At 38.4% G+C, this 144,179-nt stretch overlaps 9 protein-coding genes and 2 pseudogenes across 24 annotated transcripts; 3 read left to right on the top strand and 8 right to left on the bottom strand.

Annotated features, from left to right (window-relative positions):
- Positions 1-4,213: 4,213 nt before the first annotated feature.
- Positions 4,214-9,880, bottom strand: LOC149753220 (uncharacterized). Of its 2 annotated transcripts, none has more exons than XR_016396006.1 (2): positions 5,104-8,150; positions 4,214-5,044 (listed from the first exon to the last, which is right to left on the bottom strand). XR_016396006.1 is itself a non-coding variant. In XM_089924406.1 (2 exons), exon 2 carries the CDS (start codon positions 6,856-6,858, stop codon positions 5,260-5,262), a length of 1,599 nt encoding a protein of 532 aa, XP_089780532.1. In that variant the 5' UTR covers positions 6,859-9,126; positions 9,718-9,880; the 3' UTR covers positions 4,834-5,259. The 2 variants fall into 2 exon arrangements, 1 of the variants encoding a protein (XP_089780532.1); XM_089924406.1 differs by adding an exon at positions 9,718-9,880 and having other exon boundaries at positions 4,834-9,126.
- A 16,785-nt stretch (positions 9,881-26,665) lies between these two features.
- On the bottom strand, positions 26,666-35,668 carry LOC103721190 (uncharacterized). 8 transcript variants are annotated; one of them, XR_016396005.1, is made up of 7 exons: positions 35,233-35,665; positions 35,017-35,067; positions 34,770-34,903; positions 34,357-34,448; positions 34,070-34,266; positions 26,977-27,154; positions 26,666-26,884 (listed from the first exon to the last, which is right to left on the bottom strand). XR_016396005.1 is itself a non-coding variant. In XM_008811281.6 (6 exons), the coding sequence occupies exons 1-5, from the start codon at positions 35,581-35,583 to the stop codon at positions 34,079-34,081; spliced, it is 816 nt and encodes a 271-aa protein (XP_008809503.4). In that variant the 5' UTR covers positions 35,584-35,665; the 3' UTR covers positions 26,666-26,884; positions 34,070-34,078. The 8 variants fall into 8 exon arrangements, 4 of the variants coding, with proteins under 4 accessions (XP_008809503.4, XP_008809505.4, XP_008809502.4 ...); XR_606277.6 differs by having other exon boundaries at positions 26,977-27,096; XR_003388321.4 differs by having other exon boundaries at positions 26,977-27,096; positions 33,992-34,266; positions 35,233-35,664.
- A 3,129-nt stretch (positions 35,669-38,797) lies between these two features.
- On the bottom strand, positions 38,798-41,445 carry LOC103721201 (uncharacterized). The gene has a single exon (XM_088724379.2). The coding sequence runs from the start codon at positions 41,029-41,031 to the stop codon at positions 40,600-40,602; it is 432 nt and encodes a 143-aa protein (XP_088580505.1). The 5' UTR covers positions 41,032-41,445; the 3' UTR covers positions 38,798-40,599.
- Positions 41,446-47,705: 6,260 nt separating this feature from the next.
- Positions 47,706-58,980, top strand: LOC103721191 (protein HEAT INTOLERANT 4-like). The gene is made up of 14 exons (XM_008811284.6): positions 47,706-48,090; positions 48,526-48,564; positions 48,715-48,768; positions 48,851-48,914; positions 49,375-49,433; positions 50,585-50,709; positions 50,821-50,880; positions 52,591-52,649; positions 56,619-56,692; positions 57,504-57,542; positions 57,730-57,792; positions 58,030-58,077; positions 58,190-58,318; positions 58,495-58,980. Exons 1-14 carry the CDS (start codon positions 47,884-47,886, stop codon positions 58,540-58,542), a joined length of 1,068 nt encoding a protein of 355 aa, XP_008809506.4. The 5' UTR covers positions 47,706-47,883; the 3' UTR covers positions 58,543-58,980.
- Positions 58,981-71,989: 13,009 nt separating this feature from the next.
- Positions 71,990-73,267, bottom strand: LOC149753219 (uncharacterized). Its single transcript, XM_089924093.1, has 5 exons — positions 73,142-73,267; positions 72,947-73,039; positions 72,759-72,860; positions 72,353-72,670; positions 71,990-72,243 (listed from the first exon to the last, which is right to left on the bottom strand). The coding sequence occupies exons 1-5, from the start codon at positions 73,235-73,237 to the stop codon at positions 72,187-72,189; spliced, it is 666 nt and encodes a 221-aa protein (XP_089780219.1). The 5' UTR covers positions 73,238-73,267; the 3' UTR covers positions 71,990-72,186.
- Positions 73,256-74,887, bottom strand: LOC149753218 (uncharacterized; annotated as a pseudogene).
- A 6,296-nt stretch (positions 74,888-81,183) lies between these two features.
- On the bottom strand, positions 81,184-82,949 carry LOC103721203 (nuclear transcription factor Y subunit B-1 pseudogene; annotated as a pseudogene).
- A 2,614-nt stretch (positions 82,950-85,563) lies between these two features.
- On the top strand, positions 85,564-110,652 carry LOC103721204 (putative MYST-like histone acetyltransferase 1). Its single transcript, XM_088701527.2, has 10 exons — positions 85,564-86,056; positions 87,022-87,098; positions 87,466-87,519; positions 87,889-87,942; positions 98,071-98,280; positions 100,782-100,850; positions 101,245-101,406; positions 103,661-103,754; positions 104,659-104,807; positions 106,445-110,652. Exons 1-10 carry the CDS (start codon positions 85,699-85,701, stop codon positions 106,652-106,654), a joined length of 1,437 nt encoding a protein of 478 aa, XP_088557653.2. The 5' UTR covers positions 85,564-85,698; the 3' UTR covers positions 106,655-110,652.
- LOC149753217 (uncharacterized) lies at positions 88,530-92,674 on the bottom strand. Its single transcript, XM_089924096.1, has 5 exons — positions 90,934-92,674; positions 90,716-90,849; positions 90,552-90,627; positions 89,731-90,459; positions 88,530-88,645 (listed from the first exon to the last, which is right to left on the bottom strand). The coding sequence occupies exons 1-5, from the start codon at positions 92,672-92,674 to the stop codon at positions 88,530-88,532; spliced, it is 2,796 nt and encodes a 931-aa protein (XP_089780222.1).
- A 304-nt stretch (positions 110,653-110,956) lies between the features above and the next one.
- LOC103721192 (LRR receptor kinase BAK1-like) lies at positions 110,957-124,238 on the top strand. Its single transcript, XM_008811286.6, has 11 exons — positions 110,957-111,526; positions 113,103-113,235; positions 113,339-113,410; positions 117,726-117,869; positions 120,244-120,315; positions 120,436-120,507; positions 120,600-120,709; positions 121,313-121,447; positions 121,523-121,864; positions 122,642-123,036; positions 123,762-124,238. The coding sequence occupies exons 1-11, from the start codon at positions 111,448-111,450 to the stop codon at positions 124,074-124,076; spliced, it is 1,869 nt and encodes a 622-aa protein (XP_008809508.3). The 5' UTR covers positions 110,957-111,447; the 3' UTR covers positions 124,077-124,238.
- An 875-nt stretch (positions 124,239-125,113) lies between these two features.
- Positions 125,114-143,327, bottom strand: ATH13 (ABC2 homolog 13). 8 transcript variants are annotated; one of them, XM_088701522.2, is made up of 21 exons: positions 142,545-143,327; positions 141,425-141,560; positions 139,722-139,888; positions 139,250-139,370; positions 138,995-139,095; positions 135,061-135,159; positions 134,479-134,589; positions 134,281-134,360; positions 134,065-134,134; positions 133,413-133,486; positions 133,226-133,295; positions 130,046-130,134; positions 129,843-129,967; positions 129,573-129,653; positions 129,428-129,488; positions 129,249-129,303; positions 129,056-129,154; positions 128,867-128,956; positions 126,486-126,545; positions 126,232-126,379; positions 125,114-125,826 (listed from the first exon to the last, which is right to left on the bottom strand). In XM_088701522.2, exons 1-20 carry the CDS (start codon positions 143,022-143,024, stop codon positions 126,263-126,265), a joined length of 2,286 nt encoding a protein of 761 aa, XP_088557648.1. In that variant the 5' UTR covers positions 143,025-143,327; the 3' UTR covers positions 125,114-125,826; positions 126,232-126,262. The 8 variants fall into 8 exon arrangements, with proteins under 8 accessions (XP_088557648.1, XP_008809510.3, XP_008809511.3 ...); XM_008811288.6 differs by having other exon boundaries at positions 125,114-125,745; XM_008811289.6 differs by having other exon boundaries at positions 125,114-125,742.
- Between the last annotated feature and the right edge of the window lie 852 nt (positions 143,328-144,179).

Here is a 144,179-nt window from a genome sequence, read left to right as displayed (position 1 = left end):
ATCCGCGCCCAGAGGGGGCCTCTCCTCGAGCGCGCAGGCCAAGGCACTTTAGTCATGCGATATGGGACTTTATTCCTATCATCGTCCCAAAAATTTCACCACTTTTGATGCCATTTCGAGAAAGAACAAACGCTAGCGTATATTATTATAAATATAGTCTTCAGAAAGCTTTTAAAGCTAACAACACGGCTGTAGCTGGTTTAACTTGGTACCTCATCTTGATTGATCGGCTTTGTCCAAATCGAGGCACCTCGAAACAACCTTCATGGACAAGACGAATTGGCTAATAAAAGCTCATTAGGTTGGCCATTCAAAACTTACCGCATAGCCAGTATACGAATAAGAAGATGTGTGAAAAAAATTTTATATTTCAAATTTTTTTTTATAGATGACAATAACTCGACCGTGATCATTATCATCTTCCTAACAAACATGATATTTGAGCAAATTTTACGATCAAAAAATATTGACGAGATTCATAGAGGAGATATATTATTTGTTACGTTAACAACTAGCATGTAGCCTCAAACTACTCGGCCACGGGCTCTAGTTCTCACCTATATTTTGTGTTCTTTGAGGCCTCTCTTGTTTCTAAGTCGCATCCAACCTACTCAATACAGAGTCCTCTGCTAGATATGTTCCGAGGGGTGGACTCCAAGAGTGCTGTCTGAAGCCGTTCCTTTACCGTCCAACACCGACTCATGGTTGCTCAACATCGGGATTCTATCCTTTACCGTCCAACTATGGCCGATCTGTCACCCATACAACCTGGGCTTGGCCCCGTCCTGGTGGATTCACTCTTATTCTGACTTCTTTCTTGGATTCTGAGGAGGGCCCTTCTTCTCAATAGAATCAACTGCCAGTCGACCCATAGGATCAAGGTTAGAGGTAGCTGACAAAAGCACATTCACATCCTGGCCGAGGGACCTGGAGGGGAAAGGAGAGCACAAACCAGCAAGGAGGGTGGGGATTCCAAATAGTATGATTATCAAAATCTCTTTCATCTGCTAAGGAATTATAAAAAAGATAGGCAGAAAGATATGCTGAAAGAGGCTGCCCTGAAGCTGGAGAAAATTGGGCCGTAGATCATGACCATAGCTTTCCTCGCAGCACCGAACTCTAAGCGAGTGGTTCTTCACGAAAAATTGTTGGCATGCCTCCAGCAAAAGTTCACCTGGTATGTCCTGGATGCCCAAAGAAAAAACTAGCCGGTCCGGAAGGGAAAGAGAAAGAAAAGAGGAATCTTGGAGAGGACGAGGACAAGGATAAGGAAGTAGTGACATCTGCAAAAAATATGCGAAATGTCTTCGATCTTCGTCTTACACAGGGGGCAGTATAGCTATTGTATTCGATCAACTATGGCCAACTATGGTCGATCTGTCACCCATCCATTTTGGGCTTGGCCCCGTCCCGGTGGATTCGTGCAATATATCGGAGTTGGTGTGATTTACTATATGTCGATCAAATCATGGCATGTCACACCGATAACGCGCATATCCGCGTGAAGGAAAAATGAGCGGTACAGTGTTCCATGAAAAGCACGCACACAGAGAGAGTTTATTCAGCTGCGACCCCGCCAGGGATGGGCCGGTTCCGGCAGCAACAGGATAGAGTCATGATGAGATCTCTAATTAAGTATTTATTGTGACACGAGAAACTGTATGCCATGTCAAGGTGCTTATATTTTTTCCTTATTTTCTTATTGATTTCGAAAATTAGAGAATTAATATCTTTTTATCATTTGAAAAAAAGATGCAAGGCCATCTTTCTATTGATATTGAGCCTGGCACCGCTCCCTGGCCTATGCATCGAGGAGTGGGACGCCAGGAACTTCAGATCTTGTTGACTTGCTTGCAAATTTGGCTTCCGCGCTAAATTTTACCAACACTTATAATAAGCATTGGCAATTTGAAAGAACCAACGATGCTTAAAAGTGTCATTGTAGTCCTCAAGCGAAAGTGTTGCTGGAAAGCATGGGAACTGGACCTAGGACGATGCTTTTAAGCGTCATTGTTGTTTCCGACCTAAAACGACGCTTATAAGCGTTATTGTGGTTCAAATTTGGCCCGAGGGTGACTGTCACGACCCCCGCCCCGTTCCCGGCGGGCCGCCGCGACGGTCCTAGGGTGCGGGTAGGCATAAGGCCACCAGCCACCGCGTAGAACCCTACTACCTATCAATCATCAATAAATCTTGAAAAATTTGGCATGATGCATGCACAAAATGATCACTTTTCCTATAGTGACCTGTCAGGATTATCTCAATACATACAACACACTACCTGTCAGAGCAGCAATCACATAATCTGTCACATATAAACCTGGACAATATATAGCAATACATTATCACAGGCACACAACTGATCTGCACACATATATATACCTGCTTCCCAATCCATCCATGGTCAAACCCATATCCACAACAGGATCTATGACTGTAACTATGCACTATATATAATAGAAGGTTTATAATACACCAAAAGGGGATAAACCTCTATCTACATTATACTATACTATGGAGCGGCACAGCTAGCAGGCAACCACTAATCCTGCTCCTCTCTATACAATACCTGCCTTGCAATCAAAAATATCAAACTGGGGAGTGAGTATATAAATACTCAGTGAGTGGAGTAGAGAGTACTATGCACATGAGACAGAATATAATCATGGCTCGAGATGAAATCTCAAGATCAATAACAACATGAACATGAACTCAACATAGAGAATATAGAGTAAATCATCAATATCACCACAATCAATATCAACTCATCTGAAGCATATATGGAATAATCAAGTAAACATATATGCTACTCATGAATATGCTCAACAGATCATAATGCTGGAACATACAAATCAGGTGTCAATATGCTGAAATCATCACTAGACAGCTGTCGGGAGGTGGGTTTTACGCCCCAGGCGAACCAGCAACAACTCCCTACTGTCACATGCATATGCAGGATAAGACACCATATCGATAATGTAAATGCTAGACAGCTGTCGGAAGGTGGGTTTTACGCCCCAGGCGAACCAGCAACAACTCCCTACTGTCACATGCATATGCAGAATAAGACACCATACCGATAACATAAATGCTAGACAGCTATCGGGAGGTGGGTTTTACGCCCTAGGCGAACCAGCAACAACTCCCTACTGTCACATGCATATGCAGGATAAGACACCATACTGATAACATAAATGCTAGACAGCTATCGGGAGGTGGGTTTTACGCCCCAGGCGAACCAGCAACAACTCCCTACTGTCACATGCATATGCAGGATAAGACACCACACTAATCATATAAATGCTGGCCAGTATCCAGAACAGAAATCCATCTCACATCTACATACTAAACGGCACCTCGCGGGAATTCTACATCCGCGGAAAGCCATACTGCACCTCGCGGGGTCTTACTATGCCCGGCGGCAAGCAGAATATAAGTCGTAGGACCGGCCGATCCTACGCCTAGGGCCGTGTCCCCCCTAGGAAGGGACTGGGCTCCGCCCACCCAGAAGGCTACTATGTGCACAAAGGCCGATGTTCAACCCCATCGACTATAGGTGTCCTGCAGATACTGCCAAGCCATGCATAAATACCATAATGCACCCTCCCAATACTCTACTAAAAAGGAGTATGATCAAGACTACCACTCACTCGACTCCGACCCAATCATAAACTAACATCAGGGTTGGGAGTGAGGGGTCAAGGGTGTGCAATGCAACTCAATATACCATGAGAAGGGCTCTACAAGTCTTTGAAATGGAGGAAATGAAATCAATTTACAAAAGAAGTCATTTCACAATTTGGAACCCATTTAATTACTCATCTACCCCTCGTAATTCCTCTCAATGTTCCCTCAAATGCATGTACAGAATAATCAAGCATGGAGAACAAAACATAGAGGAATCTACCACAATATCAATCAATATGCTCAAGTGGAATCAATTCACACTTGGCGACATTCATGAAAATGAATTAAGGATGCTCATGGTGCAAAGTACATGACTCCCACTCACCTGTCAATCTGGCACAGCCCTGATACGCCTCCAAAAATCTACAGCAGGCAGTGGAAAACTTCTTCCTCTTGTTCCCTAGCTTCTTGCCCAACTGTGACATGCATTTACAATACATTTAGTCTTGTATCAAGGGCTATAATCTACGTGCCAATTATAACATAGGAAACTTTAATTGATTCAACTCCCCTGTTCCCTAAATCCTTTCTTTTCTTTCTTCTTTTCCTTTTTAATTAATTAACTCACCATTTATGTGTATTAGGGACTCCTTTGCATGAGTACAAGGTCCCTTTTAGCTTGATCTAGGCTTAATACTCTATTATAGCATGAAATCCCCTATTTTCCACCCGGATGAACAGTAACCCGAACTGACAGTGGGTTACTTCATCCCGGTTTTGATCCACTTTTAGGACTCCAAATTTGATGAAATTTTTACCTAACATTCTACACTCACAGAGGATTCCAAAGAGATAACATGCATCATCATCGGAGGCCGTTTGGCCCCCTAAATAATTTGCCGAAGTTGGGACTTCGACACAGTTTTTCCGTAGTGTCGGAAAAATTTGTCAAAATCCGATTCTTCTTCTTTTAACCACCTCTACAACCCTTATCCGACCCCTCTAGACTATATCCACCTTTTGTATAGCCTAATGTCATCAAAAGACTAGATAGGGATGGATATTTACCTTTTTCTTTTTGGAAATCGAGGTCCTTGCGTAGAGGGGAAGGAGATCTACGTTTTTCCCTTCAGCTGGAAGTGCAACCGGGATCCCTTTCCTCCTTGAATCCCCTTCCTCTTCTTCTTTCTTCTTCTTCTTCTTCTCTTTTTCTTTCTTTCTTTCGTCTGTTTCACGCCTGAGAACCCCCTCCCTCTTTCTCTCGGTTTCATTCCAAAAGCCAGCTCAAACCCTCCAATTAAATCACATCAAGACACTATTCACCTTTTGTTTAATATTATTAAATTTCCATTTTGCCCCTAACACTTCAACATATCTACCGTTATGCCATTAACTTTTGATTCCTTCCAATTTTACCCTTACCACTTCAATGCATCTACAACTATGCCATTATCTTTTGATTCTTTCCTATTTTACCCCTTATATCAATTTTAAAGGACTATTCTATCCCTTTTTATATATAAAAAAAAAAATTTTGGGGTTATTACATCCTCCCCTCCTTATATAAAATTCGTCCTCGAATTTAAAAAAGTAAATTACCTGTTTACTCAAAGGGGTGAGTGTATTTGCTTTTCATATTCTGCTCGGTGTGGTATTGGAAATCAAATAAATTGGGAGTGTTTTACCTTCTATCTCTACCACATAGGTAGGATACACATACTTCGCTTCTATACTATCCCCTACAAATGTACTAATAGCTAAGGGAATATGCATTAATATCTTATCCTTAGCTAACTTTTTAGCAAAATAAAGGGACACAAATGAATGGGTTGCTCCAGAATTAAATAATACTCTAACTTTAATCTTATCAATGAGGAGCATACCTGTCACAGCTACATTTAATGCCTGTGCCTCTTGTGGATTTACCGTGAACACCCTTCCTTGCCCTCTACCTACTGGAGCTGATGGCTGAGATGGTCCAACACTCTGCTGTGATGCTGGTGTCTGACCTCTGCCTCTGCCTACAGGCCCCCTACTACTAGGCCTGTGCATCTGCACAGAAGGGTAGGATGCCAAAGGCACAAACTGCTGGGTGGCACCCTGCAGGCATTCTCTGGCAAAATGACCCGGCTGTCCACATCTGTAGCACACTCCCTGGCCCATTCTGCATCTGCCAGGGTGCTGCTTCCCACATATGCCACACACTGGCCATGATTGGAACCCAGATTCAGTTCTGGCTATAGTGACTGGAGGACGAGGTACTGATGGTAGAAAAGTTTCTTGTGATTGACCTCTTTCCCTCCATTTCCTCTTACGTTGGGCAGGTGGAGTTGAGCGTACAGACTGCTCCGTCGGGCCCTCTGAGAGATCTACTCCCTCAGATCTACCTCTACTGCTTTGCTCCTTCCCCACACTCATTTTTTTCTGTTCTCTTTCAGCTCTTTCCTCTTTGTTTCTGGTCTCCCACTGTTTTGCTTTATCTATCAGCCTAGACAAGGTGGGGACCTCTACTGCCAGTACTGCATTATAAAGCGGGGAAATCAGACCTCGTCTGAACCTTTCTATCCTGGCAGCTTCAGTGGGGATGATGTAAGGAGCATACTTCCCCAATCTAGTGAACTCACGAGCGTACTCAGATACGCTCATTCCGGGCATCTGCTTCAGCCTCTCAAACTGAAGAGCCCGATTCTGCCTCTCAGCCGGAGACAAGAACTCATCCATCACTGCTTGCCTGAACTCTTCCCAGGTTGGAGGATTCCTACTGTACAATCTGTCCTCCATATGCCTCTGGTACCAGTCCCAGGCATCTTCCTTCATTGTAAGCCCTACAAGTTCTATAGCTCTTGCATCAGAACAGGGCAGTCTCCGTATCATCTTTTCAGTCTCCTCCAGAAATCTCTGAGGATCTTCACCTTCTTCCCCCTTAAACTCCGGGATTCTGAGCCTAAGAAATTCCTGTACAGTAATCCCCTCATCATCTAGAGCCCGCCTGGCCAAACTTCTTGGCACAGGTACAGGAGGTGGGATGGATACTACTGACGGGGCAGGAGATTTCCCCCGAGCAATCTGCTCCCTCAGAGCCTGATTCTCCGCCAGTAACTGTTCCATCAATGCATCTCTACTTCCTACATCTCCTTGATCATCAACCCTCCGTCTATCAGCAGGAGGAGGATTTTCTCTTTGGGGCTCGACATGTGCGGAACCCGCATCCAATGCTATATCTGGCTCCATCCTCTTTCCAGGACGAGCAGGTCCTCTCCTTGGAGGTATTCTTTATATCTCTCTAAAAAAGTCAAAAAGAGAGGATGGTCGTTACACACTGAGTCATGATATATTTTACTAAGTTGTAAATGACTCATAAAATAACATACAGAAAAATCCTATGCTCCATAGTATAATCCTATACTTAATCCTGACTCATCCTATTGCTCTGACAGGACTCTTGTTTAACCTTTGCTCTGATACCAAGCTTTGTCACGACCCCCGCCCCGTTCCCGGCGGGCCGCCGCGACGGTCCTAGGGTGCGGGTAGGCATAAGGCCACCAGCCACCGCGTAGAACCCTACTACCTATCAATCATCAATAAATCTTGAAAAATTTGGCATGATGCATGCACAAAATGATCACTTTTCCTATAGTGACCTGTCAGGATTATCTCAATACATACAACACACTACCTGTCAGAGCAGCAATCACATAATCTGTCACATATAAACCTGGACAATATATAGCAATACATTATCACAGGCACACAACTGATCTGCACACATATATATACCTGCTTCCCAATCCATCCATGGTCAAACCCATATCCACAACAGGATCTATGACTGTAACTATGCACTATATATAATAGAAGGTTTATAATACACCAAAAGGGGATAAACCTCTATCTACATTATACTATACTATGGAGCGGCACAGCTAGCAGACAACCACTAATCCTGCTCCTCTCTATACAATACCTGCCTTGCAATCAAAAATATCAAACTGGGGAGTGAGTATATAAATACTCAGTGAGTGGAGTAGAGAGTACTATGCACATGAGACAGAATATAATCATGGCTCGAGATGAAATCTCAAGATCAATAACAACATGAACATGAACTCAACATAGAGAATATAGAGTAAATCATCAATATCACCACAATCAATATCAACTCATCTGAAGCATATATGGAATAATCAAGTAAACATATATGCTACTCATGAATATGCTCAACAGATCATAATGCTGGAACATACAAATCAGGTGTCAATATGCTGAAATCATCACTAGACAGCTGTCGGGAGGTGGGTTTTACGCCCCAGGCGAACCAGCAACAACTCCCTACTGTCACATGCATATGCAGGATAAGACACCATATCGATAATGTAAATGCTAGACAGCTGTCGGAAGGTGGGTTTTACGCCCCAGGCGAACCAGCAACAACTCCCTACTGTCACATGCATATGCAGAATAAGACACCATACCGATAACATAAATGCTAGACAGCTATCGGGAGGTGGGTTTTACGCCCCAGGCGAACCAGCAACAACTCCCTACTGTCACATGCATATGCAGGATAAGACACCATACTGATAACATAAATGCTAGACAGCTATCGGGAGGTGGGTTTTACGCCCCAGGCGAACCAGCAACAACTCCCTACTGTCACATGCATATGCAGGATAAGACACCACACTGATCATATAAATGCTGGCCAGTATCCAGAACAGAAATCCATCTCACATCTACATACTAAACGGCACCTCGCGGGAATTCTACATCCGCGGAAAGCCATACTGCACCTCGCGGGGTCTTACTATGCCCGGCGGCAAGCAGAATATAAGTCGTAGGACCGGCCGATCCTACGCCTAGGGCCGTGTCCCCCCCTAGGAAGGGACTGGGCTCCGCCCACCCAGAAGGCTACTATGTGCACAAAGGCCGATGTTCAACCCCATCGACTATAGGTGTCCTGCAGATACTGCCAAGCCATGCATAAATACCATAATGCACCCTCCCAATACTCTACTAAAAAGGAGTATGATCAAGATTACCACTCACTCGACTCCGACCCAATCATAAACTAACATCAGGGTTGGGAGTGAGGGGTCAAGGGTGTGCAATGCAACTCAATATACCATGAGAAGGGCTCTACAAGTCTTTGAAATGGAGGAAATGAAATCAATTTACAAAAGAAGTCATTTCACAATTTGGAACCCATTTAATTACTCATCTACCCCTCGTAATTCCTCTCAATGTTCCCTCAAATGCATGTACAGAATAATCAAGCATGGAGAACAAAACATAGAGGAATCTACCACAATATCAATCAATATGCTCAAGTGGAATCAATTCACACTTGGCGACATTCATGAAAATGAATTAAGGATGCTCATGGTGCAAAGTACATGACTCCCACTCACCTGTCAATCTGGCACAGCCCTGATACGCCTCCAAAAATCTACAGCAGGCAGTGGGAAACTTCTTCCTCTTGTTCCCTAGCTTCTTGCCCAACTGTGACATGCATTTACAATACATTTAGTCTTGTATCAAGGGCTATAAGCTACGTGCCAATTATAACATAGGAAACTTTAATTGATTCAACTCCCCTGTTCCCTAAATCCTTTCTTTTCTTTCTTCTTTTCCTTTTTAATTAATTAACTCACCATTTATGTGTATTAGGGACTCCTTTGCATGAGTACAAGGTCCCTTTTAGCTTGATCTAGGCTTAATACTCTATTATAGCATGAAATCCCCTATTTTCCACCCGGATGAACAGTAACCCGAACTGACAGTGGGTTACTTCATCCCGGTTTTGATCCACTTTTAGGACTCCAAATTTGATGAAATTTTTACCTAACATTCTACACTCACAGAGGATTCCAAAGAGTAACATGCATCATCATCGGAGGCCGTTTGACCCCCTAAATAATTTGCCGAAGTTGGGACTTCGACACAGTTTTTCCGTAGTGCCGGAAAAATTTGTCAAAATCCGATTCTTCTTCTTTTAACCACCTCTACAACCCTTATCCGACCCCTCTAGACTATATCCACCTTTTGTATAGCCTAATGTCATCAAAAGACTAGATAGGGATGGATATTTACCTTTTTCTTTTTGGAAATCGAGGTCCTTGCGTAGAGGGGAAGGAGATCTACGTTTTTCCCTTCAGCTGGAAGTGCAACCGGGATCCCTTTCCTCCTTGAATCCCCTTCCTCTTCTTCTTTCTTCTTCTTCTTCTTCTCTTTTTCTTTCTTTCTTTCGTCTGTTTCACGCCTGAGAACCCCCTCCCTCTTTCTCTCGGTTTCATTCCAAAAGCCAGCTCAAACCCTCCAATTAAATCACATCAAGACACTATTCACCCTTTGTTTAATATTATTAAATTTCCATTTTGCCCCTAACACTTCAACATATCTACCGTTATGCCATTAACTTTTGATTCCTTCCAATTTTACCCTTACCACTTCAATGCATCTACAACTATGCCATTATCTTTTGATTCTTTCCTATTTTACCCCTTATATCAATTTTAAAGGACTATTCTATCCCTTTTTATATATAAAAAAAAAAATTTTGGGGTTATTACAGTGACCACGCCGCTGGAGCCAAAGGAGCCGCCGGTGCTAGAAAGGGAAAGACGGGAGCCACCTTCTGCGCGACGGCCGCGGATCTGCATAAAGCCTTACCGATGTTTCTGGTGAGGGCCCTCCGACGATCAAGTTAGAGTGGGGTAAATTTGGTCTAGCCAAAGGTCCCTTAGAAATTACCTGATCGAGCTATTTATAGCCTCAGTGGAGTGGCCCAGGTGGCGGAGGTACTGTCAGCCCTCATTATGAGGGAGCGTGGCTTTGAGCTGAATGGCGCGTAGCTCAGGCTGGCTGGTAACGTGCGGTACAGCCCGTTCTTGAGAATAGTAGGATGTTGACAGTCACGGCAGGGTATGGCCGGAGTAGTCAAAGTGTCGTCTGACTGTTGTTGGCTGGTTATGGAGATATGACACGGTAGTGTGGTGAAGTACAGCCACGTAGATGGGCGTAAGCCCGCACATGGGTGTGGTCGTTGGCGAGGCCGAGCTTGTTAAGTAGTCCCGTCATACGTTTGACGAGGTCGGTTTGGTGGGTGCTGGGAGTAGCTCAGCTTTCCGGATTTCGAGATGTGCTCGGTGGAGCGCCCCGAGTTTGAGGGTCGAAGCGTATCGCTGGGGTTGGCGCCCCGAGCTCAGTCGGGGAGGGTCGGCGATTGTCTGGAGGTACCCCGAACTTGGTCGGGGAAGTTGGCGAATGTCTGGAGTTGGTGGATCTTTCGGCGGAGTTCCGAGGACGAGTTGTCCCTTAGCCGAAGTGAAGATTCAGTCGATTGTCGTTGATGTTTACTGGGCTGAAACTGGGCGGCCTTTTAGTTGTGGGCTGGAAGATCCATTTTTTCCTCTATCAAGCGTCGAGTTAACGCGGCACGTATAAGCGTCAATCTAAGATGATGCTTATAAGCGTCGTTGAAGGCGAGGACCCCTCCAAACTTAGCACCCGATCCCGATCGAGCCCTTATTCTATTCTAGCTACTCTCATATTTCTTCTCTCCGGCGCTGCCCTAGCTTCGCCTCTGCCCGAGGATCTCCTTCTCCTCCATCCTCTCCGGTGCCATCCGAGCAGCCATCAAGCCTCGATCGAGCGACATTCCTCCTGTCCGGAGACTGGCATCGATCGACCAGCCTGAAGCAACGAGGTAATGCACTATGCTCTTATACTGTTCTTTTTATCTGATTTTTCAGCAATCATATTTTTAATTTTACTCAGTACTTTGACTGTAATCCTGTATGACATGGATCAGCACACTTAATAGTTCTTTTTTTTTTTTTTTTGCTACCTGTTCTCATTGTTTCTTTTTTTTGCTAAAGAAAAATATTCTTCAGGTGTTTAATTGTGCATTTCTTCTAATTTTTATCAATCTGTTTCTCTGTATACAATTGTTAAAGTCATATCTTTTACGGTTTTAAAGTTCAAGCAATTGTTTTATGAGCTTCTTTTATTATGCAATTTACATTGATGGTAAACTTGTATTTCTGGTTAGAAAATTATTAGAATTTGGTATGTATGTTTTTAATATTTTTGAAGTACAATAATTATAATATGAATATTTCGAATAAAAAGTTTTTATTTACGACGTGTATTTTGTTATCTATGTGATTTAGTGATTTGTTTTGTTGAAATCTAATGTATACAGTATTAACAATTGCTTTTAGAATTTTTTTTTTTAAAAAAAATTCTATTGAGCGTCGGCACAAGAAAAATTGGGATGCATTTGCTAACGTTTTAAAGCGTCGGCAGTAACAAATGGCACAGAAAACTGGCACGTCTTTACCGACGTCTTATAGCATCGGGCAAGAATGAACATACGTATAAGGCATTTCGTTCTTATGGACGTCGCCTTTTCAGAAACTGGCACACTTTTTGGAAGCGTCGGCGCAAAGTATGCCTATCCCCACGTGCCCGATGCTTTACCCACGCTTTTGAAAGTGTCGACAGGGTTTTCTGCCGATGCTTAAAAGTGTCGGTATGAACTTAAAAAAGCGCCGAAAAATATCCTTTCTGTTATAGTGCTACCTTTCTCATTGTGACCTCATTTAACTCAAAACAGTCCAAATCCCACCTCAGCTTGAGGAACAAACCAAAGTTTGAATATGGCATCTCTTTCCCTTTACAAATATTCAAAACTAAGTACTCTAAAGAACTACGTGGATTGAGATGGTAGAGCTAGTTAAAATTCGAAGGTTTAATTTAATATCAAGGGCCTGCAGGGGCTTATCTGAAGAGTCCAATAATTCATATTCTATCGTACATGTACGGGACCGTGAATGACATCTGAGTAGGTGCATTATTTAGTGCAGCAGGCGTGGGTACAGCTTAGGGGCGGTGTACCATGGCAAACTTTGCACGACTCTCAAAGCCTGTTGTGCTTCGTGTCTGGCTTTGCCAAGTGCGACTGAACCGCGCCGACCGTCGTCACAGTGGCGTTCTTTGCGTTTGTCGGAAATAGACCGCATGAGCACGCGTCCAGAGAGTTGGTGACCTCGCTGTCATGGCAATTTACTGCGAGGAGTTGAAATTACTCCTTCACCCCTAAGCCATCACGAAATTTTTTATATATTTTTTCTTCACTAAAACAGATCGTTCAGAATATATGCTGAGATACAATATCACAAAGGATTCATGTTGTAATTATTATTATTATTATTTTAATAATGTCTGACGTCAGGTGATACCGCACATAAATATCAAAATAGAAATTTCAAAGCAACTACTATATGATCCAATGATGGATTCATACAAACGGATATAAATTTTTCTTTCATGCAAAAACATACAATCTGGACCCGATCAAAAATAGGAAGACCATGCAAAAAGAAAAATAACAACAATGATGGATTTACTACTCTTGTATAAATATTAATGTTATAACCTTATATATATATTTACAACATTTCCCAGGATGGTATCAGTTTTTATCATCAAATCTTGGGATTTAATTGACATATCAGGAGCTGCTGGACGTAGGATGGGCCTGTGTTAGAAGCTGCAATACTAGAAATATAGCCCAAACTATGGGGTTGATATGGTCATTGCAAAGGGACCTATGACCTGTTGCAATAATTAATGGCTTAGTGATGACCTCCAACAAATCCTGCGGACAGTAGTAGAGTTTGATTCTTTCGAGGACAGATAAGAACAGTGGGATTAAGAGATAGAGAAGAGACCAGGAGAAAGGGGAAGGAAGAGATACAAAATGGCCAGAGAAATGGAGGAATCCTGTCTAAGGTTGGTGTACTTTGTGTATTCCTGTTCTCTTCTGCAATGGATAGTCAAAGCTTGTGCTGGTTGCTTGGGCTTCTCGGGTTCTTGTCATGATCTCGAGGGTCCTCCTCAAGAAGAAGGTGATGGTTCATGTGATGATGCCAAGGATCCTCCTGAAGAAGATGATGATGGAACGGATGCCAGAGTAACCTCTCTCTCTCTCTCTCTCTCCCCTCTTTCCTGTCTCCTCTCTCCTATCTCTCTCTCTTTCTCTCTCTCTCTGTGTGTGTGTGTGTGTGTGTGTGTGTGTGGGTGTGTGTGTGTGATATTAAGCTAGGTTGGATCCCAGCAGATCAATCTTGCTGGACTACTATCTATCATGTCTTCTTTCATGTAGGTAGATGGATCCACTACCAGGACCAGGCGTTCAAGAAGGCCTTCAAAGCCACCACCAAGCGAAGGGAGAGGAGGCCAGACCAACTAATAAGTTCCCATCCAAGAAAGAGAACAGAAGAAATCAACCTTAAATCTAAGCTATTGTAGGTGTGCGTGTTCTAGTATCCATCAGAGCGAGATAACAGAAAGAATAAACCTTAAATCTAAACTATTTTAGGTGTGCATGGACTAGTATGTAAGTTTATGGGTACTTGAGTCAAAGTCTCTAAATATATGTGTTAACCAACGCTGTTCAAAGAAAATATTGGAGATGAAATAGCTTTCTTTCTATTCTTTGGGTATAATAGTTATTTTTCCTCTCGAGAAACTAGTATAAGAGTTCCTAAGCTACTTACGCACTTGAACGGCATTTACATGGCCATGCTTGACATAAACCATGCTAAATCAGAGAATCAGCTCTCAAGACTTCCAGGAAGTTCAGACATTGCGGTTGGAAACTGCATATACTTTAAAATTATTCTAATGACCTTATACACACACACAGAGATAAATACATACATATACACATGGGTCTCTTTCTTTTGCTTTTTTTCAATAATAAGCTCGTCCATGTATCTTGTCAAGGAGCTCGGAAAGTGGTGACTTTGATGAAATACTGTCGGAACAAAGAGCGAAACAGAGAACAAATAATTTTACGTGGTTCGGCTTGAAAGCCTACGTCCACAGAAGAAGAGAGATAGAATCTTTTTATTCACTATGTTAACCAAAAATACACCAGCATAGACTCATATAAAGGCCAAAAGCATCAATAGAAGGCAGGTCCAAACAGGCAAACAATCATAGGAGAAAAATTCTCCATAACAACTATATCTAATTCAAACACATCTCCTAATTAGGAGCCTTACCAAATCTCTGTTAGTGAATCCAGCATAAATCACTCCCAAATCCCTCTCTTCTCGCCAACAAATACAAATAGAGGCAACTTGTTAGAAGTATCAGTTATTTGTATGCTTTGCAGCCCTCACGGTTTGCTTGTCAGTTGATCTTGACCGTTGGTTTTCTCATCATGGTTGGAAAATGCCGATTTGAACCGATCAATCGAAGCAACTTTGAAGCAATTCGATCTAAATGAAAACCAGTGCATGACACAATTCAACTTGTTAACCCATAAGAGCGCTCTAAATCGCCCATTTTTTGTTATATTTTTTCTGGTTGAATCGATGTTACGTCGATCGCTAGCTTCTCTCTATATTGCGAAGGAAAAGATGGCATGCAAGACCAACACTGCACCCTGTAGAGAACATAATAGACAACAGTACTTGATCAGTCTCTAACAAGATTCGCTGGTCTTGGCACCAGTTTTTACACCGATGGCATATTAGCACAGTATCAGTACGGTATGGTATAGAAATTTTTTGACATATCGATTGTCGGTATACCACCTATATCAGATACCGAACTAGTATAGTATGGTATGTTTCGTATCGTCCGGTTCGAACCGGTACGGCGTATCATAGTCTTAATCTAAATTTTTAAGGCTTAAAATAAAATAAAAGTAATAATAAAAAAAAACTAGCAAAGACATCAAAACAATTTATTTGTGCATCAACTTGTATGCAAGTGCTTCTAAAACAGATATCGTAGTCATAGATTTCATGGAAAAGTCGAATTGAAGTATACAAATTATAACATGATTGATGGCTAAGATGCACAATTGTGCACCTTTGAGAATTACATATACGACCTCGATCCGGAAGAGAACCTCATCTTCCTCAGTTTTTGTTATCACATTCCATTTTTTGGAGATCAGTGGAAGTCTTGAAGTGGAAGATCAATAAAAGTCCTGAAGTAGAAACCTTATCTTTAACAAACTTCTTTTGTCGCTTTATCAGGCCAGATGAATCCTGATCACCTGAGGTTTAGAATTTCACGACCATGTCAGGCTAAATGGAAATATAGTCTCGGCCTTTGTGTTTCTGTATTTATATATAATGAATGAGCAATATCCATTATCCAGTTTGAATTTGAGGTTCTTCAAAGTGCTCACCCTTAGGCTAGCTATCAAGAGTAATGGAGGATTAGGCCAAGGTTAAAAAAAAAAAAGGGATATCAAACTCCATGTTTGTTAAGGGGAGATGAGTTTTTCACATAGTTTCGCTGCTAAAAATAGAATTTTAATCATTTTTTCTGTGAATGAAGATGCTCTACAACTCAATTTAAATGAAATTTCTACAATCAGACCATCTCGTTCGTCTTCAAGAGGTTGCCATCTTCTTTTTTTTTTTGGTGGAAATGTCACTGTTCTGAAGGTTTTCTGCGGTTGGTTGATGTGATGGAGCTCTCTCTCAAAGCACATCTTCCACTCCTATCGCTTCCTTTCTAGCCACATGGCCAACTTGTAACTTCTTCTATACTTAATAAATTTAAGTGGCTAAGCCTCCCCTATTCATAAAAATATAACCAATGCATGAAACATCAACTAGACTCATTATATCCTGAAAATATATAACTACTCCAATATTCCATTGGCAGTTCACTGGATCATATAATGATCTATAAATTGTTTATCCTAAAATGCATATCTATGATCATGTGGCTGCAGGTAGTGGCCTAAGCTTTATTATAGAATCGAGATTTAGTGGTTTGGGCAAACTCGAATTAACCTAATCTTGTTATTCATTACTTAATTTTTTGATCGACCGAAACCTAGCATAAACTAATGGAGTGATCGAAGAATGATATGCGAATAATGGAGCTGTTCGGGTAACCCATTGTAGTTTAGTAAGCAATGTGGCGAGATCTGTTTCCAGCAATCAACGAGTTTAAGAGGGACATCTCCAATCCGTCAACCACTAAAATTTTCTGCAGGAGGTTTTTATAGAGCGCAGCTTCCATGAATCTCTTGTTTCTTCAGCATAACGTCAATTTCTCCCTAAAGAATCAATCACTTGTTTTACTCAATTATCCTCGTACGTCCAATCAATATTATTAATTTGTTTCACTTTATGCATGAGTACTTTTTTTTTTGTATGTTTTATATTTTAACAAAAATTATATATGAAACCTCCAAAAATTTAAGACCTAATCCGGCTCGGGTCCTCCAAGACGGGTCAGGTTGGGCTAGGATAATGGGTCAACTCGGCTCATTTATAGCCTTAATCTATACTTCCTTTTTTACTTTTTTTTAATATATATTTTAACAAAAATTATGAAGTCCTCTTACTTTGGGCAAGTCGATCCAAATCCTGTCTCCTGATAGACTGAAACCATTGATCAATCTGCTCAGTCTAGCATGCTCACAATCCAATTGACCATCATTTTAGTCTCGTAACGAACATAAATATTCAGAGTTTTCATACATTCATCCAACTGGATGGATTAATTGGGGCTTAGCACCGTTGTTTAGCACAGTTGTTACCTTATTCTACTTAAAAATGTTTCAAAATGTAAACAAGTAATCAATAAAATAAACTTTACGGGCGATACAAGAATGCAATAACGGCAGTGGATCACCGAATTTGGGAACGACGTCTGTCATATAATGACAGGTTCCTCCTATTGGATGGCTTCCCAAATAGACTCGTCGAGTTTGATGTTTGAGGACTATATCATGACTTCTCTCTGGAGCAACGGATTGAATTAATTCAGCCAAGCTTTCTATGCCCGAAGAGAGAGGGCAATGTTGAATGCCGTGCTGCATCCTCATATCGATTAGTAAACTGGTGGACGTTCCGCCAAACCTCAGCAGCCATCCATTAAATTCGTACCTTCCAGTATAAATTAAAGAGATGTTTAAGCTTAATAAGATGATGCGACATGGAGTTAGAAAAATAGTGCATATGCCTTGGAATTTGACCTTCCATGCAAAGCTTATGTCGCACAAAATATTAACACAAAGAATTCAACAAACATGTCCTTCAAATAATCAACAAGCCAAGTCGATCGGCTCGAGTCGCATTTTTGAGTATCAAATAATTAATCAACGAACCAAGCCTAAACAGTTGGTGGCTCATGTGAAAAATTAAAGCCTCGTAGTGTGATGGATGAACAAGTTTGTGTTGATTGTGGTATGCATTAAAGTTAAGAATATTAGAAACCCCCTTGAATACAACTAAATCTAGCCTAAGTACGTAGCCCAATTAGAGCTCAGCTCAGCTAGTATGCAGTCATAATTCTAATAAAACTGACACCCCTGGCTAGGCGTCTTCATAATCGTCTTAAGTAAAAGAACGTAAAAAGGCATCCCTGGAGGAGTCAAAATTAATCAAGAAAATAGATACGAAGAGAAAGCAGATGTAACTCAAAGAATTGGATGAAGGAGGTCGGTTCCTAACCCAGTGAAAGAGAGAGCTACATGATCGTAGCGAATTAGAGAGATATATAGACCAGAAAATGGCACGAACAATGAAATGGAAATAATAAGAGGACCTAAAAGTGCATGCAGTAGTAGTTAAAAAAAAGAGGAGTGGAAAGAAGTCAACTGGAAGTAAGTTGTAGGAACTTGCAGCATGGATAGAGAGAGATGGCTGTGTTATAACACTTAGTCCGTCATCAGATTCTCCAAACATCATCTTCTATTTGAGCAAATTCAAGGCATAATGCATCAGATCAGGATTATATACTCTAATGTACGTCCTACTAGAAGGTAGGTAACAACTAACAAGTAAAGGTATACGTCCTTGCATCATATATATGAGCTTCCATTGTCCTTTGACACCTTCCAACCGAACTCGAATTACTCCTTCCAACTAGGAATTATCCTGCCATTAACCACCACTACAAAGACACCTTAAAACATTCAAAGACTCATCCATTTCTCAGAATTTCTGCTCCTGCTGCTTCACTGCTAGCTGTTGAGGGAGTATTTTAATGCACTAGGTATGGTCCCATAGGCGTTCTTTAGAGCCCTTCTGTACTTAGGGTTGTTTTAGGTTTGTAGGTGGAGACGGTCGATCACCTAGACTTTTTGTTACAAGCCTTCTTCCTGGCCCATGCAAACTTCTTCAAATCAATCAACTTGGCTACTGGATGTTTTTTTTTTTGAGGTAGATTTGTTCGATATATTTCTTGATCAATATGCCTTACCATCTCTTCATATTTAGAGGTCTATTGACTTGTTGGTATAAATTTTTTAGCTATCAAAGCCTTTTTGTAGTATGCATTATCATTTTCTCGCAAAACCAACAAAATGGTATTCTTAGATCCATGAGCTTTCAAGTGGAAAGTAGCGACCGCTCGAGCGAGAATTAAGCAAAGTGCATTCACTTGCATGCAGCTGGCTCATCTTGAGAGCTTAAAACCTACTGCCGCTCATAATTCTAAGTAAGTTAGATAAGCAACCAATTACACAATTCCCAACCATATAGTTGTTGGTAATTTAAATTATGTAAGACCTAATTGCAGCACCTAACAAACTCAAACATAATTAGACCTTATTCACTAAACAACCGTTTGGTGAGGCCCACAACGATCACACTACTTTGCCATTCTCAATGAGGAATATTTATACATGCCATTGTTAAATTTTTCCACTAGCATTGCGCTTTCATGGATTGTTAAATTTTTCCACTAGCATGCCATCGCTCCAAACATGGCAGTAATCACTTTCTCTTGAGTGCCGATGCACTATAAAGCACTAATAAGGCTGCAAATGGGTTAGGTTAACCTGTAATTCGAACCGACCCGTTTAGACCCTATTCAATCTATTTTTAAAAATCTGTGGAGCCGAGTTAGGGTCTCAAGTTAGATTTGTTTTATTTTTCAGTTCAAATATGGATTTACTGAATCTCGACCTGATCCAACCCAATTCATTATTTTTTAGATCAATTTTGAATTGTTATTCGAGCTTATCCGAATCTGACTTATCCATTTTGGCTGTAAAGGATTATCTATTTTGAACAACAACTACAATATACCATCACTGATACATAAAAGTATTTATTTACAAATAATATATATTATTTAAAATAATGGAAAGGCCAATGGAGAGTCCTTCAAGGGACGTCGTATGATTGAACAGTCTCCAAACATCACGAGATGCTCGTAGCATGATAGCAGCCAACGACTGCGTCAGGACCGCATCCGCATCTTTCCAAAGGAAAAGAAAAAGCTCATAATTAATAAAAAGAAAGTGGGTTGCGAGATTATATTTCCAAAACAATATAGCCCTACTCTACCTTCACCCCACGGAATGCACATGGCATTGCACCAACCATTCAGGAAGAGATAAATGGATGTCCAGCTGGGGCCCGCAACAGAGGAGAACGGGAAGTTTCCACCGCACGTTTCGAGGTGTCACCGTAGGAATCGCAGTGTCTTTAGTTTCACTTATGTAAGATGGGGTGGGTTACTTTAGAGAGATCTAAACCCCTTTTGAGGCCCGAGGCTTTTCCTGTTGCTACCGCGGGGCCCAGCTGTCCAGTGGTGTCACTTATCAGCGTCACTATGTTACCGTCGGCACATCGGTCGCGGCTAACTTATAGTGTTGCTCATGTGTTTTGGATGGGAACAGGGCATGATCCATCCGAACGTGAATTTGAACCTTGGATCGAATTTGGATTATACGTAGACCGAATCTGATTTTAATAATTCGATGGGTCAAAAATTATAGCCATGGATCCGATCTGATCTGACTCTATCTTCCATTACATAGGATCTGGTTCTAAAATTAGGATCCGAATAGTGAACCGAGTTATGCCAGAATTACTCGTGATCCGGTCTGATCGGACCCATTTGTATTCCTAAGCAGTAGGAACAAAATAACTTGGAGATGAGAAGATAACGCTTATGAAATGCCATTATATTTATTTTTAAGACAAAACCTACAAGTTATTCTTTATTTCTTGAAAACACTCGAGTTAATTGATTCTTGATGATATCTAATGATAGCTTTCGGTTGGATCGTTTGATCACTGGGACCTGATGGGTGCAATTTAGCGTTCTGGTACTAGCTTCCAGTGGTGGCAGCAGCAGATGCCATCTTCAGAATGATCTAGGCTTCACACTCCTTTGCTCGGTAACCAGGGATCATTCCAAGGTTCTCAGTTTGGACAGTGCATCATTCAAATATTTAGACTACATAATTATAATTTGAATGTCTCCCTCTTCTCTGTTATTAAAAGTAAAGAAAAGTGGAAGCAAGCTATGCCACATGTAGCTTGCACTGTACCTCGATAACTTAATCATTGACTTGAGAACTCAGTTGAACTAAATCATTAATTGCAAGCATTGATAAGTTACCTTACACATGAGCTTATAGCTTGTATCACGTACAGCCATGACACCTTGCAATTGGTGTAACAACTTTAGCCCCATGGACGACCTTATTCTGGAGCATATGCGTGACCAAACAAGAACCATCGGCAGCATTTGGTAGATGGGATAATTTTTTTGAGGATTATCCTCTCTATTGCAGACGGAATAGTCTGTTCCATGGAATAAGTTACCTTTTTGTATTTGATCGAAGAGACAAGTGAAGGACTAAGCGGGTGCATCTGCTTTCATGATTATTTAGATTTTATTATAAGAACAAAATTATTTTTCTACTTTTTGGTGTATCAAAAAAATAGATAGGAGTAGAATTGTAATTAGGAAGGATATATAAGTTCTCTCTTTCTGTACAATAATTTTCAGAGACATCAACTCTAGACTGCATGGGATTGCTGTGTCTCTGAAATGGTCGGATCTTCCGTTTTGAAGCAAACTCTCACACTATAGTTCTCAGACAGAGCGTCTTCTTGCCGGAGAACTGCATCTCAACTTACGCTGGCAAACACAAACCAGCGATTTCAGGCTTAGTAAATAAGGTGAAAGCAGGTCTTTTTGGATCTGCCAACAGCACAGGAGAATAGGCGAATATTGCATGAGAAACCGGCAGGAGATCTTCGTGAATTTTCAGACTGCAAATAGATGTAGATCTTAACTTGGGTGGTGTAACTGCTGAGGCTTTCCCTCCAAGCAAACTCACAGTTACATAGGCCTTCGTAAACACGTGCGGAAAAGATATTGCCTAAAACCTTTGTAATTATTATTTATTTTTTTTGACTTGTTTGGTTTGCAGAAGAAAAAAAAAGTGAGATACTATAGTCAATGAAAAAATAAAAATATATTTTTTATTTGGTTGGAGTTTTTAAATAAGAGAGACAAAATAATAGTATTTTCATAGGAATAAAATTTATATGTTTCATGGAAAAAAAACTTCATGGAGGATATGGAAAAGCTGCTTTCCCACCGATTAAGAATTGAGGTTCTTTTTCTGCAAAAATACTCTTAAGCCATTAAAACTTATAGGTAAGGTCTTTTTCTTTATTAAGAATATAATAGGTATATATTTCATACAACTTTCTTAAGAAAGTAGATGCTCAACCAAACATAAGCTACTCTGTAATGTGCCTCTATTTTATGATCAACCAAACATGCTAAAACCATTTTTTTAGGCATCATATTTTCGGGAATCATCTTTTTAGAAAAAATATTTGAGTGAAAAAAATTCTTTCTACTAACCAAATGAGTCCAATAAACTAGGTGGTTGCTGTTAAAATATTTGCAGAAGAAGTGAAAAAGAAAAAGAGAGAGAGAGAGGAAAAAAATGATTTTATTTCTTTATCTCATCACATTTGGTACATTTTACGCGTTATATATACTTATGTACAGACTTCATATAAGAAAAATAATATAGGCTGATATAGAATCATGCTAATAAAGAAAAATATTATGGGTGATACAAGTTGTTACGTGATCTTTCAAATCATTCTAATAAGATCATGCTAACAAAGAAAAATAATATAGGTTGAAACATGATCGATCACGCTAATAAAAAAATATTATGGGTGATGCAAATTATTACGTAATCTCTAAAATTTTGTTAACATTCTCCCTCAAACTCAAGATGGTACTGTAGTGCCAATTTGAGTTTGGAAATTAGATTACGAATATACCTAGAACTGATATACTAGATTAAGAGTTGAAATAGTTGCTCAAAAGCTAACGTGATAGATAGGAGCTAATATGGCAACTCAAAGACCGACATGGTGGTAAATCGAGAGCTGATGTAGCAGTATAGAATCTGATGTTGCAGAACACGAGTTGTTATAGCAGCTCAGAAGCTGATGTAGCAGATTAAAAGTTGACATAATAACTCAGAAGCCAATATGGCAAACTGATGTGTCAAATTAACGTGACAATATAGAATTTGATATGGCGGAACAGAAGTTGAATTTGACATGGCAGCTTAGAAACTGATGCGACAGATCAGAAGACTAATGCAATAAACATATTTAGTAATGCTGATGTAGCTAACTAACATAGTAGAATAATACGTCCACTAATATGACTCACTAACATAGCAAACTGGTGTATCTGTCGATGTGTCTAACTGACGTGTTTGCTAATATGACTGATTGACTTGTCTGATGATGTGGCAGCAAAAAAACACATAAAAGATGATAGTTGTATTGAGAACGGAGCTCAGAGAGAAAACAACTGAAGGTCAACGATTCTCGTGGATGAAGACACCATGAAAGAGGAGCAAGAAACCTCGAACTAGATGGTGAAAGAGCCGGAGGCAGCAAATAAAATCGGAGATGAAGAAAAAAGGGCTGAGCGACAGTAAGAAGGGACGAGCAAAAATCTAATGCTAAGGAGAAAAGTGGTGGAGAGAAGCTATAGATCTATTAGAAAATAAAGAATATTTGGATGTTAATCTACCGAAAATAGTGGATATGTAGATCTACCAAAGAATATAAGATCTTCATATGTTGATTCACTAGAAAATAGAGAATCTACAAATCTACCGAAAAATAGAGGATCTTCAGGTATTGATTCATCCGAAAACAGAGATTGATAGATCGGCAATAGGGATCTTCAAAGCTTTTAGACATGGCAACGATGACCACAACAAAGGCAGAAAAGATGGCGGCAACAGATTAGGTGATTGATGGCTCTGATACCATGTTAAAATATTTACAAAACAAGACGAAAGCAAGAGAAAAAGAGAGAGAAAAGTGATTAAATTTTTTTTGTATCATTATATTTAGTACATCTCAAGGGTTATATATATTTGTGTACATACTCCAAATAAAAAAAATAATATAGGCTGATAGGATCACGCTAATAAAGAAAAATACTATGCGTGATACGGGTTGTCATATGATCCCTAAAATTACTCTAACAAAATTATATTAATAAAAAAAAATTACAAATAATGCAAATTATATATTATATAGTCTCTAAAATTATGCTAATAGTTGCACCTCTCACTTCATCAAAAAAGCTCTCCGAAGGACGTCAACCAAACTCTTGAGGTCTCTGCCAGAAAATCCCAACAAGTTGAGGCCAATAAAGTCATTGCAAAGTGGCCGGGGTGTTGCAATAAATAATGCCTCAAAGTGATGAACGGCCTCCAGAGCAGAGAGAAGGAAGTGAAGAAGTGAAGCCAAATGGCCAGAGAAATGGAAGAAACCTCTTCAACCATACCGTCCTTTCCCCGTTGCTGCTCCCTCCTGAAGCGCATCTTCAGCGTTTGTGCTGGTTGCTTGGGCTTCTCCAGCCATGATGCCAAAGATCCTTCTGACAAAGAGGACGGAACGACAGCCACTGTAATCTCTCTCTCTCTCTCTCTCTCTCTCTCTCTCTCTCTCTTTCCGTGTGTGTGTGTGATGTTGGTCTTGCATGTCGAAAGATAACCTCATAACCTCTCTTTCATTATAAATAAGAGGACGGAACGACAGCCACTGTACTCTCTCTCTCTCTCTCTCACATTCATTATTAACTTACTTTTATATATCATGTCTTGTTTTATCTAGGAAGATGGATCCTTTGTCCGGGCACTGGGTTCAAGTAGTCCGGACACTGGTGGCCGTATCAACTCGGTACTCATGGCTTCAAGAAGCCCTCAAAAGCCACCGCCGAGTGAAGGGGGAGGCGGTCAAACCAACTCTGGATCCTCCTAATTCTAGCTTAAGAGATCAAGCTAGATAGCAGACGAGATCAGTCTCAAAGCTAAAATATGTGGGTGTGCATAAACTTGAAAGTGATCCCCTGGCATTTGGTGTGATGGTGTGATGAATCTCTGAAAGTCTGTATTTTGGAAATATATATCTCCCTTAGAGATCCTCAATATATATATATATATATATTAGATTAAATAGTTTTTTCTCTGTTGTTCTTCTCGGTGTATATATATGATTAGTATTAGTATATAGTTTGAGCTTAATGGAGTTCTCTCATCCTTCAAGAATTTGCCCAAGATAAAAAGGGTCGTTGCATTTCAAAAGCTCCGTACACCTTTACGGAAGCAGCTTTTCTGAGAGGTTGATGGATTACTATAATTAGTTGCTTGGTTTGAGTTTAATGCTCTCCAACGGTGCTGCTCCTTTTCCGATCAACGGTAACCAAAAAAACTACCCTGAGAAGATGCACCTCCAGAAAACGAGTTTTGAATATGATTTCTATGAGAAGATGCATCAGCATGTATTTAGTCCCACATCAGTTATTTATTATAGAAATCTTATATACTTAAAAATTGTCAAAAAGGCTAAATTAATAGTTATGGCCTGATCTTGCTAGATAAGATCTTTGATATTTGGATCATTAAGATTGCCCACGACTCGTGCAGACTTGTGAATACTGCAAAATTAGCCAATCAATGTGCCCGGTTATGATCAAACTGATCTTTCTTCGACATGTTAGTCATTATTAAACAAGAGGGAGTCTGCCTTTTCCGCTAGGGTTAAACCCATTGGTCTGACCATAAGCAAGTTGTATTGTGTTCGTGTTTTTGATTGGACTCTTCCCTTGGGACATCATCCCCAGGGTTAGACAAGTAGAGTATTCCATCCTAATTCTGATTGGAAATTTCCCTTGCTGGGGTTAAACAATTGGACCCTTCCCTTGCCATATTCCTCGCAAGGGTCTCCATAGAGCTGAACAGGGAGTTTGTCTGTGAGGAGATCTGGGGTTGTTGCTAACCAAGGTTTATGCGCCAAACCTTTTGCATTTAACTTGTCCTCATCATATCAAGGACGCGTGGGTCGCTAGTTGCATCAGCCTTGAACATTACTCATATCCAAAATTATGAATCATACTAAGGTACACATATAACTACAAGATAATCAGATCATGGAATGATTTGCTGGTTTGCTAAAGTAGGATCGTCTTTTGCAAGCAATAGCTATTGCTTTAATCAGTTACTCCTACACTTGATTTCCTTGTTGATGGAATAAACCAGCTTAGCAAAAAAAAAAAAAAAAACAGCTACTCGGCGCCATTTTGAGGCAGTTCAGATCCATGCTTGACACAGTTCCACCGAGTTATCAAATAAATCAGTATAAATTGATCGATGGGAGCCTAAATATGCAGCTGAGTAGCGAAATTTATGATTGTACTAAATTTTTAAGTGCATTAGTTCATGGAAAAGAGTTTGACAGTTGTTCACGAAAAGATCTGTCGACTCTGTTACAGAGTTCACCAAATAAAGTCATATTAGATTTGATGCCATCTAGTAGAGCTGATACTCGAAGAGAATAAAATATTATATGTGACCACATCAATGAATGACTATTTTCCAATTTTGACTGTTTCTTGAATTTTAATGATGCTAATATGTTATTAAAATTAATCAGGTTTCATTTCATAACACAATCCAAGTCAGTTTAGCCTTTGCATAATTCTGCAATGCTATTATCAAATACTTCAAGATGAGTGAAAAGAAGAATTTTCAGCAAAAAATTTTAGTTATCCATCCATTTAACTTGATTAAATTCCATCTTCAAGATGAGTAAATTATGATGCAATGCAATGGCTAACACTGCCAGTAAGGGAAAGATGGTACTAAAAAACTAGCTTTTTTAAGAAGAATCTAATATGCTGTTGCTTTTAGGCTTTCAAACCTGGGTTCATTTATTTAGTATTCGAGATCAGGCTTTTACTAGCATAGCCTTGGTCACAGATAACATATTGTTCCTCCTCTCACAAGAAAAAAGATAACATACTCCTAAAATTGCTGAAATCGGCACGGTTGGTAGGAGTCCTTGCACAGCTGCTGATGAACAGGAGCCCCTGTGCCAGCACGACGGAGTCGGAGCCCCTGGACCTGATTCAGAGCCAAAATTTTGACATACAGATTAAGCACAGGTCCAAGACTAAAGATGAATTTTGATCAAGTCAGGCAAATATGGAGCCCACCTAATCAAAATTAGTTCTAAGATTCTGATCTGGGGAAGTACTTGCAGTATCTATTAAGTGTAGGATATTGCATGTTCAGCGACAAATCTTATTCACACCATGTAAGCCTACACCTAGAGCCTGCAAATCGATCCACTCAAAACATAACATAAGCCTTCCACAACACAGACTGATTCAACTGAAAAAAAAAAAAAAATCACTGCATGAAAGGGGATCAGAACCATGTCCGAAACAGCAGACATTAGCACATTTATTTTAGAACCTATTTCCAAGTAGAAAGATCTCAAGTAGTCAAAACTGAAAAACCAGCATAATAGATTATAAAATATCTCTAGAAAAGAAACGAACAAATTTACACAACCATGAACCTGGCATTGATGCCCTCATTGCATGGATCGGTAGCTACCTCAATATGAAAAGTAGTTTGCTTGAGCAAAAAATATTACCTATCAGAATGACTGCTAGTGCAAATTATCCAAATCTAAGCAACTTGAACTAGCCCTAATTTTTCTGGTAGGTCAAGCCCAGGGAAAAACACAGATGTAGACCCATCCACATGGTGTTTAAGGTGTTACTTGAAATGCCTCACTTGTTTGACTGGTCTTACATGAAGCTGGAAGAAGTTGATTCTAGAAAAGTTTCCGTTAATAGCCAAACAATCCTTAGTTATGTGCAACTTGATCTTTTTGGGCTTTTTTTTAATCATTAAACAGAGAATAGTTCAATATAATTTGAATAAAAATATCATGAACAGCTAACTCCAGAATAACTAGAGAAAGCTTTCAAGAACCATATGACTTAAATCCAGTGAAGTATATTAATGAGTTTTCAATAAAATCATTCCATGGTATGTTCCCTTTAATAGCATGAAGAACTCTTGGTTTATATGATCTCTTCTTGGTAATATAATTTGAAAAACAATACTGTGAACCAAAACTCAAGAATAACAGGGGCACATTTTTAATATAAGGAGGATGTTGTGACTGCAATGATGAACTATATATATTGACAACTTCACAATGAAATTATTCTGTAGTTTAATCAAAACACGAGGGACATACTATCATACAATAAAGAAATCATTACAAGCATGAAAATGAAAGATAACTAGCCCTTTGTTGTGGCAATTTGAAAAAGGAAGAATGAGAGAGATGCAATGCCAAAGCCTCAAGCACTCCAGATAAGAGAGAATTCAGGTGGTCACCAACCAATTAATCTTTATCCTAGACACTTCAACTGCATCTATATATCTCCACTTTTTATCCCTTCAACATATCATTTGATAGAATAGACTTATACCTGCTCCCACTTACTGATGAATTCAGGCCCTTTTTTGCACTAACAGCCAGTGATATCGCAATCATGGTTCATCAAGATTAACTAAGATGCAATTAATGAAATTATTTTTGTTGGTTTGGGCATTTTCTTTATTAAAATATGAAACATTTCTTAAGATACAAGTAGCAGACAGATAAAGTTTGTATGCATTATCAGATCGGATTTAGATTTTAAATATGGTTGGTTAGAGGTTGGACCTCCTAATTCCTTTAGACTACATTTCCTTCCATGACTGAACCTAGTCCTACTCCCACCACCTGCTAAATAACATTGGTTATAATGCACATTTCCAAGGGAATTTTTAATCCATTGAAGGGATATCAATTAAGCCAATAAGGGTACGTAACAGAGACATTAACAAATAATGGAGCAAGAAGCAAGGAAAAAAATATAACACAATATACAAGAAACAAAAAGCAGGCCATGGGCTTACCAACAATATCAGAAAAAAATACCATCAACAAATAGAGTGTCCCTTAGAGTGCCACCTACTCAAAACTTTCTACCAAATAATCAGCAATCCTAAATTTAAGGCCGGAAGATACTAAATCTCAGAGAATCATAATAATCCTTGTTACAAATAGCAAAATTACAACATTATGAATTCATTAATCCACTGAATAACACTGCAAAAGTTATAATTTTTTTGAAGTCTTGAAAACACCTGGATCATGAAGGAATCTTGAGTATTAAGCTTACCCCATCCCGATAAAGTTGAAATGTTCTGCACCTGAACAAGTGGGTCAGAGCCAAGTCCTGATTGAAAAGCATGTGATTTTGGAAAAAGTCTTTGATGCATTGAATTGCTTGTTCAGGAAATTCAAACATTTTGATGGCTCAACAGGGTCAAGTCTCGAGACTTTAGGGTTGTATATTCCCTGTCAACCAATGAAGGTCGAAGCTTAAAAGATAATACGAGAAAAACCCATGTAATTGGAAGATGACATTATGGGTGGAAGAGTAGGGATTCTAACAAGCAAGCTTCCACTGAGATCTCTCCACAACTAGCTGCCGCCACTCTTCGGAGATTCCCACACGCAACTCCAGTATACATCAGCAAAGTCCATCTAAAGACCCATTCTAAGTTTACACTCAAACAAAAAAAGAAAAAAAAATATAATTCACCCAAACCTGAATTATTGAATTCACCCTCAACATCATTACCACATTAACTGTGTATCTTTAATCTTATCTATGCTTCAAACATATCCCGCACTTGTTGACAATTCATTACCTAAATGATACATCACACGAATGTTTTTTCCCATAACCCATAAATGAATGGTCCAAAAAGAAAGAGAAATGAAAAAAAAACCCAGAAACAGACATCATGGGAGGAATTGTTTTAGGATCCACTTTGTGAAACCAATACAAGTAACTAGAGAATACAAATGCATCCAAACGCAGATGCATCAGAGAATGAAAAGACAATCAGAACTGGCTTATCCAAGCAAAACTTGAACAATACCATGTCCTAAGAGAGATATTAAGGGGAGAATAACCATAGCCATCAAGGCTTCTCCAATTATTTGGAAGATACAAAAAATAAAAATAATAATAATAATAAAGATGATGGAAGATACACTAATAAATGTCAAAAGTAATGCATGGAGATACTAGTCCTAGATATGATCTTGATAACCTCATTGATTGTGGCATTGACAATCAATCAATTAGCTCAGTGTATCTACTACAAAAAGAGATGCAACCAAATATCTAACCAATCACCAGGGAAGTTCTTTGCATTAGTTCTATATACTCCTGTTCTTAGAAGTATTATCAAGAATTTTTTTGTCATGCATATCATACATTGACAACCAAATGTATAACCTGTGAAAAGAAAATCTATTTCCAGAGACTTGTACATTGGTACTGGAGCTTCTGGCATGTCTGCATAAAATAATATATTCATGGTGCCAATGTTCAATCTCCCCCCATGTGGCCCTACTGAAGTGCCTCCCTTGCCACAATTGTAGCGGCTAACATCATTTTAATTCCGTTATATTAAATTTGTCACAGGAAAAATTAGTAACCCCTCATCATGGAGCTTAAGAAACATATACAACCCCACTGAAGATATCAACCTAAAAATAGGCTGTCAATGGACTAGGCCTGCCCTAATGGCCTGAAGACCAGACCCAGAAAAAAAACAGGTTCGGGCTCAGGTTCTAAGGCTGGTCAATTTTTAGGCCGGTCCTGGGCTGATAATATGGTGAAAATTAAATAGGGTGGTTCTGAACCCACCAGCCTGAAAACATATCCTGAGTAGGAACGAGATTGGGCCTCATACCTCCATGCCGAGCCAGGCTCAAGCCTAAGGTTTAGACCTTGGGTTTGCTTCAGACTTAGGCCCAACCCAGCCCTTTGACACCCCTACTCACAAATCCCTCAGTTTTTGTTACATGCAACACGTTCTCCACAAACTTAGACATAATAGTTTCAAAATTGGTTTTGCCTTAAAATAGTTTCAAATAGGTAGCAATGGTGCAAGAAAGGAACAATACTTGTACTCAATTATTGCACACTCTTATATAAATAATTTGCTTGGAATTGTAGAGTAATGGTCTTCAACAACAACAAGGTGTTTGTTATACTCTCAGGTATATGGCAAAAAGATGATTTCGTCTGATAATATTATTAGGAAATTAGAATAATGTTATGGCTAATACCGGTAGCGGGCATAATTGGCCGACTTCACAAAAGCAACTACTGGTTTAGTAACAACAATTAAGGTTCCGAACTCGAGTGTGCACACAGTTCCTATCCAAGTTTGTGTTGTTTCCAATTAAATCCTTTTGTTGAGTACCAAGTGCAGCTGGAAGGGTCCATATATACCAGTAGAACGATATCATCTGAACAAGCTCAACATGCAAAGAGATGATCTACTCTTGACACATAATCGAAGCATGGATCACAAAGATTGAGCCATTCCTTACACTGGCATAGCAAACTTTGTTGGAAATCATGAAACTCTACCAACATCAGCATTGCAACACCCCTGTTCTCTCTTGTGAGCAAGGTGCAAAGAATGGCATAATTTTTTTATGAAGATTTTGAAGGCACTATCACATTGGGCAGATCTGCCAAAAAAAGTTCATCATTTCTCCAAAATCCAGAGAACCAATGAAAATTTTGAAAAGATTTGGCTTTATTAAGAACGTCAATTAGTGACGCTATTTTCATGCCTCAACAAAGTCACCAGTATAAAGATCAAGGAACACCAAGTTTCCAATTGCAGAAATTATGAAAAGATACTACAAGAGTAATGAACATTAATGATTTTGAGAGGTATCGCAAACGGTCATGTCTGTGGAGCTATCAAAGGTCAAAAAGCTATATACAGAAAAATTTGTGTTCTTCAATTATCATCCTACACCAATGGTCACCTTTAAATTCTCAGACTAGTGCTTGTTGGAGTCCATTCAAAAAAGAACACCATGTTTCCACAAGTCCAAACACACGTTTGCTGGAAAACCAACACACAAGCATACAGTATCATATGGTACACTCATATTACATATGATGCATCAGACCTCATTGGCATGTTACAGTGGGATCACAAAATCAGTTCCTACAAGTATCAGCTTATATTTGTTGTTATCATTACATTTTGCAACATATCGCGACTATATGGACAGCCAGAACTAAACAAACGAAACCATCTCAAAGGCCTTATATTGTTGGGGAACGAGTCCAACATGACTCCAATTGTTCCAAAAAGACACCTTCATAATCCCTTAACATAAAATACAAGTTCAATAGACTCAATCTTAAAGTACATAATGGTTATATTTCAATTTCGTTGCTTGCATTGTACTTTTAATTGGATTATGTAACTCATATCAACAATACATATATTTGTTACCATCCTTAGGTCCTAACATGATGGTCCTATGACTCCTATCTCTAGGTAATGGTTTTGCCTCTCTAGTGTTGACTTGTTTTGTTTCATAGAATATCTTAGAAGCTGTCTTTAGTGTTAGATTGCAGATTTGAGTCATCACTGTCAACACTATATGAGTTGAAGCCATGTCCATCATCAGTAGCATGATTAATTTTCATGGCTCGGGGTTTCGGTAGTTAAACATGAGGTTTAAAAATCTGAAACACAAATTTTTTATCAATATATTGCAAATATAGTAGCAGATAAACAACAGATTCACTGCCCTAGAATATTCTGGTGTATCTAAAGAATGTTCAGAAACTTATCTTCCCATTCGCAGTACTGGCGTCATGCTAGTATCATGTTGCATCATTGTACTATGCAGCTTACACATTTGACCTTTATAAAGCTTTATTGTTGTTTATCTTCTTGATATAGGAACAATGCTTGCTCTCCTTGCTACTTTTGTTTCTAGTATTATACACTTCTTAGAAAGTATTTATGAGAAATTATGCATTTTACCAAGGACAATTACAAACAAGAAAGCAGATCCAGACTTCGTAATTTCATTTTATTTTTCAAGAAATGCTCTTTTTAGTAACTAATGAGAGTTATCGGAGCAAAAGGATGCATTTTAACCCACCTAATTAGATTTTGACGCACATATAGAAATCACCATGACTAAATCTTAGTGAATTTAGGTGCAGATGTGGCAAGGAACCTCTGCATGGTCATGCTACAATACCCCTAAGACCAAGAATTGGAAAGGATAAAAAAAGCAGCTCTGGACACAACAAGGTAAGGACCCAAGGCATATTTCAACTGGACATAAACAAATAGGTGATAAGGAACCCCTTCAACTAAAAATAATCAATAAGAATTATCGAATATTCACACAGCTGAAGTAATTGAATCTGCACGCATCAAAGACAATAAGTTGACTAACATTTGAACTATTGTCAAATAGGAACATCCTTCTGCTTGATGTCGAACATTCACACAATTAACCTGATGATGGAATTAATCTGTACTTTAAAGCACAAACAGAGAATGCTGGTACATAATCTTATGATCCATTAGTCAAAGGAATAACAGCTATTTACCTGACAAAAAGACAAGGTTCCATGAGACAAAACACCATTAAGATCATTAAAGGGAGGTTACAGCACATATGCGTTTTTAAACAACAGAACGAGTTGCTTCCAGACTTCCTGTATAGGAAGGAAAATTTGATTTCCACAAATCTCGGACGAAAAGATAAGTGATCATCTCAAGTATCTAGTCATCAACTGCCCATTGCTCTAAAAAGGAAATCAGAGTAAATATCTGAGGTTTCCTATTACAAGATGCTTCTCTATAATTTCAAAGGTTAATTATAAATAGAGCGCACCACAGTGAAAGGAACCAAGGCAGGTCCAAACTACAAAAACATCACCATCCAAAAAGAGGCATGACAAAGGTGTCAGCCTACATTTCAAGATATATGATACCACATTCAATTGCAAGACACGTATCCATTGCAAGATATATCATACAACATTCTGAAGATAGTCAGCCTACATTTTTCTGGTTACTTATGTAAATCAACCAACCGACCGTAATCACCATGATACTAGAAAGGAAGAGAGAAAATCTTTCCATAGAAGTTCACTACATTGCATTGATTATTATTCAAGGCATTTCAAAACTAAAACCTTACTCATAATAGAAATTCACAATAATGTTGAGCATGGAGAAAAACCCATTTAAAACAAAAAGGGCCTATATGATCAAGACATATTTCAAGCAACTCACTACAAATGTATGGCAGTCACATCTGGTCAGAGTAAATGCTTCTATTCCCAGCAGCTGAAATATTTCAAATAAGCTCACCGCTTGCTGTCAGACAGTCTGCTTTCGTCCAAGTGCAGACAAAAAGTTGAAAGCCCGCCAAGAAATTTGCGTGACACTAAAAATTACCCCAAAAATTGCACGTCCCTTTGCAATCCCCTCCCGCAGGTTCCTTGCTGTTCTAGCTACAACTGGTCCCTCAGTCTCATCCTTCCATGTGGTTTTTCCCTGCACCGGCACTAATCAATTGAAGATGGGGTAAAACACATCATCGAGTCCTAATCATTGCTGCTAACATCACACAATAACATCAAAAGTAGTAAACTAACCAATTGGAGCCATAGTAGTGAGACGCCGCAATCTATCTTCAGCTATCCGAACTGCTCGGGTAGAGCTTCTGACACCCTGTGTTATCTCCTGACTACATAACCAAATCAATTGGGCTATGAGATAACTAAGCTAGATGGATGAATAACTATAAAAATGCTGACAAAAATACCAGAAATGTATCTTAAACATCCAAATGAAAGTGGGTATCTATTGTTCTAGTATTAATATCCTGCCAATATCCAGATAATTGAAAGCATCCAATGGAACCTTTGGGTGAACAAACAGCCTACTCTATGCGACAATCTGATATATATGCAACGATAGATAAAAATCACTCATTTAAGTATCCACATATTCTGTAATTAACCAAAAGGAAACAGAGAGAGAGAGAAAAAAAAAATTAAGGACTGACCCCAGGTCACTGAGCTCCATGGTTAAATCACTGATTTCCATGCCAGAGAGTCTAACAGCAGCCATGGTATCCGGGAGCTCTTCTGCCGTGACGTCCAACAGCTTCTCGAGTGACTCCGCAGCCCTCTTGAAAGCCTACACATTTCAGCATCCCAATTCGCAGAAAGTAATTCTTGTAAATCACCAAATACAATAAAAATGAGACCTTCGGTAAAACCAAACCCCAAATCATCAAAGAAAACACTGACCAAAAGGGCTGGGATCGCAGAAAAGAAAAGCCATAACGCCGAAAGTGCAGCCTGAGAAGATTTCACAGCTATAAATCCATAAAATTCGAGAAAGGTGGAGAAAAACTGTAACTTTTGAGGTTATATAGTTCGAGTCGTAAGATTTCCCGACAATTTCTTTTCTTTGAAAAAAAAAAAAAGAAAAGCAACTTTTGATGAACCAAGAGATGATCATACCACGCAAGCAGCGCAGTTCAGCACAAAGATGTGCCGGTGGTCGAGATTCCACCGGGTAAGCGAAATGGAGGGCGGCGATGCGACGGAGGCGGTGAGGGAAGCGGAATCGGGGGAGGCGGAGGCATCGAGCGCGAGAGAGGAGAAGGGGAGATGGGGTTCGATGGGGCTTTTCCCTGCGGCCGCCACGGCGAATCTTCTTTGAATGCTATGCGAGCTGACATTATTTAGAGGGATCGAGAAATAAGAAGCCGAGGCAGAGGCGGCGCCGGTAGTGGAGGAAGCGGAAGCGGAGGCGGCGGAGGGAAGAGAGCGGAGAAATTTGACGGCGAAGGGAGGAGGAAGGAGAGACATGGTGGACGGGCGGGCTCCGCCGGATGTTATCGCCGGTGAGAACAACGCGGAAATAGAGAAGAACTAGCCTTTTGGGCTTGATGCGGATGCCTGTGGGAAAATTTAGATGACGCCCTTGCCGTTACCTGGTTTATCTAAAATGCCCCTCTAAGTGATAGTAAACGATGTAACCGAGGCAGTGTAAAATTCTCAAAACTGGCAACACCTGTGGATAATGTAGGTTAGATGGGTATTACTGCTCTCAAAAAAACAAAAATGGAGGTTAGATGAGTATCCCATGGCCAATGATAATTGGCAGTTATTTGTCGCTTCTTCATTTAAATTGGAACATTTGTATGAAAGAGCTAAATTAGGGCACCTATATGCGACTTTGATTCTATGAATGATCTTCTTGCAGGGATTTGTATTTGGTTTTAGGCATGTTTCGCAAGCTTTCGCTTTTCATTTAAGGTTAATCTGGTAAGAAGATTTACTTTATATGTTTAATATTTAATAATAACTTTTGCAAAAGTCTGCTTTTATAAATAATTGGAAATAACAATAAAATAGATTAAAAAAAAGAAAGAAAATGTTCCGGGCTTACAAAAAGTTGCTATGGTTTTTTTTAATGCTTTTTATTATAGTACTCTTAAAGACTTAAATCTAAGCCATTTACTCGGGTAGGCTTAGAATTGTCATCTCCTCTATTAATCAATTCATCCGATTTTACGAGGGCTTCTTATCCTTTATTCCATGGCCTCATTGTTCACTCTAACGCCTCCAAGAACTTAACCACAAAAAGAGAAATCATAAGCTTCATCTAGTCTATCATCTTGTTGAGGTGGATGACGAGTCTCTTTTTGATCTTGTCCATTTCTATATCTCTCCATTGAAGCTCAAATCCGCGGCCCACCTCTCTCAACCTCCATCTGATAGCCTCCGATCCCATGGCCCTCTAGCTTCAACCTAGAGGGCGCTTCGGCCATGGTCGCTGTGTTTTTTCGGTCAAGCACCGACAAGTAGAGCAAATCAAAAGAGGAATATTAATAGCTAGTCAACATCATGGAAAAACAGCAGTGCTATATTGGCCATCCATCGATAGATGAAACAAATCGAGAGGAAATGACCAAGGGCCGGCTGACATCGTAGGAGAGCGATAGCCCCTTTCCGGTTATCCATCGAAAAGTGGAGCGGATCAATGAGGAAGATGAAGAGCCGGACGAGTGACTGATAGAGATGGATAAATCAACCGATGAACCAATTATGATCTTTGAATGTTGTCCAAAAATTACTAAACTTACCATGTAAAGGGTATCAATTATACCCTTGCATTTTGCTTAAATTAAGGTACTTGCTGCCCATACTTTGGCTTTCCATCAGTTATAAATTGGTTGCCATAAGAGAAATCAGGAAAATTTGTTCTAATAGTAGGCAAAAATTTTAAAGTTATGCTATAAAGATTTTAGGAAGCACCATAGCAAATCCTTAAAAGTTTCTTACATTCATTAAAGGAAGCGTAACAACTCACCATTCAACTACTTCATGTGTATCTCGTTAATTGCCAAATTTGTACGAATCCCGATAAGGACAAGAAAATATTTCAAATGCAAATAATGAGAATTGCAGAGCATTACTCTTTAGCACGAGCCAGAGAGAGGGAGTGAGATATTAATAAAACTTTGTCCTTCATGGAGTAGGAAAGGGTTGTTTTAGATTTCATTCCAATTTGCTTTGGGTTTTGGATTCGCTACCTAGTCCGGTTCAAGTTTAGACCTCGGTAGGAGGTCTCGACGTTAGATATACAGGTCATGTTGGCCCAAACACATACATAATAGATTTAGTCGAAGATTGAATAGTAGCCCATATTTGCTTGCTCACGTACAAAATAAATACAAACATTATATTTAACAACTAATTTTTATATCGTTTGAAATAATATAGTAGAATTTGGTTGCCTCCATAAGCCTAAGCTAGAAGCCCACTCTCTTAATTTTTCCTGTAAGTCACCATTCCCTATCTTTTATTAAACGTCCAGCTCGTATTGGATTTTTCTGTTTATATAAATTGGTAATTGGCGATTCAACTTTTGGTTGGTGCATTTTTGCAGGAAGAAAAAGTTTGCATCATTTGATTAGAGATGTTCTTGCAGTGCTTGCATTCACCTAGGAACTTAAATATTTCATTCCAAAATCTATATGCAATTGTCGCCAAATTTAAATAGTTTCAGTGATTTTTGTGATGTGATGCTTCAAATTTTTATCAAGTATCAGTCTCTAAAGGTATAAGTTCCAAAATCATGACAATAGTCCCATTGAGGGTGGAATTGAGCTTCATAAATTATAAGCTCATGTATCATGAACCGCCGTGAAACAAACATTTTATAGGCAACACCACAGACAACAAGATCAAGATCGAGGTTATCTCAATCATCGATCAAACAACAAAATAGTGACAACATATATCAGCAGCATGCTCATTAAGTTTAAACACAACTTTAGCATGATCATAAAATGCCATATACCTATTATCATTAAGTTAACTCACCCAAGCTGGTTAAAATCCATATACCTAACCAATAAAATATGGCTTGTTCCTATTATATATGTATGAAATTTCTGAATGAACATGTACGCCAAATAATTACTTGATGTAGAGTATCATGATTCATATCAAGCCAGCACTATTACTAGATGAAATGCATATGAGGTATCATTAAAGCCTTGGCAGTCCCCTTGTTTTGAGATAGCAGCAGGATGCTTATTCTCGCTTCTGTGGCCTTTTCATGACAATATGGTATTAATGACCGTCTAAATTCAATCATAGATAACCTTAGGGTAGTAGCATCCATCATCCATGGGAATTACTTGTTCAATTAGTCCTCATATTTTATTTTCAAATATTGCCATCTGCCATTTCTCACTTGTAAGTATATTCTAATAAATAAACAGGTAGAAAGATAAATATATTGATATCCTCTTAAACCTTAGGATTATTCTAAAAATTTGAAGAACAAATTGGAAAACATAAAGAAAAAAATGATGATTTTTATACACATATTAACTACGGAGAGAAGTTCAGATGGGGATATGATTGCATAGTTGTTACATAATCAAGTCATGCCAAAATCATAACTTCAACATAATGTGTCCCTTGGGCACATATGAATTTGTCAACCGACTAATCCTAAGTGAGCTAACCGGCTTTGAAGTAGGTGTGCTTTATATAATCTTGAAACCAAAATAATCGAAAAGTAGCTACAGTCAATCAACAATATTCAAGTCCACTTTCAAGGAGCACAGATTAATGAATACAAACCATCATTTGCACCCTGTATTTTGCTTCAATTAAGATTTTCTCATATTATCCACATCTTATTTGGTGTAATGCTTATTGGTTGCATTTTCTGTTTTACATTCTTTGATCTTTAAGCTCGATCTCTTAAGAGACTATGACTGGTGCTCAAGAATCTATAAGAATTACTACATAAAATAAAGGAGATAAAAGATTTCATCTAAAAATTGAAAGGATAGAAAGGAACACACAGGAATATACTTGCAGAACACAAGGTGGAGGTGCAGTGTGGTTGAGGACATTATTAGAACATTGTAATCATCAATATTTTCTTCTGAAGTTCCTGAGATCCATAACTCCTATAGACTCCAGTGTTTGCTATTAATTATTACAGCTTAAATGCACATGATGAACCATGATATTTTGTGAATGAGTCCTAGCTACTACATGATCAATGGATAGACATATGAACTACCTTGTACTTAATGTTTATCTTAATTTCTCTTTAGGTACGTATCTACTAATATGATACAGAGCAGTTAGTGCCAAACAAATATATAATGCCAGATAATTGCCTGAAAACACAACCATCAATACTTTCTCCATTACATAAGTCACATCTATTGTTGTTGTTGAGGATGGCAGTATTTCCTCTTAGAAACACTAAAAACACAAAACCAGACAAAACGAGAAGAAGCTCTCTTTTTTTTTTATTTTTTTCTTTTTTGTGGAATGATGAGAAGAGGTTATCACAATAGTAAAAACACTTTAAGTAAGGGCATGAAATGACATGTTAAAGAGGACATAACCTAAAACCTATCCATGTCTAAAACCATTGAACTACCTAAAAGCTGGTGTTTCCCTTTTGTCCAAACCACCCCCAACCCCACACCGGCCGGACACTGGGATATCAAGTTAGAATACAGAACATAGAGTAGCGACAAATCCCATGCCTTCATGGTGGTGAGCAAATTATTGCATGTTTCTAAGCCTCCTATGGATACATATGATTGCTTCCCATTCTGGTGATTCAAGTCCAGGTTTCTATTCGAGCAGTTAACACTTCAATTTTTTTCTTTCTTCTGGTGTAAAAAATTCCAATATTAAGTTACTTGGCATTTTAGTTTCTATTTTTCTCTTGGAAGAAACTCCGAAGTTCTTCTGGTTTTTGACTAGTCACTTAGTGTTGAACCTTCATGCTGATAATTGGCAATGCCTATGACTACAGAATGATGCAGTTGCAGTAAATTGGAGAGTACCAGATCATACTAGGAAGAACTTTTTTTTTTTTTGATTGGGAACATGAGATCAAATTTGTAGTGATCTTTTTTTCTTTTTAAGAAAAATGTGATGATCATTGGATGTGATTTGAGGAATAGATGCTTATGAGATCAGAAGGCCTAATTAAGTACCATGATTGAGAAGTTAAAGTACACAAATAATAACTAACACTCAATTCATTATGTCTTTCATACCAAGTTGAAAGTGTGCTTATTTTCAGAACTAGGATATATTACAAACTAGATGTATTTTGATATTTAAAGATCCACACACTACGCTAACTCATGAGTGGTCAATGATGATACTACCAGGACATCACAACATTGACCTTGCCCCAAAAATCTAACCATTTATATGCTGGACACTAATCGTCCTAATATCACGCATCTCCCATTTCTCATCCTTCTTAAGAATAAAAGCTACATCCGTCCCTTCAATGAAAGAAAGAGCACATAGTTTTTTTTTCTAATAAAGAAGAGAAGAGGAAGAAAGAGCACTCGAGTGGCGAAAGCTTTGTAAGATGGCTGCGATGGTCATGGAATCATCATCCTCAGTGGAACCTGACTCGAAATAGCAATCATCCCTCTCCTCAGGCAAAGGTGATGGAGGTGGGGGCGGCGGGGGAGGAGGAGGTGAGGGAGGAGCGAAGAAAGGATAGTAGAAGTTGGTACGAGCTCGAGCTAGCCCACTGAAGGCTATGGAGGAGAGGTCATAGGCGAGCGCAGCCTCTTCTGCAGTGTCGAATGTTCCGAGCCAGTGCCTCTCCTTGGTGTAAGGGTTCCGGATCTCAGCGGCGTAGCGCCCCCATGGCCTACGGCGGACCCCAAGGTACTCGGTGGATGCTCGAGAACGCCGTCTGCGGTTGCGGTGAAGGATCACTTGAGGGAGGTCTGCCATGTCCAGTGGCTGTGAAGGAACTTAAAGTTGATCACCAGGGAATTAGAGTTGAAGCATGGTGGAAGGTAGGGTTTCTCTCTAACTAATATATATATATATATATGTAGGTGGAAGACTGGAAGAGGAATTGGTTGGTATTATAAAATCTGGCATCCGAGTACTTTAGAGTAAATTTCATCAGAAGAATGGGTATTTGTAGCATTTCCAAAGGTTATAGGCTTTTCATGAAGTGTTAGATGTGGCTACTTTAGGTGGTTCGAGGTGTTTCTTAGTGAAAATGTTGGAATTATGGTCTTGGCCCTTGGGTGGCACAGGTGGATAGTGATCTAGAAAGGTTGCAAGTTTTTTTTTTTTCCTGCTTCTTCCTTCTTTGAAAAAGGCTGAGTTGGGCAGGTGAGGGTATAGCCCACCATGGAATTAAGAAATGGTGGTGGTGTTCGAATTTGCTCCTCAAATGGTTGGTCATGGGTTATCTTTTTCCCTTGTTTTCCTCGACATGATTAGACTGTGATGGGCATTTTCCGCAAATCCCTGCTTACCATGAATCCATGACACCTTGGGACTTGCCACCCCATTCTCTCTCTCTCTCCCTCCCTTGAACACCAAATGATGACACACGTGTGCAGACTGATACGAATTAAGTGCACTTGAATACGCTCGGCATAATGTACATATAGAGTTCATGCATGTGTGCATGCATGCCCATGAATAAGTACACTTAATTATAACTAATTCCATATATCTCTTTTCCCAGAAAGATCATATATATTGCATAATTGGCATGCATCTCTTGTTGAATAGGAGAGAATTTCATGGAAACCAAGGCAGCATCATCAAATTATTTCCTTTGAGAGAATCCATGCGCATCGGTGACACATCTTGATTCCAGTTGACATACAAAGTAACAATTGTAGTTGGTTTATCCTTTGGGAAAGGGATCATATGCGCCCATTTTGATGTTTTTCCAGCATTAGTATATTAATTGATATTTCTCTGCCCATCAGATGTTCATTCGAAGTACGTACGTAAACATAACAATCTTGTATTTTTTTTATTAACCATGTATCAAAATACTGTACAATCTTAGCTATCATCCATCAGGTACTCAAACATGCATCTCGTGTGTTAGATTCTTTTTCAGACAATGACCTCCTAATTATTATTCGCTAGTTAGAAAATGTTATGCGATAACGACGGCAGATGAGATAACACGCATAAAGAAAGAAAAAGTTGGGGGTATCATTTCTTTGAATGTTGTCATTAAGTTTCGAAAACATGGCATGGTCTTCGTGATTCTTAGTGATTCACACCCTGAATCACTCCCTGTATAAATGATTTACTGTAACTATAGCTTGCTCTTTTTTTTTATGTTAAAAACAATAATTGATCAAAGAAATCTGAACTGTTTCATATGACCTCCTTGAGACCTTGTTGCAAGACAGTACTTCAGACATATTGCAAGAGAACTCGCAGAACAAAACTTTTCCTGGATTTGCTTATACTCATGAGCAGCAAGCTAGCGCTAATATTCTTCGATCATGCAGTGAACTATTGTGCTGCCCAACAGATATGGGTCGAGGGCAATTCCTCCACAGTAACAGTTAACAAGTTGAAGCTTTCCTCTCCATTGCAGGACATTCGTGCATGGAAGACAAGGGTGTCAGCCTTCAAGGCGACGCATATATACTGTGAAGGAAATCAAGTTGCTGATTGGATGGCCATTTCATCATGAGAGCAGGCGATCCTATCCACCCTTTGCCCTAAGTTGTCTTCTAAATGCAGATGACGACTATGGAATCTATAATTGTAATCCAGCTTTGCTCCGCTGATGTACCGAAGAAAATATTCCTTGATCCATGGCAGGTGGCACCCATACGAAATACACAAGTTAGTAGCTTTACTGTCCAAACCATATAGGGGACTTGAACTCTCTAGTGAGATTACATGCATGGGCCACCCAATGGTCCACTACATATGCTTCAAAGTTCCAAAAAAAAGAGAGAAGACATGCATCAACTCCCATGCGTTATAGTTAATGGAGCCTTTTTCTTAGTGAGAGCCCTAAGTCCAGCAAGTCCCATGTCCCTCCTGTTTGAAACCTACTGGCTGTCAGAGTATGGGGAAACTATCTGCCAGAGTGGTGATCCCAACGCTTGTTGTGTTGTTAGAGTTATAGGGGGCCACCAACAACCACTAGAATTTAGAACTCCTTTTGAGAAGTGGGGGGCACCCTTCCCTTTACCTGAGGAAGGATGTTGTGAAGCTGGCCAAAGAGGTTTATTTGCTGAGTTAAGCTCCGATAAGAGCGCATTACAAAGAAGACCACTCCAACGCATAAGTTGTACTGATAAATGCTTTCAGGATTAATATATAGTCACCTTTACAAGGCCATGGCAGCCCACTCTAATTGCATTTGGGAAAGGTATCACTCACTAGGTTTTGTCGACACCTTATCTTTTGTTCCTCTTGGGATTTTTCTAGCAAAACTGTCATTTTGTGCTGTCCGTTCCGACTTTGGGCAGTGGTTCTAGAGCCATCATTTTAAGAATATGATCAAGAGATGCACACGTTCATCTCCATTTGGCCATCTGATTGTGGCTATGGAGAATTGCTACCGATAACTTTGATAGTGCAGTCGTGCCCGGGTATCATTAATTGGCTGGATCGATTAATATCGCCAAAGATTAAATCAAATAGAGGTCAGTAGTCCATAATGGGATATTAAGTTTTAGTGTAATTGTCTGACAAAAGCCACAGCATTATTATGACCGCTTTGTTCTTCTTATTAGATGATGATGATATCCGTTATGAAATCATGCATGAAGTGTGAATAATGATTTTTGTTATCTCGCATCAATTCTATAGCTGTCAAGGTTTCATATATCAGTAAAACACACGTCTAATAAAAACCTGGCTTATGCCTGAATAATCATTGTTCTACCTATCACAGCTATTTTAGATTGCATTTAGATTGGAAGAAGATGGTAGAAAGAAACCAGGATGATTTTTTTCTTCTTTTTTTTGTTTTGATATGGTGCATTAACGCACTCTGATGTCTAGGAAAACCTTAGCTGAAATCAGATTGAAGCAGCATGAGCTTGGATATATGTGAATCTTAGTTAGAATTCGAGGTAACTGAAAGTGCTTTTTTCAACCAAAAAAAAAAAAGTGATTCCAGTAACCATGAATTCTTACTAGAAGTGCCTTTCAATCCAAGTAAATCATGGAGAAGATGGTTATCGATATAATTCTACCAAATTATGTCGAAGAGCTGCAAGGGTTTATCATCAAAACAAAATTAATTTATTGTGAGGTTAGATCTCAGTGCAAGAAAAATAATTGGTGAGGATCAGGAGAGTCTCTCTCTCTCTCTAGCCTTTTCTCCTTCACATATCTGCAACTCCCCTCTTTCTCCCTTCCTCAATAGCTTTCCCTCACCTCTCAGCAATGCTGCTCTCTCTCCGGCCCCTTCCTCTTCTCTCTATCCCATGCACAATCTCCTCCTCTCCACCCCCAGGCCCCTACAACAAGCTCTACCTTCCTTCGCATGAATCCACCATTGGATCATATACCATACGAATCTTAAAGTGCTCCAAACTCTAATGTTCTTTTGTCTGCACTAATCTCAAAGTGGCTGACGGATGTATCTTCGTTTTACTTTTATTTATACTTTATTGTTGGATCTTTATTTATTTTTATGTTCATTGTTTTTTGTTTTTCAACTCTAGGCTATTTTTTATAAATTTTATTTTAAGTTTTAATTTTATTTATTTATTTTTTTATATTTTCTTGGTTCTTTTTTATATTATTTACTAATTGATCCATTTTTATTCTCTTGTCATGTATATTGATATTTCTTTCTTTTCTTATAAAATTTTATTCTAATTTATTTTGTCAATCATACTTCTATATTTTCTTTCATATTTCCAAGTTATCATTTATCCTCTAAGTATATCAATTTTTCATTTTTTTGATTATTATATCAATTACTTGATATTTTTAGTTTATGTTATTGTATTTCTATTTAGCATGATTTTATGTTTTTGATTCATTTATGTTATTCTTAATTTTTGTTTTATATTCATTTTTTAGTTCCACATCTGATTCTATACTTTATTTTCTAGTATTTTGTTTAGTTTATTTTTGTAATTTCTGAATTGTTTTATTTTTTACTTTTCCTATATAGGTTTGTATTCTTATAATTTTTATTTTAAGTTTCTTTTATATTACTATTTTCTTTTTTGGTTCAACTCATTTTGTCATACTTATTTTGTTTACATTCTTTGGTATATTTTGCATGCGATCCATTTCTCCTCTTGTTTTATATTTTATATTTTATGTTATATATTTTATTTTTGTTCTAGTTTATTTTCTTTAACCTTGTATCCATATTTGATTTCATATTTTTATTATTTTTTTGTTATTAATACATTTATTTCAACTAAAAATGAACTATAATTTATATATTTTTAATTATCATATATTTTTATTGAAAGAACATTGCACACGTTTATTTGGTAGTTTGTCAGCAGCCTTTTAAAATCCATGCCTCATGCCTATGATAGAAAAGATTTATTTTTCACATTCTTGCATAAATCCATCAATTATATACTATCTCTCTTTCTCTTTCTTCCCACCCATATTTATGGATTGATCTAATGTTTTTTTCTTCATTCGACATCACATTCCTTTGAAACATCTGCTGCACATGTCAAATGCTAATTTAGCATAAATTTTAATATTAGATGCTAGCACAACATAGCTATTATTTAGTATGATTGCCTGTTAAAAGCTTGGCATTCTATTAACCTTAACAATTGATGCACTATCTATGGATTTTTATAAAAGATTAAATTAATCTCAGTAGCCTAAAGCATGGTACAATCTAAACTCAAAAAACAATGGATTCTTAATGCACCTAGAATCCCAAGATTCATAGGCTGGTTTAAATAAACAAAGGCAATTGACCGTGATTCTAGCTATTTAAGGTTGAGTTCGTTAATCATTTTACATATTGTTTTTTAACATCTATTCACATGCATACCTTCGACAAGAATATGTGCTTGTGAAAGTTGTTTTTTCATTTAGAATATTAGGTGGCATGTCATCAATTTGCACAAGAATAAAATTGCATATGCTTGTACCATATTTGCCATTCTCTAGTTTTTAGTTGTCATTTTTGCAACTTGTACATGTAATTTGTTGACTTAGTTAAAACATCTGTTTATAATTTACTAAATATCTATCTTAACATTGTCATCTTGTAGCACTTGTCTTATGTGTATATTGATTCAAATTTCAAGAGTTACTGTAATGACATCAATGCTCAATCTGTGAACCCATCTATTGGACCTTATCATGTTTAGCCATGATCTATCCTCTCATAATGAGCAAGATATCCATAGAATATGGATATTTACCCCTATAAATTATCTATGCTAACCAAGTGTCCTCTATTGATCAACATGATTATCACTCAGGAAATTGAGTCGGTTCCATGACTTTCCTTAGATTTGTAGCATTCGAAAAAAAACAAAATATTTGGCTCAATAAAGTTTAATTCTCAATACGCCATTGTAAAATTCTTATAAAAAAATATGCTTATGAGATATTTTAGAAGGCACAAATATGAAACATCATTGATAAATGATAGCATAAAAAGTTCTTACCAACTATCTCATTAAAAAGTTTATAGCTTTGCATTTTCATGTGACCCATATATACTTTGTTGCCAATTGTTAGCTCAATTGGTTGCACCTCTCAGTTAAGAACTCATCTCTCCAGGAGGTCAAGGTTCAAAACTATAGTATTATTCATATATAGTCACACTACTTGTAAACATGATCTAGTTTTTAGATTTTTCTCTAAAAAATAGTAATTAAAAATTATCCCCGAATTATTATTTTCTTAGCAAAAGCAGAATTTATTGAAAATATGTTGTGTATTGCATTTTAAAAGGGGTATAAGTGAAATATTAGATTCAATACACATGATATATAAGGATTATAAGTAAAGAGGCGATGTAGTGGACCATAGCATTATAAAAACTCACAAATTTAATAGTGAAGATTAGATAAGGTTATCACATCCGACATAATAGTGGCAATAAAATCTTCTTTTCACATGTTTGGCTACTAGCACCCATGTTTCATCTGTTCCAACTTCCTTGTCTAGATACCTAAATAATCTACAATTGTGCATTTATAACCGAGCTAAATGTATTTCTTTTAAAAAAACTGAGTTTAATGTACCCAAGCATGTATTTAAGGCAACAGCCATCTATGCAACCAAGATTTGATTTATGCAGGATATCCATTATAATGGCCCTGCACCTTAGCTTATATTAGGACCATTTACAAAAAAACCGGACCGATTCGGCCGGTCCATTCTGTTCAACTTGATCCCGGTCCGCAGAACCTTCAAGATCCATTGAGGTTTCCCCACCTACATTTATCGGCGTGCCGACCCACTGCTTCAAATTTCCTAAAAGAGCCACGTGGCTGGTCGCCCTCGAAGCCCTTCCCATCCCCCCCAGCAGATCAGACGACCAAAATCACATCACAAAATATCGGACGGCTGGGCTTTCAATCAATCCGATCCCTAAACCCTCCCTCACGCCCGTTTGTCCTATCAATTGGACATCATAAATTGGCTCTCCATTCTCTCTCCTCTTCAAATTTGGATTGCGACCGCGTTCTCTCTACGCACAGATCTCTCTCTCTCTCTCTCTCTCTCTCTCTCTCTCTCTCTATATATATATATATATATATTACTCTCTCTCTGTCTCTCGATCCTTCGCTTGCTTCTCTGCACCCCTAAACCCAATCTAAGTCTTGATTCTTTTGTTCGGCGATGAGGAGGAAGAGGAAGGCGGCGGCGGCTAAGGCTGAGACGGCTGCGGTGGAGGCGAAGAGGGAAGAAGAGGGCGGCAGCGGCGGCGGCGGCGGCGGCAGCAAGTCGTCGAACGAGCTCCCCAAGGAGTCCAAGGCCTCCACCAGAGGGAAGCGGATCAAGGCCCCCAAGACGGAGCCTGAGTTCTTCCCCGAGAAGAGGAATCTGGTGAGGGTCCTTCTTGAGGCCTATTTTTTCTGTCGTCTGTTTCTTGTTTTCGTGCGACTTTGGGGAATTTGTAGGGTTCTTAAGGGGGCGATCGTTGGAAATTTGTTGGATTTGGTGTTGATTGGCTCTGTGGTTTGGATTATTTGGGATTCGTTCATGTGGATGCGGGCGTTATTCTGTTGGATTTTGTTCAAATTGCATTTCTATTGCGGGATGTATGTGTTGACAACTGCATCATTGCTGAGGCCACACACTTTATTTCAATATCTACTTCTCGGATTCTTCTACTTTGACGCTAAATTTCTTATTTTTGTCTTATGACCTAAATTTCTCTCTAGATGGTGTTATTTCATGTATTTTTCGCAAATTGTTTCAGCATTTTATGCTTGCTTTTGTTGGGCTTTCTTGGGCTAAATAGTTGCTATTGTTGTGCAGGAGGATTTATGGCAAGCTGCCTTTCCTGTTGGAACGGAGGTCTGTTTCAAAATCAAACTTTTATTATATATCATAAGACAACTTATGGAAGCTGCTGTGTAAATAGGCGCCAAGTACCATGCTTGATAATATTTGTTCTCTTTTGTTACCCTGAGTTGTTGTGAACCTTGGTACGTTTGTTGATGACAGTGGGAAAACATGGACAAAATTCGCGAGATCAACTGGAATTTTTCAAATTTGGAGGTATGATTAAAGGATTTCCTTTTTTTTAGTTTTGATTTTTTTTTTCTGTTCACTGTTCTTAATTCTATTTTGTGATGAACAGAAAGCTTTTGAGGAGGGAGGAGAACTTTGTGGAAAGAAGGTCTACCTGTTCGGATGCACTGAACGTAAGCTGTTTGTCTAGCTTGTGTCCTGTACATTCACCTTATTCAACTTCATGCTTCTTAAAATTACTAGTGACTGGATGCTACATTGTTATCAATATGTAACCATAGCCTTTGAATTTATGTTAGTTGCATAATATAATCTTCAACCATGACTGTGTGTAAACTTACCCTCTTCATTTTTCATGTGGTCTTGGAACTGCGCTCTGCATTTAACTTGTGGTCTTGGAATCTGTGCTCTGCATTTAATTTGTGCTTATGAGCATGAAGATTTTGAGCTTGCATTTGTATGCAAAAACTCCTCTGTTGTGCTTCCTTCCCTTTTTCCCTTTTTTCTTTTTTTTAGAGTTTTCAGTATAGTGAATATTGTATTTAGCATATTTATGCTTAATTGCTTGTCAAGCTTATTTAAGATCACTGTCTATATTAATATAATTTATTTAACCCTTTTTCCTTCTTGCAGCTCAGCTGTTGGATGTAAAGAATGAACAGAAAATTGTACTTATCCCCATTGTGGTAGCTGTAAGTAATTCATATTCTATTTTCTCACACATGAACTTAATTTTTTGAACTTTCTTTTGGTTAGACTTTGGTGTATTCTGTTGCTAGTGAAGCACATGGCCAAATATATGATCTGAATCATGATGATCCATCCATCTAACTAATATATAGGGAGGTGAGAGAGGTTACATGTGAAACATACATGTGTTCTTTGTGGGCCGTGCAGATTTTTTGATTTATAGTAAATACAGTTGTAAGTGATGTAAGTAATGCATGTTGCAATCATCAAGTGCTTTATCTTCATGTGGGACCACAACATATGCAAATTTAAAACATTGGTTGGCCTGATATCAAATGTGTAGGCTGCGAATTCTATTCATTTGTATTTTCTCAGTCCAAGTTGTTTCAAAACATGCTTATCTGAAGATATTGAGTCTAGAGCCTGCTCTAAAGTAATGTGGTTATGGCATGGGTCTGCAAAACAACTGCATGCCACAGAGGGGCCTGGGAAGTGCTTGGCCTGGCAGTTGTCATGTCAAAGAAGAGATAAAGGAGGCTAGCTCGCATATGAGTTGATATGGTTTTCAAGGGATGGTTTTATCATGACATGAGGGAGATTGAGAGAGCAGGGTTCGCAAGCAGCTGAAGATAACTGATGAGGATTTGTAAGACGGGTTTTGTTAAGGTGGCTTTGTAGAGACATCACCGTGCAGATGAAGCCTCCCGCATTAGTATTATTTGAATAAGGATATTTATTTTAGGGACTAATATATTAAATTAGATGTGCATCCACAATAATTTCCTTTAAGTATTCTAATTATACGGTATTTGTATACATATGAATGAATGTATATGAGAATCATGGACTAGTACAATTTCAGTGTTGCCTAACTTATGGATTTTATCTCTGTCCTTTCTGAACATCCAATATAGCATCATATGTGTTTCGAGATATTGTGGAACATGACATCTCATGTTATTCTGTCTCTAATAAATAACATGTGATGCAATTTTTTACAGTGTGTGCTGGTACAGAGCTGCTATTTTATGTTTTAAACAAATTTCAGTTTATCACATCAAAACATTTTAAGGATTGTTTGTTCATATGAATGGTGCAGTTATGATTGTTGATTGGCTTGTTCATTCTTTCTTATTAAGGTAATCTTGAGCAGGTGATTTCTCCTATTCCACCATCAGATAAGATTGGTATAAAATCTGTTCAAAGGGAGACGGAAGAAATAATACCAATGAAGGCAATGAAAATGGCATGGGTTCCATACATTCCCCTAGAAGACCGGTACCTTCTGTTCATGCTTCATATTTACGATCTTGAAACTTCAAATAGGATTATACAGAATTCTCTATGGAAGATTGTGTTGCTTAATTTAGCTTTTCTCTTCTTTCACAGGCATAGTCAGGTTGATAGATTGAAGACTCAAATATTTACCTTGGCCTGCACCCAAAGAAGGTACAACTACATGTATTTTTAGGTTTTCATTTTTATATGGCTTTTGTTGCACAATATTTTCCTTTCATGGTATAATTAAATGAGATTATCCCATGTTTCTGTACCATGTAAATTATGTTTCTGTTTTTTATAATCATTTAATATTTATTTCTTCAAGTGATGAATGCCAAATAACAAAGCAGTAGTCTTTGGTGCTCTTGCTAACCTCCTTGGATCTAGGCATCTTGCTAACAAGGGTTCATGTCAGGAAATTAATATCCAACATATTGACGGTTTAAAGCGTTTAAAAGCTAACATCAACGTAGTTCTTGTAGTGGCCTATGGATAACTTTTTGTTAATATACATGCTTCATTTGTAGTGGCATATGGATTTATTGACATACAACCATATTACTACTTTTTTAGTACAAATGTGTCGCTATTGCTTCTTATTCTATGTCAAACAATTGCATGCATGCATTTAAATGCACTAACACCCTTGGACTCGATTTTGTACCTTGTTTGGTGATACATATACCAACAATAGTGGTTATTTCAGAATTATATAAGAGAATATTGCTCTTTTATGCTAACTGTATGATAAATTATAGATGTCAAAAGTTGTTACCTATCAACTTGAATCTTAACTTTTTACTTAAAAATATTTTGATCCAATTCAGTTCAAGTTCTAAAAAAAATTGAAACTTCTATATTGCTGCATTAGAAGTAAACTTGTGCATACAACTAAGAAATCTGTAAGCATGCAGGGCTTATGTGACATCTCTTATACATTTCTGCTGTTATTTTGATGGTGCTTTGCTGCAGTTCAGGTTGTCACTACATATTACTTGATGGTTCTAGATTTTGATTGATTGAATTCTTCCCCTATATAGTTTTCTCTTTCCTATTATGCATCAAACTGAAGTAGTTTATACTTTTAGTTGCACATGCATGATCAGTTTTTCTTGCCTTTTCTTTCATTCCCTTACATTCTTTGCCTGTCAGCTATTCCATTAAGATGTTACTTCCCCTGCATTTGTAGCTGTTTATCATAGATGTACTATTATTTATTACAAATACTTGCTTGTGTGATTCAGCTGTTGCATTGGACAACAATCCTCTTAAGTATGCCAGATCATGTGTTTTTATTTTCTTCCTTTGATATTGATGCCTTTATAATGGGATTCTGAAACCTTGTGTCCATTATCAGTCAGATGGAATTTAGTTACTTGTGGCTCATCAGTTAGGAGAGCTATTTAAAATGTTCATTTGAATATATGCGTTTCAGTTCTATGTATGCCTGATTGGATGTGGACATATTGAGTGCTTGTGTAGTTAAAAAGTTCTTTGATTTATTTTTTTCATATTGGTTATTTTCTTTTATGTCTTTGGAGTTGTAGCCTGCCTGCATTTTATTCAACATTTTTCTTCTGAGAGCTTAATGTATGTATGAATTATGAAATTATGGTATAATGTTGCACGAGGAAGCAAGGATGGTTTGATTGGCATTAGAAAAATTTAGATCTTTGTGATTCTTGTTACAGCGGGACACTAAATATCTCATGTATCTCTGTTTGATATTTTTTCTTTTCTTTTTTGTTTTTTAATGTTAAAATTTTGCTGGAGGAAACAAACTTTTTTTTTGTCACTTCTCTACTGTAGATGTTTTGATCTTATAAAACGATATCACATCTTAAATTATGATTATATAAATTGGATATTCTCATGCAGATCTGCTTTAAAACATCTGAAAATCGAGCGCGTCAAACAATATGACTATTGCCTTCCTTGTGAGTTTTATTGACCTTTTATTTTTTTCCTATTTTGTGCAAAGAGTTGTTGCAGCCCATTTCAAATTTATACCTTGATTAATTTATTTTGCAATAATTTTCTTTGCCCCAACATCTTTTTTAGTAGATGTATGTGATATGTGATTGGAGCTTTTGTTCCCTGATGTTGAATGCAAGAAAGTTGTGTTGAATATAAAAGTATCCCCACAGTTTTTTTTTTTCATGGGTCTTGTTTCATCAAGATCAACCATAAATGAGTTTTCTGAAACCATTTCTTATAGTTATATATCTCACTGTCCAAAATATCTGTTTGTCTTTGAGGTGGAAATTTGCTGGTTGATGAAATGTCATGCAAGGATCGGACTGCCATACATGCAAAGGAGCTGAATGTTGAAGTTGATCATGAATTTATAACGTGTTGAAGCATGTAGGCTATGATTTCTTGCTCAATTATTCAATTTAAATTCTAATAGATGGTGGAAAATTAGATAAGCCATATATTTGAAAGGAGAATTTACTAACTAATACTCTTTAAATATCTGAAGACAAACTTAAAAGTAAGGTCATGTTCAGGTAGCTGTAATTACATATGATGCCGATTTTAAGTGTCGCCTTTTTTTATGGAAAGGGTTTCCTATATACAACTTCAAGACCGTAGTATAACATTTTGAGAATTTAACGAAAATGGCCAATGCTAAATTGATTAAGAAAATACATATGGCTACATGTATACTAGAATCATTGATGAAGTGTAGTGTTATTTAAGAATAATGGAAACATCTTAAGAAGATATCATTTCATTGGACTTTATACATGCCCAAGAGTTATATTTGCGCTTTTTGTTAAGTTGTTGAAAACTGAGCCAAGTGATTGAGATTTTTGTTTGTAGATTGTCTAATATTATAACTAAACCTACATATATCATAATGTCATCTAAGGACATTGGTCAACGGCAAACAATTGAAGTTTGAGCCAATCCTTTGACTGGCTATGGAGGAACCTGTGATAACTTAAACCAAGGCTTCAAAAGCGACCTAGTGTTCTGTTAAAAAATTCTGAATTGGGCATTTCAGTTAGTTATTCTTGGCCAGTCTTGTTTAAGGAATACAACATATATGCACTAAGAATCTTCCTTTAAGAACTTCCAGGGCCATGAATGACTTCTTTGGAACAGAGCCAGGTAGAGGATACGGATAGGAGGGGAGCGAAATGGGGGTAGAGGTTGGGGTAGGGATAGAGTGGGGTGAAACAGTATTAGCTAGGGGCTGGGTGTTAGGGGTAAAAGGTGAGGTAGGTAGACTGGTTAGACAGGCAAGGTTGGGAATGAGGTCAAGGAGAGAGGGCAAGTGGGTGAGAAGGATGGATCATGATGGAGGAACTTGGATGGAGGACCTAGGGTTAGTGCTGGTGAGTCTCTTGCTCTACGCATCTTACAATAAGCTGGTTGATGGTCAACTCAGCGTGACCATTTTTGAGTTGTCCAAACACAAAATAACAATTTGACATCTAGTTTAATTTTGATTTTATTTGTGACAAGTTAAATAGGAGTCTGAAGAATTACATAATGACTGGAAGTCTACTTTCCTCTAGTGTCAAAATACTTTGTAAGAATCTTTGTCTAATTAGATGAAAATCCAAACTTTTTTCTTTTCTTATCTTGTGCTTTTATTGTAAAATCAAATGGTTTTCATACACAAACCTATATCACTATTATATATATATATATATATATATATATATATATATATATATATATATATATATATATATTTTGTATTCTAGATCCTGTATATTAATATCAACTTCATAGTCGCTATTATGCAATCTATACACACTCCCAAATTTCTACTAATTTGTAGTTATAGCCTAGATATCAATACCCAATTCTTAATCTTGTACCATTTCATATTAATCATCCTATCTGGTCATTATGTGTGATACTTTATATTCTATATTCTATTATTAGCTATATAAATAATGATACTTTATTCACACCTATGTATATCAAGATTTTGTCATGTTGAGTTTTGTTTGTTCTAGTAAATTCACTGTCATAGATATATGTGTTTCTTTGTCTCTCTGCACTCTTTATAGGCCATTCAACTAGAGCTTGAATTGCCTTCATCATCTAGGTCTTTGGTAGTGAATTCTAGTTTTTTTAATCCCCGAACCAAAGTTATGACTATAGCGCTAACTTATGCTACTTGAAAACTCCAATTTGCTATTTTCCTTCTCCCAACTATCCATTCTATGCTATACTTCTGCAGCCACATCCTAAATTTTTCCTATACATGTGTGTATGCAATATTTATTTGTCAAAACATTATCCAGCTGTGCGACTTACATTGCAATTGTATCTCCATAATGCTCAAAGTCATGTAACATTTCAATAGTGCATTTTAGTTCTGTCCATCCTACTCTGGTTGAAATAGTAAAAGTGTCTTTAATTTTCTTATCTTTTTCTTGTTAATTTAACATTGTGATGAAATTAAGTGTTCTTAGCTTTCTTTACTATCAATTTGAACTATAATGCTATCTTGTTGAATCTTTATACTGAGGTTTTCGTCTTGATATTGGTTTGTATCAATATAGGGCACCCATGAATATGACCCATGAATATGATATATGTAAAAACTGAGGTCTTACTATGTTGGCTGATACAAAATAATATAATTCAAAATACCAACCTATGCAATATCTTATATTATCTGATATTTTCCTAACTTTTACTATCTTAGCTAAATAAATATCAGAATCAAAGAGCCCGGAAACAATTGTCAATCTTAATATTGTGATATTGGCCAATTAGCTTAGTTCCTATTATCAGTTAAGATTTCCAATACGTCTTTTGCACCCATAATCTCCCTGGCTTCCATCTCAGCATAGATAAACCAAGGTCTTGGCTCATCCTAGTATTGGTTACAAAGATGGCCTATAACCGATGATTTGAAAGACCTTGCTTTCATCACCCTGCCATAAAAAGAGTTGCTTTCCACCAAATTTGCGTACTGTATGTGAGTTGATTTTTCCATATGCTTATCCTGGACTGTCATTTCTCTTTAGCTCCGGTCCTGTCTTAGATTTACCGTGTCATGTTGGCCCAATGTGTCAATGGTTTATCATTACAATTTGTCTGGCTTGCTCCTAGTCTCATTTCATGTCCTAACAAGTAGGTCAGGATTGTTGGTTACTAGGTCCCAAACTTTTTATCTAGTTGGAGCAAGAAGCCATGGCCAAATTAAAAGCTATTTGACCTGCATTTGTAGGTTAGATAAGTTCAAATGTTTAGATTTGGTAGATAGTCATCATATAAAGAGGCTCATTGTATGAAATTAGTCCTAAACCAATCTTAATAAACCATATTGATAATTTTATGGAGCCATTGATGGGGTCATTAGGTTGTTTGCTGTAATAAGTAGTAATTTGCTTTTGTTAACTACATTCTTTTGATTGCTTATGTTAATTTAGCTTATGTTGATTTAAAGCTTGTAAATTGCCACCTGGGTTGTCATGCATACTCACGGTGCTTGCCTTGTTTTCTGACAGCATTATCAGGTTTCATTGTCATTATTTATTCTACATCTGCATGCTACAGTGAACAAATATTCGGGCTATTCATTAGTCCTAAACACATTTGAAGCCTTGAGTTGCAATGTTTCTCTTTCTTTAGTCCATGGTGTTGAATGGAAAAGAATCCTAAGATTTGTTTAGTGAATTACTTCAAGTGGAGAGCTTGTTGATCACTGCTTAGTGCTTACTCGTATTTAATCTACTTAAGAAGATTCTTTTTTTTTTAACTGGTGGTTCCATTCTTGTTTGCTGATAATTTTTTTTTCATACATTGCTGAATATTTGTTTTGAAAGATATTTTAAGCATCAACAGAAGATGAGCTTTATGATCTGTAATTTGTTTTCATTTACATAGCTGCTAATGTAAGTTCTCATGAACTCTGCATAATTTTCTGACAGATTTTCAACCTTTGAAAGCTGATGAAGATGAAGATGACACTGTTGTTAATATCATGTTTCCATTAGAACCACCGGTAAGCTAATTTTAACAGTAAATATGGTTATGATTGGCTGATGACTAGTTCTTCCTTTGCATGATTGTGATCTAACTTTTTTCCCTTGCCATTAGTTTTCATCCCAATTTTTTTCTTCAGTGCAAATGAACTTAAATGTTTATAATATTTGAAATTAACCTCATTCAGCAAGAATTTTGTATCCTATTGGGATTGACAACCTGATTTGCAAACTCTTAACACTATATAACAGCGGAAAGATTGCTCAACTTTGCAATTTACATAATACCCCTAGTTAGATTTCATTATGCCCAACCTTGGCACACTCTTACTAATTATAGGCCTGTTATTGTTAGGATTGCTGGCTAATCTTCCTGCCCAGTTATCCTCCTCTCTCTCTCTCTCTCTCTCTCTCTCTCTCTCGCTCTCTCTCGCTTTCTTGCTCGCCCCCTCTTAAAAAAAAGACACTTCAGTCCTAAAAAAACTCTTCAGCTTTATCATTTTGGCAGCACAGCCATTTGCTGACAGTAACCATTTTTCCAAAAATTAACAGCAAATTATTTGTGAATCTTTTTAAAATTTAGAATTTAGTTAAATTGCCCTATATTTGGTAGCCAGGTGCAAGTGCGCTATAGTTAATAATCTTAAGTCTTAACTATGTTCCTCATATACAGTTATATGCACGTACTGGTATAGGAAGCAAAAGTGCTTCTCCAGCAAGATTCTTCTTATGCTCAAGAATCAGTTTATGTTCTACTAAAAGCATTGATTACTTAAATTTACTTTTGATGGTATCCTCATTGTTTTGATGCTTGACGATTTGCTTGTGTAGGTTGTCTGTGATTTTGACTGGGAATTGGATGATATTGAGGTATTTAGACATCAATTCTTGCCTGCCATTTTGATTTGCACCATCTTGTATTTTTATCCTTAACTACCATTGCCATTGACCCTTATTAATCTGAATAGCCCTAAAAAATGAAGACTCTATTTCCTTTATGTTGCTACTTGAGTTGTCCTGTTCATCTGAATCAGTGCTTATATGATATGATATCCAGGAATTCACTGATGAACTTGTCAAGGAGGAGGCATTACCAAATGATCAGAAAGATGCCTTCAAGGTATTTCGACAAACATAAACTCTCTCTCTCTCTCTCATGCATATTCATGTCTGCTTTATTTCATGTGCCACCTGGCGGCAGTCAAGGTATGTTGGATGATACCTGTAACCATGGTGGTCAGGATATGTTGGATGATACCTGTAACCCTTCATGCCACTTTCACAGAATTCTGTACTAATGTTAAAGGAGAGTTGACTGCTTTCTGATATCATTTACTTATGCAATCTGCTTTGTCAGGAATATGTAAAGGAGCAGGTTAGAGAACGAAAGAGAGCACAACGACAAGTAAGCAGATCAAAAGTGTTCATATTTCTTTATTGCATGGATTCTAGTCAGCCAGCATTTGACGATAATGTTCTTGGAGAGGGCATTAAAAGTTCAGTTCATGTATCTGCAGGCGAAGGAAGCAAGAAAAAAAGCTATTGAAGATATGGATCCTGAGACAAGAGCTGCATTCGAGAACATGCGATTTTATAAGTTTTACCCTGTACAAACACCGGAGACACCTGATATAAGCAAGGTGAAGGTATGTGCTGATTGTATTTGTGCTTGCACAGGCGTGTCATGTGCACTCAGTGGGGCCTGCAATTATTCTTATTCTGAGGACTCGTATATAGGTTTTTCCCCTGATAATTTTCATATCCTGGCCTAACTGATTATCTCTCTTATGACTTTGGGTTTATCACTGGTGTTGTTATGCAGGTACCATACATAAATAGGTATTATGGAAAAGCTCACTTTGTGATGTAATGGGATCTCTCTTTTGCTGCTTTTCATCATATCTTGGAATCTCACTTTTGACCGGCCTGCTTGTGGCTTCTGCCCTGAAGAGATCGGAAGCATTTTTGATTTTTGAGGTGGGAAGAGTGTCCTTTTTACCTTCAATTATATCAAGAATCTGCAGCAATAGCTTTAGTTTATTTTTTCTTCTTCTGATAGTGCCAGTGGGCGAGATTAATCCCTGATCACCCTTCTATCTTGATAGTCATAAACATTTTTTTTTTTTATTTCTTTTCTAGCCTAAGGTGGATCAGGTAAAGAAGTGGGAGGGAGGTGATGGTTTTAGATACATGCTGACAAAGGGCCTGTAATTTATTTAGAATTTCCTAAAGATGTTGCAAGGCATTTCCAAAGATTTTTGCAAAATTGTTTAAGCCAATAAATTTGGCAACGACTTTTTAATCCTTCTATCTGTTGGCAGCCTTTGGCTTAAGACAATTCTCTATCCGGTGCATCCTTTACTGCTGGTAGTTTTGTTGCGTTTAGTCTGTGATAGATGTCCCAACCATTCTGATGGATGCCCCTATACCAAATAAATCCTATGCAATTTTACGAACATCTGAATTTTCAACTCTCCTTGCGAGAAGCGAGCAAATGCTCGGTTTGAATCGATTTGTGAAGGAAAAAGAATTCATTTCCTGCATGAAGGTCAGCCAGAGGCGATGCTTCTCTTTTATTCTCGAGGCCAAGAGTTTTCTTTCTTGTGTTTGTGTGTGAGAGAGAGCCTAGAGGCTAGCTGAAGTAGGGGTGGGGCACCATGAGACCTTAGTGTAGCCCTTGCCACGTGGCAAGGTGTAGGTGTGGGTGAGGTTCGATTTCGAAGTGCAATGGGCCTTCCATCAACACCTGTTTATGTAAATTCTCAGGTCTGCGAGAAGTGGCTTGGTTTGTCTGGAGGTCTGGGTTTAGATGCAGTTGGGGTTTGTATCGCTTGCATTGTGAGTAGTCCCTCCCAGTCTCTTTTAAAACATGATGGTGTTTAATCCAGACAAAATTATTGTACCTTGATAATTTTATCTCTTCTAGTTTGCATGGTACTTTATGACATTTTGTGGAGGCAGCATTTAGGGCATGCTGTAAATATGAGTTTTTTTTTTCTTTTTTTATGCACTGGTGGATAGAAAAAAAGGAAAATTATAGTTTGCCATCTCAACTTTTAGCCATTTGCACAGCTAGCCTCTCTTCTTTAAAAACTTTTAATTAGATCTCTCAATTTAATTTTTGTTGCAATTTAACCCTTCCATCCATATTTGTTTAATAGGTTTGCTTGTGACCATGTGAGTCCTAAACATTTTGAAAAAACTTCTAATATACCCTTATCCTGATAAAAAGAACTCCTATCTGGCCCGATCCGGATTCATGTGAATGGTTACATGAAGGAGTTAGTGTAGTTGGAGCTCTAGGATAATTTTTTTTTTTTTTTTGGCTAAAATGGAAGACTTATACATTTCTAATATAAATATATTTAAAAAGTCAAAAGATAACAAATCTGAAAGCGCTTTAGGCAGCTCTTTTTCTCATCAACCCAAAGAGCTTTTCTAGAGTGGTTAGCTACATATGGCGCCACCTAATCCACAACTATATTGGCATCTCTATAGACATGTTTGGCCTAGAAGGCAACATCTCCATCTACCGGAGCCCAAATATCTTGGAGCAATGGGTGACAACCACTTATGTTGCCAGTACATCTTTAGATCTAGCCGATCACCGTAGCTGAGTCATCCTCGAGCAGGACTGCGCTGGCCCGCAGAACATGCTGGACTTGACACAGATCAGCCCAAGCAGTTTTCAGCTCTCCACTAGAAACATAGATGTCAAAAATCTAGCACCCACCAGTAACAACTACCTTGGAGTCCATACCTCTAATCACGAAGCCTGCACCACCCCTCCTGCCACCATCTAGCATGCATTCATCAAAGCTGACCTTAAGAAAACTTGGAGGTGGGGGCTCTTAGGTGAAAAATACCGTCTATGGCGCTACAAGAGCAGATATAGAGCTCCAGATGTCCCGAGCTATCAAAGGCCTGTCCCTACATAAGTGATCTCCGTTGCTTGTGCACGGGCCCGCTCCACGACGAACCTAAGTGTAGGGTTTCTCTATCCAAAAGTCCAAGAAATATGTTAAGCAGTATAAGTTGCCCTAATGGCCACATACCGGGTCTAAAGGGCTGCGGTAGAGCGTTTGAATGAAGGAGCCTGACTAGCACTAAGCATCCGACGAGATATTGATGAGCCTCTGTCTCGTTCGCACTAAAATAGAGCGTGGTCCACGATCTCCTCCATCTGGCACTCAAGGCACTGCGGTTGGATGCCCAGTTTCCGCCCGCTGGGCACAGATCTCGTCGGCAACCGACTCCAAACCACCTTCTAGAGGAACATGACAACCCTTGGGTGAAGACCGAGCCTCCAAATCCAGGCACAGACCTACCTCGAGTGTTGCTCACTCCGAAAGAGGCATAAGATGTCTCTCACTCTAATTCTAGGGCTGAAGAACGTCTACTAATCCCTCACATCCAGGCTAGCACTCTCTGGAGCTGGCAGCGACCGGACTCTCTCCATGACGTGCTCACCAAATAGATGGCCGATCCGATTGACATCCCACAGCACCCCCTCCAGGCGGAGAGGATCGCAAACCCATAGCCCTGACCACATCCTCAACGTTGACTATAGTCGGCCAGAGCCTCACCGAAAGAGTATCCACCTAAGGGTCCTCCATCACATCAGCACTGCACCCATCACCAATCAACAACCTGCTGTTAGCCAAGATAGTGGGCATATACCTACTGATCTCCTGCCAGAGGAAGGAGCACCTTTGGCCATTCTGAGCTACCTCATCCGCCGTCACCGGTCCATAGTGGGCAGTCATCACTTAACTTTAGAAGCACTGCACCTCTAGTACAATCAGCCCCTCTCTCTTTATAAGAAGAGATTAAACACCCAACCCTCCTTTGCAAGTCGGCAGGCAGACCATTTCCCACACCAACAGATACAAACCATGATCATCGCCATATGAGCCCCACGGAAAGTTTCAGAGAAGCCGCTCAATCCTCATCAACATAGTCTTCAGGACGATTATGTTGGACATGAGATAGACTGACATGGAGCTCAAGATCGATCTCACCAGCGTCAGTCTCCCCATCATGGATAATGAGGTTGCTCTCCGACTCTCCAGCCGCTCTTGGATGCGCTGCACCATGCCGAGGCACTTCGATGCCCACAGTCTCCTCCCCATGATGGGGATGCCCAGATAACTCCACAGCCCCTCTTGCTCTCTCATGTCAGGGAGCCCCCTGATAGCCTGCTTCACCCGCAACTCTGTCTTCGGACTGCAGTAGATGGTAGATTTGTGAAGGCTTACCCTCGAACCTGATGCCTCATAGTAGTCCTCCAAGATATATCTGTGCCCCCTGTCCTCGCCCTAACAAGGAGGAAACAGTCGTCTGCAAACAAAAAATGAGAGATAGGTCAGGCACCGAGGGCTGACATGTAGGTGTCCATCTTTGGCTCCCGACATGCTGCCTACAGTGCATGATATAACACATCAACGCAGATAATAAATAGGTAAGGAGATAAGGGTCAACCTTGATGAAGCCCCATGGTGGAGCGGAAAAAAGGCGACGACATTCTATTGATCAAGATGGAGAAGGATGACCTTTGCACAAAACCAAGCACTCGAGCTATCCAGGTTATGTGAAATCCAAAGCTCTTCAATGCAAAACTGAGGAAGCCCCAGCAGACTCTATCATAAGCTTTTTCTATATCCAGCTTCACTGCCATGTAGCTCTGTTGTCTCAAGGCATGCTGCAGATCCCACATCATTTTCTAGGCAATCTGGACATTGTAGGTAATGCTCCGGCTCCCCACAAATGCCCTCTATTCCTGGCTGATGAGTCCGGGTGACAATAGCTTCATCCTGCCCACCATGACCTTCGCTACTACCTTGTAGAGGGTAGTATTAAGATTAATCAGTCTAAAATGACTGGGCTCCGCCGCATTCTGGCACTTTGGAATGAGGGTGATGTAGGTTGTCTTCCTATCATCTGCCATCGATACCATGCTAAAGAACAATTGGATAGCCTCCACTACCACCCTCTGAATGATGTAGCAATACCTCTTGAAGAAGAAAGAGGGAAAGCTATCCGACCTCGGAGCTTTATCCTTCGCCAAGGCCCAAATAGCACCCCACACCTCACTCTCAGACACCGCCTGAATCAGGTCTGCATTCTCCATTGTTCCAACTCAGACATCCGGCAATAGAAAATAAGGGGCCACCCCGACCTGTTGTCCTCCGTCTGCCTGAATGTGAAGAAGTCAACTAGAATCTGTCTAACTCTGCTCTCCTTCACTCTTTGCTCAGCCCCATATCTCAGGGATCGGATCATGGTCCTTTGCTTCCTAATAATGGTCGCCCGGTGGAAGAAATGAGTGTTCTTATCCTCTTTCCTAGTCCACTGAACTCTGAACTTCTGCCTCCAAAAGCCTCCTGTTGTTGCAAGAGAGAGTGATGCAAAGCTAGCTTTTGACGCAGGGCAACCATATCAGCCTCCGATAGCTATATCATCCCTCTCCTAAAAGTTAGCAATGGACGCCTCCACCTCATCCAACCATCTGAAGATATTGCCCACCACCTCTCGGTTCCATCTGCGAAGGCTTCACTTGGTGAGCTCCAACTTGCGAGAGATCCTCTATATGGTATCCTCTTGCATAAGAGTCCCCTAGGCCTCTCGAATAATATCCTAAGTCTAGAGATACAGGAGCCATACCTTCTCGAAATGGAAGGGACTGCGATAACAAGAGTTGAAAGCAGTGGTGATCAAGAGAGGACAGTGATCAAAAGCAATCCAAGGCAGACGACAAACTTGATAGGCAGAAAAGTGCTGGATCTAACATGCTGACGCAATAGCCTTATCGATCGTCTCCCACATCCTAGCACAACTTGAATGGTTATTGCACCAGGTGAACCTCGGCCTAAAGAAACCAAGATCCACCAAACCATTCGCCGTCAGAAGGTCCCGAAACTCCCTTCTCTTGGCCTTGTCAATGTAGGCCCTACCACCTCTCTTCTCATTGGGCCTCTAGATGCAGTTGAAATCGCCAACAACCAAAGTCGGGATTTCTTGAGAAATAAGGTTGGTGACCTCACCTCGGAGGGCCCTCCTCACCCTGTAATTAGTAGTAGCATATACTCCAGACATAATCCCAGGAGTTTCATTAGGTTCTGAAAGTACCATTGCAACTTGCTGGAGGCAATTGTCGAACACATCCATAGTAGTGACACCCAGCTTCCACAATACCATGATGCGTCTCGACAGGCCCTGAGATTCTGTAACAAAGGACTCCCAAGCAGCCAAAAGGCAGTGTTGAGCTCGACGGAGGTTGTCTCCAGAAAGCTGTATCTCACACAAGAAACAAATGTCCGAGTCATTCACCTAGACTAGTTTTCTAAATAAGGTGTTGATGGAGGGCTTAGTCGTTCCACTGTAATTCCACACAAGGATCTTCATTCTGCACCATACTACAAATCCGGCCCCTGCTCCTCGTTGCATGGGGCCCCAACACCTAACACCCCTAACTAGGCTAGCCCATCACCAACCCCCTCACCATCAACTCTTCCCGAATCACCTGCTAGCACCGCCCTCCTCACCGTCAATTGGTGTCCAAAGAGGCAGCAATAATGCTCAAGTCCGGTCGGCCGACCGCTGGCCCACCGCCGTCAGCCTCCTTCCCAACCACCTCCCCACCCGGCCTAGAGCCCGAGATCCTGGCGTCCAGCCCAACCAGGGCACCGCCTCCCGGCCAATGCCCCCGACCAGGCCCACATTTGTCATTTGCACCTTTAGGCTGGCCTGCACCTCGGCTGGCCTAATACCACCCTCGTTGTCCGTCTAGTAGAACAGGTTGGTCAACAGGTCAAAACTTGACCCGACTAGGCGACTGCCTTGAGTCACTCCCGACCTCGAGCCCGATTTGCCTGCCTCGCCGGTCAGCCAATCCTCCAGGGGGAGCGCCGCCGCAACACCTTTGCTAGCTTTTGCCAATCGTCCAAGTTCGGTGGCAAGCTAGGGGAACTCGGATGGTTGGGTGGGGATTGTGGCCTGGAGGAGGACGACTCAGGGGTTGACTCGGTCATCTTCCTCGGCCGCGGTGGCCCTTTCGCAGCTCGTGACGGCCGAATCCTCGTGGCCACTAACTAAGGTCCAAAGATCGGCTGCCGAGACTCCTTGCCAGAGATCGACTCCGGCTCCCCATGGTCTCCGTCGGTTTCCGCCACTATGGGGGCAGGGGACCACGTCCCCTCCTGCCCCTCCTCCTTCATCACCAGTGCCAGAAACCTGCAGTCCACTTCGACGTGCCCGATTCACCCAAAGCCATAGTAGAAGTTGGGCACGTTCTCGTAGACAAAGGGCTGCCACAGCACCCTCGCCTTTTCCTGGATCTGAATGCTAGGCAGCAACGGCACGGTGGCGTCGATAGCCATCTTGACTCTGGCAAAACCCATCACCTTCTATTGCTCGGTTATCCCGTTGACGGCCAGTGGTTGGCCAGCTATCGCAGCGATCTGCAGGATCATCTCACTTGACCAGTACTCCATCGCCAGCCTCGGTAGCTGGATCTAGACCACCGTCATCTTCACCACATCCAGGCCGGGCATGAAATCGGTAGCCCACGGCTCCATGGCCATCCACGGTTCTATGGCTAGCAACTAGCCCGCCACCATTCACGGGCCGCCAGTGATGGCAAGGTCCTGGTTAGTAGTGGTCTTGAAACGTAGAGTGAGGTGGTCGTCGGTGAGCGGCACCACTTCCACTTCATGCTCAGTTGTCCTCGAAAGCATATCCCGAGCCTCCCACTTTGTCGACACCCGGCAGCCAACGCTCTGGACAACTACCGTTTGATCCTTTCACTCCTTCCGAGATGCCTCGATCGGCTCTTTTGGCAACTCGAGGACTGCCGTGAAATGCCCCGCTGGAGGTTCTTCACCTCCTCCTTTGAGATCGGATGCATCGTCCAACCCTCTGACTTCGCTCGACCATCCTTCTCCTCCCCTCGCCGGCCGTCGCCGGCTCCCACCAACGACAGTGCTGCCCACTAACTTACTCCTCTTCTGTGCCATTGCCGATCGCACAAATATTCAAGCAATCGCTTGAGGGCAAACTAGCCGTTAGGCCGAGTTGTTGGTGTAGTTGGGGCTGCCAAGCTCGACAAAGTGGTGCTCCCAATGGACGTACTTGTGAATAAGCTTCTCAATCATGTTGTTGAGGCCGTAGACATGGTGCTCGATGATGCCCTCGTGCTGTATCTCGGGGACCTTGATGCTGATACTGAGAGGATCTCGCTCCATCATTGGTTGGCATTGGTAAGGTCACAACATTTAAGAGGCAAGATAGGGATAGTGCTCCATGGGTTTCCGCTTCTCCTCTTGATTCATTGCGATAAAGCAGTTCAGCATTGACTAGGCCTTCTCCTCATTCTGAGCCATTGTGACGGTGTTGCCATTGTTGCCCACCCATCGAAGGTGGAGGAGGAGAAAGGATGGGAGATGGGGACCTAAAACCCTAATGTAGCGAGTACAAGGTCCTTCGATTATGAAATCCTAGAGATTTCAAAACTATAGTAAAAAAATGAGAGGCTATTCATCATCTTTACATTACAAACTATTGAGAGGAGATTAACTTAGAAACAAGTCGATGATGATGGAACCAGGGAAGATGCGGTGGAAGCAAAGGAGGGATTTGAAGGATAGAATCATGATGAGGAGGGAATTGGAGATGGAGGACCAAAGATGGCACAAACTCCAAAATCTGAAGAGGGGCGGCCCGCAAGGCAAGGCAATTTAGAATGTCGCTAAAGAAGAATGCAGAGGTGATGCTAGTCAAACCCTTCTTGCTCTTCTTGATAGGATCCAAGAGGTGATGTTGGCCATAGACTCAGCTATCGAGATCTTTTTCATCTGAGCTTGTTGGCTGGGGTGAAGCAGTCATTGTTCAATATAGGACGAGAAGGTGCGATTCTGGAAAATCGGGTGAGAGACCTAGGAGGAGTACTTAGTATCAAGAAGGTTTAGTACGGATGGTGTGCTGATATTCGGTATATCAAGAAGATTTCGTATCATACCGTATCGATACTATGCTGGTGTGATATCCGTATGAGATCTGGTGCTGAGACGACGACTTTGTATAGAGCAAATGCAGAAAAATTTGATATTAACTCAAATCAAAAGTTAAAAATGCTAGTAAAATCTTTTAATGAAAAAATGTTATCCTCGTAACTTGCATTCATATGCATGGTGATGGAACTCGAGGAGATTACACGCTAGTTGTATGGCTACGAAACCATGCAGCTGCATTCACATGCATGGTGATGGAGGTCTGGACCGACGAGACATTAACTTGCAACTTGTTTTTAATTCATTAATATATAGTCTCCTATAATATGGTTTCACGTAACGTGTGTTGCTTTAATTGCAGAGTCTCATGGACCTCAACCGGACTCATATGTCTCCATTTGCTGCGAGGTTGCTCTGGGAATCATCAGCATTCATAGTTTTCCATGGAGAGGTCATGAAGGCTTCGACGGAGGTATCAGTCCGTACTTGTATTAAAAATTCATTGATGTGATCTCTCTCTCTCTCTCTCTCTCTATATATATATAATTTTAAACCTTTATTATCTGATATAATTTGGATGCAATATGATACATCTGTTGAGTTTTTATTATTTTTTGTAACTATCATTATTGTTTTTTAATTGCTAAACAAAGTATCAGGCTTCATCAGTCTGTCACGGTGGCATTGGCATGACCTAATGGTTCATGCGTCATGGGTGTTCTGCATTCGATTTTTTTGACATGCATCCATGCACACGCTCTGCATCTCTAAAGCAGTGCATGCGCTTGTCTCGTGGCAGCGGCTAATCTTTGGCATCTACAAGTGTGGAGTAGGAGTGCATGCTTATCATACGATGAAGACTTGTGGACCAAAATAATGAAAACTATAGATAATATATTATTTTTTATATTTTACTTTTTAGATGGATGGCAAAAACAAGTAATTTTGAAATACAACTCGAGTGTAAAAATAAGAGCAAAGAAAATAAACTAGTGTCAACACAACAAAAAAGTGAAATAAAAAAAAAAATTAGCAGAACAATAGAAAATGTTTCACTTGCAAAATATAGCAATTGATGTAAAAAATAAAAATATCATCATACTGAAACTAGAAAGCTAAAATAAGAAAGCAAGCATCAGATACAATAAATTCAAGAGAAAGAAACATAGAGATGCAGCCTACAAGACCGATTACAGTTTTCAGATTTAACTGCAAACATCCTAGTCATCAAAATCAATCCTTTAATTGAACTAATTAGTCTTTTATAGCCATCTAGTGTCAAAAACTTGAGAAATAGAAGAAATACTCCATGAAGGAGTCATGACTTCCCATCAACAAAAGGATTCAAGAGCCAAAGCAAACTCTCACTTCTGATGTACTTCATTTCTGTTTGTGTAATCAAACTATACCTGATTACTACTTAAATCATTTTCGTTTCTACATATAAGTGCATGGATATTTTAAGATCACAAAAAAAAAAGAAAAAAGAAAGAGAAGCTACGATGCCATCAATTGTTATTGTTTGTTCTTGTCGATTCTCTCTAGCTTGTTTTTGCATGAACCATGATAAAACTATACATAGATCTTAGATTATCTTAAATAACTTGAGTTCCAGTTCAATCATCCATCATCTGTGCATTTGCCAATTGTGGGTAGCTGAAGAGGGCGAGATATACGTGTATTCTCCCCATTCATTTTAACTCATCGTTGACTAATGCATGGAAGGTGGTGGGCGATTGAAACGCACCTCCAAGCTCAAATACAAACCGTAGAGATCCCTGCCCATAACTATGTCCATTATTTTTTATAGACAGACTCAAGAGCCTACAAGACTGAACTCTGGATTGGGAAAATTTAGATCAATGGAGTTGGTACTGTTGCTAGAAATTGTACCCGGGGTGACCGCGGACCGAGGAGGAGGAGCTCCGGTAGGTGGTGCGACGGCGGACGTCTTTCTCCGAGGGACCTGCACGAAGCCGGTGGCCGGAGGTTCCGGCACCGGCCCTCTGATGCTTAAGTCAGAGGGGGGTTTGCTTGTGGAGAAAAGTAATAAAAAGAGTGAGCGCCCAGGGAACTCTGGAGGAGGGAGAAGAAGAAGCCCCCCACCTCCAGACCTTCCCTCCTTTTTATAGGAGGGGGTGTAGGGGTTACCTGCGATTGGACGTATCCATGCAAATTAATGAGTTACTGTAGTGATTGGACGTGATCGTGGAAATTAATGAGTTACCGTAGATGGCCTGAGATTTTGGGCTGGCTGGCGACCCGTTGAGATCGTAGGCATTTAAACGTTGACAGTCGTTGAGGCGGAGATTGCGGGATTTGACCTCGGATGAGGAGGAGGAGGACTTGATTTTCGGTAGAGCGGGGAGGCCTGCTTCTCTCTTTGATTGGGTCTTCCTTGGTCTTGAGGTTGGTCGGACTTAACTTAGCCGAGATTGAGGTTGTGAGCTCTGGAGTTGTTGGTGTTAGGATCGAGTGTTTTGAGGTCGGGCGCTCTGAGGTCGTGCATGCCTTGCCCGACCCCGAGGGCACGCCCGCCTTAAGGTTGGGCGCGCCTCGAGGTCGGGCGCGCCTCAAGGTCGGGCGCTGGAAGAGTATGCTCGTCGTGGTCACGTTCATCATTAGGTGCCGTAGGCGTTTGTATGGGAGGGAGAATCCATCATTATGGTGACGGGAATTCAGGAAACTCCAACCAGTGCATTCATAGAAGTTAATAATATAAGACGTACCAAGACTGAACCGAAAAACAGAGTAATAATCAATTCTTTTAATATTGTCCGCATATCTACGGGCGGTATTAAGAGCAAGCCTGAAGAACAAAATTAAGCCTATAGCACCATTCTAATGCTCCTATTCTTTCTCGCGTTTGTTTATACTTCTTCTCTAATATAGTTGTCTTGTATTATTGATAGTTTCTTGTTTAAAAGACCTATTGCTCTATGAGATATCCATAGTTAGAAGCATAAATATGGGTACATTAAGAGTGTAAAACATGCATGTCATCATCCTTTTCCTTTGAAAGAACCATAAAATAATAAAGAGGTCAGCTTTAGGATGACTTAGAATACCGATAATGGGTTATGGAATATCAATTCGGATCACAGATATAACTGATAAGGTGGTGGTCTTTAAGCTTTCCGAGAGGCTACAATAAGGTACTTGTAAGCTAAAAAGACGACGGAATTACACTTCGCATTTAAAAATTGCTGTGAAACACTGAGTTATGGTGGAATTTAATCACCAATTTGGTGATATCCTGGCCCGAATACGACTCAGGCCCGACCCCTCACTTGGGCCGATAAGAACGGGAAGGGAGGGGCCGCGCTCTGTTAAAAAACAGAGCAGCGCCCTGTTTCTCACGCACGCGCCAACCCACCTCTCTCTCTCTCTCTCCCCCTCCCTCTCTCTCTCTCTCTCCCCCTCCCTCCCTCCCCTCTCCCATGCTTCTCTTTCTCTCTCTGGAGGAATCCATGCGGGCATGTGTTTAGTCCTATATCGATTATTAGTTAGGTAGATATTGGGTACTTATACAGAATTAAAAAAATCCAAATAATACCTTTTGATTAGTCATTTTGGATAAGGTCCTGAATTGTGACAAATGGTATCAGAATGAACCCGTCTCATAATCTATGTGGATTAGGAGACATTAGAACAATGATCCATTCGAGCTGACCACAGGCAGATCGTGCTGTTTGTGAATAGATTTGAATGGATTTAAGTCCTTAGCCTAACAAGGACATCACCTGTTTAACTTATTTTTGACTAATTTAACCTGACCCGCTTAACCTGTTTAAATCAATTTATCTCGTTTAAAACCCATCTAATGCATTTAACTTATTTAATAAATAGGTTATGTGGATCGGTTAATAAACATGTTGGATTTAGATTTGAAATTTTGACTCGTTTAATAAACATGCCGGATTTGAGTTGACACATTTTTGACCCAACCCGCATCCAACCCGATCCGTATTTGACCCGACCCGACCCGGTTGACATCTCTAGACATGATAAGGGAAGCACCAATCAATTGAAGCTAATGTCATGGTACGACCCTACTCTTTCTTCAGATTAGAATTTTACATTATAGAAGTAATCTGGGAAGGTTTGGGATAAGACTAAATTTCTGAAATATCTGAGATATTGAGTAACTATGAATTAGGGGTTAGGCAGGATTTTGTGTATTTTGAGGGTAATCTTCGAGGAGATAGGTTCTGCCCTATTACAATCCAAAAATTTTAATTCAAAATTGGTGAGTATTTTAATCTGAAATTTTAATTCGAAGCTGTTAGCTCATGGATCAATAAATCTGTGAATTTTTGAAGGATGTTAGCTTGATCAATTAAATCACTGAAATAACCTGTCATGTAGGAAATGGCAGCACAAAGTATTGATCTTGTATTTGATTAGAACCTTGCTTATACTTAGTATTCTGGCATGATTTTTGGTGAAATTGCACTAATAATGTTTTTCTTTGGGTCTAAAAGTTTTAAGTATTATTCCATAAAGGAAGTATGGAAAATCACTAAAATACTATAGTTGTCCATCAAACAGGGAAGACTATGAAGTTCTGACTTGGATAAATTATTGTGCTACATAGATATGGAATTAGCTCCTAATATATAGTATATTAGAAGTGGGATGAGTTTACGCATTAAACCTAAAATTTGGTAATTTAGGATGTTCCTGTTGGAGGAATAAACGTTATAATAGATTAGCTAGCAGTAGTGGTATAGACTCGAGAGTTGAAAATATCTAGAATAATCATGTACACTACAGGAAAAAGGACTTTAGCCGACGCTTTCGTTGAGCTTTGGCGACGCTAATTAGCGTCGGCTAAAACACCCCCGACGAATCGCCAAGCGTTGGCAAAGCGTCGCATATACGAGAGTGGCAAAAGTTTTTGCCGACGCTTTACTCAAGCGTCGGCAAAAAACATGGATTTACCGACGCTTATAAAGCGTCGGCAAAAACATGCCAGAAACATGGCTTTACCGCAAAAAAGCATTTTCCCCGACGCTTTTTTGCGTCGGTAAATCCATGTTTTTTCCGACGCTTTAAAGCGTCGTCGGAATTACCTTTCCCCGACGCTTTTAAGCGTCGGCAATTGCTCAATTGCCGATGCTTTTGAAGCGTCGGCACAAGCGTGCCGGTGGTGCCCCGACCTTTTTTACCGACGCTTAAAAGCGTCGGAAATTGTCTTTTTTTAAAAAAAATAAAACAATAATCCGTATTGTAAAATACAAATTACAAAACATATATTATAACAATATGAACCTGTATTACATTGAGACATTGACACAAATACTCAGATCATTCAAAATATGAATATTGATATATCTGATTAAAACTCCATGTTTTTGACTCATGTATCAGAAAAGCTGCCATACAAATTACAATGTACTCTAAAAAAGCAAATTACAATGTACTCTGAAAAAGCAAATTACAATGTACTCTGAAAAAGCAGAAACATATACATATCAAACTCATAAAAGATAATCTAGAATGCATCAGGGACGGGATTCAGCTCCATCATCATCTCTACTAGCGTTTGAAGTATCAGGAATCTACAAAAAAAATAAAAAAAAACTTTAGAAGTTAAGAATAATGTGATACATTAACTCATATATCATAATTGATAATATGTAAAATATTAAAATACATATAGTTTTTTACCTGAGAAGGGAGAAACCGTTGTAACATGGAAGAAATATTCGTAAGCTGAGACTGCAAATTTGCTTGGTTTTGCTTCAACTCATCAATAGTTGCTTGAAGCCGACGAACTTCTGCAGTGTTACTAGATTCTTTGGCATTTCTTGTATATGTGCCCACTGAAGACAACTGAGTGGGGGTAACTCCAACGCCATAACCCCTCACTCGACCATAACGCTCTGGGCCCATCAATTCAGCGAGCACTTCAGCTTCAATATTATGGGTCGCGTCGGATGATGATGACCCCCCGACGCGCTCCGAAATAAGATTTGTTGCCCTATCCTATATCTCTCCAAAAAAAAATCAAATTAATGTATGCGAATAATAGAACCAAAAAAAAATACAGCACAAGTCAAAGATGAATACATACAACTATATCTCTTGACTCCTCTCGGACAAAGCTGCCATCTCGGTGGGTGTGAGTCATCCTATAAAACTCCACCCTACCAGGCTCCCTCCCATTATCATCCACCTACAACAAAAAGTATATTTCAAGAGTATACATGCTATATGATAGAATAATTTAAAATAAATTTAAATTATTTCAAGAAAGCTTACGAATTCAGCTCTACGCCTCGCATAACTCATGGAGCCTGAAGTGTGAGGAACAGTCTGTGATGCTCGAGCAGCTCTACCAATATTGGAATATGTCTTTCCCGAAAAACAATAAACAATGTAATGCATAAAATGTATAAATTTTTAATCTATAATAATAGTAAATACAATCTAAGGTATTGAAAAAATATACACAACCTGAGCTCTCTCGGAAAACCAGTAGTGGACAAGCTCCCTCCATTGATGAGAGATTACATCTGGAGGACAAACACGGGCCACCTCCTCTTCAGTCATGCCCTCGTGCTTCCAATCCGCCTTTAGCTTCGCCTTATTTCCACTGATTGTCCAGATAAGAGCTGCACGCAATTTGAATGTTCGGCCAGTGAAAGCATCAAATGCATCAACACCCTGCCATAGCTTTTTCAATTCATCTATTAAAGGCTGCAGAAAAATATCTATATCATTACCTGGGCTCTTATCACCGGGAATAACCATTGACAGAATGAGTGAAGACTGTTTCATACACATCCATGGTGGCAAATTATATGGAACCAAAACAACTGGCCAAGTGCTGTATGTAGAACTCATCGTTCGAAATGGATTAAATCCATCCGTTGCCAAACCCAGCCTTACACTGCGAACATCAGAAGCAAATTCGTGATGCCTATCATCAAATGCTTTCCATGCTAAACTATCCGCTGGATGTCTTAACATTCCATCCCATGTACGTCCTTCATCATGCCATCTCATTAAGGAAGCCGTCTTTGATGATGCATACATCCTTTTCAATCTAGGTATGAGAGGAAAATACCTCAAAACTTTAGCCGGAATTTTTTTAGACTGTGTAGCATCCGCTTCATTCGACAAATCATGCCCGTCTTCATTTTGTTTTTTCCATCGTGAAGACCCACATGTTCGGCACGAATCTTCATTAATATTATCACCACGATATAAAATACAATCATTTGGACAACTATGAATCTTCTCATATCCAAGATTCAGGTCTTTTACTAATTTTTTGGCTTCATAAGAAGTTGACGGTAAAATAACACCTTCTGGAAATGCATCTTTTAATCATTGAAGAAGCATAGTAAAAGACTTCCCAGACCATCCATTCAAATATTTCAAATGAAATAAATGCACCATAAAAGAAATCTTCGTAAAATTCTTACAACCCGGATATAGTTCTTTATCACAATCTTTCAGCAAGTTATGATACCGAGTTGTGTTATCTTCAGAGTATATAGGTTCCTCAACATGTATAGATTCAGTAACGGTATGCTCATCACCTATTGGAGCTCCTTCTTGCTCTCCACTAAAATCTGTTAAATTTCTAATATTATGTTCAAGAGCATCTCTGAGTAAGCCCCTCATATCATCTTCTACAACAGGATTTCTGTCTGTGTTACTAGATCCAATACTAGCAGTGTGTTCTATAACTAAGGGTTGGTTAGATGAAGACGACAATTTAGACTCTCCATGAAATATCCATTCTGTATAACCCCTCAGAAAACCATTCCATACCAAATGTTCTTCAACAATTTGTGGAGCGATAGCATAACAATTTACACATTTTTGACATGGACAAAAAATATTCCCATTCATTTCAGATTTCTCAGAAGCAAATTTAACGAAATTCTGAACTCCATTCAAATATTCGGCACTGGATCTCGACTTATTTATCCAACTTTTGTCCATTCTATTAAAATACTGATTGAACTGCAAGTAATATAAAACAATAATAAACGAAATTAGGGTATGAATCACCAATACGAAATCATGGTACAAAAAGATCTTCTAGAGCATTCCTTATTTGAAGTTATGGAAACTGTGTTTCATGCTATCTTCTAGGGACTATTTTTAGGATTTAAGCCATGTTTCTGTATTGTTATAACTAACAACAAAGATAACTTAATTGTAAGATATCATCCCATATATGTTCAGTGATTGGAGACTTCAGTTATTTATGAAGTATAATTGGGTGCATCATGCTATCAATGTGGACCAATGTGTGAAGCTGACAGCAAAACAGGCAGGTATATATGATCTCAGAGTTTCCAGCCATATACTTAGGTGTTCACCAGAGTCAAATTGTTCAGAGGTTAAATCATAGATAGAATCAAATTGTTCTAGGCTTTTTTGTTTCAGTTAGTCGGCAGTCACAGTGATAAAGGCATCAATTGTATTGCAAGGTGAACAGTATAAGCTTAGATTCCAACTCTAGAATAATTTGAAAGAACCTGTCACTGCATTACTACCCAACACGTATTGAAAAGTTGATTCTTTTTTTCTTCTCTCTCACTTTGAAAAAAACTGGGATGGAAGTATGGCAATGGTAAGGTAGAATACATACAGCTAGAAATTATAATGAAAAAATGCATCCTATTCATACTTGATATAAAAACATGCTAACATGACGTTTGGCATAATTCCTTTAGCAGCACGAATGGATATGATTGTTTTGGAAGCATTTTTGCCATAATAACTTAAGGGGAAAAAAAGAACTAGCCATATGGGGACGTGAGCAGGCACCACCATGTATTCCACCCTAATGGATTGAAGGAATAAAATATAAATCAACAAAAATTTAGAGATAGTGCCACATAAGGAATGGACGTTCCCCTGAAAGAGATGCTAGCCGGTTTGATTATGTGATGACAGGATTCTAATGCATGTTAATTTTTCATATCTTGTTAACTGGAAAGAGCAATTTATCAATGAATAACAAGTCAACCTTTTCCACAGAATCTTCAAAATGAAAGATTCGTACTCAAACAAGGGAAGTATAGTTTTTACCTGATCAGATCCTGGACTAATTGTAGTCAACAATTGATCAGACCAAAATACAAACTCCTAAAAAAGTTGTCCCCATCGAAGAAAATCTTATAAAATTTTAAACAGTCAAAACAACGTCAAACAATATCAAAACATCCAGACACGCCGGAGTCAATTATTTCTTGTCGATTCTGCAAAGAACGCAGAAAAGAATCATCTGGCAGCAGTGAATGATAAGCTATCTTCGTCACCGTGCTCTGAAATTCTAGTCCTCATAAGCAAACCAGAGATTTAACCGTACATATCTAATGTGAACCCGGCTATACCCCAAGCAAACACCCAGAAAAAGCATAACCACATAGAGAGAAGCCCCAAGCGAGAGGGGGGATATTAAGAAATTCGAAAATATTGAAGGAGATCTAACTGACCAATTTATATCGACGGAGAGTATGAGGATCACTTACCTCAGACGACGGCGATGTCGACGGCGGCGGAGTAGCTACGGCTCGCTCGGGATGGAGGTGAGATGTCGGCGCTAGGGCATCGACCGGCAGAGGATGAGGAGACGGGGCCGGGCGAGAGTTAAAAACAAGAAGAAAACAAAGAGGAGGAGGAGGAGGAGGAGGAGGAGGAGAAGGAAGAGAAGGAGGAGTAGGAGGCTTACCAAAGACGACGGCAAGTTCGACGGCGGCGGAGTAGCGGAGTCTTCGATCGCCGATCGGGGCTAGGGATGGAGGTGAGATTAGGGCTCAGAAGGAGAGGGGGCCGATCGAGCTAGGGATTACCTCAGAAGGAGAGGTCGACGGCAGCGGGGGTGTCGGCGCGCTCGCAGATAGGAAATGAGGAGAGGGGCTAGGGCTCGCAGATGGAAAATGAGGAGAGGGGGCTGATCGAGCGAGGTGTGGGGTTTTAAGTTTTCTAACGACGCTTATAAGCGTCGTTGTTTCTTGAACTTATAACGACGCTTCAGAGCGTCGTTGCAGATAGGAAATCAGGAGAGGGGGGCCGATCGAGCGAGGTGCTGGGGTTTTAAAGTTTATAACGACGCTTATAAGCGTCGTTATATCTTAAACTTATAACGACGCTTTATAGCGTCGTTGTTTCTTTCGCTTTTCCAACGCTAACCCAAAGCGTCGGGAAAAGTTGGCTGTGAGCCAACCTTTACCGACGCTTTCCCCTAGCGTCGGGAAAAGTTAGTCGGGAAAACCAACATTTGTTGTAGTGGTATGAAGAGGTGGATAGACAGAAGTTAGCATTTAACTCTCAATTATCTTGTTTTAGGTTGATTTTGAAGTATGCACGAATTTGTAAGATGTTTGGTTGGCATAAGAAGATAAATAACCTCTACTTAATCAATTTTTTTTTAAAATAATATGTGCATAGTTTTTGGAAATATACTTTGTATTAATTATTAACAAAAACTTTGAAAATCGCATTGTCTATTTTGTGTACTATTAAGATTTGGATCAAGCATGAATCTATTGTTTTTATTGAGCCCTTGAATATTCATGATATCCATGCAATTTGATAATCATAAGTATTTGCTAGAATTATTCCAGTTAATTGAATTTTGGGAACTTCACATGAACCTTTGGAATCTGTATATGGACATAGATTTATATAGATTGTCTTAGAGGGGATTTAAAAGAGGGACATTGGGTTGGTTAAATTTAGATAGGTGGAGTTGGGTTCAATAAGTAACGACAACAAGGTGCTTTTGGGTGCAAGCATATGTGTGTGCTTGTGTATGTGCAAATGCATGAGAAAGAACAAAAACTTTATTCTATATCAAGAGAAATATTAGAAAACTTTATTCAATATAAACTACACTATTAATGCCCATATGTGCTTATCCTTTGTCTTTAAATTAACCAAGAGAAATTGAAGGCAAGCCTAAGGCACATAGAATAAGCTTAAAGTACCACTATAAAGCTCCTATCCTTTTGTACATCCACATGTACCTTTTTTTTTTTTTACTAATGTCGTTACCTTCAAGTGTCCGCAATTTCTTGTTTGATAGACTTATTCTAGATATTGATCCTTTGGTTGCTTGTAGTAGGGATCAAGGGGTTCTCAGGAGCACTGCTTTTTCTTCATCCTCTCCAAAAGGCGACTTATGGCTTCTTAAGACTTCAGAGATATGGGTCATCCTTGTCTGCACACCTTAACATTTTGAAGAATAAGTTGATAGGTCATCCGAGACCCAGTAAGCATAACTCATCCACTTGTTTATCATGGATTTGTCGATTTCTCTTCAAGTCAAATTTGTTTCTGTGATCTGTTTTATTATTTTTTCATGATATCTTTGGACGAAGGGCTGATATCTATAGCACCATATAAAATTATTCTGAAGGTGGTAGGAGTCTCACATACATTTCACTTTGATTCTTTAGCTTACGAAAATCTAACATGTACACTTCTCATAATGTACTCCTCTAGCCTATTAAAATCTGACATTGTGCTAGTTATAGAGAATTCCTACAAAGTTTGGCTGCAGAAGATCCCTTGAGCAGCATTATTAAATGAGATTGAGAAAAATAGTGTATATATAATAAAGAAAATACTACAATGCTAATGGTAGCGAATCCACTGGAGCCTAAGTTATTATGACCTAAGTTACTATAATAAACCCATTCTATGCTAAATCCATTTGACTTTCAAAGTAACAAAAGAAAGAAATGTTTTTAAAGAAGAAGAACAAAGAATATTTGAATACATCATCTTTTAAAAAATGAGCTTGAGCACATTAATGATGTGAGATTTTGGCTGGATCTCTTAGGCTATGTTTGATTGTGGAATAATTTTTGAAAAAATAAAAAAAGTTATTCAGATAAGTTTGGTGGAATAGCGCTATTCCATGGAATAAGAGTTTTGTGCATTTGGTTCGATAGATTTGTCTAGGATTATTTTATCATGATATTGTTCAGTCAGAGGAATAAGTTGAGAGAATATTGTACAAACAAAACTAACCTTTCTCAATATGAAAAATTTGATAAGAATGATGGTTTGAGGATTTAGGGTAATAACAACTTCTCTATCCTCCTTTCATGACCCCCATGCCAAGCCTAACATTCAGTAGACCCCTTGCCCCTTGCTTGTATGGTTAGCCAAGATAGCTCAGACATGTACATAAAAAAGATAACCACAACTATGAAATAAATAAAAAATCATTTCCATAACAGAGTTAATATTACATGATAAATAACATTGCAAATACAAATAACGAGTTCGCAATGGGGTCAGAAATTCTACATTTCATACTATGCATGCAGATCTTCATGTGCTTGTTAATGTGGATGATGGATCTTCTTTACGATGACTCATCTTAATAAGTCAGGTCCATCATTTGACTGGCCCATCAACTCAACAAAAAAAAGATAATATCAAAGATTGCATCGACAATTATGATAATACAAATAACTAATCTATGTTTTTATATGGTATCATCCTAATAGCATCCACAACGTGCTCAACCACCAAGTCGTCCAGCCATGGTGTGCGACTAAATTGGCATTTGGAATAAAGAATAGATAACCATACCTTGTGCCTGGAGAATAATGAAAGCAAACTAAAAACTCTAAGCATGCATGGAAAATCAGTTTAAAAGCAAGATGAAAGCTTTGATTGTGAAAATATTGTCGTTATTGGCCAATAGATCATGACAATGCCATATACATTCCAAATCCGGTATAGTCTTCAAAGAGCGGCATTCGGTATATCACCATCATCTTGCAAGTGCATGTGCAACAGTTGGCTTTTTGACCATCCAAATGCATTTGAAATATTTTATATAAAAAATTTTATAGAAAATCAGCATGTAAAATTAAAACAAGATCAAAATCTACATCCATGTAGAGTCCTCATAGACATGCTATCGAATATGTTGTAGGAATAGGAGGGTGATATATATTGCCCTCTCACAACATATACATTTATTAATCAAGAACACTATGCGTATATATAGGTATAACATACAAGTGGCGAACTAATAATGTAAAACATGCAAAATTATGTTGCTAAGAAATGTAGCTCAACCACCAAGCAACTTCCATCAATAACCACAAAGAGTCGATCTACGTACCGAACATGCTGTGGGCATATGGGAGAGAGAGAGCTATCCTAAAAAAAAACAAGCCCACAAATTGTATAATGCCCAAACATAATAGCCAAATCATCCACAATATATCTTGTTTTCCCATAAAAATCAATAACTTGTAGATAATAGTCCACTTCTTAACCTTAGTGATGAAGGAAAGTTCAAGAGAATGCATAGCCGAGATGGAAGCAAAAATCCAGTGCATAATGCTGGACAAAGGGAGGCCATGGGTCGACAAACCGGGGAGTCGCCAAGCCAGATTGGCTTGTTAATTATTGGCAGTCGTCGAGGATCTTATGAGGGCCTCGAAACTATTGAGGGAATACCACAAGAGAAAGAGTGGCGGGTTTTTTTGGGGAAATGATGCTCCCAACTCTGATGGGGCAACTAATTATAGGGGCAAAGAACCCATGTAGATTGGCTCGCTAGCAGTCGAAGGGGAACTAGTAATACCTTGAAGTTAGTGAGCGAGCATCCATGCTGGAGAAAGAGCATGGAATTTTGAAAAAGTTCATGCTCCCAATTCTTATCAGTGGCCAACCAAGATGTCATCAAGTCGGACCGGCTCACCAACAATTGGAAGAGGTAAGTGTTAAAATATTTGCATAAGAAGAGAAAAATAATGTTATTTTTCTGTTCTATTATGTTCGACACATTTCATGGGTTATATATACTCGCGCACAGACTTTATACAGAAAAAATAATATAGACTAATATAGATCATGCTAATAAAGAAAAATAATATTCACTGATACAAGTTATTATGTGATCTCTAAAATCATTCTAAGATTATGCTAATAGAACAATAATACTAACTAATACAGAATCACGCTAAGAAAAAAATAAAAATATGAGCTGATACAAGTTATTACGTATTCTCTAAAATTATGCTAATTACAATAGGTAAAAAGGGAGAGAGGGTTTGAGGAAGATGGTGGCCAAGGAAGCTGAAGGACCCAAAACTCCCAAGCCTAAAGGGCTTGCAGATAAGGGAGTTAAGGCACTACTAGATCAGCTAGTTGGGGTTGGGGCCATCTATAAGACTATAACCTATGATGGACGACTCCACATCGACAAGGGAGCAAGAAGACGAGAGATAGAAGTGGGGTTTTGGGATACCCAAAAGCTCCCAACCTTGCAAAGTCTGCAAATTAGGGCCTCGCGGAGTCAGATCGGCTCGCCAGTGGTCGGAGGAAGCTCCACAGGTTCAGGTAACTAGCATGCAAGCACAGGGGCAGGAAAGCGGGGAGTGCATGGGAGAGGGGGCTCAAAGGAAGAGGGTGAAAGAAAGAAACTAGCGGAATAACAAGGGCTCAATAACCAGGGGCATAGCTATTCCTATAAAGCAAAGCCCTTCGACTTTTCTTGTTCTTATTAATTCCTCGGAGAAAAAAAGTAGAGGAGAAAACTGTGATCCGTTTCATCGAGATAACGAAACAAACTACATCAGCAAGTGCCCCCTATTCTCGAACTGTAGAAAATTCCTACAGCCAACGAGTTCATGTCATGTCTTTCTCTAGTACATTATTTAGAACGGCGAGGGAGAAATGTTCTTTGGGACAGTGGGTATCTAGTTATATATGCATGAATCTCGAAAAGCAAAAGCACAAGAGAGTTTTTAATCATGCAAAGAGCACTGTATATATATTCTTGGTAAGACTAAAGCATCCTTTGCTATAGAATCTCCAAGGACTTCGTTTCTATGAAGTTGAAGAATAACTCGAAGTGAGGTATATATAAAAAAGATTCATTAATACACCTCTCTTCTCTAAGAAGCATTCTTCCTCCGATCTCTTTATATGTTGTACTAGAGAAAGACGGATACAAAAGGATTGCAACTAGGTACTAGAAAGAGAGAGTCCGTTTATCAGCTCCAAAGGGAGAAATTTTATTACCATATAACTCCACGGATGTGGATAGGCGAAGCTAGCTTTGCCATCATTTCCATCCCCACCTCTCCTTATCCATATATATCAAAACCTCCAATCTTGGAGTGCTCTCCAAACCCCATCGTCCTTCCGCCTCCCCGTCCAAAGCCCTGTGGAGCCACAGGTGGCCTGGCCAAGTAAAACTTGCCATTAAAGCTCATAGGGCTAGCATTGGAAATAACAGTATTGCTATAAGCCATTGCACTAGCACCACTTGCACCATGGTTAGAACTTGGGCTGTGATTCCCCTCCACATCCGCGGACTGGTCACCCTGCCTTGCCATGGAATTCTTCTCGCCTTCGGTCTCCCGATACTTGTTGAGGTAGACCTTGAGGGGCCCAACGTAGTTGTCGAATCCGAGGGTGGTCATGGCCCAGAGGAGGTCGTCGCCATTGACAGTCTTCCTCTTCTCCCTGTGGCACTTATCGGAGGCCTCGCAAGTGATGAAGCTAATGAATTCCGATACGCACTCCTGCACCGTCTCCTTGGCTTCCTTCGATATCTTGGCGTTGGCGGGGATGGACCGTTTCATGATGCGGTTCACGTTGGCTATCGGGAGGAAGCGGTCTTGGTCCTTTAGGGAGGAGTCGGGGCCATGACCGAGAGTAGCTGCACCAGACTCGGTGTCGGATGGTGGGCTTCCGACAGGGCTAAGGTGGTGATTCCTTCTTCTCTTCATGGAGATAGGAGAGTGGAGGGAGGAGAGCAGAGGGAAGAGAGTGGTTGGAGATCGAAGAGGCCTGGGAGAGTGGTGAGGGAATTGGAGCTTGTGGGCTTGGTTTTAAAGGTGCGAAAAGAGAGGGTGGAGGAGAGTGGTGAGGTGATCGGCAGGCGGTATTGATGAAGACACAAAGCAATCAAAATTCTACCTAGTTCTAACATGGGAAAACCAAGTCAAAATTTTACCAGGGAAAGAATATGGTTAGACATGCTAGAGATTGAACTTAAATATTCCATTGAGTGCATACGCTTTCTAGTATAGATGTAACTCAAAACAGATCCAATCCCAGTCAGGCTTAGATCTCGAACTCTTGGAGTAGGTTGAACTCCAAATCTATGTCTAGATCATTTCTAGATATATTGGAAGTGTGATAGAACTTGAGCTAGCCTGATTGTATCTATGAAATTAGCATCCGAATCAGACTTGACCTGAGATTGTCAGCTCTCAATGTTAGGAATGGAGGATCGGAGAGGAAAACACCAGAAAGTAATTAAACTATAACACTAGATAAAAGTCGAACGAGCATATGCATTAATCTAAATGAAACCCCTTGCCCAAAAGCCAACTTGTCTAGTCACTTTAAAAGCATCCCACAATAGTTTTGATTTAACCTCTTGATATTTTATGTAGATTAACCAAACACAATTTGCTGGATCTATTAAAATAAATGAATTACATATGCATGCAGCACTAAGATTTACAACAGAATGGAAAAAAGTTTCTTGCAAATTAAGGCTTAACATGCATTAACTTTCGATCAAGTATAGATATCCCACTCTCCAACAAGGTATCTTGCACATTTCAAAAAGGAAAAGGAAAAAAGGGTCTTTAGATGCTCACCATCCTGTCTTTTTGCTTCTAGTGCCTCAGAAAGATTCTCCCCATCACATCCTGCAAAAATAAAGAATATCATGACAATTGATGCAAGCCCATTAGCAACATCAACTATGCCTTCATCTTGATATGGTTATGCCAAGTGTCACCTTTTGAAATTGATATCGCAAGGCACAAATGCATGTCCTAATTGTTTCGAGGTCAACCAGAAGCTGTCTTCTCATTAAAAAAAAATACCCTTTGGTCTCAACCTTTTACATTAATGATATGATGGGGATGTTGATTAGGATATAAATCCTAAGATTAATAGATAGTTGCTTACAGTTAAAGAAGTTTATTAGGAGAGTTAGATTTTAAAATTGATTGAAGCTTCTAAGTCAAACTTAGGGTTACATTATTTCTTTTTGTATGGTTTTGTCTCAAGAGGCATGTTCATACATTGTAAAAGCTAGGAAAAATGACAAATAAAGACAATGACATGGAACCAAATGGAAGGCAGCAATAGCTTACGATGCAGCTAGATTCGGCTACCAGGACAGTAATAAGGTGACACTTGATACCTCCTTTGTCTTTTCTAGGGGGCCATCAGATGGAGATGAGAAAAGGTGACTCCTAGGAGGATGGAATTAACCTTAGAGGGGATACATATTTTTAATTTAATAATGATCGAGTTCATAGGCAAAATATTCTCTCATGGAACAACCTTTTTTTCTTTACACGTATGCTATGTCCAATTACTTTCATCATGAATAATTACAAAATAACTAGCATATTACTATTATCAAGCACTTGCTTGGATGATATTATTCTCTTAAGGCAAGGCTCAAGAGTTCGATTTCAGCTGGAGTTATCTCGTCAAAGATGGGATGGGTATAGGATAGAACAACGGAGATCAACCTCACTTAGTCTTTAAAAAAAAGTAAGAGAAAAAAAAAGGCATACTATTGTTTATATATCTTCTTCTCGCACAACCTTCACTCTTGAATTATTACCAAATAAGCATACTATTGTTTCCCCTAGACTCGATATCTTCCTCGTGGCTTCTAGGAAACAAGGATCAAGTGCCATTTTATCATTAAAATGTCATATATAGCACCCATTTGATTTTAGTATGGTGGAAATAGAGTGGTCTATTGTCATGGTTCTCTTCATAGATGCTTCACATATATTATTAAGCAGCAGAACCATTATATTAAAGAGCAAGATATGCTATTTGGAAAATAGAAGTTAATACAATACAGGTTACATCGAAAAATTTACTCAATTATGGATATATGTCTTTATGGTTTAATAAGTTTTTTTTTTTCTTCAACTGACTTTATGGGTTATTAACTTGCATGGCATTTTTCCTTAGACAAGCAAGGTATCAAATCATCTGAGATATAACTTCAATTGCTTCAAACTCTATGACCAAAGAAATGGTAGATTTGGACCAATGAAAAGGACACCTCTAAGGGTCCAAAGGCCGGCCATAATGCATTTTATATGAACCATTTTCAGTGCTTGTTTTGCATGGATCTCAAATTTGTGTGATTCTAAGGATCCATTGAATGTTGTTTGCATTTGTTTTTAAAACTAAGCCTTGGTTAATATTCCTAAGAATATGTTGGTATCAAACTAATGCATGATAAATAAATAAATAAACTAAGGCATTGTTTTTTTCAATTTGGACCTTAAATCTTTGACTGCTAATAGTTGAAGATAGGTAGAGAGGCCTTCCACTCTAAGGTGGCCTGTTCTTTAAAAACAAACACATCTATCATAATCCTCTTTAATTATTTTCTCTAATCTAATTTCTAGTACGCTACTAATCCTGGGCGACAAGTGAGCTATGACATATTAAGACCTAGCATGCATTACTTTTGCCATCCAAATTCAAAGTAAATCATTACGTAGGATTAATAAAGATTGCATCATAAAAAAGAATAGTGTATAGTATGCTAAATTAAAATCCAGTCATAAACTAGCGTCAAGGAGTAAATAAATTTGATTTGAATCATACGGTGCAATACTATGAACGACAGGGTCATTGTAATTGGTTTTATGTGACAACAACGACTCGATGATTCGTGATGTAGTTTTCTTGGCTGAAAATTTTGAAGAATTCAAATATTTACATAAATAGATATTTTTTAAAAAATATTTTGATGATTTCTTATGTCTTTGCATGGGCATAATGTCAAACGAGTAATCTTTAGCTTGATTTTAAGATATGTGACCCAATATACAAACTTCCTAATGGAACAAAACATGGTACTTGTTAGGTCGTGCATATATTAGACCTAAACTAAAATACATTCACCCCAAATTATCAGAATGTCATCATAACAAGGTTCCACCCATAATGCATTAGAGGAAAAAAGAGACAGCTAGCATTTGCTGGAGATTTTTTATGTGGTAATGAACACATCCCTTGGAGTTGTATATAAATATCTAAACATACAGGGAGTTCGTTACAAATTTTCCCCAACCGACTCCCACCCACGAACCGGCCTGTTGGATTCGAACCGTTTCTTGAACCAACCCAAAGCCATGGACGCGCCGAATGATCGCGAACGGGGGAAGCGGAAGGCTATCGCCGGCGGCGACTCGGCGCCGTCGACGTCCGAGCCGTCGGTGACGCTGCCTCTGAAGACGGGGACGCTGCTGAAGTGCCGATGGAAGGACGGGACGCTCCACTCCGCCGAGATCATCGAGCGCCGGCAGACGCCCTCCGGCGACCCCCACGACTACGAGTACTACGTCCACTACACCGAGTGTGAGTCCATCGCCCGACTACTCCTTCGTAATCTTGGGTTAGGGCAATGGTTCGTTTCTCTCTCTCTCTCTCTCTCTCTTTCTTGGAAGAAATTTGGCTTACGATTAGCGGGATAACAATGTGATTAAACAGAAGGAATGCTTTCAATTATTTTTTAGAGATATTTTCTTGATTTTGTTATAGAGTATATGTTCTTGGTTTGATTTCTTCTATTTAGTGGAGATTATCTTGATCTGGTTGGAGTATCATGTTCTCTAGCTCTCTTTTAGTTTTTCTTTTAAATTTTTAAATTTCTTGAAGTTTTTGTTTTGCCTGTTTCATGGTGAGGTCGGACTTCTATTTGGAGAAATGGTTCTTCTTGAATTTAAATTGGTTAATCACATTCTTTTGTGGACTAGGATGTTTTAGCTTGGGGTCCTGGAGGTAAGCTTCAAAACTGGTTTTCGATAAGTCAATAATTATGGAATACAGGAGAAATATGCTTTTGCATTCCTGGTTTTTTAGTGTTAAGGGGATTTATGCCAGAGTGGTTGGTTAAAATGGAAAATTAATTGTTCTTCTTGCTAAGGTAGCTTCATGTTGCTCAAACCCTTGCACTTGGCATCCCTGATTTTATTCTTGGATGTGTCAAAAATCTTTACATTGCTGAATTAGTGAACGGGAACTCTTTAAAACAGTGAACTAAATCATTTGTGGAATGCCCTTTTACCCAGAGAAGATATTTAAATCATTTTGAGGCCAACAAAATAAAGTTGTTTTGGCACCATAATTGTAGTGTAGAAACTAGTAAGATTTTTCTTCGAATTTTATCAAGGGTGTTGTGGGGTCTCAGTCTTCCCAGTTTATCCTTTACAGCTTTTTACATGGTCTCATGTTATACATCTTTGTTGAAAAATATTATGATAAATGTTCACATTCAGTTTTGCTTGGCAATTGTTTGTACATAACATCATTCCATTTTGCAGTTGATAGGAGGCTTGATCAATGGGTTAACCTTGAACGGCTAGATCTTAGTTCAGTGGACACTGATGTGTTTGCAGAGGTATCACATCATCTTACCATTAATCTTAGTAACAACAAAAAGTCATTGCCTGCAGGCTGTCGCATGCTGCAGCTCCATGATCTTTTGAATTTGATATACAAATGTTTCTTCTTGAAGGCTTTGAGTATTCCCTTGAGGAATTTTTTGAAACTCCATGGATTGATGATTTTTTTATGCTTCAACATGTTTTCCATGTTTGATTGGTTATGCAGGGTCTAGTTTCTTATCATCTCATGTTGAAGTTCTGTCCTCTTCTGCCAAAGTTGACAGTCATAGATTTTTCATATATGTGACATCTCACACTTATAAGAGAAGAACATCTAAAGAAAGTCCAAATTTATTTAATATATTATATGATGTTTTATAGGTCCCAAAGATGGTGACACAGCACCGGAAACGGAAGATGGTGGCAAGCAAAGAGGTATGATTAACTAAAAATGACGTTTCAATGAGTTAACCTTTTAGTAACACAATCTTCTTGGGAATATGTAAGTATAAATTGCTGCCTTTCATTTGTTTAGATAATGCCGATGATATTAATTATTGTATTTATTATTGCATGCCTTCGTTAACTCCATTTTTGAACAACAGAATTGAAAAAAAAAGACTTGATTAATGCTGAAGTTTTTGGATGTGTATATGTTTGTCCAATCATCTTGAAGTTTTTGTTGACGAGAAATAAAACAACCATTTACTTCTCATGAGTTTACTGTATTTACTAGTTATTTTCAGTCACACCGCATCTTACTAGGGTAGAAATTTAGTTAATGCATTATATGATTTTTTATAGGTCCCAAAGATGATGACACGGCACCAGAAATGGAAGATGGTGGCAAGCAAAGAGGTATGATTAACTAAAAATGATGTTTCAATGAGTTAACCTTTTAGTAAGACAATCTTCTTGGGAATATGTAAATATAAATTGCTGCCTTTCATTTGCTTAGATAATGCCGATGATATTAATTATTGTATTTATTATTGCATGCCTTCGTTAACTCCATTTTTGAACAACAGAATTGAAAAAAAAAAGACTTGATTAATGCTGAAGTTTTGGGATGTGTATATGGTTGTCCAATCATCTTGAAGTTTTTGTGTTGACGAGAAATGAAACAACCATTTACTTCTCATGAGTTTACTGTATTTACTAGTTATTTTCAGTCACACCACATCTTACTAGGGTAGGAAATCTCTGTTGCATCTGTAGATTCAGCTTTTGTGCGCTAGAATTTCCCTTGTTTTAGTTGGTTATCAACTCTATTTCAGCTTCAAAAAGCAGTACCCTTCATATCAGAGTACATCGGGATTGCTATGCTAGTTAACCAAAACCATGTTTTACCATATACTAGAAAATACTATGTGATCAAAATCATTCAAGTTATTAAGGAAAATCAGGAATAACAGAATTAGAAAGTTTACACTAAATCTAAAGTCTCATTGGAAATTGCTACTGAATGCTTTCTTGAATTGCAGTTGAACTATCTTAAAATTACATAATGATAGGTAATATGAATAAATCCAATAGCAATTAAGAGCATGTGTTTTTGGACCTGCAATAGAAGAAAATCACATATCCTATGTTATATAAGTCCCTTTATGTAATGCGAAAGGCTTCAGAATCCAAATATGCATCTGGACTACAGAGCCTCCCCATGTTATTCCAAAAGAAGCCTGAGCCCCATCCTGTAGGTTGGTTTCTCCGATCCACACATCCTGTTTTTTTTGTGACATGCAGTGCACATACGCTGTTGTCGTACTGTTTATCGGAAAAGACCAAAGTATTTTAATTCTTGAATCACAGACATGCGTAGGTGCAACATGCTATTGACATAATCATTCTCCAATAACGAAACAAGTAATTCTCAAATTATATTTATGTATTGAATGAAAGCCCTTCCTTTTTACTCAAGGATTAAGGCATGTAAGGTGGATCACAATAATGATGTCCATGGAAAGCGACCGGTGTATGCTCTGAGACAGGTGAAAGAAAAGTGTTTTAGGCAAGGTCCGCGGTACCGGTCCGGTCCGGCGTACCGGTCGCCGGCCGGACCGGTACGGTACCGGTCCGGTACCGGCCGGGCTCCACGAGTCAGACTTTTTTTTTTTTTTAATGTTGTCTCTGTTGGATCTTAAATTAAATGAAAATTGATGTTTTTTTATTACTTTTTTCATGATTTTTGATATTTTCATATTTAAATTTAGGGTTGAAATTTGAAACATATATGATGCATGATTGCATGTTACGTTTTCCTCCCGTTCGAAATGATAAAATCATACACATAAAATATCTTCGAATTAAGATACAATCATTTACATACATTTAAAGTACTCTAGGATATCTAAAATCGGGACGAATGCCGATGGCTCTCGTAGATATCTGGATCATAAGTATAATCAGGAGGAGGCAAATCAACCCAATCAGAAGGAACACGCGCCAGGTTATAAGAACTGTCGGATCTCTCGCTCACGCTCTGGCTCTGAGAGGTGTCCTCTGATTGTGTAGGGGCCCATCCAAATATGGCGGAAGCAAAATCCAATGCACCATATCCGTATTCGTCAGGCTGAGGCTGTGGATAATAGAATCCGTATCCGTATGTCCTCGGATCTGCAGTCGTATCCTGTCTTCCTGAACGACCTCGAGGAGCCCGTCTTCTATATCCAATAATATCCTCACGATCTCTATCAGGTGGTCGACCGTGGTCCGTATCCTGTGTAGCATCCATAAATTGGGACTCACCGGTGAAATAAAGACCACCCTCCGGCTGTGTCTCATGAGTACCATACTGTCCTCCGCTCCCTCCATGGCTAGAAGATCCATCACCACCAGAACCTTCATCGCTACTAGTCCAAGTCTCTTCCTCGACACTCTCCATTGGGATTCTTTGTTTTCCTTTCCTGGCCCTCTCTGTCTGGCTCCCCTGTGCCTGCGGCTGATCAGCTCTGGGAGTGCGTGGAATATTGCGCTCAGCCCATTGCTCTGGATCGACCCCAGCTTCGGTGGCTATGAAGGTAGCTGGTCGTGGAGGCGATCCTGGCTCGTCAAGCTCGGGCTCCTGCTGCTGGCCTACAAGCCAGCCGAGTAGTGGATCATCGTCATCAGCGGTGAAGGACCCGTAAATCGGATCTGTATACTTGAGCTCCACTTCCTCCTGGATGCACTTTAGCCTCAACCGCAAATTGTAATGCACATAAACAAGGTCGTTGAGGCGCTTTTGCGTCAAACGGTTTCTTTGTTTGCTGTGGATAAGGGCGAAGGTGGACCAATTGCGCTCACATCCACTAGAGGAGACTGTTTGGGAGAGGATCCGGATAGCTATCCGCTTTAGATTTCTCGCGGATCCGCCAAAATGCACCCACCATTCAGCTGCAAAAATATTTATGAAGATTACATATATGATAGTTCCATAATAGTAACTAAGTAACACCAGGTGAATGTTTTGCTGATGTGTCACGTACCTGGATTCATATTGTGTTTGCTGACGACAGCCGCTCGTTGGCCAAAACTGTAGCTGCCCTCTCTAAATAATTTGCTCTGTGAAAAATAAGCATAAGAAAACCATGTTAATAATTGAAGATGCTGATATACTTACACATGCTAGTAATTACTAAATCATAATTACCTCTTCAAGACATAGGGCCGCTTTTTCTGGATCTGCCTCCATCTTGTAAATCACATTACGCAAAGCATCCAGAAGTGTTTCATCCATACCAATTCCATCTATGCTGTACTGAAACCGGGGGTTTAGGTAGTATGCTGCACATATACGAGACTATCTTAGCATAATTATATAATTATATCCATCACTATAATTGTCACTATAATTATATCTTAGTTTACCTGCTAGATGTAATTCCGTACCCATTTGCGCTCCCCACCGTTGCTCAATGATGTTGATGTATGACCGGCCATGTGCTGGATCTGCCTCCATAATCTGATCCTTTGCCTTGACCATCATGTGATACAAAAACCCCATCTGGGGGTAGATCTCGCTATCTACGGCCCGCAGCACTTCATATAATGGTTTGATAGCCTTGACTATTGTAGTAGCCCGCTGCCAGAATGGTTGTCTCGTCACCAAGTCTTCTATCTTGCTCCCTTCAGAGCCGGCATAAGAATATCTACTATCATACCACTCCGGACTGGCAAACATCTGACGTAAGGCTCCTCTCTTCTCGAGTATGCTATCAAGTGCGATGAAGTTGGTAGCAAACCGTGTGACTCCTGGTCTCAGAATCTCTCCCCCTGCATACTTTCTCATCAATGAAAGAACCCAGTTATGGTTATAAATATACCTCGTAATGCGTTGGGCTGTCTCCACCGTTTGTTGCACCCTACGGATCTTTCCAATGTCCATCAACATAAGATCGATACAATGTGCAGCACATGGGGTCCAGAAAATATGTGGCCGCCGCTCCATCAAGACTTGCCCGGCAGCCTTATATTGCGGCCTATTATCAGTGACGACCTGCACGACATTCTCCTCTCCTACCAGATCAATCACATCCTCCATAAGTTTCAGCATGTACGAGGTGTTGTGCACAGAAGCCGAAGCATCAATCGACTTGTGGAAGAAGGTCTTAGCATCACAGTATGTCAGGAAGTTGATGATGCTCCGCCTGGTCGGACCGGTCCAACCATCGCACATGATGGTTAGTCCATATATGGGCCACTTGCTCTTGTAGGAGTCAATCCAATTCTCCAGCTCCTCCTTATTGTTGTCAAGAAGCTCACCGTATATATCCTTCGGGCCTGGAGGAGCTACACCGGGACCGGCAGCTTGTATGGCGGCAATGGCAGACCTGTAGTATGTATTGTCTGCCACATTCGCTGGGATGTGGCTGAAGTGAAACCAGGATCCAATAGCTCGCCACATAGTTTTCTTCTTATCCTTCATCCACATTGTGTCTACCCTCTGCTGCCTTGAATCTCTACTGGGGAGAGCATGCGGATCTACATCATGAATTGTCGCTCCTTCTGCAACTCCTCTAGATGACTTCTTTCGGCTACCAAAACCACCCAGCATAGATGCAATCCGGCCACGTTCTTTGCCGACGCCCTCCCTTACTGAAGTTGTCCTCAAGAACTCTGGATCTTGTCTAGTGCTTCGAGAACCGCCGCCCGACTCGTATGCAGAGGGCCCAAATCGAGCCCTATGCCTGGCCACCTCCTCCTGCTGCCACTGATCATCCAGGCTTGCATGCATGGCCGCCTGAATATCTGCCTCCTCCTCATCTAGATCCTCGACCTTCTCTGGCTCCCTAGAGTGATAGGAAGGTGGCTCTGCCGCTTGGCGATCGACCTCCGCCCTCTTCTTGGAAGCCACCTCCTTCGCTTCTTTGGCCTCAGCAAGATTCTGCCTCATCAGCACATGAATCTCGTTAGGACAATTTCGGCACGTAGCAACCTCACCGGAATTTCCGGCTAAGTGTTGCTTCAACCTGGTTACCCCTCCTCCCTTGAAAACCTTGTCGCAAAACTTGCATTGAAACTGGTGTCGTTGCCCCTCACTTCCAAGTCTTCGCCCATAAGACCAGCCAATATCACGCTTTGCAGGGTTCGTTTTTCTTGATGGCTCCATTTCTATCATAAAAGGACAACTTATCAAAAAATTAAGCTAATAAAGTAAATTTTTGCATTATCTTATTATTTAAGTAATTTATAAACTATTTTTTTAAATAAATTATTAACAAAATTAATGAAATAATATAGGATAAAAAAACCGCACCTTAAATAGTCTCCGCTGGATTTTTTGGGCAGGACCTCCTCCTCGCTATCTCTCAAATCTTTCCGTCTCCGCACCTTAAATAGAACCCATTTCTATCATAAAAGGACAACTTATCAAAAAATTAAGCTAATAAAGTAAATTTTTGCATTATCTTATTATTTAAGTAATTTATAAACTATTTTTTTTAAATAAATTATTAACAAAATTAATGAAATAATATAGGATAAAAAAACCGCACCTTAAATAGTCTCCGCTGGATTTTTTGGGCAGGACCTCCTCCTCGCTATCTCTCAAATCTTTCCGTCTCCGCACCTTAAATAGAACCCATTTCTATCATAAAAGGACAACTTATCAAAAAATTAAGCTAATAAAGTAAATTTTTGCATTATCTTATTATTTAAGTAATTTATAAACTATTTTTTTTAAATAAATTATTAACAAAATTAATGAAATAATATAGGATAAAAAAACCGCACCTTAAATAGTCTCCGCTGGATTTTTTGGGCAGGACCTCCTCCTCGCTATCTCTCAAATCTTTCCGTCTCCGCACCTTAACTAGAACCTCTCAAGTCTCAACCTCAAATTGTTTGGGAAAGAAGTGAGCCTCGTTCGGTTTTTATAACCGAACGAGAGGCTTAAGTTAATCCCAGATTAACAGAAAATCCCAGCTTAGTAATGTTAAATTCGTACGGAAAGAAGTGGCCGGTCGGCCGCTTCTTGGTTTTTAATGGGAAGGAGTGGCCTCCGGCCACTCCTTTTCCTATTAAAAAAAGGGAGAAAGCTGTGGCCTGTCGGCCACAGCAATTTTTTATTTTTTTTTTTCATTGAAAGAAGTGGCCGGTTGGCCACTTCCTTCACAAAACCACGCGCGGCGCGTGGTTTTTGAAACCACGCGCCGCGGTGGTTTTGGGAACCACAGCGAGCGCTGTGGTTCCCCCAAAAAAAAAAAAAAAATTGAAAGAAGTGGCCCCGTGGGCCACTTCTCCCTAAAACCACGCGCGCGCGTGGTTTTTGAAACCACAGTGCGAAGCTGTGGTTTCGTAAAAAAAAAAAAAAAAACCACCCGTACCGGTGCGAACCGGCCGGTTCGCACCGGTACGAGTCCCGTACCGGCCGGTACGGGGTCCGTACCGGCCGGTACACAGATGAAAACCGGATATACCGGTTTTCATCGCTCTCCGGTACCGGTCAAGCACCGGACCGGTTCGTACCGGCCCGTACCGGCCGGTACGGACCGGTACGGCTTTCCTTGGTTTTAGGCTTATGCTTATATTTACAAATTTTTCTTCATAATATTGAGAACACTGAAATCATAATAATTTCACATATCCTGTGAATTTTTTGATGCTGCCCTTAACAACATTGCTGATTGTTATTTGTTTCAAAGATTGATTGATGCTTCTTAGAACAATTTGAATGACTATTGTGTGCATCGGTGCATCTATTTGTCTATTTCATGACATTGGCATGCTAGATCTATGCATGACCATGATTCAAATTATGTGCTTTTTTTCAATAAATATTATTTGTATATTATAGAAATGATTTCTTGCAAAAGTAGATTTCTTGCTACATCAAATTTCCCTGTTGGGAAAAACCAGTTCTTAGGTTATTGGCTGATTCTTTTACATTTCTAGCCAGTCTAGATATGGCAAAGAGGTCCATTAGCAGTAGATGAAAGCTTTGTTGCTACGCATGAGATTCAAAAATGTGGTTATCATTTTTCAGTTGAAACATTATTAACTTGAGTCTGTTCCTCTGTAGTTAATAGAGCATCTATTGGCAGTCACATCGTGCATAAACGTCAATCGTGGAGTCAGGGTCTGTTAATCATGGTATGAATAGCTGGCATAGGATCCCTATCATGCCTCATGTCTTCATCATAGTTTTTCTCTAGGGACACTTGAGCATGCACTGTGTTTCCTCTACATTCTCATTATTATTATCATCACAAAAATTCTCTAGTTGCCTTTGAGCTGAATCCATTTAAAGGTTCTTTACCTATGTTTCTTTTTCTTAGAGTAATGGGGTTTTAACAAGTCAGAGGAAGAATAATGTCTCTTGAATATTAGATGTTTTACTATCTTTCCAATAAAGAAAATATGGCAAGGTGATTTAGATTACCTCCAATTGAGTCATAGTGGTTAGCCTTCACTTTAATAATCAATCGAGGCTTACCCGACACTTGGTACATTTTCCTCTTTTGAGAAGGTCATGAGTTTGACATGCTGTGAGCAATTTTTTGCTGGCATGATGTGCAGGATTCGTGGTCTTGATTTACTTTAGTTCCTGGTAATTTGGCATGATTGGATGCAGTCCTCCCTCGATTCATTATTGGTCTGGTGCACTTTTGAGCATCACCCACTTTAGGGATGACCTAGTGGGGGATGACAAATCTCTGTTATGTGGTCCGTAAAGAACAGTAAAAGAATACAAGAGAATACTCTTACTATTATGGTTTGCCATACCGTCAATATCGATGCGTACAGACCGTACCGTACTGGAACCAAACCAGTACATGGTATGGAAGGCATATCGAGTATCGGCATGCCAAACCGCTCCCCAGACCAGACATACCAACACAATAATAGAATAGTACCGGTACGGGTCCGGTACCGAGACGACAAATCTTTCTTACTATTAATCAACAAGCATGATCATCCATATATTACCATTGTTAGATATCAAGGAATCCAACTGTCTTTCAACCTGATATCAGCACTCAAAATTGGTGTACTACTATTCCTAGTCAAGACACCTTTGGGAAGGAGGGGCCTGAAAGAAGCTTAAAGGACTAATTAATGGGCAAAAGACCTACCTTCTTACCTAGATAATTGAAGCTTGTGCAACTGAGAAGAATTTGTCCAAGGTGAAGAAAGAATGATTTGACAAAGTGCACTTCATCGACAGAGAGTTTTCTTAGGAGGATGAAGGTTGGAATGGGTTAGACTGGTGCAGGTGAGTGTATTTAAATTTCACCTCTTATGAAGGATTTTAACTTGCCGGGCAGGTTCTCAAAATTTTCAATTATAAGGGGAAAAGCTGAGATGAAGGTGTAAGAAAGTGAAGAAGCAAACAAAATTCAAATTTCTAGAAGAGGAAAAGGAGAAAGGGATTCTTAAAATCCAGAACTTAGTTGCAATATAACAAAATTCTCCACGAGTTTTTACAACCTTTTTCTTGCTAACTTAAATGCCCTACAACAACTTGAAGTTATAGTCCTAGCTTGTATCATGAACTCCTAAAGGACTTGTATTATAATTAAACATTAATAGCAATTTTGCTTTATTATAAAATACATTACGTTTAGAAATGTATCCATCTAGTGTTAAACCCTTTTAAGTGTCAAATGTCGATCAAGGGCCTTGAAAATTATTTCTAGAACTCAATGAGGATTGAGGACTTTCCACCATCTATGTTATTTTTCCTGAAAAAAGAAGTCTTAAATCTTGATGAAATGATGCTTATTCTAGAAAACTTTATGTGTTGCTTAGGTTGCTACTGGTTCCATAAATCCTTATTTTGTGCTACATCAAAACCAATTCAGATGATAAAAGATCTAGTAAATTATATCAGTTTTGGATTTATTACTTGATTCCGTTAATCTAGTAGTAATTGGCTAGTAGCTGATGAAGTTCTGTTATTGTTTCAAGATTTAATTATATTATACTATATCCATTGAAGTGTGTATATAGTTTTTAAAGATAGAAACAAGATAAAACATGACATAATATTCTGTTCTTTAATGAATACCAACTTAAATTTCCGGGGTCTTATTTGTTTTAGTTCTCTGATCAATGAAAAACAACTTGCAGGAAACTGGAAGAAAGAATTAGGGGGAATCATAAATGGTATTGGAATTAGGATTTGTGAAAGTTTAGCTTTGTAGAGCAGGTTTGACACAATCATTTATTTTCAAAATAATTTTGATTTGTAAATTCTCAATGATAATGTATGATGCATGTATGTAATAAAATCAAATTAAAGTTCTTCTACAACATCCAACATTTGCAGAGTGAAGAGTTTGTCTTATTTAAATATAGCAATCAAGTAATTGATAATTAGATTTTTTTGGTCTAACTTGAAATCCCACCAATAAAACAGTAAGCCTTAACCCACTAAATAGACTTTACAGTTTTTAGTCAATTTTGAAATTATATATATGCAGCTATGAATCAGTTAACTTTAGTCTATGTAGTTATGTACTGAATTAGATTTTTCATAGCTGATCTTCAATGCATTATGCATCAATTAAAATGGACTCATTCCATGGTGTACCCCATCATGTTTAGCGTTGAGTTGAATTATTATATTCTATTGCACTAATGATTTGATATTTTCAAGGACATTACAACTTGTTACTCAATTGTTGATTAAAAAATGATAACAAAATATCTCATGATCTCTTTTTCTGTTGAGAATTAAGTTATAGATCCAATATATTTCTGTGATCTTGCATCTTTTATTATCTTTCTGAACTTTTTTTTTTTTTTGGATTTTATTACTGGGCATTATTTATTTTGCATGTTAGACTGTTACAGACTGCTTGAGACAACATTCTCTAATCATAAACTATGTTTCAGTAAAATTTTGTTCCCATATTCTTTTTTTCCTTATTGCTAAATTGAATTTATTTTGATTTAGTTTAAAAAAGAATTATGCTTTTTTTAAAAAAATTGATAAGCTACTGTAAAGAGTTTGGGGGGGGGGGGGGGGGCATGTAGATATCTCAGGCAATACTGCAAGAAATAACATATAGAATTTGATTCAAATCACAAAAGCTGACATCCAGTAGTTACCGTCATTGAGAATATGCACTTAGGAACCCTAACATAATTATTGTATCCCATCTATCAATGTATTGATATGTATCATTATAAACGAGGGCAGCATGCACATCAACAAAGCAGACCAGCAAATAAAATGCGCAACTTATGTATATACTCTGGATCCCAATGCTTACATGTGTGTGAATAAGATATGCTTAAATCCAACTGATAGAAATGAATCTTTTGGATAAGAAAGGAGGTAGCTATTATATGAATAATAAGCGAGAGAGAAAAAAAAAAAAAAAAACTAGTATGCAAATAAATGAATTCTTTTTTCTGGAGAGCTTTCATACTGACTGTCTTTTTTGCAGTGTTTGACCATCATGTATCTGCTTCTTTTCTTCTGCATGTCAACATTAGATTATTGCGTTTCATGGTTATTGATAAAAGGTTAACCGCCACCTTTTTCATCATCATCAGGGCCATGAGGGATTTGATGCTGCCAGTTTGCAGGAACACTGGGCCTTGACTAAAGTTAAAAATATAGAAACAATAGAACTTGGAAGATATGAAATTGCCACGTGGTATTTCTCCCCTTTACCACCAGAGTACAAGAACTCTAAGAAATTGTACTTTTGTGAATTTTGCCTCAATATTTTAGCGACCAAAGAACAGCTTCAGAGGCATATGGTGAGCTGCATATGGATCTATACTAGTTGGACTCTTGAAGATATAGAACCATTAAATGCATTTCCATATTTAAAATGATGAGTCATCTATGAATTTATCTTATAGCACTTTGTTCAGTTTACTTATTTAGAATCCTCACTCAGCTTGCAGTTTTCACTTTTCTAAATATGTTATATTACTTGTAATCAGACATAACAAATGTCACCACGTAGGACATATGTATAATCATATTGCTTTGTTGAAAAGCAATTTCATGGTGATATTCTGTTGTGTCCTTTAAATGATCGTGATCATTTGGGAGCTCATATGTATGTGTATAATGCAGGGATTATCTGAATTAGATGACATACATGATTAAAAGTTCATTACGGCACAATGAGGTGATAATCTTCCTTGGGGGATTTCATTGAAGCCTTCTCTATTTGGAATTGAATAGTTACTTTTCACTTTATGGGGAGAGTGCAAAGATGCACAAAGAGTTCTTCTTAAGACACAGTGGATTAAGCATCTCTGAGGGGGCAGGCTTTTTTGGGATCCATTTGAGTTAGAGAACATTGATATCATTATCACCAAAATTTACTCTTAAGTTCTTCATAAACATTTGCCTTAATCCTGTTAGACATTCCCTCTTGATTATTTACATTTTACACCACAATGATGTGATATTTGAAACAGTAGAATCTCAGAGATTAATAAGCTTAGATTTGCAGGATCACAAAGAGTACTAGTGGGGTTCAGGTTTGCTGCTGGACTTGTAAATATCGCAGGCCAATCTGATTTTTCTGAAATTACTTGAAATGAGAAGAGGACCACGGTGATGGTTAATACTAGAGAAAAATTTAATGCTCTAGGATTTTCTGTTAAGGAATTTGGGGCCTTGTTAGCTTTTCATATTGAGACAACCACATAGATATTAGACTTGGCCTGAAATTTTGGTGAAGGTTGAGTATCTGTTCCTCGATGCACAGCATCCTTTAGATCCTTCTCCTGAACTAATGATAGGATATTGTGCTCTATTTTTTCTCTTCTTCTTTTTTTGTGTGTGTGTGTGTGTTGGGGGGGGGGGGGGGGGGGGGCGCGGGCATGGGCGTGGAGGTGAAATGGGGGATGTTTTTTCCTCTTTGGAGACACTTGTGGTTAGTCAGATTTTAGCAAACTCCATGGACCTACATCTGAAACACTGCCAAGACCTGAAAACCTTGTTATGGAACTACTTCAATATTTAGCTTCGAGGTACCACTATTAGGGAAATGCATCAGTTCTGGGATAGTAGTTCACTCCAAGGTCACTGAATTAACTTGTCAAATACATCATTTGCCTTAGTCACAAACGATTTGAATTTCAAGAAGCCACAAGAAAATTGGTTGAAGAAAATGCAGTCATATCATGCTATAGAGCTAAAATGAAAACATTCCAAGGAGCCATGAGAAGGGGCCAGAAATAAAGAGATGACTTACTTATATACCATAGGGTAAATGAAATGTCATTTTCTAGCTTTCTTTTGCTTCTGGTCATCCATAGCACCTTAATCATTACATATTTGCCAGAACCACATAGTTACAACCATATATGGCATTAACAAACATTTGGACTACTGGACTGAAATTGAAGCCTACACAAAAGAAGCGATCATGGTCATCAACTTGTTGCATGGTGTAAAACGTGTCTTAAGATTGCAGGCCAACAGAGAACAGGAGAGCAAACTGTGACCCACTCAATCCAAATGACTAGCTCTTGTGAGCTAAAGCTATGCTCTGTTGATGTCATAAATTTAACAGGTTAATAAGTAACAATATTGGAGATGAAATAAGATCACTTCTGGCAAACATTGTGAAACTCAAGCATATATAGTAGGATAAAGGCTAAAATTTGCACAATAACGAACCTACTGTTGTCCAACAATGGTTTAACAGTAAGATTCTTAAATAACAAGTATATTTCCTGACAAATGCACCCAAGTTAAAAGAGAATGCAGAAAGGTCGCTGCAAATTCTTGAGCATTTCATTGGGAACATAGCCAAAACCCCTCTCTTGCTCATAAGAGCTTTTCCTTTGTTTCCTTTTCTGCAGATACCTTCTATCATGAGCAATATACAGAGCACTTGCTCCTCAAATATTTTGATTAGAACCAAATTTGTTAGCTCTGTTCTATTTCTTGACTCATGACTATCGATCTTAAGATAGGAGCCAATGAATCATGAAGGAAGAACATATTCAGTCTGTATATATTGAACATTCCATACACTCTTATTAAGTTTTGTTATGGATAATGTGATATAGCTTGCAGGCCAGTCAAGTTCAAATACTTTCTTCACTTATTTTGCATTAAAGAATGGTGATTAAATTTTTTTCTGAAGGATCTTTTCCTGTTCATGGTATTGATCATGCATGCATCAATGTTACTCTTGTTTTTTCCTTTCCTGGCTTCCAAATATTTATTTGTTTCATTGAGTTCTGTGATTAACAAAACAACTTATTTTTTTTTTCTTTTAACCAAAAAGAGGAAATGTGACCTGAAGTATCCCCCAGGCAATGAGATCTACCGCAGTGGTGCCCTGTCTCTATTTGAGGCAAGAATTTTTATTTATTGAAATTTCTATTTATTGATTTCAATTGTTTCCTAGTTTGTATCTTTTTAGTGACTGAAGATTTATGTTTACTTACAAAAGTAATTTCCTCCTTACAATTAATTTTATGGTTGGTTGTATTGTATTCACAATTTTCCTGCTATATTCATCCATAATATAGTAATCTTTTAAGCTTCCTGGTTATTTCATTTGGCTTTGATGTCTTTGATAACAGCTAAATATATGACAATTAGTTTTTGGTTTGATTCTTCTTAATCATTTCTTCTCTTTCTTGTCTCACATTGTTGATTCTCTTCCATCTTAAGTGTGATGACCATGATATATTTGGTTATATTTTTGTGCTTTAGCTTTTTCCTGACAGGAAAATATTTAACAGGTTGATGGCCTGAAGAACAAAGTTTACACAACAAATCTCTGCATTTTGGCAAAATTTTTTCTTGATCACAAGTTAATGCCATGTGAGGTTGCTTCATTTTTATTTCACATTCTTTGCAAATGCGATGATCGAGGTTGCCACATGGTTGCATATTTTTCTAAGGTAAACTTCTTAATGGAATCTTTGATACTTATCGTAATTGAGATGTTTTACTATGATGAGGTTCCAAATTTATTTTAGTTTCCTCCTGAATTTGATGATAAGGGTATAACATGATTGATTGTCCAAGGTGGTTTTCTTCAGAAAATCTTTTCGTTTAACTTGTTCATATGATCAGGTGCATAAATAATTGTGCTTCATGACTTGGCATAATGTTTCTATTTCCTTATTGTTTTCTTTTGATGGCCAAGTCATCTCAACTGGAAAATTTCTTTGAAGTTGAAATATCCTATTATATCTCTGTCCAAGCCTTATTTTCCTTATCCCTTCTTTTATGTAACCATTCAACTCAAACCACTTTTTCTTGTGCTATACATTAATATAACTTCTCTACTAAGGGTACCTTGAATTCCTTGATCCACCCCACTCCATGATTCCGTTCGACAAATTTGTAGTGCTGGCAATGGGCGTGAATGGTGCGGTGCCGGCTGTGGCCCAAGCCTATGTTACGGTAGGCAGCTGATGTTGTTGGCCATGGCTCATGCTGGTCCCACATCCCGGCCACATGAGACATGAGTCTAGAGCATGCTGGAAACACGTGTCGGCCACCGATGTGCACAGGATCCTAGTTGATTTTTGAAGTACATTTTTTTTTGCCTTGTTAGGAAAGTAAGAGGTAGGGTGTATTGGGGCCAAACCACATAAATCTATATGTGCTGTATTTTTTATTCCTCTCTATCTTCTCAAATCTCTCTATTTGTTCTTCAGTTTCATATAGATCCATCACAACATTCTCAAACATTATACACCAATTTATTGCCTATTATTTCTACTCTTAATCATTATTGTAGTATTAGTTTTGAACTTCATCTTTCTCAGTTTACCATGTTCCACCTCAACATTCTTAATTTTTTTAACACATGTGCATATCCCCTCTCAGCTGCCTAACATTTTGCTCTATACTCAAGCTTAGTCATTTCTTTTAAATTCTCATAGCAACTTTCTTCAGATTTCGGTTGCATATGAGAAGTTTGTAACTTCATAGAAGTACATCTCCACTTTATCCTTCCTACTTACGATCTATCCGAGACATTTTTATCTGGCTGCCTTTTTTTGTAGAACATAAAGGCAGTGAAAATCACCTCTCCGGGGAATCAATTTTCTTCCCATTGAAAAGTGCATAACTCTGTAGAAGTACTTTTCCACTTTATCTTTCCTGCTTGTAACCTATCTGAGAAATTTTTCTCCATTTGCCTCTTTGTTTGGTGGACTTCTTTTAAAGGTCCTCTCTATGTATTCCTTTTTGCATATCCAGATCTTTTTTCTCTATCTTTTATACTTCTATAATTCCTTGTTTCAGTGTAGAGGCCAAGATTGTGGGATGTCCTATACTGCCATAGAGATTGTCTAGTTTCTCAACATGGGGGTGCACATATACTACTTATACTCATAATAAAGATATTGTTTAAGAGAAAGAAAATCCATTTTCTCATGAGTGTGAATTAAGAGAATGATTAAATCTGTCTCAACACCTTATACTTTATAATTTCCTTAGAAATATGTTGTGGACGTCACTACCATCTGTTATTAATGCTCATTTTCAGAACGCACTGGGCAAAAAGTTGATTATTGAAACTTTAGGCTTGAGGGGTGTACTTGGAGATACTTGTATCTTTCTTAATACTAGTTCATGCATTCCTGCAGACGTATAGTACTTTCATACCCTACAAAAGGACCATAACATATAAATTTTATATATTTAGGGTCATTGCTCCCCATGCATTTCTTGCAACGCATCTAATGTTGCTCGTTAGTTCTAATTTCATTACGACACTTTTTTTTGAACAATAGAACTTTTTTCAATTTCGTCTAGAAAAATACATGCACTATAGTCTCAAATTACACATAAAATTGTTTAGCATATTCTTTTCAGAAGTTCTTTGATCAGTTTTTGGCTGCCATAAACAATATGAATTTTGTTAAGAAGCTAGAATGGAGGAAAAGAAAGAGGAATGAGGTGGTGGTCTACAAATAAATAAGTTTATTAGGAAGGCAACTGTGTGAAGAACTAGAATTGGAGAAGGAGTTGACAAGAACTGAAGTTAGCTGAAGTAACCACTTACCAAACACTCTTGTCTTATGTGGCTTTGTGTCTTAATTTCATTTAATAGCTTCTTATATCTTCAAGTGGATAGGCTTTCATTTTGTACTCTCACCAATCTATATGTTTTCTTTCTACTCATATCTTATAATGCAGGAAAAATACTCAGAAGAGTCCTACAATTTGTCCTGCATTCTCACCCTTCCTCCATACCAGAACAAAGGTTATGGGAAGTTTCTTATTGCATTTTGTAAGCTTCCTACCTTGTTATCCCGATGCTCGTTGGTTCTTCTTTCGATAATTTGATAGCTACAATATCTAGATATTGATAGATATATAATGGCCTAGGGCATATTATATTAGTTTTCTGTAGTTGCTTTGAGAAAGTACATGTCAGTCAAAAGCAACCTCCATCTTTTGCATTCCTATTATTATGAGGCCAAATTCCAGTATGCATAACACATCATTTAAGTATTCTTAGAAGGTCAGAATGGAATCCTGAGTCTAAATATTGGACATTTGACTGACGAACTAATCTATGATATTATTCCTGCTTGTCTCATATATGAGCAGTTTCTTCCAGTTTAATGCAGTTTCTGTAGCTGAAATGTGCGTTTTGTATTGTTTTCCATCTTCACACATTTGAACAGGTTGTTTTTTCAACATTTGCATCCAAGAGTGCATGTATCTAGCAGTCTAAGTTTCTTGTAGCTAAACTCTAAACTTTAAATATAACTGAATAATTATAGCCCTTTCCATCATGAACTTGTTTTTGAATATCTGAAATGCAACTTTCAAGTAACAATATGTTATTGAACTATGGAATAAACATTACCTTCATCCGTGGTCCTTGAGACAATAATGTAGTGAACTATGGAATAACTCAGAGCTATTGACTGTAATGCATAAATCATGGACGATACTGAATGCGCAAAGACTATCATTTTCTGGTTGGAAAACATCTATTATGTTTGTAAACATTTCTTCTGGTTATAGTCTCAAATGCACTTTTGCAATGCTAATTCTGTGCTGCTTATGAACTTTCAAAGTAGGAAAAGCATCAATGTATTATTTTTGTAAATGTTACTCTTTTCCCTGTTGGTTGCTTTCTTCTGGTTATATGGTATAAATTGCATATTAGCAATTCTGCACAGCCTATGAACTTTCAAAGAAGGAGGGCGTAGTGGGGACACCAGAGAGACCACTCTCTGATCTGGGATGGAGAAGCTACCAATCGTACTGGACTAGGGTTCTTTTGAATGCCCTGAAAGAGCACAAAAGTGAGAATGATATCTCCATCCAGGTTAGCATCCTTCGGCACTTCTCTCATGATAATTTTTTAACAAAGAATTACTGTTTGTCCCTTTTTGTGTAATTAATTTTGAAAGAAATGGGTTGACCATATTAGGATATTCTTGTGCATACTATAGCAACGATCACTGACACTGGATTTTGTCATCATTACTTCTAGATTAATATTCAAATTATGCAAATACATTAGTCATTCTATGGAATCTATTTATAGGTTGATTGCTGCATTGAGTGTAGTATCTTAGTCAAAAGTCAAGAGCGGTCGCACCTAGTTAGTATGCCAGTCCTTTCCACCACATTGGAAGGATTTAGTTGTGAGTGGAACATGCACATCATAGGCCTCTCCCTTCTCTTTTTTATTTGTAGAAGTAATATTTATCTTAAAAATCATAAACAAGTACCAAGTTTGTCCACATACTTCTTAGTTAAACCTGTTGTTATGTTTTAACTTTTGTCATCACATCAACCTAGAAAAGTAAAGGTGCTGATGCAGAAAACTAGGAAAAGTATCAATACTGAAGGTAACTTTGTGAAGCATGTATAAGAAAAAGATATGAACATGTGATTTCTTAAAACAGTTTAATGATTCCTCGGTATTCTCACAGAGAACTAACTAATATTTGCCTAAATAGTGGTATATCTAGTATGTATATCTCTATCACAGACGGTTATTAGGAAATTGTATTACAGTTAATGTGGTCCCAAGGCTTAATTGCTTGTCAAGTTGAGGCTGGTTGGTTTAATAGTTCTTTAGTAAATGATTAGACAGCACAACCAAGACTTTCATAATATCTTAGTTAAGGGTGTATTTGGATAGTATATTTTTTCTTCATTTGATCTGCATTCAGAGATATATAAATCCTGTGGAGGTATTACGCGAAAATAAAAGTTGAATTGTAGCAGTGCTTGGGATATAATCAAAATGCAGCTCCAATTGAAATGGAAATGAAAATAAAATTGTCCTTGATCAATATTGATGGACAGGAGACACCACATCAAGCCCAGTTTCAATATCTTATTATATTATAGAAAATAATCGAGAGATAGGTGAAAGACATTTAAAAGGAGGTGTTTTGGGGTGTTAATCTTACCAATGCATCCCTTGACAACTTGAATTTTATTAAAAAACAATAAAGGTGCACAATGTTCTATGGTTCAATGATGGCCAAGAATGTCCAAGCTAGTGAGAAGAATGCAGTAGAAATGAAAACATTGAGATAGACTTGCAGTGAAACGATCAATGTTCATCATTAATTAGGGATCAAGTGATTGAAAACCCATAGAATTTTATGAGCATGTGCAACAACAATCTGATGAGGCAATCATGGGGAGAGGCTTTTGAATGTATATTGAACCTTTAGAAAGGGAAGTAGAAGATATAAGCAAACATGCATAGAGTTGTGAGGAAGGATGTGAAAAGGATAGAAGTATTACTAGAGATAGCCCTCAAAAGGAATAATTACTGAATGATGAGTTATGAAACCACCTCTAATAGTCGAGATGGGGCTTGATGGTTGTAATAGTGTTATGGCTTGGCCTTATTGGCATGTATGATTCTGAATGAAATCTGTGACTGCCATGTTAGATATCATAATCCCATGGAAATGGGTCTCTTTTGTTCATTTGTAGGAACTCAGCAAAATGACTGCCATGAAAACTGATGACATTTTGAGAACACTACAGAGTCTGGACCTGGTACAATACAAGAAAGGGAGGCAGGTCATATGTACAGACCTCAAGGTCCTTGATCACCACCTGAAAGCTGCTGGCAGTCGAGGTCTCAAGGTTGATGTTAGCAAATTGATTTGGCCTCCCCATGTTGATCTTAGCCAATTGTAACCGCCTGGTTGGGGGTAATGAGCTGTGTTCTGGTTGACATCTCTGTTTTCTAGTTTTGAAGGGCATCCTACAATCTAGTGCAAGCTACAAAATCAACACTTGTTTGGTCATACTTTGTGGTATCACATTTCCTAATATAGCCAAATATAATGGAATATTCTAAGATGAGCAATGCCAAATGTGGGTCCAAAAGAATTTTTCACAAACCAAGGGCCGGTGGTGGTCCTCACTGCATATTCAGACGTCACCTCATGATTCTTAATGGATTTTGAGAGGATTATGATTCTTATTGATGGCCATCGAGAGAGATTGATGCTGGATTTTGATTTTGAGATTATTTTCTGCTGGAGATCTTGGTTGACATTTACCAGTCATCAGATTGTGTCTGAGAGAAATTAATGTCAATCTCAATTTTGTTTGTCGGTCATCAGATTGTACATGGATTGTTACTGGTGATGTTTTGATTTTAGAGCTAGCTACTCAAGAGTTATTTACCTTCTTGGTAGAAAATCTCGGCAGACTGGTTGAATGGATGTTGATGACGGGTGAAATCTGAGCTTATTCTTAATTCCGTCCTACCTGAAAGCAGTGTTTAAGTGCTTCATTTGCCTTCCAAGCTTTTCATCATTGAATCTTCCAGTTCAGCAAACTTAATGATGCATGGAATCTTTTGTTCAAGTAGACAATAAATCCACCACTGTGATTGGCTATGTAGTAGGTCTTATGCTGTCACTCTCATCATAATTTCATACAAGAGGCATATTCTGCATGTTCAAAGGCACACAATCATGACTACGGTATACAACTGTTTATCAGTTTATTCCCTATTGGCGAAGAGAGAGAATTATATTTATGGGTGTGTTTTTCTTTGATGGCTGCCCAAATAACCCTATCAAAGGGGTTTTTGATTGTCATGGGATTCCATTCTTGAGTTTTTATTGGTATAAGAAATCTTGAAAAGGTTGAAAGATGTTTTCACGGTCTTCGCACTGGAATCTCTCAAATTAAAATAATACACGGCAGCTAGTATAACTGTATAGAGCAATTGAAGCACTAATGATGATTATATCACACTAATGATGATGATTATATAAAGAACCCCTAGTTTTTGTCTTTTTTCTCTCTTTTTTTGTGTGTGTGTGTGTGTGGTATTATCACAGAAAAAGAAGAAGATTTATCTGATTGCAGCTTCTGGTTGTTTTCATAAAAATGTTTTCATAAAATCTTAGAAGTTATTAAGAGATGAAAAATACTAGGGGTTTACATGGGCTTGGGTCAACCCGGACCGAGCGGAACCAATCTTTTTTTTTTTTTTTCGTTTTTCTCCCTTGTTGGGTTGGTTTGGGTGAGGTTTTATATAAGACAGGGTCAATTCCAATTTTGCAAAACCCGATAGGGTCGGGTTAGATTTTGGTTAGGTTTTATAAATCTCTTCCCATATCTATCTCTTTAGATTTTCTATTGACTTTTTACATGTATAAATAAATTTGTGGTTAAGTCGATAGACGTGGCATTTGTCTTCATTTGTTAGTTGGTAATCTGTATTAGACATAGTTTGTAACTATTTTTTGTATAAATTATTAGGTCATTTTTGTTTTTGTTACTTCTACTAAATATCTTCTTTGATAGCTTTATTACTATATAAATTGTAGCTCAAGGTATTATATTTTTTTCCTCGAATAAAATTAATAATTTTTTTCTAGAAAAATGGAATAACCTAAGAAACAATGAGTTGGATTGGGTTGGGCTTCGATATTTATTGATCAGTTCCAGAAGAAATTGATGATTGATTGAGATAAGATCGATTCTGGTTTAGCCTCTCACTTGAGCCAACTTGGTGACCGATTGAGATCAGTTTAATTGTGGTTTAGCCTCTAACTTAAACGAACCCGAATCATATGCGCCTCCTTGAAAAAGTAGCGCATCTGCGCTAGATTGTAAAGCGTTGGCACTATTGAATTGGTCCTAACGCAACGTGTCAGAAGATCATTAAGATTTAGTGTTCCATGTTCCTCCGCGGGTACAACGAAACAAAATCGAGGGGGCCATTTCCCACTCCCATTTCAAAATTCCTTCTGGCGGACTCGTAGAACGGTCGAGTTGTGGCAGTCTCGAACGTTGAATGTAGATGGGCCCCCTCCACGAAATCGAATCCTTCCATCGCCGCGCGGCCCACGACGACGGGATCAGGCAACGAACGGCACTTGATGCCGCCACGTCTCATGCCGGCGACAGGAGCGCGTTCGCAGCATCTCCTTCTGCGCGCGGGACCCACCTACCCCGAAATATCCTCCAGATCGATCGCGACGGGCCGGCTGTAGGCCGTTCGATGTTTGGATTTGATCTTTCTTGGTCTGCTACCTGGAATGGACAAGACTGGCCTTCACCATCATTTAGCTTAAAAGGTTTGGATTGACTGAAATTTATCTGAACTGGCCCTTATTGGAGTTAGTGGGCTCCAATCCTTTTCTAAAGTGCATCATCTAATTCGTTCGTTAGGCGTTAATTTTGCAAAAATTCTGTGCAGTAATATGACAGCAAGAGATAAGTAATTTTGCAACCGCTTGTCATAGGCTGGGGATCATGGTTGATCTCATGCCATCTCTAGCCGCTGTCAAGCGTCAACCCAGCGACGGTGATGGTGCGGAGCCACCGGACTCCAGGACAAAGGGACAAAGTCTTCCGGATTTCCAAGCAGAAATAGAGTTTTTTACTCCATACAAAACGTTATCTAACGAATTTTAGACGATCTTCTGAATACTAAATTGTGGTAGATGGGCTTTTGAGTTGACTAGACAAGGTCGTCGGATGACGTGATTTGCGTGCTTTTGGAGTACTTTGCAAGCAAACTATCATTTTCTTGGTAGACTTTGGGTCAAGTTGGAGGGCGTGAAATAACGATGTGCTTATGAGTTTAAAAATAACCTGTGTAACGGCTATTGGGTTAAGTCCCATGGCGCAAACAGTCTATAACAAAATATATGCAGAAGGTGCAATTTGTAACATACATATCTCAGTATATCTCATCTATTGCGTTGATCTTCATCCAGTGCATATGAGCAACTATTAGTCATGTAATACTAACAAAATTTTTGTAAAACGTACAATTCGTAAAATACATGAATGCAATTATTAGTCATTCAACACAACTCTCTCTCTCTCTCTGTCTCAAATTTTTATTAAATTATTATGGAGATAAACCTCCAACAACATCAACTGTTGCACTCTTATTAGAACGAGCACACTCAATTTTACATTTTAAGTGGTGCTCATGGACTTGTTAAACCATGCCTGGATTTCACTTAACAACCATTTATCGCATATGTTTCACTAATCACAGGTTGTCGTACTCGATTAGATTAATAGAATAAGGAGCGATAGCAATATTTCATCGAGTAAATCTATTTTTTGCTACACCAAAACCTAGAGTTGCATGACTTGCAACGAGAGGATGGTTCCATATTTCTTTGCCGTCTAATGCAAGGATGGCTATATAAATGCATCAAGAGGCGTAAAATTTCCTTTCATGTGTGTCGTGTGTGCATAGCCATTGAGACTCCATGAAGCTTGATTCTATCTGAATTATATGAGATCAGATCATCAAATGGTCTTTTGAGCGTCAGGGTTATCGTTGGTAGCAGGAGGGTGCAAGTTTAGGTGTCCAATTAGTGGGTATACCTTGATATTTTCACTAGTTAATTTTAATGCGTTGCGATTCGTACCCATACCGTTACATCTCGGACGCGATGCTCTTCCCCTACTCTATTAAATATTAAATAATACTAATAGTCTAATGCCCCTTCCTACTGGAAAAGAGAGAAAAATGGCGGCACGTGGCCTCGACCCTATCCGACGTGTCATGGTGGGCCACGCGGTGTCCTTGACCGTAGGCACTTCCCGGTTCCATCCCTTTCCCTCGTGGCTCCTTGTTCCACTAGATCTTCTCCCCCCTCCTCCCATGCACCACACAGCTATTTCGCCCATACGTGGCACACTCCTACTTGCTTCCGTGGGCGGACGCGCGCTACATTTCAGCAACTACAGGTTTATTTAGCTGTATCCTGTTTAAGAGGAGACAGGCGTAGCCGCTCCAGCTGAACGGAGACGTTTTGACTAGTACCGGGCAGCGGGCAGCGGGCAGGTCCTCCCGGGCAGCTGCAAGCACCTGCACGGGCTTTCCGCAGCTCGCCTGTATGACAGGCGAACAGCTCTTATTGGTAACGTGGCACGTCTCCACCGATTGATACTAGATGGGTCCCACATTTCAACTTATAGAAGCTTACCACGTCACCTGTAAAGCATGTTTCATGTACGAGAGGAGACAGCAGTGGCGCTCCCCCCCTCCGGCCTCCGCATGCCAGGCCCCTACCCCTCTAAACCCCCGCTCAAGCCGATCAGAAAGACAACAAAAAGATATCCGCGATTTTTCTCAAAGAGGAGAGCGAGCGAGCGAGCGAGCGAGAGAGAGAGAGGGAGATTCGTGATGGTTTAAAGAGAAGAAAGAAGGGGAAGAAAGGGGGAAGAGAGAGAGAGAGAGAGGAAGGGGAATAAAGGGTGAGGGGCTCGAATCTTCTTCGGATCGCTTTCGAATCTCTAATCAGTTGGGCATTGATAGATTCGAGCTCCGATTCGGATCGGACCGGAGGTCTTCTGGGCGGAAATGGTGGGGCATAGGGGGGTCTGCTAAGGGTCGGAAGGCGGTGGGGTTGTTGGAAGGAAGAGGGGGTGGTGGGATTTCGATGGATCTGGTGGATTAGTGGTGAGTTTTGGGAGGAAGGTTGGCGGCCGTGGAAATGGACTTGATTGTGCCGTGGTTTCTATGGCTGGTCCTGGTGTTCCACCCCTTCGGTAGGGTGCTTGCCAACACGGAAGGTACAGTCTTGGCCTTTTGATCTTCTGATGCTGTCCCCCTGCTGTGATCGTTGCCTTTAATCCTTTGATTGGTCGAAACGATGAGTGGAAAAGGATCTGGAAACTTGTTGTAGTTTAAATTATGCTAGCAGTTAGATATCTATATCTACGTCTGTTTTTGCTTGAGAGATTTTGGGCTGAGTGGATTTTCTGAGAAAGGTGGTATTTGATCCATTTAGCTAGAGGTGCTTTGGTTTCACCATGAATTTCTAAGCTGATAGTTTAGATAGCTCTATGTTTTCTTTTTTCTTATTGTTTCAGCATCCTAATTTTTCTTAGGCATAAAATTGGTAAGCTAGGACGCTGAAAGCTAAGTGCTTCGACCGTGTTGTTGGCTATTAGAACTTAAGACCCTGGTGGACCGTAAAGGCTAGTAATTGACTTTGTTAGGGAAGTTGTGCTATTAGACTTCAAAAAGGATTTGATTTATAGGTTTTTGAGCTTCAGCAAGGGGAATTTTATTCCCCTTTCCTTCCTTGCAAAGCGAGTCATGGCAATGATAATTCTTTCACTGGATATTGTAATTTTGTGCTACGTGTGCTTTTGTCCTGCAGGATTTGCCTTTTTTTCCCCTCAGATCATGAGGTGAAATATGTTAACATATGACATATATTTGATTGTGTAATTCAGTTCCTAGATCTCTTTAAATGGTTTTTATTGATAAAAATGCTATTTGTTAGACCAGTTTGTGATCGCATAACTTTATGTGAAACTTCCCCAATTTGAAGCTTTCAGGAATTTGGTGGGTGTTGGAGACCATATGAAGTTAGAGTAGCTGTTGAGAAAGGCTCGGTGTGACGTAATGACCTCAAAGTTGCACTTTTCTTTGGGGTGTTATGTGATTGATTCGTCCCTTTAGTGACTTAAAGAAAATTTTATATGAAATAATAAGAAGGCATGAAATTTTGTATGGTCCAGAATTTTGCACAGTAAGAATCTAGCCAAGCAAGATGAGCCTGGTGTACATGAAAACACTAAAGTGGGTCTGTTGTAAAAGTAGGACAGGTAGGGGGAAGAATGGGTCTATTAGAGGTTGCATATTAGTGATCTAGGAGTTGCGTCTGTTTAAAACAGAGTGATAGGAAGTATGAGGAAGATTTCATTATGCATTGGTAAAGACTGGTGCTCATATTTGTGGAAAGGGCAGAAAAGAAATGGGAAGACCAAAAATTACATAATGGAGATATAGAAATGAAAAATCCTGCGGTGATGCAAGATGTAGTCCTTAAGGAAGTGATATCTAAGAAGTGTTCACTAAGCTGACTCCATATAGTTGAGACAAGGCTTGGTACTAGTTATAGTTATGAATTATAATTTCATTATATCCTTTTATCCAGTCAATCTTCAGATGCACTTTTTTTTTATTATTACATTTTTTTATTCCAGCAGTACATTGTCTACTTAAAAAAGGTGTATTCAATTTTTTTACTACTTAACCTGTTTTTGGTCTACTTTTTCATGCATATATTTTTCTTATAATTCGTAACATTTTTTTAATTAGTTCCTGATGAATATTGCTTTTCTTTTCCCTCAACAGGTGATGCTTTGCATAGTTTACGGGCCAACCTCAATGATCCGAATAATGTGCTGCAAAGTTGGGATCCAACTCTGGTCAATCCATGCACATGGTTCCATGTTACATGTAACAATGACAATAGTGTTATTAGAGTGTAAGTGAATGCATCTCTATCTGCACATCATATAACATATGTGACAGTCTTTTTATTTGTTCAATGCTTATTGTATTTATTGCTTTCTTTGTTTTTACCCCAGTGATCTTGGAAATGCAGCGTTATCTGGTACGTTGGTCCCGCAGCTTGGTCAGCTGAAAAACCTGCAATACTTGTAAGTTCTCGATTGTAGTGGGGAATCTCCTGTGGTTCATTGATTGTTGAATAATGCATGAAGCGTAGATTGTTGAATAAAACATGAAGCATTGGTTGTTGAATAACACATGAAGCAGTTTAGTTAGATTGCATTTGCATTCTTGCATAATTCAAGATAACCCTGGACCATATATTCTGCAAAATAATGTACCAATGTCTATAAGGCAATCTTAGGCATGCAGCTTCTTTTTTCTTTATTTTTATACGGACAATATTATTGAATGGTGAAAAGAATGCGAAGAAGAGGTGGAGCTGCAAATCTAGTTCCAATTGTCAAGAGTCAACAATGTTGTTTTCCTTCTGCCTGACATCTTGCCAGGGCATTTACCATCTTGTTTCATCTAGAAGGCATTGCTCAAATTAATAGCATGGTTTGAGTATCCATCTCTTATTTCATCAAATAGCACTAGCTAATCTCTGTGGTCCATTTGGACCACTGATCCAAGCAATATTCAACATGTGTGTTATGTAAAACGGGCCCAAGAGATGTTTATTGCATTTTTAAGTCACTACCATATTATGGTGATATATTGATATGTTTTTTATGTGCTTTTATTGTAATACATCTCGAACTCTTAATAACATATTTACGAGTTTAATGGGCTAAACATGTCTGCCACATTGAGCCGACCCGGTGCGAAACCGGGTCGGTTCACTATTTTTTTCGGTTCCGGCCTCGAACCAGCCGGAACCGACACCGAACCGGCCGAAAAGGGTTCGAACCTTCCAGAATCGGCCGGTTCCGTTCAAACTCGGTGCGAACTGGCCGGTTCGCACCGAGTCGACCTGGTTCTAAACCGGGTCTCCTCTTTTGACTTGTCTGATGCATTATTTGTTGTTGGGACGATTCACACCGAGTTGACCCGGTTCTAAATCGGATTCTCTTTTGACTTGTCTGAGGAATTATTTGTTGTCGGAAAGGTTCAGAAAGATCTTTCCAACAACAATTGAAAGCGGCGGAGAGGTTTCCGCCGCTCTCCCTTCTCAACAATTCAAAAATCACACCGATTCAGCAGTTCAGAAGGAAGATCCAAGCCTAAATAAGGTGTGCTTCCTCTTTCCTATCTTATTTCCTCATTTTGTATGGAGCTTGAAAAAATAGCTCGAAAATTGCAAAATAAGAGGAGGTCCTATCAAAATTTTTGATTTGAATTTGATTTTATTATATGTTGTAGATCTATGGATGATCTACACAATGACATAAAAATTTTTATTTTTTGGATTATATATAGTTTTTTAAAATTAAAAATATAGTTTTGGTATGTCAACGCTGATGATCTGCTTATCAACGAGAGGCATCGCCACTCGACCTGATTTTAGATATTGGTATGTATGTTGTACTTTAAATTTATTTAATTGATTATATTATTTTATAATTTTTATGTTGCTACTTGATTTGAGGATCTTTTATGTTGTTCCTTGGAGCATACAACATCTCACTAATCATTGTATGATTTGTATCATTTTCAAACAGTAAGATGCATCATTTAGGTTAAATCGGAATCATAGAAACATCAAAAAAACATAAAAAATTATCAAAAAAAATTAAATTAGACTTAAAATTATTGAAAAAGATCAAAAAGAGTGATTACCAATTAAATTTTTTTGAAAACTCCAAAAAAAATGGGTGTGCCGGTACGGACCTGGCACGCCCTACCTGTACCGATACACGGTACGGTACCAAACTGGTACTGACCCGTATCTGCCGCCGACCGGTATGGATTCCGGTACTGGTTCGACAGATCTTGGGCCAAACTAAGATCATCTTGATTTTTTGACGCATTTATTTCTACAGTTATTTCATGCAATTAATTTATATTTCTAGGAGAAGTTGGATTCTGTAACTATGCTTGTTCCTATTATCGTAATTCTAGTTAATTAGTTTTACATGCATAACTGGAAACCATTGTATGCAAGCACGTGAGACTATAGAATGGTAAGATATCCATCATTCACTGGCCTTTGAAATATCAAGCAAAAGATAGAGAAGAAAAATTATTATTCCCCATAGAGGTTCATGCTATTCTGCCTATAGGGAATCTCATAAAATAATATATAACTAATTTTTATATTACCCCTCATAAAATAATTTGTTTGCATGCTAATCAAGATATTTATTATGGAAATTTAATTAGCAGTCCTTGCTCTTTCTAACATAAAGCAAATTGGCCTAATTCCTGGTGTTGTCCTGTTACAATATTTGGCACAATGTTAAGTGGTATTATAACAGAATTCCCGGTATCTATGGAAAAGAAGTTTTTAGGACCCAATCCTGTTTAATTTACAAGCATAAAGCAATGTATATTGAGTTATCAGAAAATGTGTCGAAAATTATGTGCTGTTTTCTTCTGGTCCTAGGACATGTTTGGTATTGCTTATCTGCTTTTCCCGTTAGAAGCATACGCGCAGGGGCTTATTTTGAGAGTTCAGTAGAGCTGTAGTAGCAACGGGACTAGTAGCTAGCTCCAATCTTGTAGAGAGCTGTCCTTTCAATAGGAACATCACAATGTTCAAACACGGATTGGATTGATGAAGAAGACACATCAACATCAGACTAGTGCTTTTACAGCTTTTAAAGCAACCAAGCACTTCTCAACAAAATAAGTGTTTGATAACATTATATGAGAAGTGCTTGTACAAGAAGAAAAGTTAAAAAACCACTTTTTAGGAGAAGCTAGAAAACCTAGCTTCCATCTTTTGCTCTTCTTATAAAGCAGAAGCAGCACTAGCCACGCCCCTAGAGTGCTTGGAAGTGCAGAAACAACCACATAAAATGTTTATATGTGTATATGTATGCATACATATTGCATATTTACTTTACCTTGGATCATATCAACTTACTTTTCGTGATGTGCGTGTCAATTGACTTGACCATAAAATGCAATTTTGGGCTGTATCCTTAACCTTTGGTGAAAACTGGCTGTGTTATATCTTGTAATGATGCAAGCCACTCCGTTATATTTTGCTATGAAGGTTTATGATGTTTTGATCATGTATTCCTAATTCCTCCACTAACTCAACATGTTGAGTCCTTTTGCAACTCTATGCTTAAACAAGAGATTAGATATACATTGTCTTATTTGTTATTGGTGCAGGTTGGCATCATAAGTTGTAGGAGGATCAATTGCTTTACTAACTATTGGAAAGTTCCAACAGTAGAGCATGAATGATTTCAGTTGACTCTTTGAAAAGTTAGTAGAGTAAGAAGGAAAGGCTGGGAAAAAGCGAAAGGAAAACCAAAGAATCCAATTATACTTTTCATGGAACAAAAAATAGTACTGAATTTCATGTTTCTCACAAATTTTGCATCATTTCATGTACATATCAGACCATAAAAACAATTCTTTAAACAATTCTATGACATCCAATCATATCAATAACATGGTAACCCCACTAAGCCTCCTTAGTTTTTCTAAAACCACACCTAAACACATATAGACACACACACACACACATATGTATATATCCTGAACTCCTTACCTGATCTACTAACCAAACTTTGACCCACTTGACAAAGTTGGTTGTAGTTTGAATCCATTCTTGGAACTAATATGTTAAAATCTGGGAGCAGGCATGAGATCTACATAGTGAAAGATAAACATAATACTTCTCCAGCTCAAAGTGGCACCAGGGAAGAGAGTGGTAGAACAAGTGAGATTGCAATTTGGGAATGGGATCAACACCATGATAAGCAATTCTTACTTCTAAGCTAAATACATGCTTAGAAAGTACACTGACATGATATAGCAATGAACTTCTCATTATGATGATATGGCAGAATAAAAAAGCGGGCGGGAATCATAAATCTGTGTAGGCATGTTGCTTGAGGCAAGTTTCTTGTGTGCACTACATGATAAATTTACATTTTTAAAAATTATTGAATTTTCAGGAACTAGAGATGTATTGCCATGCATGTTGCCAATCTATAATAGCTTCAATAGGCATGCCAATAGTCCTATGTTGTCCACACCTGTGTGCTCCTGATGCGTTTAGGACTTCAGCACAAAATGTGAAAGCTTTTCACATGATAAAATGTATATATCTCTCTTGCTGTTCTCCAACGTTGGTCTCCTGTATTTATCATAAGATTTGTATTTTTTATTGTAAGGCATCTATTTCTTGGCATGAATTTCTCTTCTCATTTCAACTATAAATTTTCTAGATTTTTTTGGTCAATATTTATGTTAGAACCTAAAGATCACAGTCTCTTGAAATTTTCCTCATCTTATTATTTTCAATATAAGTAGTTGAGCTCACAATATTTTTCATGACAGGGAACTTTATAGCAATAAAATTAGTGGAACAATTCCTAGTGACCTGGGAAATCTGACAAACCTGGTGAGCTTGGATCTGTACTTAAACAGTTTCACTGGGGACATACCTGACTCGCTGGGAAATCTTTCAAAACTCCGTTTCCTGTAAGAATTTCATTCTTTATGTTTCTGTTCTACAGTCATTGTAGTTTATTTCTTTTTTTTTTTTATCATTATAGTGTCGGTTTTAAATGCTTAATTACTGCCATATCATTTGATCATCTTTTTTTTTTTAGGATTTGTAATAGAGAACTATTTATGAGCATCAACTGCCTAGTCTGGGTCAATGTTACCCTTTAATTACTGCAGATGTTCTTTTTAGATCATGATATTCAGAAGACAAACAACTTGCTTTACCAAATTGATCTTGATGATAAAGTGCATTGCCATCTGCTTGTTTGAGCTTAGTTTTTGTTGGATTACCTACAAGGTATTCTACTATTGATTCGGAAAACTTCATTTAAATGAGCTTTACCACTTTTGCAAATTATTGGCCATGATTAATGCACCATAACAATCGGTCCTTATGCTGGGATGTGTATGAATTCCAAATCTTTTTTTTCTTTGTTCTTGTAGAAGCATCCCACTTTAATTTCTGGTTACTTATGTCCTATTTTGACAATGCATCGACCAATTTATGTGGGAATATTTTCATATAAAAAGCCTTATGTCATATGAGGTTTGCACTGCAGCTGGATATCATAATCTGTTCCTGTATCTTCATTGACATTCTTGTTTCCAAGTGCTTCATTGCAATCTTCTTCCACCTTTATGTTCTGTAGAAGGCTTGTTAATGGTGATTTATTTTTCCTTCCCTGGGCATTGGGGTGTTTTTTTTTCTGGGTGCGGATGGGGACGGGGGAGTTGGTGCTGGCATCTGGTGACATTCTCATAAATGCAGAACTTGATTGCTAGTTGATTGTATGATGAAAATAGATGTATTGTCATGTGCTATTCTTTGCACATTTTTGTTGTGATCATCAAGGACATGCCTCAAATCGCAGCAGCAAAGTTTTAAGCAAATGAGGTTTATCACATGTTGGTCTTCCTAAATGGTTTGCCCGAAGCCTTTATGGGCCTTATCTCTATAAATATCCGATAAATGAACTACTTCTTAAAAGTAAATAAGAGTACGGTTATGTCATATTTGTCAATAACATAGTGTTGCCAATATTTTATCAGATGATTATAGGTTTAATATCAAATCCAAAATTATGGGGAAAGCTTTATGACGAGGGGTTAAAATTGATACAGCTAAAGAAAGTTGATAAAATGCAATTTTATTGAATTTAGTGAAATTAGAATAGTCAAAAATCATGCTAGAAGATACCCTAAGGCAGTCATCTTTTCAATTTCAGATTAATTTTACCAAAGGGAAAGATACTCGAGACATATCAAATGATTTCTTTTTTCTTTTGTTGGGGGTGGGTTGGGGGTTGTGGTTTGGGTTTGGGGGTGATGGTGGTGGTGGTTGGTATTGGGGTTGGGCTGCGTTTGGGGTGATATGTGATTGACACATGCCTTCATTGGCATGAGGGAAGATGTTTACAGTGCCACAATAGGGTAATCTATGTTTCACGATAAAAGGTCTAAGGCAATAAAGAGGGTGTTTTTGAGAGCCTCACAGAGATGAGAATGTTGCAGCTGATGCATTTGTAAACCAAGAAGAAGAGGTCTCTGAGACAGTATGGTATGCTGTGGGAATTTCAGTGTCATGTTACTGTCTTATTTCTTATCTCTATTTTAGATTCCAATAGTTTGATATTTTATAGTAGGTATTTTGGTGTTAAAAGGAGAAAGTTTAAAAATAAAGTTAAAAGATGAAAATGAGGAAAAAATCATGACCTTAGAGCATTTTACTTAAATTTAGAAATTTCTAGGCCCATGATTTGGAGATTTTGTAAACTCTTAGCTTACTTCAAACACCAAATTATTTAAAATAACGACTTGTAGTTTCAGAAATCAGAAACGGTTGCATAATATTAGTTTTTTCTAATACATCCAGACAGATAGTTAAGGTAGCATAGGAGTTACCAACAACGTGGACAAGCAAATAAGTGGAAAATGGAGGAAAAGTCAAAGCCAGATATGACTAAAGTTTCTTTTGAGAAACAGCTTTGACTAAAGTTGTATCAAAGGATTTGAAAAGGTTGTTTTAATAGTTGTATGGATAATTAGCAAGAGCATCTTTCACAAGGGGGAAAATAGGATAATTATAAACATAACTGTTATGTTTATAATTATAAATAAATTTATATTATTTTCTCTATGTAGCATAAAAGTATTTTCTTTATTCAATTTCATATTTCCTTTTCTGCAAAGGACTTGAATCAAAAATAGGAAAAAGCATAAAATTAACGATAAAATGATAATTAGTCATGGTGTTGCAAATCAATTATTTATTCGTTGTTCTTTGTATATATGTGTTGAACATCCATATTTATAATTTCTTGATTCTTGAATTTTTTTGGAAGGATAGCCGGCTTAACAACAATAGTCTGTCGGGTGTTATCCCTCAATCATTAACTACCATCGGTGCTCTCCAAGTTCTGTAAGTCACTCTGTCCTTTATATCATTCAATAGTCTATCCCATTATTTTTTTCTTTTGCAGAAGTGTTCTTTTTTAACTACATGAACTAGAATGAATAATGTTTTATGATAAACATATAGGGATCTGTCGAACAACAAACTCAGAGGACTTGTTCCATCAAATGGCTCTTTTTCACTGTTCACCCCCATCAGGTTTTTCACAGATAAATCTTCTCAACTAGTTGGGCTTTCTGTGGCTTGAGTGGGATTACTCGAACACTGACCATGGAGACTTAATCTTGCAGTTTTGCTAACAACCCTCAATTATGTGGCCCGGCTACCACAACACCTTGTCCGGGTTCTCCTCCATTTTCTCCACCGCCTCCATACAATCCAACACCAGTCTCATCACCAGGTTTAACTGTCGTATGATTATTCTGTTTATGATGTGAAATTCTTGCAAGAAAGATCTGGTTAACTCTTTTTTTTTCTGCTGTGCAACTTTACTTTTGTTTTTAATGATCATGCTACATAAGACAATAATCCACATTATTGTAATCCTAAATGCTCTGTTCAGCAGAAATTGGCCTACAAAATAATTTCATTTATAATCAGATCTTGGTGGGAGTCGCACAAAGCAAGAGTTAATTCATCTCTGCCATTGGCCATTTGCGAAAGTGTTAGGCATTTACATTTGGTTTTAGTTTGAAATGGTAGTCTTTTAGTTTTGATTCTTACAATGGGCATATGGGGTGTTTAAAATGAGCTATTCGACCCTCATGTTTATTCCCTTTATTAGTTTTGATTATTACAATGGGCATATGGGATGTTCAAAATGAGCTATCTGATCCTCATGTTTATTCCCTTTAATTTTGACCTAATTCATCGTAGGAAGCCTCCTTAAGTTACATGCATTACACTGCTTTCTGATATTGCATTTTACTGATATTTGGACTGGCTAAATGGTAGAAAATTATGAAGTGACTTCATAGTACATCTGCTTCTGTTATTTCAACAGGAAAGAGTGTCTCTAGCACAGGAGCAATTGCTGGGGGGGTTGCTGCAGGTGCTGCTTTGTTGTTTGCTGCACCAGCAATTGGATTTGCATGGTGGCGTCGCCGTAAACCACAAGAACATTTCTTTGATGTAGCTGGTTAGTACTATCCTGAATGTTAATATATTTAAACATAAAAGTATGATATGATTTTCTTAAATTTTTCTTGCACAGCTGAGGAGGACCCCGAAGTTCATCTGGGCCAGCTTAAAAAGTTTACTTTGCGAGATCTGCAAGTTGCAACTGATGGTTTTAGCAATAAGAACATTCTGGGAAGAGGAGGGTTTGGAAAGGTCTATAAAGGACGACTTACAGATGGTTCATTAGTGGCAGTAAAAAGACTAAAAGAAGAGCGAACACCAGGTGGGGAACTTCAGTTTCAGACAGAAGTTGAGATGATTAGCATGGCTGTACATCGAAACTTGCTCCGTCTACGTGGGTTTTGCATGACACCAACAGAGCGGTTGCTTGTCTATCCCTACATGGCTAATGGAAGTGTTGCATCATGCTTGAGGGGTACTTTGTTATCCTTCTATTGTTTATCTGTTTTATGTCATGCATGCCTTTTGGACTTCCTGCACTTAGTTTCCTTTTCGCAGTCACTAGTGGAGGCAAATGAGCACTTAAGGAACTCTCCTTATTTCCCTTTTATTAAATGCTTTAGAGAAACTATTTTCTACTTATTTGTGCCCACACAGCATGCACAAGCAACAAACGTGGACGTTTGCTCATTCATCTAGACATGCACACACTTGCACATATACACATCTAAGGGTTTGTATTCAGTGCTAGTGTGAGGATCCATGCAGGCATATTTAGCCCACATCGGCTATGTATTGGGTAGATCTTGTGTATTTATACAAAGTCAAAAAATTTAAATAATATCTTCCGGCTAGCTTTTTTAGATAAGATCCTAGATTATGACAAATGATATCAGAGTGGACCCAACCCATAGCCTATGTGGACTAGAGGACATTGCAGCAACGGGCCCATTAGAGCTAACCACGGGCCAATCGTAGTGCTTGTGATTAGATTTGAATAGATTTGAACCATTAGCCTGGTGAGAATGCCAAGGCTTAAAAGAGGGAGTATGTGAGGATCCATAAGGGTGTGTATTTAGTTTCACATCGACTATGCACTGAATAGATCTTGGGTACTTATACAAGCCTAAGGAACCCAGATAATATCTTGTGGCTAGCCTTTTTGGGTGATGTCGTATATTTTGATGGTTTTAGCAATTCTGGTGTTTTTAGTCATCCAAAGTGTTCTAAGTCTTCCACTGGTAATCTGCAGAGAGGCCTCCATCTGAACCACCACTTCCTTGGCCAACTCGAAGAAGAATTGCGCTGGGTTCTGCAAGAGGACTGTCTTATTTGCATGATCATTGTGATCCAAAGATTATTCATCGTGATGTCAAAGCTGCAAATATTTTATTGGATGAAGAGTATGAGGCGGTTGTTGGAGACTTTGGCTTGGCCAAACTTATGGACTACAAGGATACCCATGTAACAACAGCAGTCCGTGGAACGATTGGGCACATTGCTCCAGAGTATCTATCCACAGGAAAGTCTTCGGAGAAGACTGATGTTTTTGGGTATGGAATCATGCTTCTTGAGCTCATTACAGGACAAAGGGCATTTGATCTTGCTCGTCTCGCAAATGATGATGACGTAATGTTGCTTGACTGGGTAAGCACTGTTCTTGCATATGATATAGTAGCTTCTTGAATGCTTCCTGAATTTACTTGGATGGTTTCCTTCAAGGATTAGGTTTTAAAAGTTTGAGCAATTATCGGTAACCGTGACAAGTTGTCTATCAATTTTGATTTCAATCAGTTTTTCCACTGAATTTTTCATGGTTAGCATGTGACGTTTGAGATTTGGGAGTTCATTTAGAAACCTTTTTAAGCATGTTGTTAGGTTCTGAAGTGAACACTGTTAAGATTAAATCACCTATTTATTATTTAATTGTCAATTGAAATTTAGTGAAGCAATGCCTAAATCTTGGAACTTGGTCGATAACAGAGTATTGTGAGGAAAAAAAATCCCATTTTAACTGAGGTATATAATACATCATCTATTCTCTGTCTGAAAAAGTTGTGAAATTAATGCCTGAATGTGAAAGTTCATACATTTTGACCGTCCTGAGGATCCGGGATTTGTAGAAATATCAGATGTTCTATGGTGCTTATATTCTAAGACTGGAAGTTGAGCTCATGGGAGGGCATGAAGCTACAGATGCTGAGAATGGACTCCATATCTCTGCAATAGAAATCTCTGAGACTTGATGCACTATTCACGTTTTATATTGTGGAAAACTAGAAGGAAAAGATAACCATTAATCATGCTTAATCTTTATGAAACTGCAGTTGGTGGTCAGCTTGATTTACTTGTATCTTGTCTTCTGCTCACAGGTGAAAGGACTCCTGAAGGAGAAAAGGCTGGAAATGTTGGTTGACCCTGATCTACAGAACGAATATGTAGAATCTGAGGTGGAGTCACTCATACAGGTTGCTCTGCTCTGCACACAGGGCTCCCCAATGGATCGGCCAAAAATGTCAGAGGTGGTCAGAATGCTTGAAGGTGATGGGCTTGCCGAGAGATGGGAGGAATGGCAGCAAGTGGAGGTGGTACACCAGGAGATGGAGATGACCCCAACCCGTGGCTCTGAATGGATTGTTGACTCTACCGACAACCTTCATGCAGTTGAATTGTCAGGTCCAAGGTGACCGTCAAAGTGCATTTAAAAGATATTGTTTACAGCTTCTTCCCCCCTTGTTTCTTCTTTAAGCTCATTCTGTATCCAAGTGAAATCCATCTATGTGCATATGAATCTATGGGGCCATTGTATCATCTTCAGCAATTTATTGATTGTTAAGTGCTTTCTTTTCCCTTTTCTATTCTGCATTAGCAACCTTCTTGCAGGAGGCAAATTGCCGGCCTTGCAAGAAACCACCAATTTCCATATCAACAAAGCTCCTGTTCGTGATGCATATTGAGAGCATTTTGTACTCCGATGGGTGATGAATGTCAACTTATGGCGACGCGTAACAAACTTGTTCATAAGCTTAAGTACCGAGCAGTGTCGTAGGAAGGCCTCTGGTGATCATATTGGTAGCCAATGGATTATAGAACTGATCTCACAGTATTGCATTTACCAGAAGCTGTATTGTTTTGTGGATTTCCTAGTGTTTGACATGCATGATTGCATAAGATATTATGGCTATTATCTTAGTCCTTTGTGCTGGAAAACAGAGTTAATTTACTGTAGCCACCTAAAGTGCATCGTTCTGGCAATAAGAGAATGCATCAATGGTTGGAGATCTTAGCTTATTGGCAGTTGGACCAGGTTACTTGTAAATACTGCCTTCAGAGGGCTTGAGAGGTTAGAGATATCTGGGGATGGGCTGCTACTGCTTTATAGCTCATTGCCGACAAAACCCTTATTAGAACAAAAGGTTGGAGATACAAGACATGGAAGTGGAGGTGTCTCATCTTTTAGTTAAAAATGTCATTGATGGTTGAAAATCTGAAAGCTGATGTATTCACCCGGGAAGAGGGTGTTACTAGAATTATACACATGACTGAAAACAAACTGTAATGCTGCTGGCGTTCAAATCAAAAAGGCAACAGGGAATTTAAGAGATTTTCTTCAGTCACCCATCCAAAAATAAAATTCCAACCCCTTTAGATGTCATCTGGAAATTTTTGAGATTCGGCATAGAAGACCAACTTTTAAAGACGAAGTTTCATCAAATGTGGCACCTTTTGGCTTACAATGGTGTAACTCACATTAAAAGGAATTCCCTGGTACAATGCTTATTTAAAAACACTATCAATTGTAATCTTTTCCATCATATCTTGCTTCAGCTTCAAGAATAATTTTTCAGCTCCACTCAGTCACCCTCCATCAGCTCCATTTACTCTTAATAAAGTTGAGCCACAACCCACCCAAAGATACACCCTTTGGATTTCATGTAAACTGGAAATTAAAGAAATTTTACAGGCAAGTTCAACTTTAAAAGAAAATTTCGTAAGATTTAGGATCTTCTGGTATACAACCGTGTAACTCATTAACAGATATTCCTCATGCAACACTTGAGAATGCATGAATTGTAACCTGCTCCATCTGATCTTGCTTCAGCTTCAAGAATAATTTATTTTCAGGTTACTTCTCTTAGACAAACCAAAGCTTCTCCAAGTAATTTAAATAGTCCTGAAAAAATAGAGGTCTCCCATATGTCAAACCGTTCATCCAGTCTCCCATGTGTCAAACCATTCATCCATGGTCCAATGACCACCATCTCGAGAGCATCCAATCGACAACAATGACAAAGAGACATGGCGATGTTGCTGGGTTGGAAATTTTTTAATACATCTCCTAGCACATAGTGGCTGCTATAGAACAAGAGCTCAAAGGTTCAGCTAATCAGCAATAAGATGTAACTGAAGAACATTAAAGACTAATCAGTAGGATTTCTGCTCCAAAAAGAAACATTATAGGATCTCATTAGTACCCTCCCTCTTTAAGCACAACAAATAAAAATTCAAAAATAGGAAGCAGTTAAAAAGGAAGGTATTGGTTGCTTAACTCTGTCAAAATCATGCAAGAAAATATAGAGATTCGACCCCAAAAATATATGGAAGCATTAATATTTCACATACAGCAACAGGAGATAAAGCCATGGCATAATCTCTATACTCATGAATATTGAAATAATATATACATCTTCAACATGGCATATTCAAATTTCCACTTTAATAAGAGGTAATAACTAGAATACAAAATGGGAAAAAGAACGTAAAAAGAAGAGCAGAAAATGGAATAATAGTATAAATAGAGACAATGGGAAAAAACCTACACCTTAGCAAAAAAAAACTTACAAGAGTTATAGCATCAGTTAACCACTCTATGTCAAGCAGTGCCTGTTATCAATCTCTCCTGCTGATCCAGCCTTTTGACCTTGAGAATACCAAAGAGAACTTGCATTCCAAAAAAAGCACATAGAATGTATGCAGTCATAGCAGGCACCTACATGCATGGAGAATTTATTACAGAGAAAAAGTAAAAATGGTGATGGGCATATAAAAGATTGGTGCATTATAAAAGCAATTATTCTCTTGATAGATTTGCTTACTCGAATTGAATTAAGGTATAAAATTGTAGCAAGGTTTATTAAACTTCCTGCAACAATTGCCTGCCAATAATAAAGAGAACTTTTCAGATTGAATAAATTGTTGAATAGGAAAAGAAGAACGATTTACAACAAATCAAATTTCAGGTGCAAGTCCTGAGATTGCATAGTGCATGTTCAATGATAGTTTTAAGACTAGGAGCTGGGAAAAGAAGTTGCTAATTTAAAATTATAAAAGAAGCATCTTTCACAGAAAAGAGTAAGATGCCAGTATAAAATTCTTTCATGTCCAGATTTATAGTGGTCGGAGAGATTGCTTATGGACTTAAAATTGATCGTGTTGACCTCATGTTTGTGTGTAAAGATTCTTGGATGGTACTAATGAATGGAAATCCAAACAGCAAAACACTAACTTCAGATGCATCACCATACTGATGGAACTGATGCCACCATTTCATAGTTCACAGTATGCTGCAAGAAACCTACTTTCATTTCCATTATACATCTGCAGACAATCTAAATTTATTTTCAGCGTTGATTTTCAGCACCATCTTTTTTCCTTTTTCTTCTTTTGCAATTCCTTGTATTCCTATAATGTACTCTCTCAAACAGTATCATTCTAAGTTCTGTTACACCCTCTCTCAAAATTCTGATCTCTCCCTCCCTCCCACCCCCACCCCCCCACCCCCCACCCCCAAATACACACACAAAAACATCTCTTCCATCTAACTTCCCTACTCATCATATGTGCATGAACCCTCACAACTGTTCAACAATGTAGACCATACAACATTTTTGTCTTGTCCAGGTGCTCTGTTAACCCTATACACCAGTGCCACCTGTCTCAGCAGTCAGTCATCTAGTCCACCACTGAACAAAGAGCAGATCTCTATAACAAAGAGCGCTCCCCAAAAATTTTCAATTTTTCACGTCAAGGATCATCCCTGTAAATCTCTAATGCTCTTCCAAATAAAGGATTGACTGTACGGAACCTAGAGTTTCACATAAAATTTTCAGTTGTAAGGCCATCCCTGAAGGTCAAGGGTTGTAAAACAATCTTTCAGAGAAAGATTACTTAGGCTCCCATCTTCATATTCCACAAATTGTGAACCCAATCTATCCTGGCAAAAGCAAGCATTGGCAGGAGCCTGCCACAAAGGTAGCCACCAGGCTGAGAATCTTTAATTAGAGAATACTGTTCAAGATAACTGTTCACCAAGAAAAAGGATATCTGGCAGAACGTTTATCCTGTTTAATGCTGCATACAGAATATTTGCATATAGGCACACTTTCTTCTGATGACCTGGAAGAAGAAAATTTATTGAAGAAAACTTCAAGTTGAATTTCCAACTTATCAAAGAAACTTCATGATTCCTAACTTTATAAATGCCCCTTTTTTCACCTGTTACAATCATGGGAAAAATTAAAACTGTTTTGTGGAAAGAAAGGACTCTAGGTCACTTCAGCTGCCATTGCACCAGGCAGACGCTAGAAATAGGCCATGAAGACTGACCTGCTTTGAAATCCCACCAACCAGCTGCATGTGCAAAGAATTCTCAGTAACTTATACTATGGCACTCCTGCAGAATCTCAGGCACATAGGAAGTCCTTCATTATGGCCCTCGAATATACCCTCTCCTTTGTCTAGATTTAATTATATAAAAATAAGCCACCTAGCTCAGAAAGCCAATATCATTCATGTTCCTACAAAGCATGCCCTCCCAATGTTTAACTTTAACCTTCATCCAAAGCTCAATGATTGCTTGATCTTGTTTCATTCAATAGGTTTCATCACTTTTCATCACTCTCTCTACTTGCTACAGCTCGTTCTTCCCAACTTTAAAAGCTATTTTAGAGTTTTGATATGGATATTTACTCCATAATAGTAGCTATTACGTTTTAGGATCATTATCATCATCTTTTTCTCCTATAACTATCGCATGGTCCTCTGAAAGTATGCAATATAAGCTCAGCATGCTCTGTTGAAAGTATGCAAATATAAGCTCCAACTCATACTGCTCGTTTAACTCCACATCCGCAACCTTATTTTATATCATCATTTTTTTCCTCCTATAACTATAGCATGCTATGCTGAAAATATGCAATATAAACTCCCAAGTCACACCACTCATTTAACTCAACATTCATGACCTTACTTTATTTATTTCACATACGTGATTCCTATTAGTTTCCAACAATAGATCCATAAAACATTTCCTGACCTTATTTCGATACCTCACTGAGATGGTAACTTAGACTTCATAAGGGCATCTCACCCTCATATATGATTTTAACGGAAACATTATCTGTTTATTCAACAGATGAAAATGCAACAAGAAAATATAAAGCTCAGATATACAAGGTGAAATTTTAGGTTGACTCACATTTCCAATTGTTTTTTGGACAGCTGCAACACGTTGGAATGCTCGTTCAGATTCCAAAGTTCGCACCCGGAGCTTGAGATCACCTTTCTCCTGTATGATATTGCAACCAAGTCATAAGACATCAAAAGTGATGCTGCATCAAAACAATCTTAGAGAATGGTGACTGCACAATATTAACTTTAATCATACCAGACGTTGAATTATTTCTGCAAGTTTTTCAACTCTGTCAGCTTGTCTAAATATGTTATAGAATGCACGAGACTGTCGTTCCAATCTTTTCTTGAAGTCCTGCATAACGAAAGAGTTGATTAATGAAAATGTGAAACAGCGTCATTCTTTAGGACAGACCAGAGTGCATTTAAAAGTACTGCAAGAAACTTGCCTTGACAACAACTTCAAAACCAGCTTCTTGGAATCTTAACAATTCCAAAGCATAGCTACAAACATGGTGAGTGTAATTCAAGTTAGATCCAGAAGACACACATGTAAAAGAGAAAAAAAGGAGGAATCTTTGCGGCCTGTAGTTAACAAAAGATATTTAAGAATATCATAAAACCATACGGTTTGGCAATCTCTGTAATATCAAATCTTGGGTCAAGTCCCTTCCCTATCCCATCCAATACTGCATAGAAGAGATTCACCAACTTTAAAATGATAATAAAATAAAATGAACCACAATTATCAATCTGTTTCCTTAATTTTAGACCTGAAAATGCTCTAACAACAAAGGTGAAAGTGGCTGGAAAGCGGAAAGGTTGATCGGCAGCAATTGCCAAAAGATCTTCTCCTGCAAAATTAGATGATACTTGAGCACCGAATAATTGAGAATTATAAAGTGCAGATCACATAAGTTGTCTAAATTTTGGTGTATATTAAACCTAAAGTTGTGTTTGTGATTGCTTGGAAATAGTTCAAGCAATTGAGGGTGTAGAAGAGTCAAAGTCCAGGTTACGTGAATGAAGATCAAATGCATTACCTATAGCAGCTAGCCTTTGCTTCTTCTTTTCTAATCTTTCCTCTCTGCTTAATGGTTTCTTGAATCCAAGTTCGGTGGTTGCCATCTCTCTCTCTTTCCTTTGTGCTGCAAGACGCTCTTCAAAGCTGCAAGCATATATCAATCAGAAAGGATGATTTTAGAATTACAGTTTATATAGTTTAACTTGGATTATGGAAAATCACCTATTAAGAAAGAACTGTGCTGTTCTTCTGACAGCAGTCATATCTCCAGTAGGAACAAGGACACCCATTTGAATCATTGCTTGCAGCACCTGCGTGTAAGACATGTTTGTGAGTGAGGTTGGATATTCAATATCCCAGTTAATTATCAAGAATATCGCCCCAAAGACCCACTACAATTAATTGCAAAGAAACAAGGTACTCAATAGTACATCCAGAAAGCAATCTTATGAATGGTTTACCCAAATCTATACTATCATCCAGAGTCCAAATACACAAGAAGAGTCTACCAAGAAGCAAGAACAAAAATAGAAGCATCCTTACAATACATCCACTTGGAGATATATCTTCTCTTTAAAGAAATAATGTTCTAATTAATGTTTTAAGTCTCACCATCAACCCCTATACCAGAATCTTATTGGTATGATAAACCCCCATATCATCACATGTTACACTGTTGGAATCAGCACAGCACCCATGTGTTAGTACCATGTTCGCCATCTCAGTACCAGACCCTATACCGAGACCATAATATTACAGTATCGATATACGGTACGGTACGTGATGGTAAGGTATACCGAATGTCGGTATGGTACAAAACTGCATACCGGTTTGGTACCTATACAGTATAGTACCCTCGGTATAGTACAGTACGGTACTAGCCGGTACGAAGTTGCAGTAAACCTGCATATCATACCAGGTTGGTAGGGGTGGATTAGTATTTAAAACCTTCTTCTAAGAAAGATCACATAGAATAACAGAAAAATATCCACTTTGAGAAGGCACTTTGAAGACCTCCAAAGTAAACACCCTTGAGGAGACAACTTCCTACCTTCTTATTGTTGTATCCTTCTTCCTTTAACATCAATTTTTCCAATTTCTATCTAAAGATTTGACCTATCCTATATTAAACCCTAAACTTAGTTATAATTTAGTCTTCTACCTGCATGAATCTCCTTGAAGGACTCCAATGTAGCCACTAGCTTCATTATCACATCTTGAACATGAGATCTACAAGCTTTGTACTGCTGCCACTGTAACTTGGGCACTGAAGCATTGTCAGCAGTCATTCTAGGATTTAGAGTTTCAGCCACCCTACTTACTAATGTCCACCTTAATGCCCCTATCAATCATGAGAATATCCACTGGTTCTCTTAAGCTTCTTAAGATTCCTTTGCAAACTATGGTCACTGTTGTATTAGTAACTTCAACCTCAGACTCCCTACTTACACTCAAAGATGACTCTACATCTTGGTCTCATACATAACTCCATCAATCAACCATAGGCGACCCAAATTCCAAACCTTTCCCTAAATAGAGATCTCATATTCAATTTCAACTTGCTTCAACTTGGAATTGCACTGGCACATATGGCCTGATGAAAAACTAATGAGCATCCACTTCTCTGCATAAAGATAAAAGATACAATGATTTCATAGCTATAATAACAACACAATACTGGACAAGATTTTTCACATATTTAGATGAAATCAAGTTATGTCTCCAATCCAAGACAAGAAGAGAATCCAGTACGTAGACAGAATACAACTAGAAAGCACCCCACAATCCTTTATTCCTTTGATGCACTAAAGCATCTCCCTTGGAAGAAGTGTTCTTGCCTTAGCCAAGAAATCAAAAAATAAAATGATAGATTACCAATATATAAGAATTTTTGAAGAAGATCTCCCAAGAATAATACCACTAAGAAGAGAACATTCTTCCTATTCATCATCACATCCTTTTTCATATCATAGCTCTTTGATCTCTAACAAATCAAACCACCGCCTCTCAGATTTCAGACCCTCCTAGGGTTCTCTTTTATAGCTTGTTTTAGTTGCACATAAACTTTCAGAAAACTCTTAATCAGATAATCTACTGATCTAGCTTCATTCAAGGGTTTCTCAACATGCAAGCCACTATATTATGAAATCATATAATCTCTAAAGTCAACATTGCCTTAGCTGTAGCAAGGCAGTCGACATAACTAAATTGTTTAATCCAGTGGGTTCCACATGCACGCACACCAAGAAAAAAAAGGTGTACTATTCAACAATTATGGCAAACCACCATATCTAGAAGAAGTTAAATATTCTTTATGATAAAGGAGTAAATAAGAGAGCCCATAGGAGTAGTCTCACAGAACTAAAACCCAATGAGTTTAGAAATATGATCCTTCTTTGATGAAATTGTTTTGCTCTCAATGAAACGTGCAGTATATGTAATCCAGCTATGTGATGAATGACAGTAGCTTGCCTCTCTCTTAGGATCTCAAGAGACATCCAGCACATGTACAACCATATAGGTTATTTGCCTTATATATAGTCATACATCCAGTGTTTATAGATCAAATACAACTTACTATGCTAACTACAAAGGATAATTATAAATAAAAAGATAATGAAGATATCAATTAAGAATCAGGTTTAAACAAAATTAGAAAGACTTTAGTTTATTAGAAAGAGGTAGAGGATATATCATGACCGTGGGCTGCCATAATGCCCCAAACTGCCCTGTACAGAGCGTACTATACCATACTAGGTCGGAGCTAGTATGAAACTCGTGTGCATGTCGGTATAGACCTCGTATTGACCTGTACTGAGGCATACCGACCCGTACAAAGATGTGCCAAGACATACCGAGATAAAAGGTAAGAAAAATAGCTCGAGAGCTGTTTGAGTATGGGGCGCATGTCATTCACGTGCTGCTTAACTCAACCCTCCAATGTTTCATGGAACACATTAAAGATTACTGCCACCTCGTTACCTTAACTTCCAGTTATTTTTTCGTCTATCAGTTGCTGAAATATTGTGGAATGCCAAATTCGGCATTCTTGTCTCCATTTTGGGGCACTCTTCTCAAAGGAACCATTTGTCATATTTTGTAATAGGAATATCCAAAAAGTAGGGAAAACGTAGACTAAACAATCTCAATTTGAAACCAAGAAGAGAGAGTCCCAGACACAAAATATAATCTCATACAAATAAAGCTTCAGGATGACCTAACATCAGAGCTTCTAAAAGCTAATTGTATCAAGAAGAAATTTACTTTTCAGATTGCAATTGTGAAAGCAAAAGCTCCAGCATTTTTTTTCATTTTTCGTATCTGTAGCATGATGTTATAAAATATTGGTGAAATTCATTATATATTATATATGTATTCTATACAAGGTTCAAGGCAACTAACCTTGTCTGGGTCTTTCTCATAAACTCCATAGAATGTTTCAAGCAATCCTTCCCTGATATTGGGACTTATACTGCAAAATTGTTGATACAGATAATTATTACAAGATGCAGAAGGCATCACAACATTCAACATCTTTGAAAAGAGCATTAGAAAATTATGTATACACAACAAGGATATCAAAAACAACCTTCCCATCATTCCAAAGTCATAGAAGATGAGCCTTCCGCCATTGACATCATCCACAGCAATATTTCCAGGATGCTGTAATGACAAAACATATTTGCTGAACAATTTAGTCGGTTGCTCAAAATTAAATAAGAAAATATTGATCTGCCATCCCAACTTTTTCTTTTTTCCCTTAATGCTCCAGAAATTAGCAGAACTTTTTTTCCAGTTCATGTCTAGATATTTGTCAATTATATGCAACATGCTGTCATACAGCAGAATTTTCTCCAAAAAATCTCACTGTTGATTCATAGACCATATCCAAAATGAAATAGATAAGTAAACATTCCTCTTAGAAGATGGATAGACCAGAATTAAATGATGTATGTATTCCAGAACTAGTTTCATAGAAAGTGTAGGAAGAAATGATTGTACTAGCAGCTAACTTCCTTACACAGGACCAATCATTTACAAATTTATTTATAAATTAGCATTAAAGAGCTTCCAGCTCATCCAGTTTCTTTTTAATGCTACGTATCGATTTTTCTTTTTGTTTTCTCATAATTTCATAATAGTTTTTATCTGATTACCTTCTCATTTGAATATAAAGGAATCTATAAGAAACATGTACTGATTATGAATTACGATGAATCTACAAAATGCAAACTACTCACCGGGTCAGCATGGAAAAATCCATGAGATAAAATCTGTTCCAGATAAGACTCAACAGCATATCGGCCCAACCTGCAAAGAAAGGATGCCAAGATCAACTTCAACTCCTTATGGGAAGCAAATCACAATCATATTGGACACTAATACCCAAATAATGCTGGGTGCTACATTATCCCTCTATATATCCAATTGGAATAAATGTATCCTGTGCCTAGTACCTTTGTCGATCAACACCCAACTGATCTAATTGTTTTATCCTGTTTATTTTAATTCCTGGAACATATTCCATTGTCAGTACCTGCAATGAAGTTAAAAACTGTTCAACTAACATATGGAGTGGATGGCCTCTTTTTTTTTTTTTTGTTTAGTTGGTACTGTGTCTCCTCATGAATACTAAAAGGTCTGAAGAGAAGAACCTGCGGTGTGGTATACTCCCAGTATACATTTGGCACCTTAACATATTCCATATCTTTAAAGTTCTCGGCGAACCTTTCTGCATTAGCTGCTTCTTTGGTATAGTCTATCTCCTGAAAAAAGCCATCAGAGTAAGATATATAAAATGCTGATATAGCATCCAATATTTGAAAACAAGTCTAAGAGGCATGTAAAAGAGATAATTTTAGTACTTTACAGGCTCCAATGAAGAAAGCATAAAGGCTAAATCCAGAAATGACACATATGCCAACATGCACCAGCATAGAAAATTCAATTACTTTTGTGGGTAGAACTAGTCTCAGAATATATGCAACTGATCTGGTAATGTGAATTGAGTTCTACATGAACTAAAACCTCAGTCAAAATGTCAAATATTAATTTACAGATAGATATTTAATCTATATATAGCTTTTTGAATGTCTAAAGTCTCAGTTAAGGTGATCAAGCTGAACAGTCTAATAATTAAAGGGAATGATTTGCACAAGTGGCACAGATATTTTAGCTGTAGTCAGCAAATAAAGGTTATGAGCCATTACAATGACAAAGACAAGGAGAAAAGTAACCTGATATAGCACACTGGCACACTCATCATAGATAGCAACCCAGTCTCTCTTTGCTCCATCTGACTTTGGATCCACCTTCTGAAGGTATTCGGCTATTACCTGGAACGGCCACATTTATTACATATTGAACAAGAAAGCTAGTTGCAGCCGGATAGCCTAAAAACATCTGATTTTATTTATAGCCACGGTCCACTAATGAATGCATAAACTTCTGATTCCTTATTATAGAATTTAGACATGAATTGCTATTAATTGATTAAAGCTTCATTTTATTTTACAGGAGTGTACTTTGCTTGTCATATCAAGCATGACGTTTAAATTCAATGCCAACAAAAAACACATATCTAGTCCACAGGCATTAGATTGCCTGCGATCTATCCACCAAAAAAAATGATAATTTGTGGATGGCATACATGCAATAAAGAAAGTCCATTATATTTAGTAAAATGCCAAAAACATGGCAATAATTAAGGCCCTGTTTGGGGGAGCTGTTGGCAGTAGAGCTGTTGGAAGTAGAGCTGTCTGAAGTAGAGCTGTTATAAAAAGCTGTTTGCTGTTTGGTAACTACATTCGTAAAGTGCTGTGGTACTTTGTTTTGTGTTTGGTAAACAAACTGAGAAAGTACTTTTGTATGACAAAATTACCATAAAGGATATTGCATAGTATTATACAACATAACATAATAAAACATAACATAAATTAATACATAAATATACGATATAGTATAATATTATTGTAATATAAAATAATATTATGTTAATATAACATAATAGTAATATAATTATTAGAGTAAATTAATATTTGGTAATATAACATAATATTAAATTATTTAACATAACATATTAATGTATTATGATATAATGTAATATATATTATATTTATAGTATAATACAATAATAAAAGTATAAAATATTATAATTATTAGTATAAATTAATTTCTCATAATATAACATAATATTAAATTATTTAAAATAACATATTAATGTATTATAATGTAATGTAATATAATACAATATTTATAGTATAATACAATAATAAAGGTATAAAATATTATAATTATTATTATAAATTAATTTTCCATAATATAACATAATATTAAATTATTTAAAATAACATATTAATGTATTATAATGTAATGTAATATAATATAATATTTATAGTATAATACAATAATAAAGATATAAAATATTATAATTATTAGTATAAATTAATTTTTCATAATATAACATAATATTAAATTATTTAACATAACATATTAATGTATTATGATAATATGATATTATATTTATAGTATAATACAAAAATAAAGGATTAAAATTTTTTTCTTCTAAAATATGGTTCAAGAGATGCATACAAAAATTGAAAAGAAAAATACCTTTTTCTTACGGAAGGGAGTATGACGGCTAGGGTTCTTGGCTCCAGCAGATTTTTAGGTTTATAAAGGGACAAACTATGTAATTATGTTATTTTAATATGGGCATTTTTGTCAAAAATACAGCTTTCCGAAAAAGCTGAAACGGCTTCCTCCCAAAAGCTCCAAATTGGAGCTTCCTCCCAAAAGCTGTTTTCAGCTTCCCGCAAAAGCTAAAACAGCTTTTTGAAAAATTTACCAAACACAGTTTTTCATCTAAAAGTACTTTTGGAGGGCCAGAAAGTGCTTTCTGGCCCTCCAAAAGCTCCCCCAAACAGGGCCTAAATAGATTCTCAACATATCCATGCTTTCAGTTTCTGACATCTATAATTTATCAGACATTGAGAGCCATGCCCATGGCCTGTAGAAATAAGCTGCCATGTGATTGGAAAAGCATTAGACACTATCAATTCAACTCTCTTAATAAATATGATTTAGGCATTGAAGTTTAGCACAACCACAATAGTATAACAACATATCAATAAAAAAGATAATTTTCTTTCCTATGGGTATGTAATAAAATATCTGAACTTTTAAGAGGATAAAAAAAGAGCTGGTAAAACCTCGTAATTGTTCATGATCATGAAGTCCTAGAAAAGTTATAAATCATGTTTTACAAGCTAAAAAAACAAGAATTTAAGTGTCACTTGCACCAGGTATGTCAGCCAGTGGCTAGCATGGCAAGGAAACTGAGAAAAAAATACAAAGAAGTGTCCAGTGATGGTTCTAGCATGACACGGTATTACCAGCCAGCATAGACTCGTACAGGGCCGGCACCTCAAACCATGTGAAAACCAAGTCATAACTCCTGGGATCTATTACTAGATTGTAATCATCAAAATTTTGCACAGAATGTGTATGCATTTTCTATTCAAATAGAATAAAGTTGTGTGATATGTATGAATACTCAAAAACAACATATATGCATCAAGCCAATCTCAACTAGTCCGACCTACATAATAAATTCACAGTGGATCTAGAAAATGACAAGTTCCTTGGGTAATAACTATTAAGATAAAGCTCAAAACCAAAAATTTATGTCTTGCGTGACTTTTGATCTCAACATATATTGCATTTATTAACAAATGTATCTTCCAATTGAAAAGCGAAATCAAATCAATACATGTTTTGAGCTTCTTACTATAAAGTGTATGTTAAACACTGTCCAGGGTACCATAGGTCTCCACTTTTATGGCCCTCCTGCAAAATCTTCAGTCCTCCTTACTAACAGGACCCGGTAACCACTATGACACCCAACCACCACCCCCATTGTACTAAACTTCATTTTTTTTCCAGGCAAATCATAAGCTAGCAATACTATTTTCATATTTTACTCTATCACTCCAAGTAATCATCCACATTCTCATTTCAATCGTGCTCTTATATGTGAGAAACAATTGGAAAAAATAAATCATATTTTTATCCACATTAATGTTAGGTCTTCCCTCCATTGTTCAATCCTTCTATACACCTTAGAACCTCCATCATTATGTCCTCTGTCCTTGCAATCTCAAGTCTCCACTATGATAGTCACTTGTACATTGCCATCAGTTATATAAATACCTGCCTGTCCTGGTATTACCACTTCCAACTTAGGGCCTGTTTGGGAGAAACCTACCCGATTTGGAGGTATCAGCTGGGGAAGAGGAGCCAGAGAAGAAGAGATGGCATCCAGAAGAGCTGTCATGGGGTCGTGGGGCCCAATCCACATGGGCTTAAAAACAACTCTCGAGGTATTTTTCTATTTATCCTATAGGGAACAAGCACCGTGACCCACAATGGCTCTCTTGGGCACCATCTCTTCTTCTCCCGCTCTTGTTCCCCAGCCAATCCCACCGGATCCACGAGGTTTTCTCCCAAAAAGACCCTTCGGATTAATATTGACCAAGGATGCATTTTAAGAACTCAATTGTGTCAACTCAATAAAAATAGAAACTTGCACTGCACACAATGGGACTTCTAAAAACCTCCCGAGGATTGGAAAATTAACAAAATAACTCTTGTTGTACACACCACATTATTAAAGAATTACACTATGTTGAAAAAATAAGCTCATACTACATGCAAGATTAAGGCATGTAAAATGCAAGCAATTATATTTTAATGAAATGAGCATCTAAGTTATAAGAATGAATCCTATTCAATGTTTTAAAGATACCTAACATGGTCGGGATTTAAAAAGGACAAAATATTTCTAAGATATTCAGAGTATCCATCAACAAAGTTTTGTACCTTTACGTGACATTGAGTGCCAAGGACCAGAACAGCATGTTTATTCAGTCCAGCACAACTAATATGAGCAGATATGCCACACCTTATAACTTGGTTTACGTATAGTTTAATAGAAGAGAGGAAACCAATAAGAAATGACTTAAAAGATACAGCTATGAAGGACATGGCTTTTGTGATATGCAATTTAACATAAACTTCAATTAGGGAGGGCTGGTTCCTACGGTAGTGAAATATGAACAAAAGAGTATATCAGGGAGAAAATACACATTTTGCACTACTTAGATTACTAACCCGTAGATTCTTCAGATCAATATCAAAAAGTTCCTTTAGACTAGGTCTTTGTACTTTAATCACAACTTGCTTCCCCTTTAAGCTTGCACGATGCACCTGGCCTGCCAGAAAGAAATACATTATGATTATTGCTCAATTTTTGTATGACCTATATAAATATGTAAAAATAATAATTTTTTAAAAAAATGAAAAGTTTTTTATTTCAAAGCCTCATGCTTCTTCACTCTGTTATCTAAAAACTACTCATGATATTACCAAGGCTTGCAGCAGCCATAGGTTCATAATCGAAATGGTCAAAAATATCGTCCAAAGATGCTCCAAGTTCTTCTTCAATTATTGACACAGCAGTTTCCGAGGGGAAAGGAGGAACTTGATCCTGCAGAATTGTGTGCGTGTATAAATAATTAGTATTGAGCATTGATACAGATATTTTTTTATTCAACAAATTGTTCTAAGTTCACCTATTCTTCAACACTCTATTGTAGATTATATTTTTCTACAACTTATAGTGACGTTTTTTGTCATTCTATTGGAGATTATATTTTTCTTATTTTTACATAATATGATAAATAGGCCAGAATAAGTTGAAGATAAGGTTAATATACAATGATGCATATGGAAAGTTAATAACATAAGAGTATATATTTGATGTGTCAGAAGCAGATCATGCAAAACCATGTTATGGTGTAAAATGTGCACAAAGAGAATGGTCATTTAAAATATTGACCTGAAGCTCAGACAATTGGTCCACATATTCCTGTGCCAAAATGTCCACCCTTGTAGAAAATTGCTGCCCTATTTTAATAAATGTGGGGCCTAATCTTAAAATACTTTCCTTTAACCACTTAGCAAGGGCTTTCCGCCTTATAACTTTTTTTGCCTCTGTCATTCCTCCTGCACATTGAAAACTTGTATATTTAGACATGCAGCAATTAAATTGCATTGTTTAAGATCATGATAGTTCACATTATCATATTATCATAAATAATCAAAAATCATATAAGTATAAAAACATTAGTTCATTATGGAATAATTTTAACTATTTTACATAGAAGAGTTGAAAAAAAATGGTCATTTTATCTTAAATTGCGAAGCATTCTAAAAATAACTGAGCCTACAGAACATACATGTCCTTCACCATCTAATGGCAAAAAAATATTCAAGTACATATCTAATGAACTTCACTTTCTATAATAATTTTATTATCACTGTCAGATATTACATTTTCTGCAATACTCATATAGTTCATTTTGCAAATATTTCTTGTCCTACTTGAAAGAGAGCTTGTGGTTATGATTTTGTCTATGCATCTTATTAAAATGAATCTGATTACAAGAGCAGTTCTCCCCCATTCTTATGATATTAATATTTGTAATATCAAGATCGCAAAGACCATTGCAGCACTGGACCCTAGTACAGTCTACTACTTCAATGTTTCTGCTGTACTTTTCCTCTTGCTACCTTGCAGATCTAACATTACAGGTAGACCCAAAACATGCATGCTTGCAGATAAGGATTTACAAAGCAGCCCCAAATAATTGGAGCAAGGCTTCACGGTTATGGTTATGGCTAACTCACAGATCTTAGAAACGTGTGAGCATGCCTTCCTCTAAGTCATTGTTTTTAGTGCTGCATACCATATAAAATAACAAGAAGCATGTCACATATATCTAAGGTTTGTATGAGCACTTTGAATACAGTATGTCCTATAGAATGGGTGGAAAATACTATCAGCTCAGAAGCCTATGCACATACCATCTTAAGTTCTCTTCCCCGAACATCCTTGTCAATGAACTTTCTCATTCTGTGGTTAAATCCCTAATAACAAGTTCACATGCTATCCATTAGTAAACTATGGTGAGCCACATCATACTAATCTCGTTATGTAAGACTAAACTTCACGCCAATTATTTGTTTCATCACGGTTCAATAATCTAAAATCAGATTGTTAGTTGAGATGCATTCCGTGTTCAAAGCTGCACCTGTTTAACAGTTGTACATGATTCCTAGCTTCTTTTGTCTATACCACTTACCATTGTCAACATGACTCTATCTAGATCATCTTAACATAATAAGTGTAATACTCTTCCTCGTCTCACATGTTTTCAGTCATAGGTTAACTTTAAAGCAAAGGAATAGGGAGAAGGGAAGGGGCACAAAAAGCTGTGCTTTGTGATCTATTTTACTTTGTGATCACACTTTGTGTACGTTCTTTACCAGTTGCCTGGCACCTGCTCTTACGTTTGCTTCTAATCCCACACCTACATCAGACAACTAATGCTAATAAATGCATGAATGCTCAAAGGGTCAGACAGTAGCATGAATTACAGTTTCCATTCCAGCATCAAGGCATAAGATCTTTGCCATATCAAAAGAATTTATCCTGAAATTTTATGGTACAGCTTTTCAACTATGACTTAAGAAACCTACCTCGGTAAGAGAATTTCTGATTGTCAAGCCAAGCCTTAAAAAGAAATGTGAAAACAAACCCCCAAATTTCCAAAGTTCTTTGGATTGTAGAATATGTTTTGAATCTGTTCCACCGTCCACCAGGTGCAACAGACACCTGCCAAAGACAACAAAAGTAACTGTATTTAAAGAGGTGAGAAAAAAGGAAGTAGCTTGAACTCATTATTTTTAAATTGGTGAACTATGATGACAGATATCAACAAGAATCCTACGAGGTCTAATATGAGATGAACAAACAAAGAAAAACAGAACTGTGCAACAAAGTCATGCTATGTTGTAGGTGATCAGAGATAGAGCTGAAAAGGCCTTCTTACTCGTATTTTTTTCCTTTACATGAGACTTCAAATCACGATTGCAATATTAGTTTTTTTTTTCTATTTTTTATGAGATAGTTACAAACAGTTTCAAAGTTCTAGCTTCTTCAGGCTCAGACATATGAGGTGATAAGTGAAATCCAAGATTATTTCTTTCCATGCTCAAATGATAAAATAAGAAAAAAGAGGTCAGGGACAGCAGAAAGCGGAAATGATTATGCAACAGCAAATCTTTCTCATGTCTTCAAAGCAAACTTAAGAAGGATTCTTAATATGTATATACACCTTCCTTCATGCGAATCCACCTTTGGATGAATCAAGTTCGGATCTCTTTGAGATCTGTGCGCTGGGTTATCCAATGGTGGTTTGGCCCGAGGAAAAGTGAATCCTTCTTTTGCGCAAAAGATACAAACCGGTATATATATATGACCCTCATGATCAATATAAAAGATTTGGAACTCGGAGTATCATGCAGTAACGCATCCATTTTGATAGCAGCCATAGAGCCCCAATTTTTGAAGTTAATGGAAGGTAAAAGCTATCAGCAGGTTTAGATCTTTAATCAACCAAAATTTGACACCATGTGCTTTTTTTGAGGAAAATGCGCTCAATAGTAGATTTTTTCCGAAAAAAGTTCCAATTACGGGTAACAGAACATGATGATGAACAATTTTTTCAGGTAATTCAAATACTAGTTCACCATTTTGTTTCTTCTTGATGAAGCTATAAAGTTTATGTAAAGAGTAAGTACTAACAAAAGAGTCTACCTGGGCTTCCTGTCCGGCCTTCTTAAACCAAGCTTCCTCCTTCCCAATCTCTTCAACCCTCTTCTTCCTGCTCTTCTCCGCCGAAACCTCATCCACCACCTCCCCGATGGTTCCATTCCCACCAACATACTTCACCAAGCTCCCATTACTCGCTCCATTCCCCTCCAAATACGCATCCAAACTCCCATTCGTACTCGCGGACACAACCTCATACCCGAACCCACCTCCATTCCCATTGCAGCTATACCCATCCAACTCCTTCCCCACTGAATCCTCTCCCTTCTCCTTCCCCGAGATCTCAGTAACCGCAACCCTCTCCTCAGAGACCGATCGGAGAACTATCCATGACGGCGCCAGGCGGCGAAGGCGACTCTGGAACTGATACCTGAGAAGCGGAGCATGGAGCCTCCGGCCGGAATCCGGCCGGAGAAAGAGGAGCTCTTGGAAGGCGGGAGGAGAGGTGGCGAGAGAGAGCGCCATTGCTAGGGTTTTAGACGGTGTGGCGGGGATCCGGCTAGGGTTTCGATCGGTTCTTGGATCAAAAACCCTATAGATTGGATTTCATGGCGGTGGAGTGGGGTGGAGGAGCGAGAGAGTAGGGGGAAAACGGGAGGGGAAGTACAAGGTCGGGGAGGAGAGAAGTGGTTGGGTTTCTGCCACGTGGCACAGCGGAGGGATGAGAGTTTCTCGGTATCGTGCTTCCCATTGGCTCCTCAGGTTCGATGTCGTACGCCGCCGCCGTGGCCACAAGTTCGGAGGCTGTTCGTAATCGTCGGGGTGGACAAAAAGGTACGCCACCCAAACCATTCACCAAATATACTATCCTCGATGTGGCGATCGATGAATGGTCCAGCTTCTGCGAATAACATCGATTCCCCTCGAATTACACCAATTCTTTAATTCCACGTTGGATTGACACCGGCTTTCCGAATTGGGCCGCGTAATATTGTCGTCAATGACGCGGACAAAATTGGAGCCAATCGTTCCGCGTCCCGCTGCAGGACCACGTTTACAGAAGGCCATCCCGAAAACGCCGGCCCTCCGGGGAGAAGTGATGCACGGAAAATGCTTCGAGGCCCAAATTAACGAACAAAAGTACTTTTCTTCGCAGCTTTCGTGCCACGTGGAACATGAAACTGGTAGTTTAACTCCATCATGCATCAGATTACGGCGAAAAATTATCCTGCACGCCACCGATCACAATGGCTGCTGGTTTTTGCGCACTTAATAAACGAGGTCTCCAGAAATAAGCGATTGTGATCGTAGCCACGTGGTGCATGCAGGAATTAGTTCTCCGTCGTAGCCCCCACCGTGCGCTAAATGTGAGTGAAATATAATTTGGTACCGTAACATACTTTGGTTCCAGGAATGGGTCCCATGGCACTGCCTGGATGTATGAGCAGCTGAAGCAAACCGAGTCCGCACTCTGGACTTATTCGTGCGGGTGCTCAAGCAAACTTTGCCAAAGTACGGTAGAAGGCTGCCCCTGATTTACGGTCTCGATTATAATCGATACACATCTCACTTGTTTATGTTTATGCTGGAATTCCAGGCTCCGTTAGATCACCATAGATCGATTGAAGAGTTGAATAACTCGGAAAATATAACTATCCAGATTTAAATTTTTACCAGTAA

This window comes from Phoenix dactylifera, chromosome 7 (genome assembly GCF_051530095.1).
Source record: "Phoenix dactylifera cultivar Ajwa chromosome 7, Ajwa_hap1_PhDact_Kaust_v1.1, whole genome shotgun sequence".
NCBI lineage: Eukaryota > Viridiplantae > Streptophyta > Magnoliopsida > Arecales > Arecaceae > Phoenix > Phoenix dactylifera.
This window is presented reverse-complemented; position numbering and strand designations above follow the sequence as displayed.

What these genes read in the sequence shown, in the direction of transcription:
- LOC149753220 (XM_089924406.1), bottom strand. Translation starts at nt 6,858, where the DNA reads ATGGAGCCAGATATAGCATTGGATGCGGGTTCCGCACATGTCGAGCCC.
- LOC103721190 (XM_008811281.6), bottom strand. Translation starts at nt 35,583, where the DNA reads ATGTCTCTCCTTCCTCCTCCCTTCGCCGTCAAATTTCTCCGCTCTCTT. An exon ending in TGAACTGCGCTGCTTGCGTG is followed by an intron (nt 35,068 to 35,232) that starts GTATGATCATCT and finishes AAATCTTCTCAG; the next exon opens with GCTGCACTTTCGGCGTTATG. An exon ending in CTGCGATCCCAGCCCTTTTG is followed by an intron (nt 34,904 to 35,016) that starts GTCAGTGTTTTC and finishes TGAAATGTGTAG; the next exon opens with GCTTTCAAGAGGGCTGCGGA.
- LOC103721201 (XM_088724379.2), bottom strand. Translation starts at nt 41,031, where the DNA reads ATGGCAGACCTCCCTCAAGTGATCCTTCACCGCAACCGCAGACGGCGT.
- LOC103721191 (XM_008811284.6), top strand. Translation starts at nt 47,884, where the DNA reads ATGAGGAGGAAGAGGAAGGCGGCGGCGGCTAAGGCTGAGACGGCTGCG. An exon ending in TTGGCCTGCACCCAAAGAAG is followed by an intron (nt 50,881 to 52,590) that starts GTACAACTACAT and finishes ATTCTCATGCAG; the next exon opens with ATCTGCTTTAAAACATCTGA. An exon ending in GAAAGAGAGCACAACGACAA is followed by an intron (nt 58,078 to 58,189) that starts GTAAGCAGATCA and finishes ATGTATCTGCAG; the next exon opens with GCGAAGGAAGCAAGAAAAAA.
- LOC149753219 (XM_089924093.1), bottom strand. Translation starts at nt 73,237, where the DNA reads ATGACTGAAGAGGAGGTGGCCCGTGTTTGTCCTCCAGATGTAATCTCT. An exon ending in AGGAGTCAAGAGATATAGTT is followed by an intron (nt 72,671 to 72,758) that starts GTATGTATTCAT and finishes GGAGAGATATAG; the next exon opens with GATAGGGCAACAAATCTTAT. An exon ending in AACGGTTTCTCCCTTCTCAG is followed by an intron (nt 72,244 to 72,352) that starts GTAAAAAACTAT and finishes TTTTTTTTGTAG; the next exon opens with ATTCCTGATACTTCAAACGC.
- LOC103721204 (XM_088701527.2), top strand. Translation starts at nt 85,699, where the DNA reads ATGAACACATCCCTTGGAGTTGTATATAAATATCTAAACATACAGGGA. An exon ending in CTACGTCCACTACACCGAGT is followed by an intron (nt 86,057 to 87,021) that starts GTGAGTCCATCG and finishes TCCATTTTGCAG; the next exon opens with TTGATAGGAGGCTTGATCAA. An exon ending in GAAGTTTCTTATTGCATTTT is followed by an intron (nt 103,755 to 104,658) that starts GTAAGCTTCCTA and finishes AATTCTGCACAG; the next exon opens with CCTATGAACTTTCAAAGAAG.
- LOC149753217 (XM_089924096.1), bottom strand. Translation starts at nt 92,674, where the DNA reads ATGGAGCCATCAAGAAAAACGAACCCTGCAAAGCGTGATATTGGCTGG. An exon ending in TACGGAATTACATCTAGCAG is followed by an intron (nt 90,850 to 90,933) that starts GTAAACTAAGAT and finishes GTATATGTGCAG; the next exon opens with CATACTACCTAAACCCCCGG. An exon ending in TAGAAGACGGGCTCCTCGAG is followed by an intron (nt 88,646 to 89,730) that starts GTCGTTCAGGAA and finishes CTTCTATTGCAG; the next exon opens with GTCCAAAAACACATGCTCTT.
- LOC103721192 (XM_008811286.6), top strand. Translation starts at nt 111,448, where the DNA reads ATGGACTTGATTGTGCCGTGGTTTCTATGGCTGGTCCTGGTGTTCCAC. An exon ending in GACAATAGTGTTATTAGAGT is followed by an intron (nt 113,236 to 113,338) that starts GTAAGTGAATGC and finishes TTTTTACCCCAG; the next exon opens with TGATCTTGGAAATGCAGCGT. An exon ending in TCACTGTTCACCCCCATCAG is followed by an intron (nt 120,508 to 120,599) that starts GTTTTTCACAGA and finishes TTAATCTTGCAG; the next exon opens with TTTTGCTAACAACCCTCAAT.
- ATH13 (XM_088701519.1), bottom strand. Translation starts at nt 143,024, where the DNA reads ATGGCGCTCTCTCTCGCCACCTCTCCTCCCGCCTTCCAAGAGCTCCTC. An exon ending in ACCAATTGTCTGAGCTTCAG is followed by an intron (nt 139,371 to 139,721) that starts GTCAATATTTTA and finishes ACAATTCTGCAG; the next exon opens with GATCAAGTTCCTCCTTTCCC. An exon ending in GTTTTGAAGTTGTTGTCAAG is followed by an intron (nt 129,155 to 129,248) that starts GCAAGTTTCTTG and finishes TTCGTTATGCAG; the next exon opens with GACTTCAAGAAAAGATTGGA.